This window comes from Camarhynchus parvulus, chromosome Z, assembly GCF_901933205.1.
Source record: "Camarhynchus parvulus chromosome Z, STF_HiC, whole genome shotgun sequence".
NCBI lineage: Eukaryota > Metazoa > Chordata > Aves > Passeriformes > Thraupidae > Camarhynchus > Camarhynchus parvulus.
Window position 1 is genome coordinate 28,907,824 of NC_044601.1, and position 144,179 is coordinate 29,052,002.

Here is a 144,179-nt window from a genome sequence, read left to right on the forward strand (position 1 = left end):
GGTAAAAAAAAAAATAAACTATGAGACACCTTAATTTTGTGCTCAGCTGTGAAAATTTAAGGACCATATTTGTTAAAGGCAAAGTCACTGTGCCCCTTAATATATAAATGGAATCAAGAGCAATAGAATCATTAAATATTTTAGGCCAAAAGAAACCCACAGGATCTTGTATATGAACCTTCTGCTCAAAGTGGGACCAATCAAGTTAGATCTCTTGTCCAGTGGAGCATTTGTCTCTACTTGTCCAGTAGAGTACTTGTCTCTACTTGTCCTGTAGAGTATAAAGCATCTCCAAGGATAGACATTTAAAAATGTCTGTGAACAAACGATTCCAGTATTTTCTCACCTATATGGTAAAAAAAAGGACAAAGCAAAAAAAACAAAACAACCCCAAACAACTTAGAAGACTCCTTAGAGTCTTGTCTAGGCAAATCAACAAACAAACCCTGTTCTCTCAGACATTGTTAATGTTCTCTAAGACATTGTTAATATGTCAGGTGTTAACAACCCTCTGTCTTGGTTTGGGAAGACAGGAGTCTGCTAAGGAAGGCAGGAGCCTCCCCTGAAATGGAGAATGTAAACCCTCCCCGCCCCTCCAAATTGCCATAATTTTAAATTAAGGGACTCTCAGGCAAAGATATGGGAGCAGGAAATAACAGTTCTTTAATAGGGAGGAAAGAAAAATAAAATAAACAATGCAGTCCACTAGAACAACACTGACAGAGTCAGAACCCAACCTGACACCCTGTTGGTCAGGGTGCTGGTGGCAGTCCGATTGAAAATGTGGCTGCAGTCCTCTGAAGTATCAGGTGTGGTTCTGTTGGAGCAAGGGGGTTCTGTAGAGAAGGATGTAGTCTTCCTCTGAAGATCCAGGAGGAAAAGGCAGCTGCTGTTCCTCTGGGGAATCTCGTGGAGAAAACCTGTGCCACCATTTCAGAATATCAGAGTATATGGGGTAGCAAGGCTTAGCTCCTCCCTCTGGGCGGAGCATCTCACAATGGGATGTTATAGTTCTTATCAGTCATGCACTGATATTCAATAGTCTGTTATCAGCGGAGGTCCCCTCCTGAGGAAGGTGTGAATGTGGTCACTCAAAGAGAGAGATAAGGCAAACTGCTCACTTGACAAGGTAATCAGCCATACAGATGGTAATGGAAAACATCTTGCATGCAATCTTCAACACCCTCTCACTACCTTAGTGACTTCCCAGTGGAACTAACTCTAGGATATCAAAATCTGCAGCAGAAAGTATTTCAAAACATTGATATTCAAACAAATAAATAATTAGAAAAATAATTATCTCAAATGTATTTCTTTGTCTTTTTCCAATTTGGATTCAAGAATCTCTTGTGTACTTGATGCTGTCTGAGCAGAGCAATTTAGATAAATTGGCACATAGCCTGTTTATCTTGTATTAGTTGTAGCTACAGACACCAGAAAGAAAAAGAAACCTTTAGTAACAACTATAGCACATTTCCAGCTACAGGCACAGTATATCCATGAGTATAGTTGGATACCTCCATTTTATGCTTAATTATGGAAAACTGTGAACAGTTCCATGATATAATTCAAAGTAACGGAAGATGTGAAACAGATACAAGTCCTTCATTTTTCCAGGTCACCTTGCAACAGGCTGCTACACTGCTCCTCTCCACTTCCAGGGACACACAGCAGCACATCGGACCTGCAATGTCTGCTGCTTTGGAACAATGGATTACCATGGTATCCCATGTTATGAACTGAATTTTGTTAAATTTGATATCAGTAGAAAAAAAAACTGAGTTACAGCATCTATAAACCAGAGCTGCTGAGGCAGAGCTGCTGGGCAGGGTTACTTGTTATGTTAACTATAAGTCGTTAGAGTTAATAGTTCTCTTTGTATCACTTAACGATCCTAGCCAGGGCAGGTAGATAGCCCTCCTTTTGTGTTGGTAAAACCCTGCCTAAGGCAAAACTGCATTTCTCCTTACCAGGCAGGGAGAATCTGGGGAGGAGGGAGGCATTACAATATGTAGATTTTGAGAACCAGTGTACCATGGGACGTATTGAACTTATAAAAACCCCAAAACCAACGAGCCAAATATAAAATTAAAGAATTAGAATGATTCGTGGACGTGAGGAATAGAGTGCTGGACCTGCAGAGATGTTGGGAGACCTTGGTGCCCCTCGCCCTGACTAAGAAGCTGCCTGGGACTGAGACCTGGAGCTGGGAAGCAGGGAAAAGCGAGAAACACCGGGGTCCCGCCCAGGCGTTCATGTGAGGATCGGACCCTTGGCTCTGCCCCTCGTGGACAAAGCTGCACATGCTCCTCCTCTGAGCCACGCTGGAAAGAAGACAGAGATGGGCGCCTCGTCGAACTTCCTAATCCTGAGCTGATCACTTTAATAAAGGCGTTAAAAGAAGAAAAGTCTCCTGCCCTGTGTTTTTATTTCATCCCAGAAACTCTTTTCTACCAAAATTAGGTATTGCAGAGGAAATCTGCAATCTGTGAGGTGAACTGCACTGGCAGTCAAGCTATGGAGCAGTGGATTGCATCAAGCACCACAAGGAGTTTTCTTAAACTGGCAAAAATTCAATCTCAGTGCAGAGAAAAGTCCTTAAGTAGGGACTGCTGGGAGTCTGATGAGAGGGGGCTCCAATCCCATGCAGGTACAACTGGGAGTGGCAGCAGCCAGATCCCTGCATGGACCCTTCTGCATGCACTAGAAGGATGAGGGGAACCTCAACAGAGCTCCCACAGACTCATGCATCCACCTGGATGTCAGGCTGTGGGGAGGGTCAGAGCCTGTCACCGGTATTAGATGGCACTAGGGACCGCACTTGTGTGAGGTGCCCCTAGCTCAGTCAGTAGACAAGCTGCTCAGCCTTGTGTCAGAGCTAGGAGAGGAGGCAGAATGGCTAAGAGGCATCAGGGACAAGGATGCTCTTCTGAAGAGGAGATTGACTGCTGGAGCCATGCACAGCCACTCCTGAGATAAGCTCCCCTGCTGGCTGCAGTGCAGGAAGGGAAGGGTCCTTCACCCTCTTAATCCCATGCAGAAGGAGAGGACCTAATAGGCGAAGGGAGAATTTAATCAGATTGCTTCTTGGGGTGGCAGGTGAATCCACTCCTGGCCTGCCTCCTGGCCAGCATGACCAGGGCAGCAATTCTCCCCCTGTACTCAGCACTGGTGAGGCCACCCCTCAAGTTCCGTGTGCAGTTCTGGGCCCCTCATGGCAAGAAAGACATTGAGGTGCTGAAGTGTGTCCAGAGAAGGACAGCAGAGCTGGGGAAGGGTCTGGAGCACAAGTTTTATGAGGAGCAGCTGAAGGAGCTGGGATTGTTTAGCTGGGAGAAAAGGAGGGTCAGGGGAGCACTTACTGCTCTCTACAACTACTCAAAAGGCCAGGGAAGGTTTGGCCTCTTTTTCCAGGCAGCAAGCAATAGGATAAGAGGAAATGGCCTCAAGCTGTGACAGGTGAGGTTTGGATTTCATGTAAGGAAAATTTCTTCACTGAAAGGTTTTCAGGTATATGAACAGAAGTGGTAAAATACCCTGGAGTATTTTAGACATGGTGCCTAAAGACATGGATGAGTAGTGAATAGGGCAATGCTGGGTTAACAGATGGATTTGATGATCTTAGAGGTCTTTTCAAATTGTATTGATTCTATGTTTCTATAAATGAAGCTGAGAAAGGTGTGTAGAATAACGTGGTTCAGGTATATTTTGTTCTTAAAATTAAATTGAGTTTGATTGCTATTTCTACTTTAACATTTTTTTACTTTTGATGTATCCTAAAATCATCTTTGGGTACATGATGCCCAGGCCTTTATCTCGAACAGTCAGACAAATGTAAGTAAGTAATACATGTAAAAACAGTCATAGTAAAGGAAAATTTGTGAACAGGGATAATCATTGGCCATGAGAGCACTGCTTTGCATATGCCAACACTGAATTTCCTATGCTATGAAGTATGAAGTTATATTTTTCTAAGAGTTGTTCACAGATGCAAACTCCTGATTGCAACATTGTCACAGTTTTCTTATCCTGTTCTCCCTATTTTTACTATCCAGAAATAGATAACTATCTTCTCTTCATCTTATAAGATTGCTAATTAATGTTTTAAGAATCAATATCTGATAGTTCTGAAAGACTCTACAGTATATGTAAATATGTACTCTTTGCTATACCTCTTTGTCCAGCTGCAGGTGTTCACCAAACACAGATATAGATATATTTATCACTTAACAGACTAACAACTCTGTAATCAACACTAGGAAGAAACCTTCTAACACTTTGCTGGACCACAGGGAGTGAAGAAGGCTCACCACTAGAGAATCACAGAATCATTTGGCTGAATCAAGTGATTGTGCAACAGGTGAATATTCCCAAAACCAAAAATCCCATGATGAGCACAGTGATACCCTGATATGCTACTGCTCTACATTTTAATTAATCACTCAATTTGTGAAACAGTAAGTTATAAAAGTTGACACACACTATGCCTTTATAAACTGACAGCTGTCTAAATGAAAGGGAATATACATCATACAGCAAATAAAACGTAAGTTTGTGAGGCTTAAAAAAACAACAGAAGACCTCCAAAGACTATAGGTATTTGAGACATAGTATTTCAGCAAAAAAGTAATACTCTTCTTTTTATTTCTGCATTTAAAATTATTACTTTGACCTCTCAGAATTTCACAGAGTTACTGGGTTTCTTCATGTTGTGAGACAACTTCATTCTTCATTTGTAAGACAGCTTCGAACAGTTGTCTTACAAAGAGAACAAAATCATATCAGTAGTAATCAGCTTCATTTCCACCCACTGACCATGAAAAAGAGAAAGTAAAGCAGGCAGATGATAGTATGTGTTTTTGAGTGAGAAATAAATACCAGTTAAAAAGTGGTTTGTACAGCATTTTTCTGCAGAGTACCATTTGAAAAGGTCTGGAAGTTAACTAAGTCTGCTGATGCTACTAAATGGGGAAGAGCTGTTGACTCCTTCAAAAGCAGAGAGAGCCCAAAGGGTGTTCGGACAAATTTACAGGGCTGTGCAACCACCAACAACATGAAGTCTAGCCAGAGAAAGAGCCAGATTCTGTACCTAAAATGGAGGAGTCCTGGATGTGCAGTCAGCCTGCAGAATGGGATACTGGAGAGCAGAATGCAGAAACAGATCTGAGGGAGAATTGAGGGCAAGTTGAACGTGAGTCAGCAGTGCCCTGGCAGCCAGGAAGGCCACCTGTGTCTGGGGTACATCAGGCACAGCATCACAGCCAGGCAAGGGAGGGGATTGTCCTGCACTGCTCTGCTCTGGGGCAGCCTCACCTCAAGTGCTGGGGGCAGGTTTGGGTGCCACAATGGAAGAAAGGCATTGAGTTGTTAGAGAGCATCCAAAGGGGGACAACAAACATGGTGAGGTCTTGAGGGGAAGCTGTATGAGGAGTGGCTGAGGTCTATTGATCTGCCCAGCCTGGAGGAAACTGAGGGGAGAGCTCATCGCAGTTACAACTTCTTTGTGAGGGGAAGAGGAAAGGCAGGCGCTGATCTCTTCTCTCTGCAGAGCAGTGACAGAATCCAAGGGAATGGCCTGAAATTGTATCAGGGGAGGTGTAGATTAAGAGATTGGAGATTAAGAAAAGGATCTTCACCCAGAGGGTGGTGTGGCACTGGAACAGGCTCCCCAAGGCAGTAGTCAGAGCATTCAGCCTGTCTAGTTCAAGAGGCATTTGAACAATGCTCTGGGATTCATCATGTGACTCTTGGGGTGTCCTGCATAGGGTTTGAGCTGAATTCAATAATCCTTGTGCTTCCCTTCCACCTCAGGATATTCTATGATAATATGATTCTAAATATGACATAAATTTATCGCGTACATAAGTACAAAAGAATCCATATTTGTAATTTAGCTTCCCTGAAAGTAATCACCTACTGCAAAACCAGAGAAATAATTTCAATATCAATATGAATAAATTCATCAAAGCAGCACTATGTCCCAGATTGAGCCAACCCATTGAACAAACATAGCTTCATATGAGAAGAGGCACATTAATAGCTTTCTAGGAACTTTAGTGTTAGGCATTTTAATTGTTTTACCGTAGGAGGTCATCCAGTTTCAGAAAAAGCAGAAGTAACCAGGATGGCCAAAACAAAAGATTGGTTTTTACAGACTTTCAAGAATCCAGCAGCCACTCACAGCCAGGATGCATATCCTGTGGTAAAAAGTAACATATTGCCATGCAATTAAAGGCTGATAATAAAAACCTGAGGTCTAAACATGGAGATTGCTCCTGAGAATAACTACCATACATGGAGTAGCAGGGAGGAAAGTTTTATAGATAGATACGTTATTGTCACAGGTAATATATCAGATGGATTATATGCAGAACAAAGTTATTGCACTGAGTGAATGTCATTATTTCCACTGTTACAAAATTCTTTTACAGAATAGACTAACTTTATGATAGAGGGGCAAACTTGTGAAATCTGTGGACAGGTATGTGTGTTTACAGTCTACACAGTACTGCCATTTTCTATGAAAATATGAAACAAACAAAAAAAATACATTACACTTAAGTAGGTCCCAATCTGTCGATTAGGTGATGCCCAAAAAGTTGAGTACAACCCCTATTTCTATTATTTTGTGTGGTTGAAGAGGTTAAGAATTGCATTGATCTGATCATCAATGAGAATTAATTCAGCAAAAAGGGAACTAAAATGTTGAGCATGGCAAGCCATGGGAACAGGTATTCACACAGTCACAGAGAACAGATAGATCTAAGATGAGTTCTATACCCAAAAACATCCTAAGCCTGAGTATAAATGCTCAAATGTACAAGTGTGATGTTTCTTACTAATATGTGAGACTAGTTTCTACAGTTACATTTTGGCAAGATCAGTCTGAATGAAGTCATAAGCTGCAGGTATTTCAAACTGTTCATCTAAGTGATGACAAAAATTGATGCAGGTATTGAAGTCTGGATAAAGACACACTTCTATGCAAGACCAGAATGTTTTAAATTATCTCTTTACAGGTATTTACAAAAGTTAGCAGTTGCAAGCTCACAATCATTTATTACCCTGCACCAGTCTCATTTTGTCCATGCAGCAAGTCAATGTCATACTCATGGGTATGAATTATCAACCCAAATGGATACAAGTAGTTAAAACTATAAATACAAGCTTTCTACAGCTGTATCCAATAAAAATCCAATAGTGCATTAATTGAATAACAAAAAATATAATTAAATCCATAAAATTTTTGAGTTATAACTAAACTTGGACATGCACCCAAGTAACCATAAACAAATGTACACTGGGATAGACTCATTCCCATGGCATGGTCATTCAGACCCATGTCCCACTAGTAATGTCCCTATCTTTGCCTTTCAAAATTATTGGCAGAGTTGGCGCCTACAGAAATGAAACACACTGTTGTCTTGGGCAGGTTTGTACATGAAGAAACTCTGTACCTCAACACCCCAGTAACAATCCCTCTGACATGCCTGTCAATATTTGTCAGTGCTGTTTAATTTAGGAATATCTCTGTGTAATTTAGGAAGATTACTAGGAATTAATGTATTTAATGTATCCAGTACACCTGCTGAAATGAAGAAATACATTATAAAGCCATTTTCTGATGGAGTGTATAATACAGCTTTCTTAGGATTATCCAAGTTTCAACAGATGCAGGCATTACAAAACATTTGTTTTGTTCATGACTGAAAAATAAAATGTACACATTTCAAATACTAGTGAAATTTCCAAAGAGTAGTAAAAAAAAGCTGCTTTTAATTTTCATTTATTTGATTGCTTCAAAGTACAGAAAAGTAAAACCTACACATTTAAATACAGTCCTAGGAAGTCTATAATCACTCTAAGAAATAGGAGAAAACCAAACAGGCTATTACTACTCAGAGCATAGTTCTGTAATACCTTCCTTATTAGGATTTAAATATTACACAGAGCTATACAAGGATAGACCTTGAACATCTGAGCACTTTTTAACTTTTTTTCACACACAATTTTACTAGCCTTGCCCCAGAACAGCTTGTATATAGTTACATCTCCATAGGTGTGGCCTACCTAAAATTTGCAATGGTGTTTTTGAGCAATGTTGGGCATTAGTGGCATTAACCAAAATCTCAGGTTTATTATTATCTAGCTCTTCTTGGAAGACCAAATAAGGGAGGAAAAATTTGTGAGTTTCAGTGGAGTACATGCAACTAGAGAAAAAGTCTATTTTTTAAGCATTTATGTCGTAGTCTTTAATGCAACACAGAACATTAGGTAGTTCTGATTTTCCTGAGAAAGAAGGTGAAATATTTGAAGAGTTGCTGTAGACCTATGTTTCTAAAACCTGTGCCAGCCTGTGGTGGGTTGATCCTGGTGGGATGCCAGATGTCCACCAAAGCTGCTCTATCACTTTCACTTCTCTATGGGACAGGGGAAAAAAAATATAACCAGAAGCTCATGGGTTGAGATAAGGACAGGGAGAGATCTCTCAGCAATTACCATCATGGAGGGAACAGACTTGACTTGGGAAAATAGACTGAATATATTAAATCGGAGTAGGGTAATGAGAAATAAACTTAAATCTTAAAACACATTCACTTCCCCTTTTTCCCAGGCTCAGCTTTACTCACAAATTCTACAGCTCCTCTGCACCTCCCCAGTGGATCAGGGGAAGAGGGAGTGGGAGTTGTGGTCTGTTCATCATATATTGCTTCTGCTTCTCCTTCCCTCAGGGGAAGAACTCCTCACACTCTTCACCTGCTTCAGTACGGAGTGTCTCCCATGGGAGACAGTCTTCCATGAACTTCTCCAATGAGGGTCCTTTCCAAAGGCTGTAGTTTTTACAAACTATTCCAACGTTGGTCTGTTCCCTGTGGTGTAGTCCAGGAAAAGGCTGCTCCAGGGCGAGTCCCTCATGGGGTCACAAATCCACCAACAAACTTGTTCCAGCATGGGTTCTCTCCATGGAGCAACAGGTCCTGCCAGAAGCCTGCTTCAGCATGGGCTTCCCAAGGGGCCACAGACTCCTCTGGGCATCCACTGCCCTGTGGAGGCTCTCCAGAAGGTGTAGGCAGATCTCTTCCAACAACTCTTTCCAAGGTTCCTGGATTCTAACAGACATATTGTGATGTGAAAGCAGCAGTACAACAAAGGAGCAATGACACCAAAACTCTAACATAACTAACAGAAAATGCCAGAGCTTTGAGCCAGTGACATCCAATTACCTCCTCCAGCTGCCTGAGCTGGGAACTTCCAGGTTCCTCCAGGCTGCCATGTAAGCTTTTCCAACATGACAAAAGACACATGTTCCTGAGTTTGCATTACATAGTTTGAATGTCAAGCAATGCTAGCTACAAGGGCTGCCGGCCAATAAATACAACTTACCAAGATAAAGCTACATTTTAAGAAATGTGTATTTTTTTAGAATAGGATGAAGGAGCTTGTGTTCAAATGTTTCCAAAGCTAATACAGTATATTCCCATCAGGGCATACCCCATATTATATCTTTGTCCAAGGTAATACTACTTGTGGACATTTTAATTTGAAAACAGTTCGGCTGTTTTCATGGGCATATAAAGTTACTGAGAGTCTGGTTAAAAATGAATAGAGATGTAGTTCTTTATATAGGAACAAGCACATCTGTAGAAACATTTGACAAAACGTACTGCAAACACTATTACAAGGGTCTAAAGGGAAATGGAAAAAGTTTATGGAAGTGAAATCTGTAAGATGTTACTAAGTACACAAAAACACATCTAGCTTAGAAAAGTGCCAAAGCCAAGAACTGTTGATAGCTGAGAACGTTTCCAAACCCTGGCCTGTCCTGTGCCTGTGTGTATTCATTATCCTCACCATAAAAGCAATTTTGGGACTAATTGCCTAAGTCTTCCATGTTCCTGCACCATGCAGAACTGCCAAGAGCAGAATGGCCTGTTCTCTGTTCTTTCCACTTCTTACACAGAACTTTGATGATGTTTTCACTACAGTACCCTATACACAGGCAGGTGCTACACATTTCTGAGTAGGCTTCTCTACCCACTCCTCAACCCCTGAATACAGACCAAAAAGCTTAACTTGTCAGTAGAAAGAAACAGACCCTGAAGGAGTCTATAATGTTTCAGACTTGAGATACATTCAATCAGTCATAATAATTTTTACACGAAAAATAACATGCTCAGTTATTGAACAGACCTGTACTCCAGAGAGTACTGTTTCAGGAACTGAGATTTCCAGTTCTGAACACTGTAACTATAAACAGAATCACGGAATGGTTCAGGTCAGAAAGGACCACCGTGGATCACCTGATCTGACCTCGTTGCTCAAGCACGGTCATCCCAGGGCACTTGGCAAACGATTCTGATCAGGTGGTTCTTGGATATCTGCAGTGAGGGACACTCTGCACCTTGTCTGGGCAATCTGTTCCATGCACAGTCACCTGCACAGTAACAAAGTTCTTCCTCAGTTCAGGTGGAACTTCTTGTGCATCAGTTTCTGCCTGTTGCCTCTTGTCCTGTTGCTGGGCACCAAGAAGATGGTCTCATACATGCTCCTGACACCCTCCCTTGAGATATTTATAGACATTGGTGAGGTCTCTTCTCAGTTATTCCTTCTCAAGGCTGAACAAGACCAGCTCTCTCAGCCTTTCCTCATTAGAGAGATGCTCCAGCCTCTTTAATCATCTCACCATGTTAGCAAGTAGAGATAAATTCCCAGTAGGTGGCACCAGGTCATCCTCACTCAGACCATGATGGATTCCTCAAGAGAGTCAGTATCACAGTTTTGAAAGAACCATTTAGACAACATTTGCCCTAAATTTTTAAGTCTACAAATGAAGCAGATTCAAATGCAGATCTTCAAAACATTATTATATCTTTCAACTTTCAAAGGATTCCACACTTACAGCTTGCTGTCCCTTCCTTGCTCTGTCTTGTACTTCTGTGTTATGCACAAATCTCAAGGCACTTGGGTTTGTGTGTTTGGGAAACCCACAAACCAGACTTTCTCCTGGGCTGCTGGTATTATTAACACCACTAAGTAGCCCTTCATTTGAATATCTGTCAAATATGCTGTTTGCTCTAAGAGAAGGATTGGGCATCATAGTGAGAGAGAAAACTTCTTAGAAATTATTAGTTACAAATGAAACGTATTCTCTGTTAAAGAAAAATAACAAAGTTTTGGCAACTTCAAATACAAGACTTCAAATGCATGTATAATTTCTTCCTCCATAGTTGTATTGGGTTTTGCTCAATAATGTTAATTTTCTATATAGTAGCTTATATGGTTCTATGTTTTGGATTGGTGCTGAAAATAGAGTGATAGCCTTGTGTTTTAGATACTGCTGAACAGTGCTTGAACAATGTAAGTCCTGTTCTGTTTCTCATGGTGCTTGGCCGGTAAGCAAGAGGGGAGTGCCCAAAAGGTTGGGAACAGCTCACCCCAACTGACCAAAACAATATTCCATATTGTTTGACATTGTGCTCATCACATAAAGCTGTGGGGGAAAAAGGGAGAAGGGGTATGGGCATTTGGAGTTGAGGTATTTGTCCTCCGAAGTAATCATTACATGTGATGAAACCCTGCTTTCCCAGAGACAACTGAACATCTGCCTGCTGAAGCTTTGTTTGCACACACAGTTTTTGCTTTACCTATCAAACTGTCTTTGTCTCAACCCACAAGTTTTGTCACTTTTACCCTTCCAACTCTCTCCCCACACCACTGTGGGGGACTGAGCAAGTGGCTGTCTGGTTCAGCTGCCTGCCAGGACAAACCCACCATAATAGTTCAAACACTCCTGCTGTCTAATTTTGCAGCAACTAAATGTGAAATCTCTATTTTCTCTCTTCAAACAGATGAAGTCTGTGCTGTAGATCTTTCTAATTCAGACTGACTACAGAGAAGCCACTCACAGACCAGTCCAGAGAAAGAAAATGACCTGATGAAATTTCTCTATAAAGTCAGAGATCCTTGGCAAATGGGTCATTGAGTTTATCTTGCTAAGGACCTCTTTCTGTGTGCAAGATGAATCAAAGTAGTGACCGGGAGGACATGCATTAGGGAGATATGTTAATAATATTTGCTTGTTAATTGCCAGACATTCAGGCCTCGACCATGTCTGACAGAGTACATGGATTTATCATCCAGACAGTATGTGTTTGAAATGCCGTATAACATTAAAAATTAAGATGCAGCACCTTGATTCCATTGGGAGAATAACCGATATAAAAACCAAGAGTGATATAAATCCCAAGAAGAGCAGTAAAACCAAAGAAACACGGATAATACTTTTTGTCACAGCACACCAGGAAGGAAGGGATTTTCTTCAAGAAAAGCAGTAGGACTGGAAGTGGAAGTGGATTTTTCTCACAGGTATAGAGGCAGAAATAGAACAGAGTCTCTCCCACAGCAAGGTGATAGATATGCAGCCAGCCTGATGTTTACTTATGGTCATTGGATGGAATTCGCGGCTCTTGTGGTTTTATTTTCTGTGAAAGAGTCATGATTAAAGCACTTTGAAGGATTTGCATATGGCAAAGACTTCAAGGTATGCCTCAAAAGAACAAGAGCTGCAGTTCAGAGGAACTGGCTGCCAGGACTGGCCACTGATTCCTCTAATTCCTCCAAATACATGGCACTCTAGAGAGCTGAATATTGTGGGATAGACTTCTCATCTTTAATATAGGTAATGGTTTTTATCTCTAAGTGTACTTTTCTCCCACATAATTTTATCAGTTGCATTCAAGCACTTAGATATATATTTAAGAATGTAATACTTCTATGTGGGGACGGAGCACCCCTGGGGCCCTTCTTAAGAAAAGAGACAACAAGGCCCAAATAGAGCAAAACTACTAATCTAAAACAGGTAAGTGATGCCTGGATGAACAGGAATCTGATCAAAGTACTCCAATTTCCCACTTCAGTGTTTTAGACACATAACTTTTTTTGTTCAAGAGAGAACAAGATGACAAACAGAACAAGACTCAGAGTACAAAGATAGAAAACAGTGAGGATGTACTGAAGGCTTAGTAACAACTTTGTCACATCCACTTAGAGTGTGCATATTTCCACCCTGGGTACCACTGCTTCACACAGAGCAGTGTGGGGAAAAAAAAAAAAAACACAAAGGAAAAAACAAAGGAAAAAAAACAAAGGAAATTTTAAGAAGGCAGGTAAGAGTTTCCTTTCAAATCACCATTCAGTCAGGACTGGCCAGATATGAACAATGGTGAGAAGAATAAGAAGACATAACCCCACTTAAAGTCAGGCAGAAATATATTTGTACTGCTGACTGAAATAATTCTGAAATAGGAAGCCCATAGCTATGTACCTAGGGTAGTTTTCCTAAAGCCTCAAGCCTGTTTCCTTTTGCATGATGAGTATCAGCTTCTGAAGTACATGAGCAACATCTAGTGTTAGCTGAGGCATACTGCACATCCGCGAATGGTTGAACACCTGGGCTACGGACAATCATGACTATGCGAGAGTTTCCTCAAAAACTCTTGGCCAGGTCAAAAGGATACATCCTAGAGATCAGACAGGTATTACCACAAAAGGCACACATCACGTATCTGCTTCCCTTGCCTCAATGCCTGACTGCTGAAAGTGGTCTGTTCTGTTGGTGTCCACTTTAAACTTACTAATAAACAGTTTGGACACTGAGAAAGCAGGTTAAAGGTACAGTACCAATTCAGAAGTGATGAGTTTTAGACAAACAAGTTTCTAATCCACAGGATATCCCTGTATCTGCTCTGGGAGTCATCCAGCAGCCATGCTTCTTGCAAGATATAGATCATTCACAAGCCACAGGTAAGCCAAAAAAAAAAAAAAAGATGCTGTCATTTGCTTCCACTGGGCTCAGTGCAAGGTGCTGGTGGCTGCTGCTGCACCATGAGGTCAGACAAGATATTAGATCCAGGTGTCATGCTAGCCCTTTTAACTACATCACCTACAGTTTTTCTTTCCATGCTGGATTTTCAAAGACAGGAATATAGTTATGTTTCTTGGGTTTAGCAACATAGAGCTGGTTTCAGCAAAGGAATCACAGAATCACAGAATTTCTAGGTTGGAAGAGCCCTTTAAGATCATCGAGTCCTACTCATCTTCTAACACCTCAACTAGATCATGGCACCAAGTGCCAGATCCAGTCTTTTTTTAAACACATCCTGGGATGGTGACCCCACCACCTCCCTGGGTAGATTATTCCAGTATTTGATCACTCTTTCTGTGAAAAACTTCCTCCTTAATTCTAGTCTGTATCTCCCTTGGCGCAGTTTGAGACTGTGTCCTCTTGTTCTGTTGTTGTTGCCCGGAGAAAGAGACCGACACCCAGCTCGCCAGAGCCACCCTTCAGGAAGCTGAAGAGAGTGATAAGGTCACCTCTGAGCCTCCTTTTCTCCAGGCTGAACAACCCCAGCTCCCTCAGTTGTTCTTCATACAGCTTGTATTCCAAACCCCTCACCAGCCTCGTTGCTCTTTGGACATGAAGATTTAATATGAATTTGTTATTCTTTTTGCCCTGGCCTGTACTATTCCTGACTCAAATCCAGGTTGCCAACAATAAAAATCTCTTGTCTTTTTGTCATCCTACTGGGAAAATATCTTGTGCTATAGGTATGTGAAGGTAAGAGCATCTGTCCTTGATTAAGCTTAATCAAGGACCTATTCAGTGCAAAAGGGAAAATAAATGAGAGGGGAAGTGATAAGGAAGAACACTAAAAGACAAACCCGATAGACAACAGATAAGAGAGATGATGCCAAGGATTAAAAGTTTCTAGTTACTAATTGATGGATGATTGAAAGAAACTCCCAGGCCCAGCTTTGGAGATTTCCTCCTTCATAAGAAAAGGGGGAAAAAGAGGATTTTGAGGATTTGAGATGTTCAAGGGGAGAGGTGTAGTGACTAAGAAAAATTTACACAAGAATGTTTAGTGAAAGGGGACTAGGGAGAAACAAGGAAAGGTAGTAGACAGGAAGTGGTACAAAACAGCCTGGTTTGCTGGTCACTACACTTGTCTGAACACACCCTGTGCCTGATCAATAAAGTTGCTCCTATCTTCTTTATTAAATCTTTCCTTGGATACAGTGGGTGGGGGTCTTGGCCACCAGCCACCATGACAAGAACAGTGGGCATCCTGAAAAACAGTAACTGTGAGGGAGGACAAACCAGTTGAGGAGCTCAACTCCAGCAGCTGGACTGAGACCTCAATAGTCACAGGTACAGGTGTGTGGCACCATCTGATGCAGGGCAGAAGAGGGTCTGTGTCTTCTGCCAAGCTACTGAGTGCAGATGTGGGGTGCACGTCACTGGCAAACCTCAAATTGCAGCCGTCAGCAAGCAGAAGGTGCTGGGTCTGAGCAGAGATACCAAGTAGGCAGAGGAGCAGGGCTGGTACCTGAGGGAGGGCACCTGTGTTTATATGGGACCCGTGAGATGAGCGTCTGAGTTCTGGATCTGTTAACTGTACAAAATGGTGCGTGGGAGACTTGTGAAGCATGCGAAAGGATTCAGGATCCAGGCGGGAGTTGTGGATGGACAGACGGGTGGGCCATGTCAGTACAAGCTGATTGTGTGCAGCAAGGCAGAGGTGCTACAGAGATCTCTAACGTGCTATGGTTTACCACATACAGAACAGACATAAACAGCTCCAGTTGTACAGCACACTTACTCTGCATTAAAAAAAAAAAAAATCAGAACTGATGCATTAAGAAATGCAGTTGGCATATTGCAAACATGAAGAACTTTTAAAAGAAATCTGAGTTTTAGTGAAATTAAGGTGCAAGAAATTCCATGTAAAGTTTGAACACATTAGTAGAGAAGGCAGACTAGACAAAGCAGATAAATTCAGTAAAGCACTGGGCATTTGAAGAATATGCAGCTTCTTTTTAGCAGCGGCCACTGAAATTTTGGAAAGGTTTTTTGTCAATTTTTAGGCTGTAAACCTATCTCTGTACTGTACTTCATCATTGACATCCTAATTCCTAGGCAATTTATTTTGTATTCATTCACAGTGGTACACCTAAATACTTCATGGATTATCAGTTTCCATTCCTGCTGACTAGGTGATGGACTGTTAAGACATTATTTGCCAGCTCTTCTGCAAAGTGCTCTACTTGCCTAATTTCCTTTATAGCTAATCAGTTCTTGGGCTCAAAAAAAAAAAGGCTTTTTCAGAATTCTGAAACCCACCTGATTTTCCTCAAATATGAGTCTTACCATGGAAAACAACTCCAACATTACAGCTTTGCCTCCCAAGCAGACAATGGACAAGTTTACCCACAATAATAAATAAATAAACAATGCAGTTAATTCTGCTGAGTGTAGTACTTTTAGTGTGTGTAAGCTTCCACACAACCAGACAATTTAGGCATCAGGCTTGAAAAAGCTTGAACAAATTTGAAGAGGCTCTTCTGCCAGCCCATGATCCTTTGGCAAAATACAGCTGCATCCTAGGCAATGTTTGGCGATTTCTATTGCAAAGACTCTGTATCTTCTTGTATCACTGTCAATATGAACAAACTTCACCAGAGTGACAGTGGTACCAAGTCACTTTCTAGAGAATAAGTTCCTTTGCCAAGTAGTACTTTGATTACTATATTCTAGTTCCATGGGTAGCAGGGCAGGCTAACAACACTGCAAAATCCCCAGTAGCACTGTGTGGCATTTAAGAAGCTGGCACTCGTGTTGAGGGAAAAGCAGTCTGTGTAAAAGCAGTCCTGTGTCACAGGAGCCCGGGTGTGGGATGTCTATGTAGTGATGAAGTTCCCCAGCATGGCTGGGGTGTTTGCGCAGCAGCAAGGTGCTTGGAAACATTAAGTCCCCAAGGCAGACAGAGGGCTGCTGTACTTGTGTTGCACATGTTTTTGCCTTCCATTCCAGGGCAGGAGACTGATATTCAAGATTGTTGTTGCTTATAGCATTACTTCTCCAGCACTTTTAATAGCCCTTGTCCATTTTATCCACTTAGGTGTGAGTTTATATCCTTGAAGCTGAACTGGCAAATAATTATCCAGTTTGCTGCAAAAGTCCAGCACAAAACTTCACGTGCTTTCCACTTGTAACTGAGGCCCAAACCCACTATTAGAAGGTGTCAGAGAACAGCCTTGCCTGCTACCAAGCTCAGGGATGGGCCAAGTGAGTTTATACCTACAACATTCCACTATGTTAAAATCAGACACCTGAAATCAGGCACCAAATAGCTAGGTGGAAAATCACAATAATATAATGTGTGACTACATGCAGCTGCATATCTGGTGCAATGTAACTTGGAAAGACCGTGTCTTATTTTATTCTACTTCTAATCTGAACATAATCCAAATCTGATTATTACCATTTCTTTAGAAAAGGCCACCTCCACATAGAGGATGCCTCCCTAACCAACTTTTCAGCAGCAGGTAAGAGGCCACCAGGAGGAACTCTGGCTCCAAACCCCCTCTAGCAGAGAGCTGAAAACATGTCTTAGCCAACATTTTAGTCTCAGAGCTACCTTAAAGCAAAAAGGCTCTGCTCCATTTTTTCTTGGGACTCCAGAAGCAGTTCCTCCACTAGGTGTCCATGTGTAGAAAGCTGGACCTCTGACCTCCTGCTGGTACTACCCAGCTGCTACTGGGGTGGGGGGAAGCAGAGGACAATCAGCAATGACTGGTCTGGAAGGAAAAGTAGGGACTGGAACCACTAGTTTGGTTCACAGATATCAAGTCAAGTCCATAACACCCTCAAAAACTGATTACTTTGCAGAAAGACTCCCAGGATGCAGCATCTGTAGGCACACTATCCATCACAGTTTAAGTACATTTCTATTTCTCTGACAGTCAGGCACTTGGAAACAGGCTACAAAATGAGTTACACCACCAGAACTGAGTTATCCACAGTGTTACTGCAGGTCTCTGTTGTTTCAAAGTATTTTAAAACCATCTTTTCTCATGCCAACCTAAGAAAAACGTTGATGGCTGTCTCACTCAACCCAGTTACCCCCACAGAAATGAAGCTCAGGAGCCACCCTGGAGGAGAAAACAAAGAGAAAAGGCAGCCTGAGGCTGTTTTACACAGCAGCCTTGTAGTGGAAAAAATAAATGAAAACTCTGATTCAACCACTTTCTCCCAGTGCTTGCAGTGCTCTTTCAACCTGTGCCACAAGAATGAGATGAACTCCTAAGGTCCCTTCCAAACCAAACCAAACCAAACCAAACCAAACCAAACCAAACCAAACCAAACCAAACCAAACCAAACCAAACCAAACCAAACCAAACCAAACCAAACCAAACCAAACCAAACCAATCCAAACAATTCTATGATCCCATGTGCCCAGTTTGTCAGGTCTGCAGTGCATTTTTGTAAGTAACCTACACTTCATACAATCTGCTCCTTTCAGGTCACATTCAGGTCAAGAAAAACAAGCTCCAGCCCTATCAGATGTATGACCAGTGAAAGACCAACCAGAGGGAGAGACAGGGGAGCCTGGCTGCTGTGAAAGCCAAGGAAGACAGAATGCATTCAGGCACTCAAAAGTCGTGCAGTATTATGTGTGAGAAGGAATTCACAATGAGATGGTGCTCTCTTCTACTCTAGCCCAGACACATTTAATTCCCCACAATGCTGCTGCTCACTGTGACACTTAGCCTCTCCTTTCTGTTTTCCTCAGCAAACAGAGGCTGTGTTCAGGCTCAGGCCTTCTGGAAATGGACTGAAATTTTGAGATCAAGAGATGAAAAGCCTGTTAGGAAAGCTGGAGCATTTGTTGTTCCTCCTCTGATGTTCTATAGAAAGCTATGAAAAAGATCTACTTTTTGCAGTCAATGGAAAAAGCAGTGAAGTATATGTAAAGGCACAGGGAAAGGAAACCTGAAGATTTTTTTCTTACTGGAGCAGATGATTACTATCTTTCCCAGTTACTAAGCTCCACACAGTGGCTCTAAGTTCACCCATGGGTGAAACTTCAGAGATCTTCCCAGGCAATGAAACCCTGCTAAGAGATGGGGGTGAAATATTGCTCACAAATTAAGTGTGATCATAAGAGAATGTCCTGTACAAATATAGAAAATTCATCACCACTTCCAAGCTTCTTTACATTCAACAGTCAACAACACATCTACTTCACACAGACAGCAAAGGACTTAAAATAATTTGGAAAGTAATGAACTTAGCAGAAAACTTGAAAGGATTTTCTAGAATTAAGTCTTGATTGTGCAAATCACCTCTTGAGAACCTGTTTTGGGAGACTCCAACATTATGATTTGTGAAGTTCCCACAGAATTGTTTTTTTCTTAAATGTACATTAGTTTGCACTTATGAGACTTGCCCAGCCACTAGAGGTTCAGGGGGACCCATGTTAAATAGCACTAAACAGACAGCAGACACATTCTGTTCACAAGTGTTCACTGTTTTATTCTACTGTAGGTGTTGCCATGAACCTTTATATGTAATCTGGAGCCCTAACAAGCAACAATTAAAAGCATTACCAGTAGAGACATAAAATACCAACTCTCTTTCCCAGCTGTGCTCATTTGACCAAAATATTCTGTTCTAATAGACAAGTCAGTGGTGTGTAAATCTTTTTACAAGGCACTGAAGGTGAAAATTATGTACTTTAGTTGGGCTCAAACAGCTAAACAACAGCTATGTTATAGCGGCATTATAATCTCCCCAAAGTACTATGGGATAACTTGAAATCATTCTTCTGCAAGAGAAGGATAAATAACACTTTCATTAAAATATCTTCTCCTCTATTGGGAAGGTCAAACCAGTTAACAGAGTTAATGATCTGGATTCAGGAAAAGGAGGCAGTTTAAGAACATCCCAAAGAATAGGTGTCCCACTCATAGCCTTCTATTTCTTTTTTGCATAAATTTCTTTTTTTGATTTTTAAGGCAAGAGTCTTGCAGCTTGGGTCCTCCTGTGTTTCAATGAAGCATTATCTTACACAAAGTCAAAGTCAGCAGTGGAAGGCAGAGGGAATGGGGAATCTGGTGAGCCCTGCTGGTGTCTGCGCGATCGTGGCTGGACCGCCCATGGCGCCAGGGCTGGGGCTCGACTGTGAGGTAGCCATTGATGATGCGGATCCGCGGAGGAGGATCAGTAGCACTGCAAGGCAAGAGAAGAACATCAGTCCTGATCCAGCCCACAGCTGCCCAACAGCCACAGAGCAGGAGGTGGTCAGCCTCTGTGACCCCCTGTCAGTTTTCTAGGTCCATCCAAATGGTCTCTTGTACAAGTTACACACTGACCAAAAGTCTGTGCCTCCTAAATGGCAGAGTGCTGTTTTGTCCCTTCCTCACACATGTGGACCGCTCCCACACCAGCCCACAAGGATGAGGCGCTACCCAGCCAAACTGTGAAGTAGACTTGAGGGGGAACAGGGAACAGACTGAGGAGGATGTTGACAGCACCAAAATACTGGCCCTGTCTCAAGTCTGTCCAGCCTGCTCCTTGCTCCCATACAGTCAGTCAGGTGGGTAAGATGACATATTCCTAACCTCTGTCAGCTAAGCAGAAAATAGGTAAGAACAAAACAAGTGTTGTTGCAGAGGAGTGTCACTGCTGGGGCACTTGTTGAGCACAGCTGGAGTGAGGCACCTGTTTTCTGAGCACATCTTCCTCAGCCACGCTCCATGCACCGCACTTCATAGGGGCCCACCTTGCTCCTATACTGTATGATCTCTTCCACAGGTCAGGAATTACAAAGATTTACATGACATACTTCAAGCAGAGAAGAATGGCTTCCAAAAACACATCCTAGATCACCACATTTCAGAGTATCTCCCAGTGGTAGTGAGTACTCTGATATTGTGATAAACAAGAACTGAATTAGAGCATACATAAGCTGAACTGCCATAGTGGTAATACATGATGGAGGAGAGAAATTTGTATGCTCCAGGTTGCTAAGGCCAACTGAACCTGATCTGGGGGAGATCACACACCACAGCAGGCCAGGGGTCAGACGGGTCAGACACTACACAGGTTATTGTTCTCTTTGGCAATGGACTGAAAACGATGCTTGACACCACAGCTGTGCGACTGACATACCCCCCAGGACTGCAGGGTGCTGTGTAGAACCTGAAGAAAAATCAGGACAAAACTAAAAGCAAGTCCGCCTGGCAAATACAAAACCAAGTAATTTCTTCTGCAGCCAATCCCCAGCTGCTGTGCACCATTCTTATTTCAGTCCACTAAGCAAAAATGCTTTGGGAAATTAAAGGCAATTACTATCCTTTTTAAAAACACTTTACTCTTCCTTACCCAAAGGGCTCCCCAGAAGATCTGAACAATGGCCAGAGAGAAGCCAGCTGGCAGAACATCAAGGAAATAAAGCCAGCAGCTGATGCATACAGAGGCACGAACCAAGGCCACTCTGACAAGCGCAGTACAACACTACTAAATCACTTGAGCTGCACCTTTCACATTTTCAGGCTCACGGGAGGAATCATAGAGTTATGTAGGCTGCAAAAGACCTTTAAGGTCATCAAGCCCATCTGTAAACCTGAAAGCTGTGAATGGCCCATTCGTAAGAAACCCGACAGCTTTACTGGTGCCTGCACACCCTGAGCAATGTTTAGAGCGAGGGCTGAGACTCCCAGTCAGACGTGCCCTGCACAGGGGCAAGCTGGAGCCCGGAGGCACTGGATTTCCCTGGGAAGGGATGCTCTGCGAGGTGGAGCTGTCAGCCCAGCCTGGCAGCAGCACGGGCACTGTGGCAGAGCCCAGCAGACAGCCGAGGCTTTACAGAAGCCCAGTGCACGGGTGGGCTCCTGCCTGAGGGACAGCTGCCTTCCCTCGGCACTATGGGCACAGCAATCTCCCAGGCATCCTTTGTCTTTCCCAGCATTGCCATGCAACATCTCCATCTCCAGATGTTTAAGCTCCTCTCTGCTGCTAAGGAGTTGCCTCTACAAAGCGTTTGTCACTTAGCACCAGGGTAAGCTTCTAGCACAAAGGACATCTTAAATAGTAGGGGAAGAAAGGAAACATAAAAAGAAGAAAAGAAAAGAAAAGCAGCATTTCCTGCTGTCATATTTATTCAGGAGTTTCCTAGGCTGCCATCATTTGCTTTGCTTTTGCCTCACTACTGCCTGGCAGTACTTCAAATCTAGTTTGAATCCCTAATGTGCCTTCAATTTGGTCACAGTTCCCATCTTCCCTCTTCTTCTGAAGGCTTGATACTGCAAGGGCACAGGTGTCTTAGAGTCATTGCCCTCTGACTTCCTGAGCTTTGTGGGAGCAACTGCATGTGAAACACTGAACATGGCACTGTGGAGGCACAGTGGGAGATTAAGACAGACATTTGTTAGAATTTTGACTAAACAGACTATCAACAGAAACTCCAAAAATCCATTCACAATCAGTTAGTATAAACTACATTAACAGAAAGTAAATGGTACACTAAGAGACAAAATCAAGTGTGATCAGTATAGTATTTGTTATATTGGTGAATCTTGGACTGTGTGTAGGTCTGTCAGAGGACATGTTACATGAGCATTTGTCTCCCAAATAGCTAATATTAGGGCTGAATGAAGGAGCAAAGAAGGGAATGTGGTCTAAGAGATCTGACAATGGCTGAATACCTCAAAGAGAACTGCTGCTGCAGCCACTTGTGGCCAGCCTGAGCTGTGTATCACTCATAGCAGTGGTACAATTAGAATCCAGGGACATGATAGGAAAGGCATAGAAGAACTCTGCTGTACTGAGTAACATGGGGAGCAGGAAGAAGTATTCTTCAGAGGGGAAAAAGCTCAAATAATGCACAGGCTTCATTTCAAGAACTGTCAGACCTTTTCCATAACCCCCACCTGTCTGGTTGTTCATGGTATCACAAAAATTTAATGCCTTCAAGCTGAGTATGGCAGAGATACAAACACACAAAGTATAAAAGAAAGCAGATTTGGGCATGTGTTATCTGACAGGAGGGAAATGTTAAGGTATACATTCAGTCGCAGGCCCTATTATAGGTAATGAGAGAAATTGGCTTTTTTTACTTTTTTCTGTGGGTTGCTGTAGTTCTGGTAAGTAAGTTTTCTGGATAAAAAGTAAGGGATATATGTGAACATCTGCCCCACAACACACTCATTTTTTATATAAACTCTGCCATCCATTAGGCTGTCATGCTTTTTCAGACTGAAATAATACAGAGACTGAAAATACTGCATGAATATTGCCCAAATACAAGTAGAACATATGTCAGGAATGATAGTTTCCTCATATGCATCAGCTTTTGTTTAATGGTCCAAGGCTTTGATCTGTACCATCTACCACTGGACCTAGCCTTCCATGAAAGAGAGGACTGCCATATGCTCACAATCCCTCAAACCCAAACGGAGAATGATCTAGACAAGACTTCCACTTGTTTTATGCCTAGTTTTCCACAAATCTAGCTATGCAAAGAAAAAAAAAAAGAAAGCTTTTTTTTGCCACTAAAAGCACAAGAAACCTCATGCAAATGCTTCAGAAAGAATCACAACAGTGGAGAAGGTCAGATCCTGTCCACAGGATATATTTACCCCTGCAGAAGTTTGAGGGTCTGTACTAAACCATCTAAGCTAAAGGCCAATTTGACAAGCCATCCTCCCCCTCCCCAGCCATTAGCTACCTTTCTTCAAAGCGAACCCAGAGGTCATTAAATTGTCGCAATTTTTGCTTCTTCTGCTGCTTTTTCTTCTTCTTTTTGTACTTCCTGTCTACTTTCATGAGCACATCAATGCTGTCAGGGAATAGCAGGTGAGGCAGGAACTCTTCCTCCTCCTCTTCCTCTTCCTTCTGGGGGTGCAGTGGGAGCTCATGGGACATGACGTAGGGACTGTGTGATGATGAAAAGGCTAACAAGGTTTTGGGAGATTTTCGGCTGGAAGAAAGAGAGAACATAGATAATATTTAAAAGCGCTTCGAGGCAAAATCCTGTATCAAGGCACATACATATAAAATAGATGTTTCTCCCTGGATGCTCATTTCTCTGCTGCATATTCCTACTCCCTCTTCCTTAAGCCAATATTGATTTTATCACCAAAATAGTGCTCTTTAGCAAAAAAAAAAAAAGGAAAAAAGGCAGTCTGTGTCAGAGGAAAGAATGCGGTCTGGATAAGGGTGGAATAACTCTTGGTAATAAGCTTGCATATCTAGAAAGAGACAAAAACGGAATCACTTCTAAGTCAGAGCCAAACCACACTCCTCTAATCTGATGTGCTGCAGAACACAGACCAGATTATTCCTTTCAAAATCCCTGCCCAGGGCAAGTTACCTTAGGAGACAAAGGGAAGGGGCAAACAAAACAACTAAAGCACACCAGCTGATGAAAGCAGGTCTGGATCAGCACCTCTCACTGGTGGAGAAGGTAAGAAACAAGCTAGCCCACAGACTGTGACCACAGAAACATATCTTGAAAATTACCATCTTTGAAGGGAAAGACTTAGCATACCATTAACAGAAACCTGGCTGCATGCTGGACCCAGAGAAGGCTGAGGTTCTCAATGACCTCTATACTCAGTGTTCAGTGGCAAGCGTTCCAGCCAAGCTGCCCAAGTCAGAAAAGGCAAATGGGAGTATGAAGGCCCTAAGCACAATGTAGGAGAGAATCAGGTTTGAGACCATCTAAAGAGCCTGAATGTGCACAAGTGAGTGGGGCTTGGTGAGATTCATCTGTGGGTTCTAAGGAAGCTGGCAGATAAGTTGCTTAGTTACTACTAAATCATTTCTGAATACTTGTGGCACTCAGGTAAAATTCCCATCACTTGGAAAAGGGGAAATAAAACCCTCATTTTTAAAAAGGAGAAAGTAAAAGTCTCACCACTTGTGTGAGGCAAGATCATGGATTCTCCTGAAGACTAAAAAAAAAAAAAAAAAAGGAAAACAAGGAGGTGATTGGTAACAGCCAACATGGCTTTACCAAGGGCAAACAATGCCTGTTAAATTCAATTATCTTCTCTGATGGGGCTGCAGCACTGATGGATGTGACAGAGCAACTGCCATTTTCTGCCTGGATATAGGCGAAGCATTTGACACTGTCCCACAAGATATCCTTCTCTCCAAACTAGATAGACACAGATTTGATGGATGGATTGCTTGGTGGATAAAGAACTGGCTGGAAGGCTGCATGCAAACAATTGTGGTCAACAGCTCCTTGTCTGCATGGAAACCGGTGATGAGGGGTCTCCCTCTGGGGTCAGTCCTGGCACCACCGCTGTTCAAGATCTTTGCCAGCGGCATGTACAGTGGGATCAAGGGCGCCCTCAGCAAGTCTGGCACCAACACCAAGCTCTATGGAGCAGTCAGCACACTGGCAGCCAGCAATGCCATCCAGAGGGGCCTGGACAGGCTGGAGAGGTGTTGACCTCCCATAGAGGTCAACAAGGCAAAGTGCAGGGTCCTGTCCCTGGGTTGTGGCAATCCCAGACACAGGTACAGGCTGAGTGGAGATTGACAGCAGCCCTGAGGAGAACAACTTGGGGGTGATGGTTGATGACAAAGTTAACATGACCCAGCCATGAGCACTCACAGCACAGGAAGGCAATGGGATTCTGGGCTGCATCCAGAGCAGTGTGGGCAGCAGGGCCAGGGAGGGGATTCTGCCCCTCTGCTCTGCTCTGGTGAGAGCCCACCTGGAACCCTGCATCCAGCTCTGGGGTCCTCAGCATAAGAAGGACATGGTGGAACTGCTGGATCAAGTCCAGAGGAGGCCACAATATTGATAAAAGGACTGGAGCACCTCCCCTGTGAAGATAGACTGAGCAAGCTGGTCTGTTCATCCTGGGAAAGAGAAGGGTGTGTAGAGACCTCATTGCAACGTCCCAGTATCTGAAGGGTCCTACTACGAAACTAGAGAGGGACTCTGTCAGGAGTTGTAGTGACAGGAGTAACAGACACAATCTGAAGAAAGGATGCATTTAGGCCAGGTATTGGGAAGAAATTCTTTACTGTGAGGGTGGTGAAACACTGGAGGAGGTTGCCCAGGGAGGTTGCAATGCCCCAACCCTGGCATTTTTCAAAGCCAGGTTGCATAAGACCTTGAGCAAGCTGGTCTAGTGGGAGGCGTCCCTGCCCATGGCAGGGGGATTAGGACTAGATGATCTTTGAAGTCCTTTCCAATCTCTTAACATTCTATGATTCTATGATTAAGGAATCCTTTGGGCCATCTAGTCTGCATCAAATGAAAGTAGATTAGTTTTGGCATCACCAAGTTCACTCTCTTCTCATTTTCTTCTTGATGAAGGCAGATAGTACAAAGCAGTGGATTCACAGCCTTTACAAAAGATCACATCCGAGGACATGTCTGACACATAAGAGACCAGAGCTCAGCACACAATTGGCTTCTAGGGTTGAACGCAAAAGGGTGTAATGCCGCTCTGCCACTCAGATAACGCACACCAAGGAGCATGAAATGGTGGTCTTAGTGGGTTTTAAGGACAAGTATGGAGGTCTACATGAAGGGGAGAAAACTAAGAAATTGCATCTCCCTCATAAACAGAGCTGAGCTTTGCACACATTTATAGCAAGTAATGAGGGAGTGGGAGTCAGACCTTAGCCTCCCAGCTGCCCAGATCCTGTATTAGGCTGGTAGCATTATTGGGAATTTCAAAGGAGCTCCAGTGAGATATATCACTGAGACTATGGGCATGTACAAACTGTCTTACAAGACAAATCTTGGAAACCCCAAGTTGAGATCCCAGAAAAAGCTCTCAGGACTTATGACTACTGAGCTTCCTGCAAAGATGATAAATTGAAAAAAACAACAATCAGCTTCCCAGTGATCACTGAAGCTGTTTATTTTTACAGCAAGCAACATCTCACCTATACTCTAAGGCAGGCAGTCTGCAGTGTCTTATTCACTCAATGCTGGCCCACATTTCTCATTGTTTGGAACAATTTTCCCTCATTACTTGTTTCTGAATATTTTGGACAAAACCACAAACTCAAACCACTCTGTGTATACACAGAACCTAGAAGGAATATCTGACTGATCTTTATGGCTACTTCATAAAGAGAAGAAATGCAACAGTCTTCTGTAACAAAAGTGCAGACTGGCTTGGGCTGAAATTCAGGAAAGTAACAGAAAACCACAGACCACCAAGCAGAAACCTGCCTTTAATCAATAAAACTTCCCCAGAACTCTGTTCCTTTTTCAGCTTCCAATGACATGAAAAGGAGGCGGTCTGGAAGGAGGCATATTTCAGCATGGGTGCTGTTGTAAAGCTAACCCATCACTGTATGCACACTTATTTGATAGCAAATACAGGGTAGTTCCTGGAGAAGGGGAAATGAAGTTGTGGATTAGAACATTGAGAGAGTAGATGGCAAATAAAGATAATTTGTGTTATTTGCTGCAAGGAAAATCAGAGTGATCACATGCTGAAGTTTATATGAGAGAGTCTGCTGCAGAACGGACCCTGGTTATCAGTCTTGTTCAAAATCATTGCAGAGTCACACATTGTCACACTTTATTGCCTCTGGACTGTCATCACCCTGCAGCTCTCCTCCTCAGCAGCTTCACATCATCCACTCTTTAACTCCACCTTGCAGAGTGATGATCTCTCACTAGCTCTCTCCGGCAACCTGATTTAATCAGTTTCAAGGTCTTCTGCCCATGATTCCCTTTTCCACCATTTCTCTTCACCGTTTTGTTCCTTAACTAAGTCACAGATTGGCCAGGACCCCGCCCCTGTGGATTAGAGTGCCATGCTGCCTGCAGCCCTCCCTTCTGAGCCCATGGCCACACCATGCTGGAGCTCAGCACTGCTATAGGTAGAAGCTGACCTGCATCGTGCATGGCCAGACATTTACTCTGATAGATGCAGCCTCAGACACATCCATATACCAAACCTCCTTCACAAAGCTTCCTGCAGGCAATTCTTCTAGAGACCACTGGAAAAGGCACACAGATTCTAAAGCCCATCCTTCTTCCCCCCAGGCCAACTTCCCATCACAGCAGCTAAGAGAGAGTCAGCAAGCACCTTAATTATGGCTGTGGTTGTGTTGAATATTTTACAATATATAACTGCATTCTAAAATCAGGAACAAGAGTTAAAGACCAAAGTGAGTCAGAAGGAGCTTGACTGAACTTGTGGTACTATTTATAAACTGTCCTTTGCAATACTGCCTGCTTGGGGCACCTCTTTTGCCTTCCCTGCCTGGGAGAGACCAGGGAGAAGGAACCTTTCTGTCTCCAGCTAGGGGCATCCACCCCATTTGCTCTGCACACGGAAGGTACACCTCAGGCAGCCCTGCCTGCTACAGCAAAATGAGCATGACTATCCTACATCCTTATTGGTTCCTACACACAGATATCTACAACATATCTCACAAGGAACTTTTTGTTTAGCCAGAGCACAGGAAGCAGCATACTGTGCTGCTACAGTGAAGCGTCATGTTGGAGGGGAAGGAGATGAGTGCAGTCTTCCTCCTCCTTGTATTTTAGGATCTCTCAACTAATATCCCTGCCGTGTCTGACACCAGAGCAGTCATTTAAACTCTCTGTCTCAGTTCAACCACTTGCCTTTTTACCCTGTTTCAGTCATGAACAGTGAAATAGTCCACAGGTACTGACTGGACTGCGTGCAGCACTACATAGGACAATAGCTGGATACAGCTCCACATTTACATCATCAGCACTGAGTTTACTGTCACAGGTTGCTCTGCTATTTGCTCCTAGAACAAGCCCAGGATAGCAATCAAGTGAAACCTTCCTTTCAAGCCCTAGGACTCTGACACACTCTTGCCACAGATCCTTTCCCTCGCCTTAAATATTCTTTTCCTTTGAAACCACATTTTTCTTAAAATGTATTTAATATTTTTAAATCTGTTTCCAAGTCATCCAGAGATGCTAAGAGTGAAGTGCAATCTTGTTACTTGGGTTTAATATCAAGTCTCCAAGGAAGATGTTCTGTCCAATAGTTCTAATAAGAGGTTTAAGATGCAACTGATGCCAAACTGAGGGCTTTCAAAGGCACAAGAGGCTGAAAAATGAACTCCCATGATGTGGTTATGGAACTGGGTGCCCAGCTACTCCAAGTAACTTTGATACTAGCCTTCCTGATAAGGGAAAATCTATCCCTCCTTTATTCAGTTGTCTGCCCTTACAGTTACATCTTTACAAAGCAGTATCAGATCTTGTTTATCCTCAAGTACCTATTAAGCTATCTTTCTTTAAGCTTTAAGAAGCTGCTGCAGCTGTTTTTAGGAATACCTAAGCTAAGAATGAAAAAACATGAAAATATCAGTGCAGGCTATTTCGAGTTTGGGGTTTTTTGTTTGTTTGTTTGTTAGTTTTTATCATTCTTATGAACACTGGTTTTCTAGCACAACTCCAGTGTCACAGAATCATTAAGTCATGTGTATAGGCACAGGTGCTTCTCTTTGTCAGACCACGTGCCCACTGGTAGAAACAGGGTTAGGGGCTGGTATTCTTATAATCATGGGCTAAGTCTTGGATCAGTTTTTTTCAGTGCATGTAGAGTTAATGATGTACGTCCATATCAAGAATCATTGCAGAAACATGACCTGCCAGAATTTCAGTATCATGTTTTTAGACAACAACAAAGGTAGTATAAAGAGAAAGATGAAGCAATCAAGAGTATGAGAAAAACAGCTGTTCCTAACTTGCGCCACACCTGTAGAGCCTTGGCACAGACCAAGACCCAACACTGTGCCCTCTGCACAAATCCTATCAAAAGGCAGTAGTCCTGCCTGAGAGTCCCACATCAGAATGTGAGGGAGAAGGGACAGAGATGTAAACAGGGACACTATGGTCAGCACAGAAGAAAAAAGGAAAACAGTACTGTAACTGGCACCAATTTCCAATTTTCTCCTTTGCGGTTTTTAGGAGTGAAGGGTGAGTATGTCTGACAGCTACATGTTTGGTAAGAGTCTGGAGAAGAGGAAAGCCAAGATTGCAGACCCTAAACTGGTGGCAAGAATTCCAGGAAGAGGTGAGTCAAAGCACAAGTAATTCTCAGTAGAGAGTGGAGGAGGAGATTATCTGGCATTCTCTAGTTACTGAAACCATGGAGGTGGATAAAAGCATCCAGTGAGAGATAAAGAGAAACAGGAAGGGTATATCCCAAAGGACAGCTGCAGGATGAACCAGAACAACAAGTACCTTAGCTTAAAAACGCAGAAGAAAACAGGGGACATGAGAGCAATCAGTCATAGAGACAGCTTGCAATGACTCTGGGCAATCAGATTCCAGACTGGGAGAGTGTAAACAGAAATAATAAAAAATAGCAGTATAAAAGAAGGGCATTATTAAAAGGCAGGGGAGTCAAACAGATAAAAGAGAGGAAAGAGAAACCTGGGAGCCTGTGTGATACAAGACAGCATCCAGATCTCATGAACCAAGCATGCATACTCTGTGACTGTTCATTTAAGAGCTAAAAACTTACGAGGGTAGAACTTTTATTAACAAGAACAACAAAAAACAAACAAACAAAAAAAAACCCCAAAAACTTCAACAAACAAAAAAAACCACCACAAAACACCCCCAAACCCACAAAATAAACACCGCAAAACCAACAACAAAAACCAACAAACAAAAGAGCCCCAACCCCAACAACAAAACCCAAAAAACAACAAAAAAAAAATCCCAACCAAACAAAAAAGCCCCACCAAAACAAAACAAAATAAAATCCCCTTTCCAAACTAGCTCATGGAAGAGAAAAGCAAACTGCTGGGAAGGAGAGAAAAAGCCTAGCTCCCTCTTAGTTATAATTCCAGCTACCATTCCTACTTCCTAATTGTTTACAAACTCCCCCCAATGGCTGCTCAGCTAGGTAAAAGCATGCATTACTTGTTGATGGCTTGTCCAGCTGGAGTGTGTTCTACTTCGTACCCTTCTTTCCTCAAAACATCAATCACTGTGTTGTTGCCCATGAAGTGACCTGCAGTTAAAAGAAAAATGACATCAGAACTCATCAACCACATGTAAAGAGTGAGAATAACAAAGTCCTTCCTCATCACAGGAGGTGTGCCACACTCAAGGCAGGCAGGGCTTTATCATGCCCCATCACATGCACCAGAAACACAGGATCGCTAATGAGTGATTGCTGAACTTTCCCAAGGTCACTCCAATTACTACATTCTGCCTTTCTAAAATGCAGATGTGATTGCAATTACTCTGGTCCCACAGGTTGCTGCATAATGGGCTGCCCAGGGAGGTGGTGGAGTCACCATCCCTGCAACTGTTTAAGGAAAGACTGAATGTGTCACTTAGAGCCATGGTCTAGTTGGCATGGTGGTGGTTGGTTAAAGGTTGGACTTTATCATCTCGGACATCTTTTTAAACATAAATGACTCTGTGATTATCAGGCCATTGTGGATTACTTGAGGGAATAAGAGATGAAGTTTGGACACCCCTGTTCAAGACCAGCAGTGAGTCTACCACTGGTGGTGATGCAAAGAAGGTCAGAATCCGGCCAACACTCTCCACTCTGAAAGCTAATGACTTAGACCATCAAACTGACCTACTTCTTCATTATATGCCACTGGGGCCAGAAATTTGACCTCAGCCATGCTGATGAAAGGACTCAGTTTTAGAAGGACTTAGATTGGTCTGCCCTAATTTTGTGATTTATATCTCTACTCCATTCTCAGACAGCTGTCATGACTGGTAAGGTTGTATTTTGACATCACAGTCAATAAATGACTACTCAAAGACTGCAGGAGCTTTCCTGACTGTATGCTCTGCTCACAGAATAGCTTCCACCATCACTCTAACCTGTCATCAGACCAGGCTGCTGAGAAGCAGAAGAAAGAGAGAACAAAGAGATAACAAAGGCCTTGCACAAGTCCTCATAGATCCAGCTTTCATAAAACATTTCTTCATTTAACAGCCTACGTAAATTAAAATTGGCCTTTGGCAAATTATTCATTGGAGTGATTCCTTGCTTCTGCAGATGTACACGGTACTAAAACTGATAAGTAACTCTAGAATAACTGTTTTCTGATAATACTGTCCATAAATACATGGCAATAGAACCAACAGAATTATTCTAATAGCCAGGGAAAGCATAAAATTATTAAGAGAATTCTAATAGAGCTGAGACTATCAGGAGACTAAACATAAGGGATTAATGATTTTCATTCCAAAAGGGGTTGAATGAACCAGAGTACTAAAATTCCAGTTTGTCATGCCACAACAGCAAACTGCTTATGATGTACCAGCCTAAGGCATGAGTTGGAATGTACCATTTGAGCACAAGATGAGCTTCCCCCAGAGCCTAAGAGCATAAACCAATCTAGCTCAAATGAAACCTTCTAACTGAACACTGCAATGCACACCCATTGGGTACCATATCTTCTCACACAGTAAATGGATTTTGCCCCACCTCTTCAGATTAAATTTTGTCTTCAGAAGGAGCAAAGCTTATGTACTATTATGTTGACCTAACCTAATACTGATGGTATCAGTTGCTTCAGGATGGCTCAGCTCCAGGTACAGCTAAGCAAGAATTCCATCATGTCAGGAAAAAAGACCAGGCGCAGCAGGGAACAGGAACGATTGCAATGAAATATTGTAATTAAGTAAAATTAGCTACTGTAAAACAAACACTAGGTATATAAGATGCCAGGCCCAGCTTCCATCTCTCACCTTCAACACAGAGGAGAGGTATGCGCAAAGGGAAGGGGAGAGGGATTCATTCCTCCTTCCCTACCTCCACACAGCAGATGAAGGGGTGCTTCCAAAGAGTGATGCATTGCTTTCAAATGACAGGCAGGTAGGACAACTTGGACTTGCAGAGAAGTGCCTCTCAACTGACAAGGATAGGGGCAGTGTATATTCCATGTTCAGATGAGGCATTCACCTCATGCAGGCAATGATGCATGAGGCAAATCTCATCTTCAAAAGTGAAAAGCAGTGCCAAGTCTCTGAACATATTTTCCTAATCCAAATCTTTCAGATGAAAGGGACAAGACATAAAGGTAAGCAATCTATGGGGCAATGTATGATCTTAAAATAATTTTCCTTGAGCCAGTTTAAGAGCTTACGGCTACATGGATTTCATGTGTGAGTGAGCTACTGAATAGCTGATCATGCCACACCATTAAACATACTACTCCTCCATTAATCTTCACTCATTCTTGCTCAGAGCAGTGATTTAGACTGGAATGTAGGAAATCACTGTAGCACATGGATGAATCCCATTTCAATCAGTCAACTCGCTTGAGTGATTTTCTGTAGCTGGGCTCTTTATTCTAAATTTAATTTAATGTGGTGATAAGAATATTATTTTTTATCACAGTTATCGGTACATACTTTCACAGAGTGCCTTTGCTCACTGTTGCCAAGGCAATGAGCTATGTCTGCATGTGAGAGAAAAATGATGGGCTAATATTGCGCAAAAGAGAACAGACCAATTGAATAAATAACGTGTGAAAGAGATGCATACAAATACAAGCAGGCACGAGATATTAGATTGTTCACAAGACATGATCAATCAGGAGCCACTCAGGCTAGGAACGTAAAGGGTTGGGTGATGCAGTATTCACTATCCAAGAGGTGGGCCATTCACTCTTCATAAGACAGAGCTTGTTTGTGGCCCAGAGGATTTACAGGTTCAACTGAGTGAGATGCAACTGAGTGAAATTTAAAAAGTGGCAGAAGGGTGAGGGTTTGAGGTACAGGACTCTATCAGGAGCCTCTCTAGAGTCAGAATTTTTGACTCATTACGGGGACCACCACAAAAAGCACTCAGTGGTGTATAAGAGATCAGACTGTCAAAAACAAGAGTGAGAAACACAAGAAGGAGTCACTCCTCAAGGTTTAAGATGAAGCAGCTATTGCTGCAAGGGAGACTTAGATAATAAGTCACGTGACAGGGTGCAGGCCTCTTTCACCTGTTTTCTATTTTAGCCTAACACACTTGAACGCTCCCCTAAAGAAAGGCCCTGGGCTCTGTCCTATCAGAAAGCTTGCTCTTTTCTTTCTGTACATAGCCCTGCATTATCCTCACACCACTAGGTGAAGAGATGCCTACAAGAGGTCAATTTACTCTGGCAGGGGGTGGGGAGTCATGAATCTTTATTCTTCTGTGTTCAAGCTCAAAGAGAAACTAAGAAGCTGTTGTGTGGACCAGCTCAGCCATGCACTCTACTGGAGAGTAAATAAGACCCAGGCCTTTAATCTCCACTGAAAGGAGATGGCATGCAGGGACCCCAACAGGCAATATGCTCAAAGAACAACGCAGTTGGGCCAATGTGCACTTGCAGACTTGACCAGGCATTGTGTGCTTCTGACCTTCCTCAACAGCCATACCCAATCCTGCAGAACATAGGCTCCTACTACTGCCCTGAAACCTGTGTCTCCTGCTTGCAGCTTTTACCGTCAGCGCTTGCAGAGCTGCTTCTGTAACCGTGCCAGTTTGGGTAAGTGTTATCTAGATGACTGGGTTTCAGCAGAGATTGTTGAACCCAAATTTGAGCCCTTGTGAGTCTGAAATATTTCTGTCTCCAGCAAAAGGAGTTAGGAGATATTGCAATACAAAGTTTCTGTTTCTGTTAATAAATTTTAATTTTTCACCGAAACCAAGTCTGTAAGACTAATGAAAATTATAGTCCTCTCTGAATTTCAATAAAATTGACTATTCCAAGCAGATAAATAAAGTTCTTTGACCTCTTAGAGTCATGTAAAAGGAACCCCTAAGTATACATAATTCTTTGTTTTCTTTAGTAGAAAGATGGCACTTCCCATCCACCCCAAAAGCATGTCAACACCTCACATTTACAAACATCCCAAGACAATGAATCACTGGACATACATGTAAAGACTGAACTGTTAGGAAACCGGATCTTGACTGCTGACTTCCAAGAGGTTGTGGGAACAACTAAAGCACAGAACTATAGCACTGCAATCACAAAACAGCACAAATTAGTCCAGCCACTGGGGACATCATGAAGCTGGATGTTTATTTGGACTATAAGCACTCAAATGGACTTTTGGGGCCAGAGACTCTATGCATCACTGAAACAAATATTTTCAAGAAAGTTTCAGAGTTATTGATCTTACAATTATTTAGAAACTTCCTGGAAAGGCTTATGGCAATCATCATCTGCATTCATTCTTCATAATTTTGCCTTTAACATAAACAGAGTTATACTTCATAAGTACACACTGGGATGCAGAACTTTGAGTAATTTTAACCCAGCTAGTACAATCATGGAAGAAAAAAGCTATACAAAGTATTTATTATGATCCAAAGCAAAAGAAAGAAAGCAGGTGATGTGATCAGTTAAATTACAAATCAGTTTCCTTCATACATATGCTTTCCACACACACTTTTCAAGAGGAAGAGACTGTTTTCAAGCATGAGTACAATACACCCAGGTGTACTGAGCTCACACTTCACTTCCCCCAGAATCAGGGGGAGGAAATTTTGCACAGTTACATTAGATAATCCAAGCAACATATGGAAAACAGAGATCAGTCATAAGTGGCTGGAATTCCAAATCTGCCATTTAAGTGTATCAAATGCAAAACATGTAATACTAAATCCAGTATTCTTGTTTCTCACAGTATTTCCAAGTGCAGAAAAGCCCAGGTACCAGAACAGAAACCAAAGGACAAAGAGCATGGTAGTCTTACAAATTTAATACTGCAGGGAGAAGAAAATGACAAAGATTGAAAGGGATGAGGTGGCACCAGTGGTGCTGTAAGTCAACTTGAAGAATCCCTAAATTCACATTAGGTGTAGGAGTATAAGGATGCTGCATTAAAACACTTCTGCAGGCTGCAGGCTTGCAGATCAAATCCCAAACAACCCTCTCATGCCCTCCTGTATTTTTCAGACTGCAGAAGTCCAAACAAAATCCTTCCTTTGATTACCTACAAGATGAAATATTAATGAAATACTACTCCATAAACTTCGAACAAAGGTTTTATCCTACTGAGACCATGATGAATGGTTGTCCACAAAAACATGATCTCGTGAAAATCTTTTATTAGTACAAAGCCTTAGTGGACCATACTTCACTACTCTTGAACAAAACAGGAAAATCTGGTAGGTACCATTGCAGAACAGTGGTGTTCTCTGTGCTCAAATAAGTACTTTCCCTAGACATGGAAAGGCTTAAAGCAAGTGCCTCAAACTTAAATACACTCAGGAGGAAAAAATATAATCTTCCATTTCTTCAAAAGTGACGTGGTTTGCTAATCAACTCACCTATGTAACTTCTCAAAGTAGTAGATGTTGTTCAAGTGGCCTTGCACAACATGGCAAAAATGATCTAATACCATGGAAAAGAAGTATGTGGAGCCACAATTTGCATGAGCCAAAATGAAGGCATTTTTCTTGTGAAAGATAAGAAGATATTAATCTACCTGTTTCTGTTGAAAATTAGGCCTCTTAAATGTAAGATGTGGGTATTTTTTATCTCAGGGATTCCCATTTTTACCCTTAGGCAAAGTCAAACACCCTGCCAATCTCCAAAAAATAGTTAGAAAAAGCTTTTTCACTGATTATGAGACTGAATTTATAGGTAAATTAACGGAGAAGAAAAGTTTACATGCCCATACTGCTTGTTTTGTAAAGAAAAATTAGTTAAGAGAAACAGTTTATATGCAGACAGTTTAGCTACCGGCCATCCATTTACTGAACATTTTCCTTAGGTTATGAGACAAGTAGACCCATAGGTCTATGAGGTTCTATGCTAGCAGCCAGCACTATGTTACCAGTAAGGGAAGGAATTACCAGTGTAATATCTGAGCTACACTTCTCACAGACACCTCTGCCGCTGGATCTGCTCCCATTACACACCACTCCTTCCTTTCCTGAAAAAAAGTTATCAAGGACTTGAAATTCCACTAGCTCAAAACACACATTGCATGATGAAAGTTTTCCCACTTTAGTTGCCCAGTAAAGGCAGTAATGGGCAAACCCAGCACTGATAAGACTGTCAGTACCTGAGCAAAACAGCACAGTATTTTGGTCAGGCTGATTTTGACAGCTGTACTAATATATTAGAACAGAGGTTACTGTCTCTAATGGAGAAATGCAAAGCTTTCTTCATTTCGGTGTCAGAGATGTCAGGAGTAGTGCCCTTCATGTGAACCCTGCGGCGCTGGATGTGGGTCCTGCCTCCACACAACATTATCTTTCCCCTTCAGGGGTTGTTGTTCTAATAAACCCTGTCATTATTATTCTGAGGACTCAAAGAGCCTCCTAAGGAAAACAGTCTCAAAGCTGCTGGGTTGTATCTGGCATTCTCAGATTACAGAGGTACAGGCACACCTTCAGGCACTCAGACTTTCCTCCCACCCAAGGAAGTTAAATGCTGCTGCATTCCAGAGACAGAAGCATGCAGGCAATCAGCAAGTCCTTTGAGCCCAGGGAGAAGAGAGGTGGCCCCACAGGACTCATTTAATCTGTTTTTTAAATCTATTTTATCACTACGTTGTCTTCCTGCCCCTCCCACCAGCTTTTTTTACCTCCTTCAGGTTCCACAAATATTCACCCTCTTACAGACTTTTCATGAACTTACTAATTAAACATTTCAAATCTTTTACATAAGACATAGGTAAATCTACATTCCCTGTGGAGCCCATATCTCCAATTCCAAATATACTGAAGGCAGCTTCAAATTTTCCATGGTGGATTCTGAATTCCCACCAAATTTCAAAGTGATATCTCATTTTCCTGAGCAATTTTTGTATTCCCACGGCAGGTTTTTGTTTGGTTTTGTTTTATGGGTATAAACACCCATACAAGCTGGACAGACACATCCTGGGCTTTACACCATTGACTGCTTTTTACACCCACTGCTGACAGATCCATTCTCCCATTTTTTTTACCCAGAGAGAAAAAATCTTGGTCTTCTTGCATAATTTCAAATCTAAAGATTCCAGATGTAACAAAAAATGTCAAGAAGCGAGACTCAACAGCTCAATATAGAAACAGCACCCCTAACACATCACTCAGATTCAGCACACTTGCTCAGGGAATTTTTGTTTTGGTTTGTTTTTTGTTGTTGTTGTTGTGGGTTTTTTGTGTGTGGTTTGTTGTTGTTGGTGGTGGTGGTGGTGGTTTTTTGTTTTGTTTGGGTTTTTTGGTTTTTGTTTTTGGTTTTTTGGTTGTTTTTGTTTTCTTTTTATGACATAAGGATTGACAGAAAAGGGTTTACACATGCCTATGTGGCACCTAAGGCTGACACAAAACTGACCTCTCACATCATAAGGATTGCCTCAAAACCTGGTGAAGCTGAAGAAAGCCATTTGGTGGACTACGGCAGACTGGGATAACCATTGGTGGTAACATAGTCTGTCTGGGAAAAAAACCAGTCAGTCCCTGGAGATTTGACTCCATACAGTCTGACTAATGCCAAATAAACACATTTGTTATTTCCTTTAGTAATTAGAAGAAATGGTAGCTGAAGAAGTTCTCACCAATATCCATTTTTTCTTTGTGTTAATGGTGGCTTACCAACATCCAATATACTTTAAAGCCTCAGAATGATGTTTTTTTCAGGAGCAAGGAAAAATAGCTCTAAGAGAAAAAGGAATTTTCCAGTGTTCTCAAGATTAAGAGGACCAGCTTCTGAGGTTGTCAAATCAGCCAGCCTCTCTCACTGAAGCCAGTAATTTCTTCCACAGGGATATAAGGAATCTTAGATCCCTCTGTACTTCTTATTCATGAACTGACACTTTGGAGTTTCTCAACTGTTCAAAGAGGCAGGAGAGACTAGAGGGAATTTAAACTTGGCTCCTAGAAACCTGGCTTCAGCAGAGGTCTTGTCTGTCAAAATAAAGTCAAGATCTCAAGCCATTAAGTATGCTTCCTCCTGCATAATAAAAACCCCAACACGTTTTTTTTTTTTCTGTCTTATTCTTCAGCTCCTCCAAGATAAACCATAAGTAAGGTAAAGGAATAAAATGGAATAAAATGACCATGCTGAAGAAAAACCCATCTAGAATTGAATCTGGTTAGAAGCATCAAGGGGAACATGGAATGTCTCTACTGGCACGTCAGCAGCAAACTGTAGACTAGATAAATATAATCTAAGCACTGAAGGGGGCAGAAGACCTGATGACAAAGAATGTGGAAAAGGCCAAGTACTAAATGTCTCTGTTACTTTATTTAGTGGTCAAACCTACCTTCAGGAATCTCAGGTGGAGAAGGATCAGGTTATGGGACATTCAAATAGAAGAGCCATGTTCAAGTCCCTATAGGATTCATCCAGAGAAACTGTGTTAGCTTGCTTAATGTCACTAGAAGCCACTCTCAATTACCTTCAAAAGGTCATGGCAAGTGGGGAAGGTCCCTGAGGACTCAAAGAAAGCAAGTGTAACTCTTGTCTTCAAGAAGCACAGGAAGAAGGATCTGGGGAATTAAAAGCTGCTCAGCAACACCTCTGTTCCTGGGGGAGGTGGTGGGGCAAATCAGCCTGCAAACTATTTCCAAATGTGTCAGCGATAAGCAAATGGTTGGGAGTGGTCAGTATGGATTTATGATGAGGGGAAACTCAGTTCATAAAGTTCAGCAAATCAAGTTCTGCACCTGTGCAGGAATAGCTTCAGGCACCACGACAGGCTGAACACCAGCTGGCTGAAGACTAGTTTGGCAGAAAAAGATGTGGTGTCTTGGCGGTCATCAAGCAGGCCTTAAGCCAGCAAGGTTTTCTTGTGGCAAAGGCAGCCAATGGCCCCCTGGGCTGTGTGAGGGAAAGTGCTGCCAGCAGATTGACGGGGATGATCCTTTCCTGCTCCTCAGTCCTGGTAACACATACCTGGGTCCATCCAGTGTCTAGCTGGATGCTTCCCAGTTCAAAAGAGATGAGGACATACTTGACAGAGTGCTGCTAAGGGCCACAAAGATGATGAAACAATTAGAACATGTGAAATTCCAGGAGAGGCTGAGACTATTCTGTCTGGACAAGAGAAGGCTTGGGGGCCATAACTTATGCATAAATACCTCATAGGAAGTTGCAAAATAGAGCAGAACTTTTCCCAGTAGTAACGTGCCATGAAAGTGCAAGAGGCAATGGACAAAAAACTGATATTCAGGAAGTCCAACTTAAACATAAGAAAAAGCATCTTCAGTGCTTAAACACTAGAAGAGATTACCCAGAGAGATTCTGGAGTCTTCATCCTTGCCCATACTCCAGTCCTAGGAAAACTGCCTGCTCTATATGATCCTGCTCTGAGCATAGGGATGAATCAGACAATTTCCAGAGCTCTCTGCCAGTATCAATTATGCCTTGATTTTGGGAAGGTTTAGCCAGCATGCAGCACCCTTGTAAAACTTGGACAAATGGTAAAACTCTCCACAGTACAGCAGAACAATGCAGTTCTCACTTTGTCATTGTTCCCTTCCTAGACAAACCAGACACCTATGGCATTACCTGGCTGGCTGGCTATGGAATCACATGTGCCATCACTCACATTGGCTTAGCATCCAGAGCCTGAACATGCCACTCCAGAATGCAGTGAAATTAGAAATGCATAGGGAAGGAAGACTGGTGGTGAAAGATTATAGTGGGCTTTGCTTCACAAGTTCCACCACTGGCAAAAGGGAGTAGGCCTGGCTCGTAACCTGGGTGCTGCCATACATAAAGGCCTGTCCACAATTAAGATAAATCTTTACTGAACATAATGGAATGCTGCTGGCATTGCCAGCTCTCTCTTCCCATGCTTTCCTCTAATTCCCTCAAAGAGACTTACTTTGGCTTGAAACTTTCCTTGTTTGCACTCTGGCCAGAAGCAAAGTGTTTTGGATCTTTTCAGCAAAATCTGCTGGTTTTTAGTTCTCTGTTTTTGTGCAAATTACTTCCAAACAAAAATAGTTCCAGAAATGGGCTCTGACTGTGAGGCATTTTTGACCAAATGTAGGGAGAGTCTGCCTGATTGATTTTTAAAAAGGCATAAAATGTAATGAATCTAATGATCAAATTGATTATGGCCCAAATTAACACACATAATTCAATGTAAGAAGTTAACATCTATAGCCATGCAGCTATATCGACCTGAAAAGGGAGGAGACTTTTACACGATGTGTTACACCTCTCTAAATCACGTCAATCCAGTTAGCATATAAAATAAATCAGTATTTTCTGATTTATTTAATTTTCCTCCATATAAAATAAAAATACCAAGAGTAGTTTAAATAACAAGAGAAGGTATATGTAATACGACAGTCACCCACAAACCATGATCTTGCTTGCATATAATTGATGACAAAAGTTGTTTTTTCAATGGTGTTTTGTTAATTAAAAGACTGAACTTTCCTTACAAAAAGCCTAGTTGTTTTAAAAATAAATACAGGGTGAAAAAAGTCTGCAAAGAAAACAACTGAAACTTTTCTCTACTAACTGGGAGACCCTTAAAAGTCCTACTACCATTTTAATACAACCCTGTCCTGCAGGTTATAAGCTACTGCTAGGAGATACTTTCTTCATTGGTGGTCAGAAGAGGGCAAGCCACCATGCCATCATGATTTATTTCCATTCCTATAGCCTTTTTCTTTTTTGCTTTTCTTTTACTGCTTCTCATTCTAACCTGCCTTGTATGAGGACTTTCCTGGAACCTTTTCACAGTAATTAGCAGCAGTACAATTCCAAGCAATGCTTAAAACTGATCACAAGATATTTGTTCATCTTCACTGCTTGCTGGCATAAAAATAACTCTTCCACATAATTATCTATCACACACAGCAATCTGCATAAGCAAATGGCTGAATTAGCTTGCTGGAAAACAATGAAAGACTGAATTCATAATTGCAATATGCACTCAGAAAACCTCAGAAATCTGTAAAAATTGATCTGTTTTCTGCAATATATCCTGTGATGCTACTTCTCATTTAGATGCTTAATAAGAAACAAATGAAACAAACAAAACAAATAAACAAATGAACAAAAACCCACCAAAAAACCTCATGCAGTCAAACAAGGGTGTAATCAAGAATTGTGCTGCTAAATGTGGGAGGCTGGCACTATCCTTTGAACAGAACTATTTGGAAGAGCAGATGAGAACAGAGTACAGACTGGTATCAAAGCCAGAGACAATTTCAAAATCAGTCCAAAGTCCCAGAGAAGACAGGGAAGCTGTCTGGGTTCAAAAGTATGGTGGAAAAACATGAGAAGAGCACACCAGGTGCTTGGAGATCAAGCCATGTACGCATAGCCAAAGATCAAGGGTGTTCATTTAGGCACAAGGCTCCCGGGAGCACTGCAGTGTAGAAATGTTGGCAATCAGGACACAGAAAAGGGGGAACAAAGAAAATAAATTTAAAAGAAAAGCAAGATTCCAGTAAGCCTGGGAAAGGATTTTAGTACTGTCATGAAAGCTGAGAACAAGAAAGCTGAGAAATTGAGAAGGACAGGGATCTGTCCTGGAACAGCAGTGCTTCTGGGCTCTGAGGCAGTGCTGTGCACACCCGTGACAATGAAGACAGTCTGGGCAGAGGGGCAGGACAGAAAGAAATTGATGGGAGGGGAAACAAATGACACAAAACCATCAAAAGACATGTGATTTGCAGATGCTGGGATTCAGAGTGTGTGAAAGGAGGGGAAGAAGCTCTCTCCTCTCAAAGGATCTTGCTCTTGGGACATGTCAGAGCAACACATATGCCTGCTTACGTGGGCTGCTCATCACTCAAGCTGTGATGGAAGAACCAAAGCCCAAATATCTGCAACTGGTCTCCTGAGAGAAGAGTAGCTACCTGCAACAGATGCAACTTGGACCTGTGGCTGGTGCATGCTTTTGTCAGAAACATCAGTGCAGCAGGTTCAAATGTGGTCAAATGTGGTCAGAACTTCAGCAGTGGAGTGCAGCAATGCCCTGGTCTTAGCCTACAGAAAGACATGACCAGAATCTACACAACCAGGGCCTGCTTCACTGTTCTTTGTCACAGCAAGTTGCACAGAGCAGTGATACTGCAGGAAGACTGCAAGTTACAATCTTCACACACATCTGAACAAACACGGTCAGCCACCTTTCCTGACATCTCAGCTCTCACACATTTGGCCCTTGTTATGGTAAATTTGTAACCACAACTCCCTGCTGCAAACACAGAAATTCTCACAGGCTCTGAATACAAATACCTTTAGTGTTTAAGTAAGTATTTTCCTTGCCTTGTCTAGATCTTTCATCCTCACTAAAGCAATATGCACTGAGACTAGGAAAACCACGCATGGATGCTGACACCAGTCTCAGTTTTCCCCCTTTCCCAAAGGCCATATGGCTTATGGTGGTGGGGATGTGATACTTCTCTGGCAATTAGCACCTATCTTTTTTAATGCTGATCCTAACTTCTTCCTTTCCCTGGAGCTAGAGTAAAAAATGGGAGTCATGGCAAAACAATCGTGTTCACACCGTCCACCCAGCCCTAGTCTGAAGCATGGATGCTAACCTTGTTGAGTTGGATGTGCTGCTGGATGTGCCTATAGAGTCCTGCTGACTGCTAAGAGGCATAAAATGGAGTAGGTTTTCCCCAACTGGTCCTACTGTGCTGCTCCAAAATAGTAGCAGACACAACTTCCTTGTGGAAGCGCAGTGAAAGAGGTAAGGAGGTGCAGGAACAAAAGAAAGGTAAAATTGTGCCTTGCTTATTCCCTTGCTTATTTATTGAGTCCCTTAGATTCACACAATTTGGCATATTCTTCTTTTGAACATGTCCTTGAAAGGTAAATTCAAGCGCTGGTGCAGCCTCAGATGTACTGCCTTTCGTCTCAGCTCCCTTTTGCTCCTATCCTCTTGCATTGGTTGCCCAGACAATAAACACGCGTGTATTTTGATGAACTCGTGTGCATGCACTGTAGTTCTCAGTATCTTTGTCTCCTCATATAACAAATATGTCTGTAATTAACAGATGTTGCAGTAAGCACATGCACTGTGAGCTCTTTGCACACTGAAGAAAAACAGTGTCCTACATGAAAAGGTTTTCCTACTAGGGTACAACTATTGAGGGAAAGCTGAGTTCTGTGTCCACCACAGTAAAAATACTGACCCCTCTCTAAACTGAGACAAGCATTTGCAAAATACTTCTGAATGACGCGGGAAGGATGAGTTCAGATTGAATGGCACCACAGTCACATACCAGCTCCAAATGCAAAGAAGAAACTCTTGTCAGGGTGCTCTTCCAGCAGGTCTTTCACCCTCCTGCCCATTCGCTCATTTCGTTTGTAGATGAGCTCCTGCCGGAAGTAGCTGTCTATTTCTTGGGCAGTAATGCGTTCATGGGCTGGAAGTGTAGCATTAATGAAATTTGGGACCTAAGGTAGAAAAAAAAAAGTCTTCATGAAAGGGGAATTTATTTCAGAGGCAGCCATTAGGCACAGGCGTTTTTGTTCCACACAGAGTGTAGCAACTGCCTCATCCTTCAAGGCACAGCCAGTAGGACAAAACCCAAAGCAAGCTAAAAAAATACTTAATAAACTTCTAATGATGCATGATGCTTCATATCAATGCATCATTTCATGAACTAGCCAGATGGATTTTTTTTATTCAAAGTCAACAAATACTATCATTTTGCCACATTGAAGACCCTAAACCCTGATTGCTCAGTTGAAGAAAGTAAATATTTGCCACTAACTGCCTTTAGCTACATACCTCTTTCTTAAATTGCCACAGGTATGACATAACTATAATGATAATTATGCTCTCCTAAGAGAATTTGACTGGTATCAGAGCCCTCAGGCTGCCACAGAACAACTATGCAATTTGAAGTAGTTAAAAAAAAATCTCTAAACTTTAAGAGGGCCAGATTTTGTCAAGAAAGAACGTGTTACCACCTCCAGTTGCCCTGTCCTGCTGGTGTCTTTCAAAATTCTGGCTTCCTCCCCTGGGGCCCCCAAGGACAGCTGTGGTTGCATGCTACCCTGACCTCTTGGCAGTGGAGAGAAACCTATGTCTGCTATTGTTGCAGCAATCCTGGCTTCTTGACAAGTAGCTTTAGGCATTCAGTTGTGGGGACAGTTAACTAAAGGGCCTGTAAGCGGTGATTTCTGGAGAGCAGACCCACTAGTAAGCCAGGTGCTTTCCCTTCCAAGGCTCAGCAGCTGCAGAGACTTTGGATTCCCCCAGAGACTATTACAGAATCTTTCCAAAGGGTAGTTAGCCCAGATGTAGTCATCTACTGGGCAAGCATGGAGTCAAATCCAATACTTACTGAGAAGTTCTACTTAAAACATAAACTGACAGTGTGGCACACTGTCTGTATTCAGCTCTGCTGCCAAGGAGAGTGCCCTGAGGTGGAGTCCCTCACATTAAGTAAAGGACAGTTTTTCCCTTGGCAACATGCTGGTCTCAGAGCTGCTCTCTCCAAGGACCTAGGGGCAATGTCTGCAGTCTGTAACATCTCTACAGGATAGTGATGCAGCATCTGCATCCTCTTAAAATGCTGGTCTCCTCTGAGAAATGCTTTGAAACCTGTGCATGGAGTGCACAGTGTAAAACCTAGGCAGCATTGATGACCAGGATGCCTGCACCTGCAGGAGGGTGGGTGTGCAGGATGGGGAGGCAGCAACACACACACAAAGCTCAGCACCAGAGAAGCAGGAGTTAGTATGGCTCTGCAGCTCTGCAGTTCTGCACATAGTTTTGCTATGACATAAGTCATAGCAAAATGGTTATTCAGCACAGAAAGCTCAGGTACCAACACCTATTCAGCACTCTAAGGATAGAGCCTGTGTTTTCACTGATGTGCACAAATTGCCAGGCAATACCTCACAAAAAAGAACAGAGACGCCTGATGTCTCAGCCTGAGATTAGTTAATCTAACAGCCCAAATAGGCCAAATTGGTCCCTGCTGGGCATTTTCTCATGGTTTAAAGATCAGTGTTACATTCCATTGTGTTGCTTAGGAAACCATCTCCATAAACCCAAGTCTGTGAGGTCTCAGAAGGTCTCTTTTCCTTCACATTCAGTCTGAATCTATCTTTTCTTTGTTTCACTCTATTACTCTCCTTTGGGCCTTGTCCACAACACACAATCATACTGATAGGGGACATTAAAAAGCTTGTAACTCGCCCAGCCTTACAAAAGTGTCCAAGTCATGAGTGCATTTCTCTGTTCCTATTCAGACAAGAGAGCCTGCTGCTGCTTTCTGTTGGTGTTAGGTTTGCTCATACCTAAACTAGCTTATTTCACAGGATCCTTAAGAAAGTAAATGATTAACTCATAGAGCTTTGATGCTAAAGCGAACACGGTACTCATCCAAAAGGGAAAGCCAGGTGCACCTTCACTGCTTGGGTGCAAGAAAGGGGTTGAGGTGGTGCAAACTACTGCAACAGAAGGCTCAGGAAAGCAGATGTGCCAGGGAGCCAGCAACATGCCCCTGGCCCTCACCCAGAAAGGAGTGAGAGACGAGCACATGTGTTACAGAGGTTAGTGCTACAGGGAGATGTGTGTAGCACAAGGGCTGCAGCGGCAAGACTCACTTGAGAAGTGTCATGGTTGAAGATGATGGAGCTGAGGTCCCCACAGTTGTAATGCTTGATAAGGTCTTCTGTCGTATAGGGGATCTGGAAACTGCCTGCTCGGAGGCTCTCCTGCTGCAAGAGAGTCTGATTCAAAGCAAAGACCACCTGAGGGAGGGGGAGAAGGGAGGAAAAGACAGAGTTCCTGGTAAGTTCTCTTTCAATCCCATGAGAAAGTCACAGACACACAGCCACTGGCTGAAGGCTCTCTGAAGCTGCTCCTGCTCTGAGCCTGCCAGTCTAGACATCACCAATCCATGCCTCCTACAGCTCCACAGGTACTCGCACCTTGGATCCTGGCTGCTCAGAGGGAAGGAATGGACTCACCACATTTAACTCAGTGGGGTTTTGCCTGTGACTTGATGAATACAAATGCTACAAAGGGGCAGGCTGAAGCAGGGGCAACCTTGCTCTCTTAGATGACAGTTTGCCTGACCACCAGAGAGCCCCAGGGCCTGACAGGCTCCTATCCTCATATCTCCTCAGCCACCGTCCTAAACTAAGCATGGCTTCTCCTTGTTTGCCCTTCCTTCCTCATCCGCAAGAACAGTCACAGGCTGTTGTTTCCTGCTTTCTGTCTCCACTCAGACATCACATCTATTTCAGGTAGGAATGGCTCTCTGGAGCAGGCCAGGGAAGAGTGGTGACTGTTGGGGGACACGGGAAGCTGCTCTCCCTGCAGCTGCTCAGCACTCAGTCTCTCCTAGCTGACTGCCTCCACAGGGAGGGTACTGGCAGCATTCCTTCCTCCTCAGCTTCCCCTGGGAATGCAAACATTCCCATCCCCTTTGCCTCAAGGAATACTATCTGGCTGCCCAGGGACCTCTCTGTTGCCCATAAAGAGAGAAGATCACCCTCCAGATGTGGCTGCCTCCCCACCTCCAGCACAGCAGGGCTCTCCCAAGGTGGTGGCCTCAGGGCCTCACCCAGACACTGGCTGCTGATCCAAGTGTCCCCTGCCTTGGGCACTGTACAGCCCATGAGGGTAGCAGCCACTTAAAGGGGACAAGAGAGCACTTTGGACCAACAGGTGTCTCTGAAGCCAAACAGATGCAGGATCTCTCTACCCTTAGCCACTGCAGACAGCGGCCACCAAGCTCCAGAGAGGCAGGAAGCCAAGGAAAGACGTGGGGTGGAAACTGCCCAGGCTGAACATGGGATGCCTGTGGGCACCTTTGGTGAGGCATGGAGCTGCATACTCCCCTGCGCAGGGACCAGGCCTCTGTCAGCACCTGGCAAGTAAAACACTACCATCTCTTCTGAGCACATCTCTTCATGCTTACACTCAGGCTACTGCTGGTTTTTACACCAAAACTGGACAAGTGTAACAAGCTTTCTGACTACCTACTGCTCTATTATTTTTATTTTTAAAGGAAGTAAGCTCAGATATACTGCTTTGAATTTTTTCAAAAATTACACGTGAGAGTGTTATTTTGTAAGCTCTGGTTACTCTCCATGTAATTAACTCCTCCTGGACATTTGCCTCAAACACCACCAAAGGCACTCTGGAACTGAAAGTATTTGCCAACACTATGAAACTCACACATGAGTAAGCATATTCAATGTACTGAGATTATATGAACCAAATTTTGGGATTACAGAGCAGATGTAGAAACAAACACATGCAACTTCCTTCCCCCACCACAACCATCTGTCTTCTACAGAAAGGTGCAAATTTCACCAGACCTGAAATCATGCTGTCCCCACTACAGCTAGACTTACCTCTTTGGATCCAAACCACTGTGTATGTAACCCAATATGAAAGCACATAATGGAGCATTAATTCTGGGAGGGTGAATAGCAGTATTCACTCACATCTCATTTGTGTAAAAAGGGAAAGAATTCACTTTGTTGGTACAAACTGCACTCAACTAAAATAATAGCTCCACGTGGATGTTTGGCCAAGTTACATAGAACTAAGCAGTGCCTATCTTGCAAAGGACCTCTGTTACATTTTAAAGTAAATTGAACAAAACTAAATTGAAACCACCTTACATTTGAACAAAGGTTTGCATGCAGGCTAGAGTTTATCATACTCCAAAGTCATCATTTTCCATTTGTTTGGCTTCAGAGAACTCTTGGTCGATACTAATGACCAGACAACATTCACTGAGATACAAGCCAAATCTATTCTGAAAATATGGGACTTCTACAGCCATGACTGCTAGGTCGTGCCAGAAAAATGTCACATGCACAATCAGTCCAGCCAAAAGCACTTCCATGAGAATGGCCTATTTTTAAGCTATTGGATACCACCTGCTTGATTATTTACCATTAAAGCAGTACGCTCTTTTCCAGACTTCAAAACAATGACCAGACAGTCTCTGTCCAGACAGCAGTCAGGAAATGTAGCAGCCTCCTGAGCTGGACAGGTAGCACTGCCTCAATGTAGACTAAGCATATCAAAGAGGCTTTGCAATCTCTACTGTTTGATTTTTATCCAAACACAAATCAGTAGAGGGTAACTGGCTTCTAGGGAGAAAACACCAGCCTGCTGGGTGAGACGTAAGAAAAAAGACAATCATCTTCCTCTCCCTGCTGTACCCCTGAAGCCTGTACTCCTGCTGTCATTTGCTCTGCATGCTACCCTCAGGTCCAAACAGATCTCTTCCCTCCTCCCCTGCAATGTGCTTCATGTGAAATAGATTGTCTTGCCTCCAAACAGACTGGGCCTGCACTGCAGCAGCCAGGCCAAGCCATACAGGCATCTTCCTTCCTGTGAGCACACAGTAAGCTGCAAAGAGCTACATAAATCTGCCCCAAAAACATAGCACAAATTTCAGTGATGACCTACAGTTATGGAGGATGACTACACAAATTTTCACAGGAATAGAGGCAACTCATCCCCTCGTCCTCCATATCTCTAATGTTACTGCTGGCATGACAAAAAACTGCCCCAGTGAGGCATCTTTGGCAGCTCTATGGCCTTTGCTAAGAGTTGACCTTTCTGGCTGAAGGTATGAGAGTTGATACTGGACATACGAAGAAATTTCAGGATGGCAGCAGCTGAAGGGCTTGCCTGCCCAAATGGGAAAGCATGAAAGACCTTTTACAATAAGGTTGTTCATGTTTCATCTCAAAGAACAAAGTGTCCCAGTGCACTGCTCAAGACTCCTGCCTGGGGACAGAGCATCCAGCAGCCTGCCTTGGACTCCATGGCCATGTTGGTGGTTTGTGTGCAACAGCTGCTTTTCTTCTTTTGTCATGGAGGACTACAGCTGTTCCCTGACAGCTCAGACTTCCCCACAAGCAACATATTTCCCCACACCTGCATCCTATCACTGTACATAGTACATGAGGGGGGGTCACGCAAGAACCACCTGAAGTGCCCCGCATAGAGAGTGGGCCTCCACCTTGGTGCTGTGAGGGACAGGGGTGGTGTCCACTCCCTTGAGGACAGCAGCAGCAGCTCAAGTCCTTCTGCACCAGAAGCAAGAAAATCAAGATACAACAAAGAGGCAGAGATCAAGAGAGCATCAATGTCCTTGACAATCAGCCCTCTCTAATGAGTTACAGTAATTTATGCATCAAGCTTTGCACAGCTGGAGTACAGGAAATTCTGTTGTCAAAAATATTCTCCACATCAGCTGGTCTGAACAGAACGGTGGCATCTGCTGGAGGGGGGATGATGGCACACCTACTGAACAGCTACACAGGATTACAATTTGCCATCAGTGTAAGTGTACGGCCTCTCAAAGCAATGTGATAGTTCCTCTCAATTCCTCTATCACTCCTACCTTCTTGGGGGAATGGAAAGTCCTCAGCAGAAAGAGAGGGGTAAAGGAGCAGGATCTGTTTGTGATATCAGAGGTTGCTTAAAGCTCTGCCCTGGTGAGAAGGTTATCTTCAGTAAATAGTAATGGATAAACATTGTCAGTGTCTCAAAAAAAAGGTTAAGATTCCTGAACCTACTGTTCTTGAAGGATTTAATTTACCGAGATGGGTCTTGCTCAGAAGTTGATAACTCATTATCTGTCATTACTTCTCAAAGAAAACATCAGATTGGGTGCAAAGTGATGCTTAAAGAAGACCACAGACATCCAACTCTGCAAATTGGATCTCAGTCTTGTTTACCAGATGTGAAAAACTGAAGAAAGTCAACAGAGCAGAAGCAGGTACCACATCAGCAGCTGGTCTGAAATTGCTATATTTGCTAGGACAAATATTGCTTGCCTTCTGAAATCCCCATTCGATCCTGCAGTCCTTTCATTGCTAGTAATTCCAAGCAGTTAAGAAAACAGCAAATATGGAAAGGTTAAAAAGAAATTCTTGGTTTTTCTTAGAAATGAAAGAAGAATTTGGGTAGATCTGAGCTCCTCCAGCAGGTGGTACAAAAAGTATTCTTCTGTCTCGCGGATATCTCTTGCATTACACTATTTTACTATTTCCAAGATCTTTCCTGTGTTGGAATGCACAGAAATCACTCTACATTCATCATTCTTGCAAGTCTATTCTTCCTCACTTCACACACCCCCTCCAGCAACTCCATCCTACTCTGCTCCATTAAGTGTATTCATACTAGCATCAAAGCATCTTCTGAAAAGATGCATTTGGAGAGCAAAAGTAACAAGTTTATTAGAAAGGGATTTTTTTATCTCCCACCTCCCATTTTCACTGTGATCTCTGTTTTCCCCCAACCCTCTCCCTTTTTGTACTGTGGAAAAAATCGATTAAGCTCTCCAGTATACATATTGCTGCAAACCTCATTCTCCTCCTGGAGATTTCTTCAGCTGTCAGGAGACACTTGTCCCTTTGCTAGCATTGTTGGAGTGGCCTGCTAGGCTAAGGGGGTGGGGAAACGGGAGTTAGAGCCTGGCAGATGCCTTTTTTGTCAAAGACAAAAGACCCCCTGCCATCCTCTCCACTTTTCACTACTTTCATCCACATTGGATCAAAGTGCTATTCTGCATATGAAAGGAACCTGGCATTATTCGCCTCAAATTAGCCTATCGCCATCCCGCTAGCCTCCAAGTCTTCCCAACAAAAGCACTCACATCTGTTCCATCATTTGCCTCATCTTCGGGGTTTTTTTCTTTCTGCTCTGTTTTTGAGGGCCATTCAACCCCTTGAATTATAGTCTGGGGAGCATCTTCCTTGCTCTGGGATCGCTCAGCCGGACAATTTGCTTTTAATTGTCTTAAGGAATCATGGGCTGCTTTTGGGTCCTTCCCAGAGACAAACTGCATCCATTACAGCTTCCATTCAGCCTCTTCAGCCAATGCTTTCCCTTTTTCTCCTCCTTCTCAAAAGCACATTTGTCTCCTTGCTCTTCACCTGGAGGAGACCATTGCTTCTCTGGGCAATGAACACTGTTGCCCCAAATCAAACCAGGCCTTAAATCAAAAGCATCATGACTAAAAAATGTCAATAATCCTCCTTTGTCATGGTAATGATCCGGGAGGCCAAGTGTTGAGAAGAAAGCAGGATTTCTTGCTCCAGTGTGATGCAGCTCTTTAGAAGCCTGGTGAGCCTTCAACAGAAAGCTGGGACTGGCAATGCCAGAGCCTGGAAGCCTGAACCTACCTACCGTGAGGAGCTCCTGCACACACAGGCGGGAGAAGCCTGATTTTGGCATGGGCTGAAAATGGCAAAAGGAGGTTTAACCCACCATCTGCAGCCTTCAGAGCAGTCTAAGACACTTTCAGAACTGTTGCTTTAGTAATGAAGAGAGAAAAATGAGGCAAATTCTCAAACTTGAACGACTTCCGTGAGAAAGACTGGATTGAAGTCATTATCAGAGACAGGTTGTATGAGGGACCTGTCCACCAGACAAGAGACAAACAATAGAAGTCAATGAAATAAAAGGAAATGAAAACTACTTTAGGATACTTATGAGTTACACATTTCCCATGGGCTTCATATTATTTATACTTGGGTTTTTTCTCAAAGCCAGCAATGCAAATAGAGGGAGCACCTTTTCTGTAGCAGGATCATCCAAGCCACTTAGATGACATGCAGTTTGCCTCAAGTCAGACAAAAAAATGCAGACACAGGTAAAGGCAGTGAAGAATTTGATCTGTCTCTGCTGACAATAAACTCACACTAACGCATCTTTTGCCAGATTTTTGCAGTGTGTCTCACCTGGACCCAACAGAAGACACTGAAAGTTCTAAATTGTTGTCTGCAATTTAAATAGGAATACACAAACCAACCCTTTTTCAATGAGGAGCTATAAAAAACAAGGCTTTAGAAGCAATTAATGAATTTTTCCTTCTCTTCTTATTGCAGAAGGATGGTTGATAATGTCGACTCAAAGGAACACTACTTACAGCATTGCTGGAAGAAGTGCAACCCATTTACTTTAATAGACTGCACTAAAACAAAGCCTTTTATCTGAGTAAGTTACAATGATTTACAGTGTAAACTGTAATTTTTATGTTTCCACTGACTGCAGTAGAAATGAATGCCCCACTATGTGCTGAATGTGAAGTAAGACCAGCAGTAGAGCCAATTGTTCCCTTTCTCAGGATGGCTTGTAATTTACATTTGGACATCTCCAAGACCTCATGGGAACTTGCTCCCATTTTCCACAGGGTTAATTATGTGACTATGAACCTGCAGCTGCACTCGTCCTGAGAAATCTCCACCTAAGCTTATTGGGATTCCTCCTCATCCTGCAGGAATCTCCCAAGCTTTCACAAAGTGCATTCTTCATATAGTGTAGAAAATCCTTGAACTGGTGATCCATATTTACACATTATTGGAGAAAGATTAAACTTTTTTTTTAACTCCATCTTTCTTAAAGATTTTGTAAATATTACCAAAGTTTGTTTCTAAAACCTTCACATATCAAATCTCCATCAGATATATTTTTAATTCAAGAAACAGATTAGCCCTTTGTCTAATTTCAGATTTCTACAGTCCTGAAGCAAAGTTGAAGGCAAAAAAAATACCCTCTATTTTCAACCAACTACACTTAGAATTCCTACCTATCTCCTACTCAGCATTTCTTCAGTTAGCAATATCCAGCTTCAAAATAATTTCGAACAATGACCAAAATGAAAAGGATATACTAGCAATCCTTATTTCTCTTAAAATATACGCTCTTTCCAATTTACAGACCTGTCTAACCAGTACACTAGTAGCAATAATTTCTTTCTTTAGCCCAATACTTACTTCACAAGACACTTAACAGAACCATCTCAGGATTGTATTAAAAAATAAGAAAGTTGCAAGGCAAAAAACCTGAAACTAGGGTTTCCTGGGCTGAGACTAGCTATACTTTTAAAATTCAACATCCGCAACTCATGTTTTAGCTGGCATTTTGTTTGTTTGTTTGTTTTGAATAATCTTCTGCTAAAATAGTTGCTTTGATCCACTTCATCCTCCTTCCTTTTCACTGGATAGTCTAAAATGCAATTGAAACAAAACTAAAATCCTGAGGTTAACAGACCTCTTTTTTTACACTTTTTAACATCTGTACAGGAAAATTATCTTAGAAAGGAAAAAATGGCTTTCCAACTGTAGAAAGCATTAAAAATGTAGAAATTATGACACTTCACTGTGTTTGTGACTGTAAGGAGTAAGCTAGTAAAATTGCTGAAGACTACCTATCGTTCACAGCTTCAAGGACAACATTTAGAAGCACCTTCTATCTTCCTGACCCACAAATACAGACACTAAACAAACCTGGTATTAATGACCTGGGGTTAAGCAGCCATGTTTTTTTCACTCAGTGCTCACAGATACTCTTTGGAATGCTGTTAGATGAAAGAAAAATTCTTACTTGCCTGCTTACCTTCAGTATCTGTTTTTAATTTATCTTCTCTTCCACAGGCCACGTGTAGCTTAGGACTAAACTCAACAACAGTTTCAAAGATTGCTTCCTTAGAAATTCAAAATACTGAACATATTCTCACCAATATTTGTAAACCTTTTTTTTTTTTTTTTTTTTTTTTGTGGAATGAAATAATTCAGAACACATATTTTTAATTGGCTGGAATGCTTCCCCCTCTTTCTGCAAAACTGGTATACATTACTTGCACAATTCCTGTATGTGTGAACAAATCAAGACTATAAGATTGCTAGAGTAAACAACCTAACCTTGCAATGCCACAAACAGGTCTGGTAACCATGCAACAAGATCTTTGGATTTTCTTGAAGTTCTGCCAGCTAGGAAAGCATGTTCTGTATAAAACATTCAGCACTGATAAAACATTTTTCCACTCAATAGAACAATTAGGCCAGGACTTTGGCTGCTGTTCCAAACAGAACAACAGTTTTGAACTACTGTTTATGTTGTGGGCAACTAGAAACATCTTTAAGAGAAGGTTCTGACTTCCCAAAGGAGCACAGCAGAGCTGAGATGACCTTTCCATGGGTACAGGGGTGAAAGGAAGAATTTACATTGTATATCTATGTTATTATATAATGTTACACAACAAAAAACTTCAAACAAGAACTGCTGGAATGATCCCTAGCTGGTTTTCAAGAGGATCAAAGGCTGGAAGTTCTCAATGCAAAAGCTTTCCAAGAGGAATGACTGACAAGATTTTCAAACAGTGAGACACAGGCCTAAATCTGTGTTCTTCATAGTACCTGTGAGCTCAGCCACACAGAAAAAATAGCACGTCCCAAGGTAGGATGGGAATTTACAAGCCACCAGCTGTGCAGTAAGAACCCCCTATGATACTATTGGAATGAGTCACATGGATCCACTGCCAGATGGCACCTCTACTCACCTACCTGGCGGTCCACATTAGGACATGACCAGTTGTCCCAATTCAGCCAATACTCCAATCTAAAATATTTAGATTTTCAGACCCAGGAAAATCCATCTGTTGCCAATGCCATGAGGAAGCTGCTGTTTGGCACTTTGGAGCAAAAGGCTAGGAAGTATCTGGGTGGTTTTGTTACGTTTTTGTTTCACCCTTGGAAAGGATTGTTGCACGCCAACAAGGATCCCTCAGGAATTTTAAGTGGCTGTCTAAATTCAACTGATTTGCAAGACATCTCCTATAAGGTAAACTGTTACTGGCAAAATATGGAAGATTCTAACCTGTGGACTTCTGACCCAGTTTCAATGAATCCAAAGCCAGAAGAGTCTTATTTTCCTCTGCTAGACCTGAGCAGTACTTGTTCACTGTACTACATGCCTTTAGTATTCAAATTCCTCTGCTGCCTACATTTGAAAATAAAAGTGTTATATGATCAAAATGTAACTGCAGTCCATCAAGATAAGAAGGCAGAAGGATGCTAGCTCAAATTGGATAGCAGAAGCTTCATTAAAGGTTTCCTCCATCAATACCACTTGGAATGGACAAAAAAAAAAAAAAAAGGTACTCCAAGATTTTGTGGGGCAAAAAAGCCATGAGAATATCTCCGAACTTAAACCTTTTAGACCAACTGAACAGAAATGTCTTAAACATCTCAGTGAACAAGGGAGACAACTTTTCCAACTGCTAACCCTGTCTTCTTTAGCACTTTTGAGCCCTAGATAGTCAAATCATTTTTTTAAAGGCCAGGGCAGGTCACCTTCCCCACAGCAGTTCCAGCACATGGTCACACACACTTACTGTCAGGGTAAGTGTTCTGGATAAACATTTGCTCAAAGATCTCTGAGAAAAGCAGAGCTCTCTGCCAAGAGCTCAGAAGTTTTGCTAAGTCACCGTGATTATGTAAGTCTGACTGGCAAGATTAAAACGGTCCAAGATAAGCAGGCAGGCTCTGGGGTATGATGAAATGAACAGAAACAAGAACAAAGGATGTCAGGATTTATCTTATGGGCATGTTACACTTAGGCCTCAAAGTGAATTACTGGGTAGTTTTCCTGGGCTAGGCAGGGCAATGCTTTTCAGAAATTACGTGAAAAAGACACAGTGTAACTGGTATCAATTCAACCAGCAACTCTCTGTATGAAAAACTGCAAGAATATATTGACCTAGGGCCTGTAACATTCAGCACCAAAGCAAAAAGCTCTGGTGCAAAAGATTGTAAAGGATGTGAAAACATCAAGTGACTCAACTCCCTTTTTTGGACAAACCCTCAAGAAGGTCTGTACCACATACGCACGAGACTTGTACTACAAAAAGTCTACCCTTAAAATTTACATTTGAATGAGAACACAATGTGTACAAAGTCCTGGGTTAAATTTCACTACTGTTATCCACTCCAAAGATCTGCTGAAGTATGCCTCCCTCCTGCATCATCACATTGTTAGTAGCACACACGTTCTCAGTGTCAGGAAACACCTACTGGAGCTCCTTATGCTTCTGTCTCTTCAGTTAAAATCTGAGATGCAGGTCCACAAGCCTTGTGTCTATGCAGTGTTGTGACACTGGATTAAGGATAAAAGAGTTCAGAGATTACTCTGATATCAATCACTAATGCTATGAATTGTGACACAGATTAAGTAACATAAAGCACATATTCAGCCCTTGCAATGGTCTACATATCCCACATCATATAGCTTCTATCGGGTTTTTTTAAAATATTCATATACATGAAAGGATTAAAACACTCCTCCCTAACTCATATGCAAGGAAAATAAAGCTGGAATTGAAAAACTTGTGTCAAAATCTATCACATGGAAGAATGAAACTCTCATAAACATGAGAATTCTACAAATGCTTCATTTGAGCATAGGAAAAATGCTGCCCTGCTGGTATTTTTGACTCATCTGTAAACTTTCTAACTAACAATTTCTGACACAAAGTTGCCTCCTAAGAACTGGACATGTGGTGTCTGAGAGCTAGCGATGCATCATTCCCAGAATTTTTTACCAGAGTCATTAACCGTGAGGGCCGCTGTGGACTGGGTTGTGCCACGGCTCACAGGGAGCCCTTCCCAGCACTACACACACCAGCATGCCACAACACACAGTGCACCCTAACGCTGCAATTCTTACACTGCATTCTGTCAGGAGTCTGTTTCCAAAGCCATGCTCGTTTGCCCCCCAAAGCAACCCTAGCTCCAAACCTCCCCTTCCTTTCTAGCAGCTGTTTTTTTTCTGAGATGCACTAGCTTGCTTTCTACTCGAGTCCACACTTGGGAGTGTTTTTGCCTCCTTACACATGAGCAGGACAGGGACTCACTGACGACAGAGAAATGTCAGTATTACTTCTTGCCTAATTTTTTCAGACACAGCAGTATTTCATCAGGGAAGAAAAGCCCACAAGAGCCCTGCTAGTGTAGGAATCTTCCTAGACATTGCCCTAAGAACACTCATCCAAAACCACCCCTCCATCAAAACCAGATTTGTGTTTCTCCCAGCCATGCCAGTTTTTTAGGCTCTGCACCATTCAAGATTTAATAAAACTAAACAGAAATTTAACAGGACAATAGAGGTTCCTGTTCAGAACATGCCATATTTATTGTGTTGTTCAGTGCTCTTGGTTCTGAAAATTAAATTCACATCAAACATCTTGTATAGATACAGCAAACCTTATATAGAATAACATCTGTTTGTGACAGCTCAAACATGGAAAGAAATCACCATCCCTCAAAACTGCATTTCAAACTCTTATAAAAATCCCAAAAAGCTCAGAAACATGATCACACTTCCAGAATCTGCTGAGAGGTTTGGAATTAATGTAAAAAGGAAATGTATGTTTTTGAAGAGATCTCAGAAGCCACTGGATACTTTGCACATCACTGTGATCTCTGTGAGTTCAAAATGCAGTGAAAGCACATGTGAATTTCAAGCATAGAGGACATTAGAGCCTTTTGTTATGTACGTGCACATCACTTTCCAAAAATTCAGCCCTAACCAGCTACATGCTTCCAGCTGAACAGTGCTGAAAATTAAGCGTAACACTTGCTAGTGTCTCACTTCATTGCTTCTACTCACCTTCTTGCACTCAAAAATAGGATTTCACACTATATGAGCTGATTGAGCTGCTTGTGATATATGGGCTGAAGCCCTTCTTGCTGCACAAACCAGAGCTCTATATAAATTCTCTTCCTTTTCCATTCCAAGCCCCCTCTTCCAGGCTTACTTGTGACCTGCTGGCATCCACTTTGACTGTGTGACTACGCAAATAAGCCATTGAGTCAATGAAAGTGCCGTTGGTGGGGTGGGGACCTGACAAGTCCAGTCAGAGCTCACTCAATTCAGTGCTCCCAGTTTGCTGCTGCTCCAAAGGAGGGAAGAAGGGTAGGGTCCATTCCTGATGGTTACATGTTAAGTGCTCTCACATTTGCTTCCTATGATGTGGCTCTCCATACCTCCCGGATGCAACAGCAAAGGGTGTCAATATTTCAGTATGAAATTCGAGCTGCAGGGTGATGTATCAGATTCTCCTGACATGACAGTATTGATTCTCTACCTGATGACAAGAAGCACTATGGAAGGAAGTGGTTTCACATCCACCCATAAATGGTGAGAATGAGATCACAGGGAAATAACTCACTCCCTTGGTACGTCCTCTGCTCATCATCAAAGCTTAGTGCCAAACCCAGAACCCCAGTCCTCTGCAGCGTCTACTGCAATCTGCCCTGTACAATTCCTTCCAGGAGACCTTTCAGATGAAGTGGATGGAACTGCTACCTGAGAACAGTCCTGCTTGTTTTGTTCACGCCAGAACAGTGAAAGCTCACAAACACAAAACAGCAGCACTACTGCTCAAAAGGTGCAAACCTGAGTCATACAGCAGGCTCTCAGCATGTCCAACTGCATACACATTCCTGAACAGTTCAAATCAAGTAAAACAAAACTTGAAGGCTGTACACCCTGGCAAGTAACTACTTCATTCTCTATCCCTGGCTAGGGAAAAAATCTATTCCAGCAACAGAATGTGGCATTTCTCTGAAGTCCTCTTTTTGCAAGAAGGATGGTCAGATAAATGTCAATCCAAATCATGAATGTGTTCCCAGCCTGTCTGCTAGATATACACAGCCTCTGCTGGGAATATATCACTTCTCTGCAGAGGCCCTTAGGAAATATTTTAGCACATTTATTTTTTATCCAGGATGGAACATAGAGACAATTTTGCTCACATTTCAATTAATCCAGGCCCATGTTTTCAGTTTACTCAGCAATCACACAGCTCTGCTCCAGCAGCCCTCAAAATTTTGTCAGCACAAACTTTTATCTGAATGACTCCATGAAACTCAAAAGCAACTGGGCCAACCCTCAGTACATTGTGTCAAAGATGTGTTTGGTGCAGCACAGTGATGATTTAAGTTTTGGTCAGACAGAGGAGTCATCCAGGGACACCAGGATGAAATGACTGCACATTTTGAAAACCTTAATCAAAAATCAAACCTAAGCAATTATGAAATAAAAATAATTCACACTTTAGGCGTATCATAATTTTTTCTGTACTGATGGAATTGTTGCAACAGCACTACACAGAATGGTCTGCAATCCTCTACCAGCAGAAAGGCTTAATTCAATTTCAAATCAAAATAGCTGGAAAACTGTTTTTGATATAAGTGCTGACATGTTTGACCTTCGTAACAATTGAAAATTGTTTTAATTCAACTTTCTGCTTAACAATTTCCAGGGAGATGGCTTTTATCTTGTTAAAGACTGTTACTACGTTTGCCTAGCTTAGTTTCCTTGGATCTCATTTGTTTTCCATGAAAGTTCAAACAGGCTGCCTAGCAGTTTGTAGTATCCTGTGCTAGTTCCTTTAGAAGCCTTGGCTGCATGTGCCTGCTTCTGCAGGTTTTTAAATAGTTACTTTTGCCAGGTATCTTCTCACCCTCCCCTCATCAGTAAGCTTCTGATGAAACCAGTATCAGTTTTACTCTTTTCCTGATGGTCCATAACAGCACTTTTTTTAAACAAAAATATTTGCTTACTTCAGCCTTTCTGCCATGCTCAGGTAGTCCAAGGCTGTTCTTTCAAGTCCTTCTCTCCTCTCCTCTCATCTTCCTCTCCTACCTCCACAACTTCTGCTCCCCTGCTGCAAAATGGTGCAATGACTATTTGGGCATAACAAGGGCAGACCTGCTGGTGGACAGTGCTCAAAAAAACTGGTCACCAGAAAAAATATTTTGTACATTACTTGCTTATGTCCATTCAATTTTCTTATCACACTCATTAGACTTCACGGTTTTAACTACCCTATAAGAAAATTCCTAATTTAACAAGTCAAAGAAAAGTATTAAATGACCACCAACCTGTAAGTCAATTTCCCTCATTTGGAAGAGATCATAAGTAACAAAGCATCAGCTGCATAAGTAACTGTTTTGGCTAAACCCAGACAGTCCTCTGAAACTTTTATCCTAGTTTTGAAGGGCAGCTAGGCATTGACAGGTTACTAGAGGGGGCAGGAGTGGCTGTAGAAAGGGAGTCCCGGGGTCTCCTTCTGTAAAAAGGTTTTTTACAGACTTTTAAATTCTTAACTGCTGACATAAGAAAATATGTCTGCTTTTGTCATAAGGTTCTTAATCCTCAGCCCTGTTCTCTTCAAAAACAAAGCATGGGGTGTCTTTCAAAGGTGTTGGCAAGAACTACAGCTAACATACAAAAGAAGCCTTGCAGAAAGCACACACTCCAGAAGGGAAAAAAGCCCCACAGTTAACAAACAGCCCAAGTGCTACCACCAGGTTCCCTTTTCACAGAGTGACCAGATGGTTGCACCACGCCTGTTGAAACAGCTCACCAGGGGCTACCAGAAACTTGGGGCACGGGCTCACTCCTGGCACTAAAGCTTCTAACTGCAGAAGTCCTCCTCTGCAGATGTGAAATATCATCACAACCTCAGACACACTGCTAGAGCTCCCAAAACATTTGCTGCTTCTCTTTGCAAGCAATGCACACCAAACATGGAGTTTAGCTAGAGCACACACAGTGCCCTGTGCTACTGGGCGCAGCTGTACCACAGCTTAGGAGTCTGCAGTCACACATGGCTTGGGACTTGTGTGCACTGCAAAACACACTGCACTCAGATCACTGCACAAACTGGCACAGCTGAATGAACTAAATCACCATAATCCTTCCACATTTCATTTTATTCTTCATATGTTCTGACATTATTTAATAAGTATTTGATATCAAATAAATGCTTATGGGACTTACTACATTAATGAAATAAATGCACAATTACAATTAATTTGTAACATTTCTGACAAATTTGGGTTTCAAGCTTGTCATATCTCGAGCTTTCAAACCAAATGGGCACAGAAATCAAAGGACTTTTTAGACTTAGAAACAGGCAAGCTAATTTATGAGGTCTTCCCAGGACAGGGACTCTCACTGCAAACTAAATGTGCCTTTCTGTAATAGGCTAAGGAGCTAAAAATAACAAAATTGATTGTGAACTCCTGGGTCTCTATCTCAGTACATGAAGATTTATTACAACAAATTTTGGTGGGGTTTTGGTTTGGTTTGGTTTTTTCATTTTTGGTCAGGTTGTTTTAATTCTAAGGTCAAAAAGGTCACCAGAACTTCCTCTTTGGAGATAGCATAGTACTTCACAACAGTTATGGTAAAATGAAAGGATAATCTCAGGTGGATCAAATCAAAATGTGGGAAGCAAAAATCAGGATCAATACAAAAATAAACATGACGAATTATTGAGAAGGTAGTCATACCACCACAGGATCTGTGGGTGGCAAGGCATTAGAAAATTTGTGAATCAGCAACATGATGTTTCTGCCAAAGCAGTTTCCAGTAGTGTAATACATAACAACTGGGAGGTAATTAAGCTGTCCTATCCAGTCCTGTCAAGGCCTCTGCCAGTCTCTTGCATTCTGTTTTGTACACTACTGAGACAGAAACAATTTCAGAGTCCAGAGGAGAGGAGGAAGACTGTTCAGAGGTTTGCAAACATAAGTTACCGGAAAGGATGAACATACTAACTTAATCAGTTCAAGACAAAAGAAGCCTGAGGAAAGAAATAGGCATCACCACAGTTCATCCTGCCTACAGAAGACAGTTAACAAACAAAAAAATCAGCAAATTATGGTCCACAAGAAGAAGACATCAGCTTGCAACAGCAAATGTGTTGGATATGAGGTGAAGCTAATATGGGAAGGAAAGAAGAGGAATGGATTTCCCAGGTCACTGTACAGTTTCCAGCACTGCACTTAAGACACCATTAGCTTAATTTTCATGCATCATTTTGGTTTAGTTTTACCTTGGGACAAGAAAATCAATTTAATTCAGGAAGTCTTTTTAAGGGTCATAACCAAATGCTCTCATGCTGTAAAGTATATGCTTCTTCAGGCATGAAGACAGCAACTCTAGACCGATAAACTGTTAGGAAAGGCTGAGTTGCAACATCCTTGTGATAGTTCTTCAGCCTTTGATGCCTAACTCATCATGTGCTTACTGCTCTTGTCAAGCTGTAGTCTTAAGGAAAGGATGCTCCAAAAAAAGGCTAATTTCAGAAAGTAAAGTAAGTAGAATACTGTATATTACCTGTATTTAGAAAAAAAAGGCAAAAAGGAAACAAGTTCTGGTTTTACAAGTCATACTAGAATTCATGGACAAAACCAAGCAAGGTGTCTCAAACTGTCATTTCCGAGAACAGTAGTATTAACTGAATTGCCCAGGTCCATCTCCATTTTGAAGTGACTTAGGGATTTTTGCTTTCTGAAAGTTTGTTCCCTTATTTTCCCAGTTATCTCTGAAACATTCCTCATTTTCCAGGTCAGGCTACTTTGCCCAGAACTTTCCCATTTCACATGATACCAGAATACCATATCTTACCAGCCCTGAAAAAGTGATTGCTGAAATTAAACCAAGAGCTCTATTGACTGATAGGTTGCTCCAGCCTCTAGTCTTTTTTGCAAATTTGTTCCTCCCTATTAAAAAGGTTTCAGCTGCTGCTGTAACACTGTGTTGGTTTTGGATGGGCTAGAATTAACTTTCTTCACAGTGTCTAGTACGGGGCTGTGTTTTGGGTTAGTGCTGCACATGTGGTTAATAACATAGAGATGTTTTTGTTATTGCTGAGCAGGGCTTAGACAGAGTCAAGGCCTTTCCTGCTTTTTGTACTGCCACGCTGGTGAGGAAGTTGGGGGATGGCTGGGAGGATGGGAAGGGACACAGCTAGTAAAGGTGACCCAAACCGACCAAAGAGATATTCCAGACCATGAGACTTCTTGCTCAGTGTTTTAGGATGAGGAGAAGAAGGAGGAACAGGGAACATTTGGAGTGATGGAATTTGTACTCCCAAGTCCCTGTAAGACGTGAGGGGGCCCTGCAAGTGTTTGGAGGTGCCAAACACTTGCCCGCCCATGGGAAGCAGGGAATGGGTATGGCTTTTGCTTTTCCTTTTAAACTGTCTTTATCTGGGTTGACCATGAGTTTTCTACCTCTTACCCTTCCACTTCTCTCCCTGATCCCATTCATGTGGGAATAACCAAGCTGCTGCCTGCGGCTTGGTTGCTGGATTGCTGACTGGGATTAAACCACAACAACTACAAACCTGAAATTGGGTAAAAGCCAAATATTGTATGCACAATAATTAAGAGCCACTGACGTGGTTTGAGAGGATGTAGGTTTTCCGGGATATGCTGTGGTCATACTAGTGGGGTTCAGATTTGAATATCGGCACCTGGTGTGGCCAGTGGGTACTTTGGATACGCCTCTGAGAACACAGGACTTAAAAAGCAGAGCACTCCCCTGAAAAGCTCTCTTAAGTTTCCAGCAAGAAAAGAGTTCAGATCTCTCCCCCTGTCCCAGCTGCCGGCTCGGCGGGGGGAGGAGAAAGCCATGCAGTCGTGGAGTAAGTCAGGCCTTAGACAGAGATGAGAAGTAAGCCTGGCCCAAGAGTAGAAGAGTAAAAGAGCACCGAGAAGTATCAGGCAACTCCCCCCACCCCGCCCCCGGGAGACAGAGAAAGAGAGAATGACGGTGCTTGAGACTGTTACCTTGAAATTTGATATCATGTGCTCGCAGCACAGTCCAGCCTACAAAAAAAGGTTTTGCAGCGAGAAAGTGTCCAGCCACTTTTAAGAGCTTTTAACCCCTTTTTAGACAATGAAAACCTTACAGAACATTAACCTTCCCTAGAAGAAAGATAGAGTAGAAGATGAAAGAAGAAATGAGCAAGTGTGATAAAAGTCTAAGCAAGTAAGAGATGTTAGAAGAATAGAGAAGAATCTCAGGTAGGAAGAGATGATAGAGTAGCTTGCTATCTCTTCTTGTATAGTCATAGACAGAACCATGTTCCTTGTGACATAGAAACTACATCCAGAGAGAGGTGATAGCTCAGAACCAAGATAGTTCAGTGTTAATACCCCTCAGCCCCAAAGAGTGAAATTTGAAGAAGACAAGTGTCCCAAAGGTGAGACTGTGCCTTTTTTAAATCAAGACAAAGCATCCTTAAAAAAACAACCCTAGAAGCAGCTCTAGTCCATTTTCAATAGTAAGAGCACTAGACATGAAAGAAAGTCATGATAGCAGATGTTCTCTGAGGAGTGCCAAGAGTGACATAAAAACGCACAAAGTTTCAACAGTGTTTCCTAGAGAAGCCTGTGGCACAAGAAAAACTCCTCTCTTCTTGAAGAATTAAGAATTGATTATCTACAAAGTAGTGACAGACCAAGAGTCAGTGATTTGAGAGATAGATGTATTAGAAATTTAGTGAGAAGAAGAAGAAATGTATTTGTAAAGTTTTCATTTTCCCTATGTGTTTCTTTTTACTTGTAGTTTAGTTAATAAACTTTTACTTCTAAGTAAAAAACTGCTTTGCTTATTCCTAGTCACATCTCACAGCAAACACCAGAAAGAGTGTATTTTCATAAGAGCTCTAGCATTGTGCCAGTGTCAAACCATGACAACCATCTAGAGCAGTGAAAAGAAATGTATGCAGAGAGAAAGTCAGCAATCAAAATAATATGATAATCTTCCCAAAAATTAATATCTGAGAAGACAGACTATAGAAAAGCATATGCTCCCTGGCAGTTTTGTTAAACTCCACAAACCCACAAGATATGAAATATTTCTGTTTGTTACATGACAAAATAAGTCATCTTGGAGATTATTTACATAGTGGTGGTTATAATTTTCTCGGAATCATGAGATCTGGTGATAAAAAATTCATCTACATCATATGAGCTCAGTATCTGTCTGCAAAACAGCTCAGTCAGGAACTTTAATAACTGCCAACTGCAGGTCCTTCAATTTCAATTTTATTAAATTAAACCAGTCAGTTTATCTTATAAACCTACTTAATATACCAAGTGTCGTTGTTATTAGCTGTTAATTTAGTTATTGAGCAGAAATTATTCATGGATACCCACAGAGCTCAGAGGCCACTCAACTCATTCCTACAGCACAGACCTACTCTCAAGACATTTCTAGTAACCAGAAAAGGTTGCTGAAAGTGAGACTGCAGCCGAGGGACTGCAGTAATCTCTACCACAGATGAGTCCCTTCTACAAGTCTTTATGCCAGAAGGTAAAAAAAAAACCCAAAAATCCCACTGAAATAATAAGTCTCACAAAGAGAATTCTGATTTTCCCATACTCCAATCCTTATTGAGAAATCATGTCTCTACCAAACCGTATCTCCCAACTCCATGTCTTTCTCAGATCCCCTTCACATGTGTCACCTCCCATCACACTGCTGCTTCAGCTTAACGCACTCATATGCACACACACACACACACACACACACACACACACACACACACACACGCACACTCGAACAGGAATGTGTGTCACAGAATCACAGAAATCACAGAGTCATCTAGGTTGGAAAACTGCTTTGAGGTCATAAATCCAACCTATGACCAAACATCACTTTGTCAAACAGACCACAGCACGAAGTGCCACATCTAGTCTTTTTTACACAGCTCCAGGGTTAGTGACTCCGCCAGGCTGCTCCCTGGGCAGCCTGTTCCAATGTCTGTTCAGCCTTCCTGAGAAGAAAACTTCTCCTGATTCCAACCTAACAGAATTCACAGGTAGAGAGTTCTACTCTTTCCCTACTACCTTACACTGTCAGAAACTTGAAAGCCCATAAGAAATCTGCATAGAACAGCTGGATCTTTTAATGGCTGCCAAGATAGCAAGCAAACAGGCACTCTTGGAAATGCTGGGCAGAAGGAAATCAAAGCTATCAGAATTTCAGAACAAGCCCAGGAAGTCAGCACAATGCATATCCATCCAACTTTCTGAAAATCAGTGGTTTTTCAAAACGGGCTGTCCAAAGAGAATCAACCTATGATTGAGTTCCTGTGTATAAGATATTGCATTTCAATAGTCCTGTGACTCTTTCAGCCCAATTCAAAATCACTGGAAGTCAGTAGGACTAAATAAAATTTAACTTTTACATGCAAATATAAGGAGAACTAAAATTTAAAAATTCAGAGATACAAAAATATCAGAGTCCTTCCAGGTTTCATGTTGTCACAAAATTAAAGTTACACTGCAATTCAAAACAGGGAGATCTTACTGAAACTCAGAAAATTCTAGTGGAAAAATAAACCCTTTCCCACACACTTTTAGTTGTACCTTCAAAAGCCAGACCTAGAAAATATGATTCCTTGCCTTCTGGCTATGAACAATCCAGTGGGGAGGGAGAATAAGCATCAGCTACCAGGGCTGTGCTGAAAGACCCTTTAAGCTACAGAACTCAAGGATGTGGCTTGTATTCCCCAAGTCAGTCTTCCTCCTGATTTACTCCCTGTGATAACAATGCTGTATCAATGCTAATAAAAAGTGTGAGTTGTATGTGCAAAAGGTTCAAATCTCCTTTGACCTGAGTTATATCACATTTCCAAAAACATCACCGCCTGAGATCACTGAAAGATGATTGTTTGCACCTGTCTTTGTCTATCCTGCCATCTTTGCTGTAAGCATAATCCATGGAAAAGATACTCAGCAAAGGAAAGTTAGCCACAACCTCTACTCTGGTCTAGGCCAGAAAGTGTGCTGATGCTTTCCCTCAGCATCTCTGTTACATAGCAACACAGCTGACAGCACGGCCAAACCAGCAAGAAACCATCTTCTCACCTCCAGCAATCTGAGCTGTTACATTGCACTAACAGCTGGAAAATCACTTTTTCACACTCCTTCTGCACCGACATTGATGATGGCACTGTCACAACACAGGCAGAGTAATTGTGAGGAGATTCAGACCTAACATCTTTTAACAAACAGTCTCACTGAAAAGAAATGGGACCCTTTAAATACCTCTTTCAAAAATCCAGAATTATGCAGACTTTGGGTTATCCCGGCAAAGATTTTTAGATGCAGACTGGAATATAAGAGTCCAAATAATATTGAGACTACAAACACTTGTTTTTGTAACCCACCTGACTCTTTTCAAAATCCGCTTCAGCCAATAGATATTTATTTATATCTTACAATTTACTGGCAAGCATCACATCTAGGAGCAAAGGGATGCTCCTCAGACTGCAAGAAGCCTACAGGAAACTGTACATTACCCCCTGCACTAAATACAAGCCCATCAACACGACACATAGGCTTGAACTAAAACTTGCCATGACCCAGCTTAACTCATTTAACCATGAGAAAAAGCACTCATGAGACAAAACTCTCAAGAACATTATCTTCAGGCTGCAAAACACATCTGCCAACACACCCTCTTCCCCAGCTGAAAGGCACTTACCCTCCCTGCTGTTTTCTTAACAGGCCCATCAGTGACAGAAATGTGAAGTACTGTTCCAGTCTCCAAAATAATTCATTTACACTCACTAGAGCCCTGAAAATAAAGAAATCAGGAGACAACAGCTATCCTCCCCTCCACAAAAGTATGTAAAGTCACTGGTGCAACACTATCCTCTGAAGCACTTGTGTTTTAGAATATAATCTTTCCAAACATGAAAATCTAATTCCCGCTAGAGAAACTGAGGTCTGTTAAGAGGAAAAACACAAAACACCCAGCTACTGCTGGGTCTCTGCCATACTGGGTCACTGTCAATCGTAATAAAATTTATGGTAAAATTAAACCAACATAAAAAAACAAATCCACATTTACTAAATCCTTTAATAGGAAACATCATAAAGAAAAGCAGCATCACCTGAGATTAAAAGACATATTAACAGATCAGTGGAGAAAGTAAGCAAAATAACACCATTCTGGTATTTGCTTTTGTCCTATGTAATTATTTGTCTGTTGCTTACAGGACAGATTTTGTACCCATCCAAGGAAATGTATGTATTGTAATCTTGATGCATTCTTTCTACTTGTTTACCAAAAATACATTCTTAGCTCTTGAAAGAAAATATGTGAAATCTATTTATTAACATAGCTTCACTGCATGTGAAAAACCTAGACTTCCTGGGGAACTAAATCCACCTTCATTCAAAGCAGACAGGCTACCTCCCATGTCACCTCAGCTTGCCTTGCAGTAACAACTCTGTTCTCCCTCCCTAAAAGGCTACTGAAATGGCTTGTTACTAATAAGGGAACTAGATTCTCAGGCTAGGAAAGGAACAGGAAAAAAAAAATGAACCTAGAGTGTGAAAGCATGTGGCCAGGCTGTATTTGTTTAGGAAAGTCAACAGCAGAAGCAGCATGCTACCATCCTCTGTTCCCGTGGACTCTTTTGCTACTGCTATTTCCAAGTACTGGCACAGCAGTATTCATTGCAACATCTCCCTGACAGCTCCACACAGCGCTGTTAATCCTGATATTATACAAGGAACAGAAGGCACAGTACAGGCAGAAATGCAAGAGCAGGTCTCAGAATTAAAGCCAGGTCTTCCTATTATAATTTCTCAGCCTGGAAACACGAGGCTCTTTTTCCATCCCATATTATCCCAATAATAATCACAGTATAGCCTTTTTCAAACTATCATCAAGATTACATTAACATGTTCACGGTTTTGTTTCAAGCTTAGGCCTCTCTGGTCTTTGCACAAAACTTTTGGTAGAAAAGTGTTTCCCCCAGATCCTCAGAGCATCTCTAGTCAAAGCCCACTGCAGAACTGGCAATCAGGAATTGCAGTGCTGCCACAGACCTGGCCGAGGACACAGAGCATAGGTGAGACATGGAAGGCACTACATAACCTGATCACCCTGCTCAAGGTACACGGGAGTTTGCAGGAACAAAACAGCAACAACACCCACTTCCCCTGCAGCACACAGGACCTGTTTGCAGAAACTTGCCTCCAGCCACCATTTGCAAGTAAGACTCTCCATCTCCTTCTCCTGAACAACAAAGCCTGCTCCTACTCTACACCTTGTCTTGCAGGCTTTGCCTGGCATTCTTGAACACATCCTTTGGGCTCAGACTTCTTTCCTTTTCACTGAATGCCAGGTCTCTGTATGTGTCAAAACTAATCACTGCAGAGCACGATGGAGCAGAGGTAAAGGAGAAGAGACTATGCAGCCAGGTGTTCTGACACCAAGAGCACGTGTTTGGAGCTTCTGATCCCTGATCTCCCACTTCACATACCCCAGTCCTACAACATCATCAGTGCTCTACGCTCATCTCTTCAAGGGGAGATTCATTGTGCATAAGTAGGAGACTTGCAAAACATGCTACACTGCAATGCAGGGTCCAGGCCAGCCTAGCTTATGTCATGTGAACAATTAACATGGATATTTCAGCACACTGTTCCTCTGAATCTACTACAGTGAGATACTTACGCAATAGCATTTGTTGCATTCTAATTCACTCCTTTATGGAACCACATCTTGTTCAGCTCTCCCTCCTGGCTACAGCTGGATAAGAAGTTAGCCAGGCCTTGGAGGGATGCACCAGCTGTAGTACCAGCTCATCTGCTACTGCACTGCATCCCAGCTACCTCTAGCAGACAAAGTAAAAGCTAGGAAACCATGACCTCAGAGGACAAAAAACCTGGAAAACATTTAAGGCCAGCACTTACTAATTCAGCTGTCCTGATTAACATTCTTTGACCTGTTGGAACTGTGGGAAGTAGTAAAGGTAAAAAGATTTCAAGAAAGCTGTAAAAGCAGGCCTTAGAAATAGAAAGAACAGAAAACTTAGAACTAGCTGCAGCTGCAAAATCTGAAAGTAGAAAAAGTTACAATACAGCAAGCAAGGACATGAAACAATAGCTTGAGTTTTAGGCTTGGCTAAGACCTTAAGATTGCAGAAAAATATGCTTAGCGAGATAGTAGAAGGTTTTAAGCTTAATAATGAAGTATTGTGTATTGTTAATAGGGAGCAGACAAGCAAGCACTGTGTGAAGCAAGTGTATGTGTGCTTTTAGTGACTGGCTAGAACAGTTGTCTGTAAGCTTTAGCAATATGCTATTGGCTAGAAAGTTTTTGAAATGCTCTTTAACAAAGAAATCTTTAGCTGCTGCTGGCAAGACGTGAGCTATTACCATCTTTCTATTGTTTCAACTATGTAATGAGGATGATGCTTCAATAAAAGCTCAAGGAACATATCCAAGCAGTCCCATCCTGTTCATGAAAAAAACACCAACACAGGAACAAGTAACACTGTTTATCAGAAGGTCCAGATCAGCAGACGCACAAATCACATTACAAGGTAGATGGTTGAATGGAAACTTCTCTTGTAGATCCAGTCCCAAACTAGCTCCTTTTCCTGTGCTTCCTTCTCATTTCTAGGGAGGTTATCTACTTCCACTTTGAAAGATCAGTGGAGACAACAGGTAAATAAGTCTGTTAATGTGTCTCATTCTCCTGTAGAAGATACAATAATTTTTTTGCTACAGTATACCACTGCTAAGAGAATATCTGGATCCTCTTCTCATCCTTTCTAATTTCCTTGCTTCTAAATGCAATATTCTGCATGAATTTTCCACCATGTTGTGCTGTGTCCAGTCATCACTGGACCCTTCTCTGGTCTGCAAGCCATTAAATATATGTCTTCTACATTTTCTGAGTAATCCAATCTCTAGATTTTGGAATGACAAGCTAGAATAATAATTCTTAGTTTTTACAGATAAGCAGTGAATGCAAAATTGACATTAATGAGTCAGGCTGCACTGTGATGGTGGGAACTGCTATGTTCAATCTCTGTCCAGGATTTTCATGTTTTACTGCTCACTGGAAAGAATGTAGGTGAATAAAAGATGTCTTCTTGTGCAATTTTCAGTTGTAAACTGCTAGCTCAGGAGAGGTTAACTGATCTACAAAGCATAACTGGAGTGCTTGTAATGTCTGATTAGATGGAGCACAGAAATGCAAATTAAATTCAGTAGAGTCTACGATGTAGCAGGCTGCACATCAGGGGCAGGCTTACTAGTCATGTCAGCACAAATCAAAAGACGAAAAGGTTAGAAATACTTTTGTCAGCCACGCAGAAAGAGGGCTCTCTGCTATGACAGGTGATACCACTAATAATTACTGATGTAGTACTAGGCAATCTTTGGTACATTTCTGCAGACAACTTGCAGTACAGCATTGCAAGATTGCAGTCAAATAGAAACCATAATGGGCTACGATCCAATGGGCTCCATACCTGTTTTTCCACACTCCAGCCTGTCTGCTTCTTCCCAACACAAGCCTTTCTTGTGAGTCTACAAACCCCTTGCCTAGCCCTTGCCTAGCCACAAATCAGCACAGGGATTCATGGCTGGCAAAGCCATGTGGAGTCCTCACTGTTTCACCAGGACAAGTTGTGAGACTCTCCACAGGCGTCCTCAAATGATCTGGACATCTAAAACCTGAAGTGATATATGAAAAGTGATAGAGAACATCAAGCATCTCTCTCATGAGCTCTGCCCCGTGTTTTTAATTCTGCAGTTAAGCATTGCTTTATGTAGCTGCCACTCCATTTGCCCCCTGAAGTGATGCATAACAAGTGACTCACCCCTACATCTCAGGGGCAGAGCCTGGTGTAAGAATAACCACCTTGAAAAACCTTAGAGCCAAATTCTGCAAGGCTACACATTGCTTGAACATTAGAAAAAAAAGAGTAGGAGCAGATATGCATGAAATGTAAACACTCAAGAGCAACCAGATGTCTACAGGGCATGCTGAGTGCCTGCCACTGACATATCTTGAAGAAGCAGAGGCGAAAGGAGTGATGCCAACACTAGGATCTGTTCCATTGTGCCACTTACCAGGCGCTGTCACTTACTCAATGACTGCAGTATCTCTCAGACTTATAGTCTCTGTCCTTGAGAAATTTGACTTCAGCCTTCTTCACTCCTGCACCAACCATTCCACAACCCATTTTCCCACAGCTGCTCATGCTGGGCAGTTTTGAAGGCTAAACCAGCAATCCCTTTGCTGTTTGACTCATGCTGGGACAGAGCTGCTTCCTACCATGGTTCTGCCACTCTAAAATAAGATGGCATGTGACTGACAATAAGATCATCTTCCTGGTAGGAGCTGAAGATGAGAAATGAATTGGCTTCATTCACCACTCTCTGAGACCTAGACACTTCACCAGATTTTCATTCCTGTGAGTCTTAGCAACAAGATAGTACCTTAATTTTCTCCTGCCACTCATATTAGAGGTCATAGCAGAGATAAGGGATGACTGCTCCTACTCAAATCACTCTGAGGCAAGTACAGTTTCTGCCTTCATTAAAACTAAATGCAGTAGAGCTTTCAGAAAAGTGCTTTCCCAGCTGTATTAACTCTTAGCTATGAAAGCCCATCAATAAAATCCTCTGCTGAAACTGTCTGTGGCCAGGATAAAATTCCTGCTATCAGCTAACTAATCTGCAATCACTCGCCTCTAGGGACTGAAGGGGATGGAAGAAAGCATCTTGGCCAGGGCAAATGTTATTAGAAGCTGAGTAAGCTATTTACAGGATGCTTGAAAACCTCATGCAATATTTACAATACCTAATGTGAATACTCATACACTGGTGAATCTCCAGGTTTCCATTCTATGACATACAGCTAGACCTTGGGTGATAAATTGACTAGTTTCTAGGATTGCCAGGCTGGATTAAAACATAGTGAGAGCAGAGAGCAAACAGAAGTTCAAGCAAACCAGCAGTGCCAATGCAAACACTTGTGCTCTGACACTGTAGAGGCTGGCATTTGCAAGCAGAGATCCTGGGACTGAAGATGATCACGGTCAATTTGGTATGAGATCCCAACTTCAAAGCAGATGTTCCTCCTAATTCAGCAGTAGTGCTGCTCTGCATGGCATGGGTGACTGGGAAAAAAAGGAAGGGACAAAGAGGGGGAAAAAAAAGGCTCTGGACAGAAGCACTGCATTGTGCTCTGGGACAGTGTAGCAACAGGGAGAACCTCTGGCTCACTGAAAGTCCTTGAGAAAGGCAGGTGAGCATATAAAACCAGGAACCTCAGCTAGGGAGAAAATAACTGAGAAAATGCAGCCGCTCTAGAGCAAATGACTTGTTGCCAGCCTTGAAACAAGTCACGTTTTTGTTCCCTCTGCCAGGCAGAAGATGACAAATGTCCGCACAGCTCTCACCACCAGACCCCGGGAAGCTCTTTAGTCTACAGTGGAATGGCACTATCTATGTACAGCACGTGCTCTGGTGAACCCACATCATCAGCCCGTGCTCTGGCCTCCCCTTCCCAGCTGGAGGGAAGGGCATTCCTTTCTACTTCACAAGGGGCTGTCAGTGAGTGGAAACCTAAGCCTTATCCCACCCCTCCCTGCACCTCTGGCTGTGCAACCTGCAGAGCCTGCAGATGTACAAATCCAGCCAGGAATGCAGTCCTGCCTGGAGGGTATTTTCAAGCAATGTGTAGCAAAGTCTTGGCAGTCAAACTGGCAGGAATCTGGGCTTCTTTCTTGGCCATCTCCTGGCACCACCCAGAGCATGCACACTGAGGCCAGGAGCACAGTGGGGAGACCTGCTGCCCTGAGCCCTGCACACATCTGCCAGGACATCACACATACTCTGTGCAATGCTGAAGGAACAAACATTCAGCAGACACCAGCTTCCAGGAGGCTTGCTGCCACTACATCGGGAGTTCAAACAGCAATACTTTTGCAGGGCTGATGCCTGTCACCCAAGAGTCAGGAAAGTTTGCTTAATGGTTGCCTTTGTCTTTAAACACGAAGTTAAAGTGCCTGCTTGATTACAGTCAGAGCTCAGGCATTCACTACACTGGTTTGCATCAGACCTATCCAACTGTGAATAACAGTGTGTATTCCAGGAAAAATACATGAAAGGAAAAAACCAAACCAAACCAACAAACTTCTGGCCAAGGGTTGATTTTAAATTGCAAAAAGGAGCCAGGCAAGAATGCAGTTAAAACTCACTTCTAGATCTGTCCCTTTGTGCTTATTCCAGAAAAGAGTAGGAGCCCAGACTTTGGCAAGGGGAAAGAAAAAAGAATTCTGCTCATCCTGAAGAGGAACAGGACTGAATTTCTGATGCCTGTGGCGTTCAGAGGCAGTGGAGAAAATGACAGCAGCAGGATTATATGGAGCATCATAGTACCAGGCAAACCAAATTTGACTTGAGAGTTTCTATAAAACTAGGCCCTGGATGTGGGACAAAAGGAAGAATGACCATCTGAAGCAGCAAATGGGAGTAACTTAAATCTCTATGCTTTTACCTCTCCCCTTCTTCAGCTAGACACACACACCTCGGTGTTTGTCATTGCTGTGAATGCAACTATGTGAGCACCAAGTAACATTTCATTTAACAATCAACAGTGACATCTGCCCTAAAACACACAGCTGTTAAGATAGGGAGAGAAGAAGAAAACCCAGCTGAAGGGAAAGTAGAACTGAACATGAATGTTTCTATTAACACTGTGTCCAAAGCTCTTGACCACTCTGTTTCTGCCTTGCATGGCAAATGCCCTGACTTGGCGAGGTCTAGCACCATGCAGCAATTCTACTGACCTGCTTGAACCAACAGGCTCTCAAGAACTCCCCAGCATCTATATTAAGAGCAAGAACAGAAAAGCATGCAGCACATGGGACCCCAGCTGTGTAACTAGGCAGATACTATTGAGTCCCTCCATCACTCCACTGCACAGCCTGAGAACTTGCTTGATGCCAGCATCCAGTCCTGCACTCCTTGACAAACCACAGCCACCAGCTTGGAGTTCAGCAAAGCAGCCTGCAGGGTGGCTCCTTCCAGAGAGGTATTCCTCTGGTAGGAGGATACATAAAAACAATTATGGGTGAACATACATCTCCTAAACACAATGGTATGTGGAAACACCAATTTCTCCTCTCTCAGTCACACAGAATCACAGAATTAACTAGGTTGGAAAAGACCTTTGAGATCACCAAGTCCTAACCTAACATCACCTTATCAACTAAACCAGACTCTAACTCATTTAGGTTCCTGAGCTAAGGACGTAATTCCTCTAAATTTTAGATGTCTGCTTAGCTGCATGTGCAATCATACATGGTAAATGGAACATGAAAGCAGTGCCACGGACTTCCCCCTGCAAGCCCATGACCTCTGGAGGTTACAAAAGCATTATGCTCCAGCACAGAGGCAACCCATCTTCCCTAATCCACCACAACAGGGAGCAGATACACTCAAGACAGGTCTTCAAAACACCATAATAGCCTTGAAATACTACCTGTTAGAAAATTACCTGAGCAAGGCAATGTCTTTGGCCAGGTTTCCAACCCTCACTAAGCATGAGGAGGACAGAAGAGATACTCCCACCTAACTACAATGCTATCTCTAACAGTGACAACATTTGGAAGCAGATTTGCAATTGTGACAATGAGCTCCAACTATTTCTTTGGTAAGCTGGAAATTTTAACTTTTGTTGTCAAACTGGACAAGTCTAAAATAAGAATCAAATTTTGGCCAAAAGTAGATTACTCCCAGGGAATTCATTACAGTGCCACTGCGTATACATGCTGCAGCTTCCTCCGACAGTATGAACCTCAGCTGGGGAGGAAATACTGAGAGTATGAATAAGAAGAGTGAATGAATTCAGGTACCTACCATCACCACTGCTGCCACAATTTCCCACCTCAATGCACCACAGGGTCCCTGACACTGCTGCTGTCCCAGTAACCTTCAGAAAGCACTGCTCTGGGGACCAACCCAGGCATCTTAACAACAGCACACAGGAAAGTGTCTAGTATTCCAGGACAGCCTTGAATTAAGGGGACCTGGAAACACAGACGCTTTTTAAATCATTCCTCATCTGTCTGGTGCTTGCTGTGTTCAGTGCCAAACATCAATGGCAAGCTGGGGCTGTTATCACTTACCAAAATCCCAGCCCCCCACCTATCAGCACCAGGTATGGGATATGAGGGTGGATATGAGGGGACTAGTGTCATACCACACACTCACAGGGCATGCTGCCCACCTGCCGTGGATCCCTGCACCTGTCACACTCTGGGGGCCATCCCCTACCCTGTGCCTGACAGAAACAGGCCCTTTACAGTGTCCTGGAACAGAGGGAAACCATTAAGGTTAAGGCAGGGCCTTAGTGAGACAAAGGCACTGTTGAACTCCAGTGGCTCATTCCTGTCTAACATGAGCAGGAATGTGCTTCCAGGCAGCATTATGGATTTAAGGTCCCACTTCATTCCTTGCTAAGCAGCTAAACAGAGTCCAGAAGAGATGGTACCTGCTCCTTAGGGACCTTTCTCTGCAGGCACTGCAGCACTGCATGCAGACCTACAAGTCTTTTAGTTCGGGTCACACACACACACACACAGACTCACACAGAGCTGGTGCCTGAGGGCATTTCAAACAAGGTAGCAAGGGCCTCCAGTACCTCAGGACCCCCTCTTATCAACTTTCATTTAAATGTTTCTAAAAGCTCACCTCATTTGCAGAGGATGTGCAGCAAAGAGCACGCAGCTTTGACCTGCAGCTGCCACCCCATTCTTGCCTGCTGAAGTCACAGTACTTCTGCTTTAGAAAACCTTACTGTCCTATGACTCCTTGTAAGAAAAAAGTCTGGTTTCACATTAGCATAAAGATAGTCCCTGGCCAGACAGATCAAAAAAGTACATTGATACCCTGCACAAATCAACAGCTACCTAGAAACAGTTTCTGTTTCAGAGAGCTATCTAGTGGCAACTTGAAGTGTAAATAATTGCAACTCCACTAGGTCCTAAGGAAATTTGTTTAACTGACTAATTGCCTTCACTAGAGATCAATTATACTGAGTCTGATAGCGCGTTTCCTCAACAACATCTAGGCCACTAGACACACAGCATTTGTTATATTATCCTACTGCCTCAAATACCCAAGCAAATTTAAGGAATAATTTGTCTCTTTCTCTGGACACAGCCTGTCAGATCAAGTTCAGTTTTTTGGTTTTTTTTTAACTTTCCTGTTATAAAAGCATGGTCTTCAGGTCCCAGAATAATCGTGTAGCTCTTTCCTGGCAACTACCCAGCTCTTCAATGCCCTCTGAAGCACTGACACCAGGTCTAGGCAGCATTCCTGCACTAGGATCCTCAGAACATCTCTCCCCTACTTCTATCACTCACACGAGGGCTGCAAGTTCCCTCGCAGCTGAACTACTGAGCTTGGGGGTAGTCAACTGATATCTTCCAAGACTGCTGCACCACCAGGATATTACAGACAAGGCCTCCAGTCTTGCTAGCTTGACATCTGTGCCATGCTGTAGAGGTACAGCCTCACACAGAGCAGCTGACCTGTTGTGTACATCCCCTCCAATCGCAGCATTCCCGCACTTGCGGCAACGCTTACGCAGCATTTGTATCACTGGCAGAGCCACTGGTAACACAGGACCAGGAACAGACACCTTCAGTACTTCTTTACATTATTTTTTTAGCTTCCCTACTCCCTGACGGAGGATGACTCCCCATCTACAGCTGTTTCATAAGAATGCATGAATATTCTGGGCTATTTACAATAAGCCACTTCAATTTTGTCTGGTGTGTACTCTTATATCAGAGTATCACCAGGAACAAGGTCAAAAGCTTCCAAAGATACGTGTAATTACTTCACCAATTATTACAAAAAATCATACTCATATGAAGAAGCTGTCTGACAAAGCTAGTTTCCCATTCAGGGAAAATTGGCTAGTACCATACTGTCTTCTCTCAATTCTCCACCACCTGCAGAGCTTATCAGACTTTCTGTGCTCTGACCAAACTGAACTTTGGGTAGTCTGGCAGGCTAGTCCCTCATTGTCCCAGAATAATGCTCTTACAGTAGGTTTTTTTTTCCACTCCCCTGAATTTTTTCAAGTGCAATTAATGATTCAAAGAGCTCCTTGGCTTAGTCTCTAAAAATTATGGACTGTAAGTTAACCATTGTTTTGAACATTTAAAAACAATGACATTTAACATTTTTGCCAATTACTGGAAGCAATTTGTCAGCAGAGCAGAAAACATTCTCTTATGACCAAGCTACGAATACAGTCTTCTCTTTTCCAAACATCACAAAATAAATAGTGATTATTTCTGCCACTGCTTTTTTGTATGTTTTTTCACTCCTGGTTAGTATGGAGCCTAGAGCACTGCTAGCATTTCAGGAATCCCTGATACATTTAAAGAATTTATTGTTCAAATCTGGTGCCCAAAATCTCTTCCCTGGTACCCTTCAGTTTCCCCATCAATTGTCTGTCTTTGCTTGCAGATTACTTGTTTGTGTGGCTTGCTCTATTTTCTCTATTCATTGTATTTTGAGCTTTTTTAATGCTTTAATCTCCTTTGTTAACCAAACCAGCTTTCTTTAAAACCAAAACTTTTGTCTTTGCAAATGCAGAACTGTGGTTTATTGGGGACCTAATTAGGATTCTTGAACAACTCCCAATTATCATGCCTATTTTTATGCTTAAATTCTTCCTTCTACTTTATTTGGCCTATAATTCTTTACTGTTTCAAAAATCTGACCCCCCTTAGAGCACCAATCATACATATTATTGGTTGGGACTATATATTCTCTTTCCACATAAAAATAAAGTTCAGTCATTATTATTTGTACCTAAGGAAGGATCCTTTTCAGTTCAGTGATTAATTCATTTTTCATTAACCTGTACAAGGTCTGAAATTGCATTACTCCAAGACAGCACCAATACTTCCTAGACATGTTATTCACATATGTGTTTTAGGTAAATAGCTTTCTCGGAGTGCTGAAGTACCTAAATGGGAGTATAATTTTTCTCTTGTTCTTCTCTGATGGACTTTCAAGGACATGCTCACCCAGGAACTGTGAAATACTGGAAACAAGTACTTCCACCCCCTGCATTACTGCTGATCAACTGAAACCTTGAGCTTTCCATGTCTTCTTCTTCTGACTTACCAACAGCTTCAAAGCAAATAAAAATATATTCAGTGTTACCTTCTCTTCCTTCTCCATTTCATCCCTCCTAGAAAACATGTCTGTAGCTACTTTGTTTTTGAGCATTACAAAAATGTAGTTTATCTCATGGGACTCCAGCTGTGACAATAGCTCATTTATCTTTACAAACAGGCCTTATAAATTCACACAGAGGTGAAACTTGTGATCAAATTACCCTAGCATAACAAGTTACTGTACACTGGCCGAGCAGCAGAGACTGTACAGGAGCTCAGACTTAGGCTGCACACTGTGATTTATTTCATCAGAAGCTTCCAACCGCTCCTGACATGCCTGCATTTTACAGAGTCAAGCCATATATACAGGCTGCAGTGAAACTGGAAATGTAGTGGCCAGCACAAGAGTTAAAGGCACATTACCTATCTATATTAGTCATTCTGGTCTCAAGGAGAGTAAGGATATACCTCATCTCGGGATATCTGCAAGTTCTTGAGTACAGATATTTCAGCCTTAAAATCTTCCGGAGACCATTTTGCCAAATATATCAACAGTGACAGAAGTTTAGTTCCTCTCTCAAAGAGCTACTGAGGAGTTTGGTGTGTTTGCACTTTGCAGGATACCCTGAAACTCCAGGGGCAGGAATTCTCTCAGGCATACATGGAAGTTAGAAGAGTTCTTACAAGATTATAGGCATTGGCTATCATAGGTGGCCCTACAGTTAGCTCATTTGGTTAGAGCATGGTGCTAATTGTGGTTCAACCCTGCATGGACCGTTCACTTAAAAGCTGGGCTTGATAATGCTTCCAACTCTGAATATTCTGTAATCTGGAAATTGTGGTTCTTTGATCAGGTGATCAAACTGCTGCACATTCCCAGCAGAATGGGCTGTTTTGACCAGGATAAGGTAGGAGCTTGAAAATTGAGCTCAGACCAGCAGCAAATCTGTCTGCCTAGCAGAAGCCAAGGGCATGTCTTCACTGCTGAGACAGCTCTAGTCTTGGCTAGCAATCACAGAGTTGCCATAGCCTTGAGTGAGATGTCTAGGGGAAGACCTGGGAGAGTTAGCTTTGTGTTGATCCTGTGCAACCATGGAAAGCTAAGCTGCTTTAGTTTTCCTTACCAGTGGATTCTGACATAACTTACCCACCTTTCAGAAGACAGAGAGGTAAAAATCTGGGAAGAAACCAGTGGATTTTGAACATTTCAGTGATTTAGCCAGCTCCCCTCTGCAAAGCAAGTCCAAACAATACCTGCTTTTTACGTTCTCTAGGTGTATGCAGGAGCCAGAACTCAAAGATTTGCAGTCGGAGAGGCAGGAAGATGTTTAGGACAATGTCTAGATGAAAGTTTCTCAGTGGTCAGAATCTTTAAGAAGTTAATCCAGCATTCCAAAACAAAGGTAAAACTTCTACCTGAGAGAACAGAAAATTTGACCTACACTCCTGAATCAGGCAAACTGCAGTGTCATTACTAGAGTCCTCAACAACACTTTGTGCTGGGATACCTCCAACAGCACACCAGAGCAGGGTGTAGAGCATCTGGCATTATTTATACAGTATGTTCCCATGAGAAACACAAACACTTCCCCTGAGCTTGGAAGAAGCTCTTCAAAATGCCAAAAGATGATGGAAGAGCAAAGCCAAGGAACTGCATGATCCCATCCTGTGCTGACTTCTCTCAAGCAGAAGTGAAAAAAAGGCTTGTGCAGGCTCCCCACTTAGTCAAGTGAAGCACACCATGAAACTCATGTCCTCGGTGGCAGCAGGATGGCTCATCCTGTGTGACGTCCCAATGAGCCGGCTGAAAGGCAGAGGGGCTAACACTACATGGGGCACTCTGAAGACAGCAACAAGGCATGATATTCTCCCCACAAACCATGTCTCAGTGGGGTGTCTCCCTACAGCTATTAGAAGAGGCCACTGTGACCATACCTGTCCACCAGACATACCCAGCAAAGGCAGCCAGAATCTCAGCTTTTATCTTGGAGAGAATAGGACAATGCTTGCTCTCTGCATCAAGTAGCACCAGGAAGAACTGATTTCTTTGGATTGAATTCCGCCAGATTTGATGCACAGTTGCAAACCCAGTTAATTTGAGGTTTGACAGCCTGATGGTCCTAAAATACGCATAAATATTTTTCACATGTGGTGCTATCTGGGGAATATGGAGGGAGTGGGATACACGGATCATCCATATGGAAATGAAGGGTTTGAGTGTGTAAGATGCAAATCAGTCTCTACCACTATGTGTTGCTAATGAACACACTCAAAAAGCAAAACAGGTCACACAAAAACACATAAAATCTGCCGTTAAAAACTTAAAATTTTATTTGCTATAACAGTCTTGTAATGCATTTACCAGACCTGACTTTGTGGAAGTCAAGTGAGTGTATCTATTTTTGTCAAAGATTAATCTGAGTTCCAGCTGAAGCTAGCAATCCTGCTAATCTTGTTAGGAATGAAGGGATTGAGAAATGCACAAGGCCACTTACCCAAATCTTCCCTCAAACAGTAATAGAACAGGATTGACATCACAGTTAATTGCAGACTAAACACTGTTACACATTTGGTCTTAATTGACAGGACTGTTCTCAAGATCCATGGATAAACCTTCCTAAACCTCTCCCTGGCTTCAGAATTCAGAGTCAACTGCTCCCCACATACTCAACTGTTCACATGTGACCTCTGAATGCTCAAGAGAGATAAGTTTTGTGAAAATGGAGAACATGTGAGTATCTGAATGCTCCAGCAGGGACACTGCCAAACTTACCGCAGCTGACCTATTCCACATCAGCTTCCAAGCCCATCTCAGTTACATATTGGGAACAAACTGTCCAAATCTGTGCAGGGGAGCAGAAGCCCACAACTTCCAGAACAACTCCTCCACTCACACACCTGCCCTCAATTCAAGCTTTCAGGAGCTGAGAGATGTCTTGAGCCAGATATGGCACTTCAGACATGTATGAGTTTCCCTGGTGTGACTATCCTTCATCCATCTGTCTAATCCCTTTGAAACTGCTCACACACCTCAGTATCTGAGCAGCTTTGATCCAGGCATGCTGTAAATGGATGATGTCTGATGTGCATATAGCTGCTAAGTTTGCTGGATTATAAGAATTTTATTGAGGAATCCAATATTTTCTGTATCATCAACAAAAAATGAAGAATTGTTCCTACTCTTTCCTTTTTGGCTCAGAAAAAGAAACAGTTATCTTAAATCTTATCTTATTTTCAGCCTCATCCTACTTGCGATCAATCTTTCAAATTATCTAATAAAAGCCTTCATGAAGATTATTGCAAATAATTATAGGATATAAACACTTTAAGTCAATAAGTATAATGGAAACCATACCCTTTCCAAAAACCTTGATAGTGTTTTGCAAGTTTTCTGCAGTAACACAACAGAATCAATGAATAGTTTTCTCAAGAGAGAGTATGGCAGTAGGAATTTAGAGAAATACAAAACACTTCAAATACTGAAGACATGGGGAACAGAAGCAGTACTTAGAAGACCTAAAAATACAAATGAGAAATAATATGTAAATTAGCTTGCATGTTCATCTTGACCAGGAAGCAGACAGGGACTGGACCAACAACAACAGTAACACTTTTTCTTCCCTGGGAAGCAGTGTGAGTAAAAAGGACTTTGACAGCCCCAAGCATGAGTGCTCAGAAAACTGCTGTGCCTGAAAGAACCACAGCCAAACACAGATGGATAAACAAGGAAAGATGGGGACAGTAACAATACCACTGCACCAAGCACACGAATGACTGTCATAAGACAGATGCTGCTAGCCTAGGAAGAGCTGAGTCAACAGTTAACAAATAGAAATTATGCCCTTCTGGGGCAGGCTCAACAAATAGAACATTAAAGGACAAACTGGTTACAGCCGAAATGCTCACACAAGTACAGCAGAGGCTCTTCAGTGGAATACAAACCCTCACAAAATCAAACAGATGAAAACTAAAGCTGGGCTTTATTTTTCATCTGAATTTGTTGATGAAAATTAAAAATCAGTCTTCAGAACCACTGCCATGAGTCATGTCAGCTGGGATGCAGAAGTTGACACGGATCCCCATGGATCTAGCAATCCTGGGCCTCCGCATGACTAAACAAACCCAGCTACCTCAGCAACTCCTCATAAGGCAAGTTTCCTAGACCCTTCACAAGCCTTGTTGCCCTGCACTGGTCACACTCCAGCACCTCAATATCCTTAATACAAAATACCAACCTTTGTATTTGGTATTAAGGACATTGAGGTGCTGGAGTGTGTCCAGTGGTACCAAAAGTACCATCTCACCAGTACTGGACAGGAGGGCTAGCACTGGATAAGAGTGCAGTCCAGCTCTTAGGTGTGAAAAGAAGCTGTCTTCACAACTTCCACAGGCATGCACCTTTAAGGTGTCCAGATCAGTTGCAACCCTTTTGTCCAAGGGAAAAGCTGGCAGCCAGTCCCATGCTTTGGGTTCTCTAATGGCAATTAGCGAGCTCTTGGGATCAGGCATCTGACAGAGCCACACCATCAGACCACCATGATCCACCATTGTAATTCTATCAGAACTTGAGAACATGCAGAACAAAGCTTCACATGGGCACTCAACTCCTGAACAGCTGACTAAGCCAAGGCCATATCTCTGCCCTGCTCCACACTCCTCAGTTTTGCCTGAGCTGTTCCAAAAAGCATTCTGCTCTGTGTGCTAGCTTGAGGGGCCATGATGCCTGGCAGCCCTCAGCCTGCTGACAAGGCTATGCTCCTCTGCAGCAACAGTGCCCTCACCCAAAGCTGGAGGATCTCCAGTGACACACAGCGCACCTGCCAACCAGCCCACCAGTTTAGCACTACTTGTCAGAAGTTAGCAGGATAACCCAGTCACAAGAGGCCTCAGAGCAGCCCACACATTTCATTGCCCCACCCTTGCTCACTGAGTGAAAAGGAAAGTGCACTGGCATGCTCACACTGTAAAACTGCCAGCCAGACACTCACAAGGAACCTCCTTGGGAGCAGCAAGGACAGAAGAAGGCATGTCTGCTTCCTGACATCTTCTGCTTCTGCTGTGTAATATGCTGAGCTAGGGCATTTTTAATGGGAAAATCCAGCTAGCTGATAGGCATATGGAGTGCAAGTGCAAGGAGCAAAGTTCACAGTTTGGGATTTCTAAGCCCTACCACAGAGTCCAGGCTGTTTGAAACAAACTCCCCATCCTTTTGAATGCAGAGGCCACATATCACCACTGTATACCACTTTCGCTGGGGGAAGAGACCTAAAATCCCCAGACAGTTAAAAATATCTTAATTCAACTCTAATTATTTCAATAGATGGGCAAAGCCTTAGTTATTTTGGTTCCCACCAGCCAGCCCATTCCCCATTCCTGATGTCTAGACATGGAGTCTGCAGATTTGTTTACACACAAACTGAAAACAGAAACAAATCTAGGTCACAGACTCCAGCAGCTAAAGATGCACACAGGATCAATTTGGCTGTTCCAGCTCCAGTTCATGTGCACAAAACCCCAATGTTCCCATCACATGAGGAAAGAAGGTCGATCCTCACAAATAAGTCTTGAAGTTACACCTGTGGGGCAGCAGATGCAACCAGGTTACTGCAAGCAGTGTCCCATCCAACATGTTTAGCAATAAAATGCTCTGCTCCTCTGTCTGCTCCTTCATCAAGCAACTGCTCTTTGCCTTGCTCTGTTCCAAATCCGGACCTAAACCACAGAAACTAATCTACTCTTTGCAGGTTTGTACTGTGTGCCCTTCCCTGCTTTTTTCTTTTTTGAGATTCTCCATTAGTGTTCTTGTCAAAGATGAGCCTGAACCAGGGTTTTGTGAATGGAAACACTGCCAAATATGGCCTCATCATTCCAGAAATTAAAGACAACTATTATAACTGGCCAGTGAAGTACAGCAAGAATCCCCTTTACTTGAAATGAGAAGACTAGCACAAATCTCACCAATTTAATATTGTACATTTTGTGCCTGATTTCAAGGCATCACTTCTAACTCCCCGAGAACGAGAAAAAATCCAAACCAACCAACAAATCATGTAACACTTGTTAACGAAGCAATGATGTCTTTGCTTCCTACTTTCCCCATAAATACAGGTTTTTCCTACATAACAACTTTATACAAGGGCTTATTAAGGGTGGCCCTTTTACCCAAGTGGGTACACAGATTAAACAGCAAAAATGATGTTGCTGTTATGTCAGAAGAGCTGTACTTGATTAGCAGAAGTCTACAGTTCTCACAGTCATGTTAGTAATCCAGAACCTGGAAGTGCTGGCAAAAGCAAGAAGCAGCACTTTGTTGCTCGCAAAGGCTGTTTTTTGAGTAGAAACACAAACAAATAATGCAAAGGTAGAAAATTTTGCTTCCTTTTCTATCTGCAATGAGTTGTATGAGAGACTGGCTGGAAGACGGAAATGACAGGACCTTCAAGCCCTCAGTGTGAGAGTTGGAGCCTGCGGAGCTCCCATGGCCTGGCCGGGCCAGCGAGCCAGCCGTAGCCAGGATCAAACCTAGGCCATGGGAAGCAACATCCTAAGTTCAGGGACATTGTTTCAAGTCAGGGAGAGTTTGTTAAAATTTGTTCAAAGAGGATCATGGGAATTACTTTGTTAATATGAGTTACGTGACAGTTATGATTGGTTACAATGTTGCTAGAATGTTCTATGTTGACGTATATAAGTTGGGCTCACCCCTTGCTCCTGGTCTTAGCCTTTGGCTGTGTTCCAGAGTGCTCCTGTTACTGCGGCAGAAGAATAAAGGACTCAGATTTTTCCACCTAAGACCTGTCACACGCTTTTCTTCCGCACCGACCTGTCACAACCATTGTCTGTGCTTGCGGGCGCGGATGGAGCAACGCGACAAGTGGTGCCGGAACAGGGACCTCTCCAGTTTTACAGAAGATCCGGCTGTTTGGGAAATCAGCAATGAGGCAGCAGTGGTTAGCTGATTCGGTCGGCAAGGGCCCCGGGAATTTTGGAGTGCTGCAAGAAGCAGGCACTTGGAGCAGCTGGAAGAAAAAGCATCCAGATCCAGCTAGTCATCTGCAGCGAGAGTGCAAGTGAGCCTGTGGGGAATTACCATGGGACAAGGAATGTTCATGGAAGAGGGAGGCATATATGGATGTTTTAAGGCACTTTTAATTAAGCATGGCAAACAATTGCTGAAGAGGGAACTTAAGAGGATAATGAAGTGGATCTTCTGTAGTTTTCCTGGTGCTATGACTTCAATGATCATTACTGTTGATTTTTGGGATTCTGTGAGCGTTAAACTTTATAATCTAGCTACTAGGAGAGACTCTGAAGCATCCCATATGCTGCCGGCTTTTCACATTATTTTGGAAACCTTAAAATTAGAAGTTAAGTTTAATGGGTCTGGTACTTCTGTTATCCCAATCCAACCCAAGGCAGCACAGTCCTCTCTGCTCCCCAGCCTTCAGCCCCTGTGGGTAAGATACAAGATAGAACCTGCCAAGAGGTGCGGATGAGATGCCGTCCTTGTCTCCTCCTCCTCCAGCCCAAGACGGTGGCGGCCAAAACATCTTGGACCCTCCCCTTCCTGCTGCTCCACCCCTTCCTCCCTCCTCCTCTTCTTCCACCTGCCATTTTCCTTCATCGTCCCAAGCTGCCCCAGGGCCCCTCCCATTACTCTGCCCTTTCCATGGGCCACACCCTCTCTGTGGAATCAGAAACCAGAACTGGAACCTTGGCTCCAGAAGCCGCCATCTTGTCTCGTGGCCTACCATCCTCCTCCATGACGGCTAAACATCACTGCCATAGCCTTTCTAAGAATAAAGCTACTTTTATTTCAAGTTATTCTTCCTCGAAAGAAGACCTTGAGCCTCCTGGATCTGAGGAACTTCCACCACATCCCTCAGGTTCTTTTCCCACCATTGGGAAAAGTTCCAAAAAGCTGTGATTAAAGAAAGGGATCTAGAAGTGGCAGCAAAGTTTATTGTGGTGCTGGGACAGTATGGAACAGGGGGAGCAAACCTGCATGGGAGCCACTGATTTATGGGGAAGTAAAGTTCCTTTCCTTATAAAGGAACTACATAAAGCAGCTAAGGACTATGGGAGGGAATCACCATTTTTTAATAATTTATTTCATGCAACCCTCACAGCTTATGTTTAACCCCTTATGATTTGAAGTATTTAATGACAATGCTGGTATCACCAACACAGTATACTTTATGGGAGTGAGGACTGAAAAGGCTATTAAATCAATTGTTGGTGGACTACCTGGGTACTCAAGCTTTGGCAGCATGGACTATAGATCATCTTGCCAGTGAAGGAGCGCACAAACAACCTGAGGATCAGGCAGCACACCTCCTGAGGCAAGCCTTAGATGACATTAAAAACACAGCAAGAAAGGCACTTATGCAAGTGCCCAATGGTAATATGCCTACACTAGACTTTATAGAAATAAAGCAAGGGCCTAATGAGCCCTGCATTGATCACCAAAGGCAAGCCCTAGAGAGACAAGTTACACACAAAAGGGCAAGAGATGAATTAGTAAAGAAATTGGCTGCATCTAATGCAAATTCAGAATGTAAAAAGGTATCACGTGCCCTTCCCCCAGAGCCTGAACAATGCAAATGGTCAAGGGTTGTAATAGCCTTGGGGCATCAGAGCACTCTGCAGCCCTACATGTGCAAGCTGTAGGCCAAGGGCTTGCTGAAGCTTTAATGGCAATGCAAGCCATTCCAAAAGGGCTGCAATAGCAAGGTCCTGGCCCATGTAATGGGTATGGCAAGCAAGGGCACATTAAAAGAGACGGTTATAAATCTAAAGCTCTTAATATATGCTCCAGATGTAAGAGAAGTGGCCATCACCCTAGCCAATGCTGCTCAAAATGTGTTGTCAACAGCAAGCCACTGCCAGGAAACCTAAAGCAGAGCACGGGGCAGCCCTGTGTGATGACAAAAATGCCCCAGCCACCTATGCCCACAACCACTGGAGGGCCAGCACCCCAGAGCTTCAATAGCTTATATCAGAGCTACCAGCAACCTTGGAACCTCAGGAGCTAGAGCTCCTTGGTTCAGTTAGAATGGACTATTGTGTAAAGTTTAATTATTCAAGCTGGAGTTTAACAAAAGATCAGTCAGCTCTGTGAGATGTTTCCCCTTACCACTCTGTCTATAACAATGAAAACATTTGGTGCAATAATGCATCACCCATACCTTCATGGTCCAGTAACAGATCCCTGCAGTTGCCACCAGGAATGTTTTTCATTTGTGGGGATAGGGCCAGGCCTGCCCTTCCATTGCACATTAAAGGTGGACCATGTAGCCTGGGTGGATTTACTCTACATCACACTAATTCACAATAGAGAAACGCAAGAAAAAAGATTCATCCATCACTCGAATCAGAATGTAAAGATGAGGTTATTTATTGGAACAAAAAAAAAGAGTTGCAGCATCCATATTGGCATCTTGGGTTAATGCAGAAAAAGCACTAAAACAATTGGATAGTTTGGGATATTGGCTGAGTAAGCAAACAAATGCTATGTCCCTTGCACTAAGTGGTCTGTTAACAGATGTCAGTAGTGTTAGGCATGCCACTCTACATAACAGGGCTGCTTTCTACTATAAAAGGTGACTTTCTGCTGCTGGCATAAGGGCATGGATGCCAAGACTTTGAAGGACTATGCTGCATGAATCTGTCTGACCATAGCAAGCTGATACATTAGAACATCCAACTATGAAAGGAAGGAGTCAAGAAACTACAAGTGGAAAATGTTACAAACTGGTTAAACAGACTGTTTAAAGGTTGTGGCTTATCAAGTTGGTTGTTATCTCTGGTTAAGACATGATTGTTAGTTCTTGTAATAGTTGTTGTGTTGATGTTATTACCACGTTTAGTGAGTTGTTTACAGAAGATTTTGCAAAAATCTTTGTAAGGAATTTTTATTAAATTCCCAACAGAAATGGGGAGATGTGGGAGTTGGACTGGCAGGGACTGACAGTGAATTTGCTTAGACTGACTATGCAGAAGGTATCAACCTAAAACCATGAGATGCAAAGTGCTGAAGAGAGAGAATGTCTAGACACAGTATGGAGAGTTGTGCGGGTGCCATCAAGATGGATGCTGTTGTTGAGCTAAAGAGCTGCCAGTTTAGGCATGACATAATATTATAGGTTGATTAAATATACAGTTGAATAAGCTAAGCTAAAGTGCATTATTTAAGTAGCTTTTTAAGGGGTTTTGTGGGGTTGTTGTGTTAAAAAAGACTACGTCATAGTTTCACCTAAGGTAACATTGTTAGTGATTGGTAAGCTGTGTTTCTATATAAGGTAGTAAAATTGTTGATTAGTTGGATAGGACACAGAAGAACTATAGTCAAGGGTATATATTAGCATGCCTTCTGCATTATCTTGTCTTCTGAGGTTGACCTTCCTAAATGCAATTATGTCTGATGCTCTAATAAATGAGCTTCTAATCAACCCTCAGTTCCCACCTCTTTCATTGCTGACGATAGTTGGCGTTCCCACAGACAGGCAACGTAAAGGGTTAATTGTCGTACCACAGCCAGAACAGGGGAAACAGGAGCCAGGATTTCATGAGCAGTCAGCCCTTAGTGGCTGCCAGCTTCCTACTGCATCCCAAGCAGCTCTGAAGACTGCATCTGAATATGCAGCAATGTAATCATGGTGCTCAGGTGCTCAGGTAGGAAGAATGGTGTGACAAGGTAAAATCATAGGAAAGTCATGTGGGGGAACAATTCTCAAATCAAGAACAGGTACAAGAAGCTTCTACCAAGTGTTCCAGTATTGAAAAAGCCAAACTGGCCAGGGTCGTGGCTAGGAAGTAGTGACGGCTGGACAGTGTTTACACTCTCAACCATGGGTCCACACACAGAGTAGACCTAAGTCTAACCTTCTTGTATTCAAGCAGAGACCAGTTTGTGAGGAATACAACCTGGACACCACCTTAGTGTACCAAAGCAAGTGCCTGGCACAGTACAAGGGCCAACACTTGCTCATCCTCTGAGCCAGTACTAAGCTGATGCTCATGACACTACTGAAGTGAACAGCAAAGCTGTTTTGGGCTGGAGCACTAATCCCTGCAATATAGCAAACATGTAAGCACGCATAACTGTAAGGGAAGAGTTGGGAGGGACCGACTCCATGCTGGAAGTCAACAGTGGCAGATCATACATAGCTACAAAGCCCAGGCACAGCTAGGAATGAGACCTATGCAGGGTATTGCAACAAGAGAGGCACTACCCAGCAAAGAGGGTGGAGTGGGAGAACAAATCTGTAAGACAAACTAGGATGGGAACAGCATGAAAGAGGAAAAATAAACACCATGGCCCTGGCACGGAGACAAACTAATCTTTCCCTGCTCCTGAAGTTGCACAGAATTTGGAACAAGAGAGAGATATTGAGAAGGCAGTAAAGTATTTCAGAGATTGTGTACACATCATTGGGTACTGAACAAAAATGATACTTTTATGATTTGGCAATATGGGCAGGCAGCCTGAGCTGAGCATGAACAGAGAGATTTGGCAGGTAAAATAAGAGAGTCATAAACCAAGAGTCTTTGGAACAAAAGCCCAAAGAAAAAGAGCCCCTTGACAGGCACTCTTGGCTGTTGTATGTGGGTTTTGGGTTTGGTTTTTTTCATTTTTACTGTTTTCTCTTCACAAGAAGAAGAGAGTTGCTAATTTGGGTTTGTCTGTACTTTGCAGTTACTGAGCATTGTGCCTATGGAGACAACAATAAACTGTTCCAGACCTTCACCTGCAATAACATACACCATCAAGGCCTTGCTCAATAGAATGGATCAAGACAGGGACCTAGCCAGTAACAATGTATGGTTTGCAAGTGGCTTGGGAGTCTGCCTTACCACCAGAAGAATAATTTTGGATGTGAAAGAAAGAGCAAACACTATGCAGAAACAAACTGAAAACACTGAACTTGCTTCTCTGCTAAGTAAATAATTTCTCTGTGATTCCGCTGTAAGAAAAAAAAGCATCTCCCTAGATGACATCCAGAGGGACCTGGACAAACTTGACAAGTGGGTCCATGAGAATATCATGCAGTTTAATAGGATTAAGTGCCAGGTGCTGCACCTGGGCCAGGACAACCCCCAGAATCAGCACAGGATGGGGATGAGCAGATGGAGAGCAGCCCTGTGAGAAGGACTGGGGGTGCTGGTGGGTGAGAGGCTGGACATGACCCAGCCATGGGCACTCCCAGCCCAGAGAGCCAGACGTGTCCTGGGCTGCATCCAAAGCAGCGTGGGCAGCAGGGGAGGGAGGGGATTCTGCCCCTCTGCTCTGCTCTGGTGAGAGCCCACCTGGAACCCTGCATCCAGCTCTGGGGTCCCAGCACCATGGATGTGTCGGAGTAGGTCCAGAGCAGGCCACCAAGATGGATTAGAAGAAAGGAGCACCTCTCCTATAGGAAAAGGCTGAGACAATTGGGATTGTTCAGCCTGGAAAAGAGAATGCTTTGTGGTGACCTATAATGCACCTTCCAGTATGGGAAGGAAGCCTACAAGAAAGACTTTTTACAAGGGACAAGGGGGAATGCCTCCAGAGTGAAAGAGAGTGGGTTTAGATTAGATATTAGGAAGAAATTCTTTACTGTGGGAGTGGTAAGGCACTGGCCCAGATTGCCCAGAGAAGCCGTGGATGCCCCAACCCTGGAAGTGTTTAAGACCAAGTTGGATGGGGCTCTGAGCAGCCTGGTCTTAGTGAAGGGTGTCCCTGCCCATGGTGGAGGAAACAGAATCTTTGAGGTCCCTTCCAAGTCAGACCATTCTGTGATTCTATATTTCTTGTACAGTGTTAGACTATTCCTTATGGGTTTTGTTCCACTTTCCCCAACAGAAGTTTCTAAGTCACATCTGTGTGTTTGCACAGAAGTAGCCCAATACTGGGGGTTTCAAAACAGCAGCACACTAAAGAAAACATTTTCCAAAGAGCCTACTTCAAACTCTTTGTTTGGTTTCTATTAAACACATAATTAGCTCTACTGCCTGAATAAACTGACAAGAAAGCTCTGAAACCAAAGACTTACACAATTGCCAACCATGGAAGTTCACAAGTCAGTTTCTGAAACAGCCATGAAATTGGCTTAGAAGCACAAAAATAATCTGCCTCTGGTTTTCCTTTTCCTTGAGCTGCCTGTATTGGAAATCTCATAGTGGGCAGCAGTGGAGGTGTGAATTTGCAGCGTAGTAGCTGCTCCAAACCTGTCCCTCAAGGGACAGTGTGCTCCTTCCCTGGGAAGTGAGCAGGGAGTGAAGGAGCTGCAGCATTCATGAAGAAAATGCACACCTCCACTCACCATGGGGCAACCAAGCGGTCTGATTTTCCCAACTAGAGGCTAGATTCTCCTGCAAATTTTGTCTCTCTGGCCTTCTCAGAAGGCTGGGCAATTCTGGATGTTGCAGCTCTGTGTCCCTTGCCCATGCAGCTTCTTGGATCACTTGGTATTTATCCCATCTGCTAAACAACACAAAACCACCTGCTCTTTGAAGAAAGCTGTGAAGGCCTTAGAGTCAACATTTACACGAGCTTAGCAGGGATATGATTTGCAGACAATATATCTCAGTCTCCCTACAACTTTCTTACCAGGCAGTGGATAAAAACACCCTCGTCTCCACTTCTATCATGATAAACTATAGGGGCAATGCCAGCAAAAGAAAAACATGGGCAATAATGCTTGTAAATCCTCAGCCACGTAAGAGCTAGAAAAGGAGGGACTTCCCAGCCTATTCCCAGGTTAGCTGCAAGGAAACAGCAACAGCATAAGGATTCAAAGCACCGTGTTAAGCAAAAGACTGGAGATGCAAATGAGGTTGCCCAGCTCCAGGCAATGAAAAAGAGAAGAGCAAAAGAGGCCTTCCTGCAGTTAAGGACTGCTCAAGTGATGGAGCCTGGGCTGTTGTGCTATTCTCTGCACTATGGTTTCCACACCAACGCTGTCTGGGGTAGCAGCACTTCAGACATTTGTCCTGGGCAGCTGTCCCTGCCCTTGCTGTGCTGCACTCACCTTCTGCTCTTTCCCTTCCAAATCGTGCATCAGTGACTGCACAGGCTTCAGGATGCAGGGGAGAAAGGTCAGGCATCAAACTCCCCAGCCCTATAACTAAAGGTCCTCCCATCTTGTGCTATTAGGGCATATTGCAAAATGCAAGTCTTGATTATTCCTAAGCAAACGCCACTCAACTCCCCAACCTAACACCACCCAGCAGCAAAGAGAGCAACGTTATGCCTGTGGCCCCACTGGGCAGAGACAACAGCAGACACCACTGCTTGGTGTATTTGGTTCAGAGAAGAACACCTCATCCAACATATGGACAACGCAGAAGTCATGAACAGCAGTGCTGAACTCCAACAGGTTTGCAAACACAAAAGCATTTGTGCCAGGGCCTATACTAGTCTGTGCTGTGCTGACCCTCACCTGGTAATAAAGGAAGGCAAAAAAAAAACCCCAACAATCGAAAAATACTTTTCTCATTGCGAATGATGGGCCCCTATTTCTGAGGGCATCAAAATATTCACTGTGATGCTTTCCAACCAGCAATTACTTCTCAGGACTACCCACAGCACCCTTGCTTTCCCCAAGTAATCACTTCTTTCTTTTTAACTTGCTATTACAAAAACAAGTTTGGAGAGTGAGCCCCAGCCTGTCCTGAGCTCCTGCAGGGCAGCCCAGCCAGAGTTAGAGAGCACACATCCAAAGGTCCAGTGTCTCTGAGGGTAGAACATGCCCAAGGAAGAGAGCAGGTTGTCCAAGGAAGAGAGTAGGACAGGCCTAGATGAATTCAGCTCTGGCCTGATCCTGTGCTAGCAAATTCTCCCGAGGATGCAGGCAAAGGCATGGGCTGCAGGGAGCAGACACAAGTCTCTGGGTAGAAAGCACTTACCCCGCACCCCAGCCCATGCTGTTTCTGCTGTGATGTCCAGCTCAGGAGCTAGCCTGGCACCCTGCACACCACTCCACCTCACCTGCGAGAAGTTCAGCCCATTGAGCGGGTGGCACTGCTCTTCCACTTTCTCCACAGCGCCCGTTTGCTTCCTCAGCCGCTCCGCTTCCTGGGCCAGGAACAGATCCAGGACAGGCACGCCTCGTGACTTGATGTCTACCTCTGTCAGGGCGTTCACCATCAGCATCACCCACACCGGCCTCTTCTGCTCCCAGTTGCCAGCAATGGCATTGAAGAGGTAGTCTGCATACAGCCCTTTGCCCCGTTGGTCTGGGGTCATCCAGGACGGCATCATGAGCTTGACATACTCCAGGTGCCGCTTCAGCCGGCGGTAGATGTCTCGGGGCAGCACATCTTGGAGGTTCTTCCCCTGGGGCAGGAGTTGGCAGCTGGTGAGAGCTGAGATGGTGTAGGGGTCAGTGAGATCCAGCTCAAAGTACACGATGTGGCTCTGGTGGAAGGCTTTCTTGGAGTTCTCTGGGATAAAATCCCAGACACGTGTGTATGGGACATGGATGGTGCCAAAGAAATAAGATGGGGGATCTCTCTTGATTGTCCACAGGAAGGAGTTCAGCTCATTTTGCTGGGAGAGAGGGAGATACAGCTGAGTAAGTACACAGGTTTATGCCAGGCCACTGCAGCATAGGGCTTAAGGAAAACATGGTGCCAAGCCAGCAGGTCGCCTGGCTCAGCAGCTGGCCAGCATGGACTTTTCCTAAAGTGACTTTGCTCACATAAAGTCCTCTTTTCAGGTCCTGAGGTAAAAATTCCATTTTCATGAAATACAAACATAAGAATATTGTCCTGGGCTTTCTCCTCCTGAAAGGTAACACTGCATCTTCTCAACAGTAGTATCACCTGATACATCATCTGGGTATCTACCAAAAGCAGCAGCAGAGCACAGCCCTAGCACACCATGATTCAGGCACAACACTTACCCAACTTTTGCTTTTCATCAAGTCAAAAACTGGCACCACTTGCTGAAGCAAAGCAGGACAGCAGGATTTCTATCACTTTCACCTCTCACTTCAGCACAGCAAGGCACCTTTCATCAAAGAAACTGCCGTGACACTTAGTCAGAAGGTGGTGCAGCATCATGGGTGAACTTCCCATTTGACTATGCTGGTTTTGGTTGGGGTGGAGTTCATTTTCTTCACAGTGGCTGGTATGGGGCTGAGTTTTGGATTTGTGCTGAAAACAGTGCTGATATTATAGAGATGTTTTTGCTAGCGCTGAGCAGTGCTTGCACAGAGTCAAGGCCTTTTCCCCCTGTCGTATAACTGCAAGCATGCATGCTGAGAGTGCACAAGATACTGGGAGGGGATATAGCCAGGACAGCTGACCCTAACTGACCAAAGCAATATTCCATACCATGTGGCATCACGCTCAGCACAAAAAGCCAGGGAGGTAGGGGAAGAGGAGAGAGGACATTCAGAATGATGGGGTTTGTCTTCTCAAGTCACTGCTATGTGTGATGGAGCTTGCTTTCCTGGGGATAGCTGAACATCTGCCTGCCCTGGGAAGTGGTGCATGAATGTCTTGTTTTGCTTTGCTTGTGTGGATGACTTTTGCTTAAGCTATTAAGTTGTCATTATCTGAACCCAACAATTCACCCTTCCAGTGCTCTCTTGCAACCTCTCTTGGATGGAATGGGAATTTAATGAGTGTGGTGCTTGGTTGACAGCTGGGATTATAACACAACAGCAATACACCAAGAAAATGAGTAACACAAAACACAGCTGGTAGGCAGACCTGCTAGAACAGGCAGAAATAAAGTTTTGCTCATGGCAGACAGACACCCAGTAAAGACCCCTCATGTCCCAGCACTCTTTCTTGAGTAGAAGAGAAGAGCATGAAATACCTTGGAAAATAAATGAAAAAATTTTCTGCAGGCTAAACTTGGCCTGTGGTTTCAGGGTATCCACTTGTAAACACAGAGGGATTAAAAAAAGCATCTTTTTTAAAATTAGTTTTAAAACCTTTTAAAACCCACAGCCATCAGGAAGTCAGAATCAGATTTAAATTTGTTCTGCTGGAAAATACACCTCACAGCATCACCTGAGACACCTCAATACAGGGTTGTGGTGTTCCCACAGGACAGAAGAGCAGATGGGACAACATGGATCCTGCTTGAATTTGCGACATTTCAATTCGCTTTACACCAGCAGCAGGCACAGCCTTCATCACCCACAGCACCTCACTGGTGCCACAGTACTCACTGGAACAATGGATACAAGTGGTGTCTGTCTGCACAGACAGGAAGACATAGCCTTTGCATGTCTAAGTAAGAGAACAGGCTTCCAGATGCACTCAAACATCTGGTCAGTCTTGAGCCAGCAGATAACTCTAACCTCAGCATTGGGGCTAACTGTGCATGTGTGCTGATCTAAGAAGCCTGCCTGACTGCGAAAAGCAGAACAGGCTGCTTGCAGGAATTTACTGGAAGCACATTTCATATAAACTTCTGACACTAAAGACTCAGGGTCAGAAAGGTTAATCGTAAAGACTGCTCTGCAATGGCTCATCCCAGACAACCTTCTCCATGCAGCTCTGTACATCAAAACCAGGCCACAGATCAGGCAGCACTTCAGCAAATCGCTACCACCAGTCCTCTTCACTTGTGTGGACTATGGAATATAGAATACCCTGAGCTGAAAGGGATACACAGGGATCATTGAAGTCCAACTCCTGGAGCTGCATGGGAAAGCCTGAAGAACTACACCATGTGCCCAAGAACATTGTACAAACCAAACATATTCCAAAGGGCTTTTCAGACTGTTCTGCAGCATATCAAGAGTCTGAAGAACACTTCAGATCCTGGCAACCCCATCCTACAACTCCAAATCCTACAGAACAGTCCTGGAATGCACACCTGAATTACAGAGTACAAAAACTCTCCACAAGACCATAGCAAGAAGGGTTAAGAAACAGGAAGAGTCCCAGGGGGTACCAAAGATACAGCACAACTGCTGAATAAAAATCTAACACAGACCAGGGAAGCATACAGAAGAATGAATATGCAAAGTTAAACAAAAGGGGAAATGAGAGAAGATTCTCCCCCAACACTGTCAGAAAGGGAAAATGAAAGGGCATGCCACTGGTGAGGAATGAACTGGAAGTAGTGGTCAGGCAGCAAGGAGGAAGGACCATAAGTGCTGCTTTCCATCTACTGCAAGTATAAAGACAGAGGAGGCACCTGGGACAAGTATGAGTTTAGGAGGTCAATACTTCTTCTCTTCACACAGGTCTGATCATGTAGATGGGAGTGCACAAAACCAGATACAACTGCAAGGAATTGTACGGAACAAGCAGTCACCAGCCAGCTTTTCAGCTCCTCAATAAATCCAGCAATAAGGCTCAAGCTCAGATGACTGGGACCAGACTTTAACACAATCATTAGCACTGCTCTGGACTACTGCACACAGCCCAGCTAGAAAGGCTTTTGGCATTATACCATTTTTTTTCTTTGCTTATCCCCACAACTTTCATAATCAGATACTGAAAGCAGGGTAATACCGCCTGGTACCAGTGGTACCTCTGAAGAAATAAAACAGGCCATCAGGCACAGAGTACATGAAGTCTTCCTTTAAAGAGCCTGTAGCACAGGCAGAAGGAAAGCAGGCTGAGACATAGCAAAAAATTTCACACAGTTCTTGAGAGCCTGACATTACGAGGCAAAGCAGCTGAGTACTCCTCCTGGCACTTGCATGTCAAAACGAGTAGTCATGAACTTGAGAAATCACCCTAAGCACCATTCAGATCTCCACAGAAAGCCTGGAGCCAGCATGAGAGGACAGAAAACCTCTCCCACCACTGATGGGAAGCTCCCCAGACCCTGCAGAATCAGTTTCTGGGCACCAGCAGTTGTTGTCATCACCAAGTGATGGTACAGAGGGAGTTCCCAAAGTTCACTCTCCCTCTAAAAAGTGGCACTGCAGCTGCTCTGGACATGCTAGTGCCTCACACTCCTTTGGCATCTCCTTTTCCTTCCAAAGTGGAGACTGGAATCCCATCAGTGCTCTGCCTCTATGCCAGACGCCTGCAAACAGCCTCCTGTTACTGCTCTGTGTGAGTGGGCACGGGGCAAAGCCCTTGATGTGCCTGAGCAGGCCTGTCTTCCCCTGCTGTACCTTCAGGCACTCCCATCTCCTTGTAGACCTCCTGGAGCTCTTGCATGTCTCAATGCAGCTTCAGAGAGGGAAAAGCAAGGATATAATCTCCCCCAACACCATAAAAGGGCAGCTGTTGAACAGCACTCTAGGTAGCCATGAAATAGCACAGGAGCGGTGCTGAGGCTTGCTCAGCATCACACCATACACCATCACGGCAGCATCTCACCTCCCTGAGAGCATGCAGGAGACAAAAGTGCTATAGCCCAACTTTCATTTGCAGTAAAATCCTTTAACACAGCTGTTGCAACAAAAAAAGTTGCTTTAAAACAAACAAATTACAGTCAAAGTATTGTCCTGGAGGCTTATGGCAGCTGGGCTGTGCAGCTTGAGGAATTTCAGTTCTAGCAGCGTAACACAAACAAGTTCATGAATAGCTCATGATGCATAGATATATATTTCTGTCTCCACTCTACAATTTACAGGTGGAAGTCAATGCATTACTTGTCACAGAAAAAACCCTGAGCAAGGGGAAAGAGTGGCAGTCTCAAAAGAGAACACAGGTCTCCCAACTTGCTGCCACACAAAGGTCCAAGGATTCATCAGATCAAGGTATTTCTGAATGCTCAGCACTATGGCATGGTGCCTTCTCCTCTGCCTTACCTCCCCAAGTGAAAAAGCTGACACTGTCACAGAGAATGCACTGGGACTTTTGGGATCCACTCCCCACCACAAGACTTGGAAAGCTTCCTTCCCAACCAAGGCTGCACAGGGGACAAACTCCACTGCCCACTGAGGTGCAATGGGGACACACAGGGACAGACAACACTTCCCCAACGTGACAGGACAACAGTGTCAGTCACTGCAAAAATTCTGCAAAGGCATGGTGCACATCAAGGGTACTTCCTTAGGAGCTGAGGTTCCTTATTTTTGATTAAAAAACCCAAGCCTCAGATTTTGTTCATTTTAACTAGCACCAACAGCTTGCTTTTCCAGCACTCTTTAGAGATTCATTATAGGATGCAACCTGTAGTCTTCAAATACACAAATACTATTGCATTGTCAAATATCACACATCACTTCAAGAGAGGTAGCAATGATTCTTCTGGAAGAGAAATGCCAAAGAAAAGCAGAGAAGGTGTGGGGTTTTTTCCCTCCCACAGAAACTATCTCAAATTGGGCTGAATTACATACTAACAAGAGTAAAATTGGCAAATATCCAGAAAATAATTCAGAAAAACACCATGAGGAACAAAGAATTTATCTAGTGACAGCACTTCAAACATCTAGAGAAGCATGAGAGTATAAAAAACTAAACAGAAAAGTATAGACAGAAGACTGTGGTGATGCAGGCAATGAAGGCTCAGAGGGAAAAGAAAACAGTCTAGAAACTGAAGAATTGGATGAGAACTCCAGACATGGACAACCTATACTTGGTCTGCCTCCTTCTACATGAGCTCTGCTTCCTTCCATCTTCTATCTCATCTATGTAGAGTATGCATTTCAAAGCACAAAGTGTATACCTCACTGTGCAGGTAGGAGCCCTCTGTGGCTTCACTGTCTTTCAGGACCCCTAGGTTTCACCACGTGACCTCACAACCACAGCTTCCAAACCTCAGCCCAGAACTGCACTGTTTCGCAATGCACAATATTCTTGTGCCTTATTTTTCTTTCTAGCTACAGAAGCCAAAGCACATGGCATGAAGTATTTCACCCAGGCAGGCAGCCCTATAACCCTACCTATTATGGCTTTCTCAGTCTCTCTTATCTATCCTGGCATCCTATCTTGTCATCCTGTATACCTAATTGGGGCAAAGATTTTACTCACCACATTACATGCCTATGCAACTATGGTAATGCACACAAAAATGTTAGCTACATTTTTAGTAGTACTCAAATTGAGCTTTTGCCCACCTGCATTACTGACACTCCCAAACTCAGTTTAAGACTGAAAGTAGAACTCACTTGGGGAGTAAACACTGCACTGGCTACAGCTACTAAAAGAACACATCCAAAGTGCCAGGAATGAAAAATAAAGTTTTTAACTAAAAAGCCACAGGTTAAGAACAGACATATGACTTGCTCTGCTGAAGGGCATATATGGGGAAAAGCAGCCATATAAATTAATTGGCCCTCTATCAGGAACAACACATCATAAAATGCTAACCAATTACAACTACAAGCATTCCACAATTAATCCCTGATTTTTCCAATACACTCCAGTATTAAGCAAAAAGAAAGCCGTACCAGACCACATTACTTAGTGTCTGGATACAACCCAAAAAGATTCCAGTATACCTTATTTTAAATTAATTGTTTTCAATGTTTTTCTTTCTTTTTTTTGGGGGGGGGAAGGGGGTGGTTAGGCACATTATTGGTTGTAGTTTTAACTATAATTTTGAGCCATGATGAGAAAGCCTTCTGAAATTCTGTAGGTTCATTCCTTAAAATAGAAGCTTTTCAGGCAACAATGCACATACTTCTCTTATGGCAGAGACTGAGGCAACCTAACAAAAAGAACAAAGTTAGACCTGGCTAAGAGAGGTGAGAAAATGAATCCTATAAAGAACTAAAGTAAATTAAAAACCTATCCGTGGTGATGCAGGAACAATACAGTATATTTTCCCTAAGGAGTTCGTGTAAATATTCATAAGGATAAACTCAACAGTTTTGTAAATAAGGCAGACACTGCCATTCCTAGACAGTGTGGTTATTACCACTGTCCTAATGACCCTCGGAAACGGCCTGCCTATTCCAGAACTACAGGTGGTCTCACATTTTAATGACAGCGTAATCAGCAGATAATTACCTACCATTAACACATTTCACCTCCAGTCTTGCTAGCAACTGGCAGAGGTCCAGTCAATTGTTTCTGAAAAAAACTTCCTGCATGTCCCACCCAATCTGTGAAGTTATCCATTTCCACAAGTATGACTTCTGCTCAGGAGCTGTCCTCTTTGTATTTGCTCTCACTAGCTCCTTGCAGTAGTTTCATACCGGCCTTAGTTTCTTTACTTTTTCTTTTCTTACATCTTTTGCACCTCATGCCCTCAAGGAGAAGGGGGTACCCACTCCAAAGGGTTGACCTGTCTTTATGGCAGTGTCACAGCTGGCCACCTACAAATCCAGCTGACAAACTTGTTCCAAGCAAATTGTAAAGACACCATCCCACAAGGTAGGGCCAGGCTCTGTTTAACTCAAGCTCAGGCAGACACTTCCAGCGAAGCACATGTAGCTTGGTATATGGCTGATTCCACAACACCCTAAATCCTAGGAGAAGATATTCTGGGGAACCAGCATGCTCACAGAGGCAGGAAGGCCCCCAAGAACAAGGGCTACACGTAGGTGCATGAGCAAGCGAGACAGCAGAGTAAAGTCACAGAGCAGACCTTCTTCAGTTGCAAAACTTTCTCACACCTACCCTGCAGTGAGCCTGGTGTGGCCTTGGCACCTCCCCAGTGCAGCAGGTCTGCACCTATTTCTAAGGGCTTCCAGTTTCCTTAAGAGCTGTGCTGGTGGAGTTAACCCTGCCTGGGAGGGAAGGTGAAGTGGCTGTACACATATCCCAGAAAAACGTCAGGTCCAAGGAGATGCCAACAGACAGCACAGATGGCCTGTTAACACAAAGTAAGTTCAAGATGGCTCTTCCTACAAGATTTTTGGTACTTTTGTATCAGAAGCTTCAATAAGAACAACTTTTTCTGATCTTTCATGGAAATGACATCGTCTGCACCAGCTTCACAGCGGCTGTAACATCAGCCCTAACTTGCAGCAGGGATCCTCTGCTGTGCTAACCACCCACCGGAGCTAAGTCAGTGCATGCTGCTCCTAGCTACTGCAGTCAAGCTGCTAAGTTTAGGAGACGAGCAAAACCTAACGTGTAACCTCGTTTTCAGGCCAAATGGCCATTTGCTGGTCCGAACCTGTTCCAGCACGCTCGGCGTTCTGAAGTGGGTCTAGGCGGTAACCCTGCGCGGGATGGTGTTAGCAAGTCACTCCCGGCCAGTCTGTCTTCTGGCGAGCAGCGCAGCTCATCCTACTCACCGCAGGCAAAAGATCCTGCTGGGGCTCACCCCAGGCTCCTCCTCCCCCATGCACGGTCCCAGCACCCTGCCTCGCAGTCCCGGCAAGCCGCGGAGCCGCTGCCGAGCGCTTGTCGCCTGAGCTGAGCGCACCGCGCCCGCGCTGAGCGCACCGCGCCCGCCTGACAGAGGGGACTCAGCCGGGGCCGAGGGCCCCGCACGCCACCCCGACCCGTCACCTCACCCCGAGGGGAGCAGACCCGCGTCCCCCGCGCTGCCGATGCGGGCCGGGGAGGAGCGGACGGCAGCGCCCCCGAGCAGGAGGGCACCCCGAGGCAGGAGGGCACCGCGGGCGGCGCTTACCTTTCTGCGGAGCGGACAGGCGGCGGCGCGGCCGTGTGGGGCTGTGGCCAGCAGGAGGAGGGAGCCCTGCAGCAGCAGGAGCAGCAGCAGCAGCAGCGGGCGGCACATCCCGCCGGGGCACACCATCCCGCGCTGCGCGCAGCGTGCGGACCGCGTCCCCCTGCGGTTCCTGTTTTGTCCCCCCACCTTTCCGTGCTTCCGCACCTCCCGTTTTACTTATTTCTTTTCTTTCTTTCTTTTCTGTTTTTCTTTTTTTTTGGGGGGGGGGGGTGGGGGGGGGGAAAGTCTTTTGCCCCCTTTTTTTTCTTCCTCCTCCCTGTTAGTTTTCGGTTTTGGCCGTCCAATTCAATCCTAAAGCTCTCGCAGGAGCAGCCCCGTCCCCCGGCCAAGCCCTCCAGCCTCTGCCCCCTCCTCTTAAAAGGTCCCCTGCGGGGCGGGGGGAGGAAGGGGAGGGCGCGGAGCCCGTCGCAGCGGAGGCGGGCGGTGGGGCGGCAGCGGGCGAGTCCCGCAGCCTCTGGCCGGGCAGTGCCACGCTGGGACCTCTCCGCGCCCCGTCCCGCAGCCCGCGGCGAGCGCAGCACCGCGGCTCTGTCCGCCCTGGGCCAGCCCGCCTGTGTCCCTGCCCTTCCTACTGCTCTCCTCAGGAGAATGTAAAATGGAATATTGTGATTCTTCACAAGCTTCTATATTGCCCGTTGGCTTGAATTATTTTGACTTATTCTTGTTTCATGGGCGGCCATTCCAAAGTTGTGCATCCAGTGTGCTCTGCATAAGCAGTGTTCACAGCATCACCAGAATATTCTGATATATATATATATATATATATATATATATATATGTATGTATAAAATATTCAGAACATTCCAACTTTTCAGTAATGGCCTATACAGATACAGGGATCGAACCTGTGACCTTGGCGTTATTAGTGCCATGCTCCAAGTGCGATCCTTACATGATCAAAAATATGCTGAAGAATTTATCAGTCTCTAATAGTGACATTCAGCTGTCCCGGCTGAGAAGGCTAGTGTTTAAATCTTCACAAAAGTACACCTTGCTGCTAATACAGTCTTAAAAATATTGAGAAAAGCCAGAAATGCACCAGGTTTTAATCCAGTGCAAATTAAAAGAATGAGCTTTCATAACTCTCAAAATATTCAGTAGTCTTCTGATAATTTTATTACAGCATGCATAAATAATTTATATATAGCAAAACTGTTACCACCTTTAAGGCTTAAACTGGGTAAAACTTTAAAGCTAAAATCCCAACAATCTGTGGCTCACTAAGGTGTGCGGCATTATTGTATGGAACAATCCTTCTTGCTCATTCTTACTTGTTTTAATTAAATACTTCCTAACAACAAAGCCAAAATCTAGTGAAGCCTTAAATAACAAGGCAATAGAGGTCAAATAAAAGGTAAAAGGCATGTCACTCTACGAAGCAGTATCTTTTTGTTTAAGTAGAAGAATAAGGTGTTGCTTTTATGCATCTCGTTCTCTATGATGAATTTTTTCCATATTTTGTCAGCATAATTATATATAATTATATTAATTATATATAATTGTAATATATATTATAGTATAATTCTATTAGCAATATAATACTAATTATACTAGTAATATATGCAATTATATTAGCAATATATATTATATTAATATACTAGTCATATGTACTATCCAGAATTTCTACCTTAGTAGTGACCATTATGCTCACTGTCCTGAGGGGCTTTATTTTGATTTGAGTTTTTTTGTTTTGTTTTGTTTTGTTTTTTTTTTTTTTTTTTTTTTTTTTTTTTTTTTTTTTTTGGTTTTGGTTTTGGTTTTTTTTTTGGTTTTTTAATTGCTGGTTGTCCTGACCTACCCTTGGGCTTAGTACACAGAGTAAACAAAGATGGTCTTAAAAGACCACTATAATTTCTTTATTAATGTGGGCCCTTCCTTCCAAAGCTGTGTATGTGAAAATACAATGCGCAAAGCAACACAAGAAAGCATTTCTGGCTGTTTGCAGACTCAGATAGTCACTGTCTCTTTAGCTTTTCTGTGTTCTTACTTCTAAACACATCTTTTTCTACCCCCAAGATCCAGATATCTGTCACAAGGTTAAATTCTGGTTTAGAGTCAATGACAAATTTTCCATCAGCTCAAAGAAAGAAAAGGTGCTATTCTTTACTTTTGTCTGGGTTTTTTTTGGTGCAAATTAACTGCCTCCAGAAGAAAGTAGGCAGAGCCAAAACTCTTAATTGTTTTTCCTTCTTTTATGCGCATTGCTATATATCTGAATCTTGTGGATTTTGATGAGGCAAATTTTTCTGGAGTAATACATGAACTGCATCTTCTTTTGTTAGGTCATGCCAACAATTTAGAGCAAAGAGCATTATATGACCAAGGATATTTTAATTATTACTTTTGTTTTTCTTTCATCAGGGAAAAATACTACTAGCATTTTGCCAGCCACTCAGGTACTCCTGTAACAATCAGAGCAAGAAGTGCAGGTGGTACCTCTTTCTTTATTTGCCCCACAAAAAAGGACCCTGATTCAACACTGGAGCATCAAACGGTGAGTTTTCCCACCAGTCACAGATAGTAAAGCATTCATACAATACCCTGCTCAATCTAGAGAGAATAAATTTTTAATGGCAGAGAGATGTGCTGGCAGACCAATTAGGTATCTTCTGTGTGACCATTTGGTTTGCTTTTTATTTTAAAGTAGCAAAATATGTAACAGTGCTTTCTGAAATACAGCACATGGCAATTGCAGGCAATGCAGATTAACATGCTGCTTGGCCTTATTTTTGAATTGGTGGGAAAAGCATTCTTTGTGGTGAGTTGCTAACAAAAAATAGGGAATGAGAAAAGACAAAGGCAGTGTCTTAAAGAGACTTCCAAAGTAATTTTTACTTGCACTGTGACATTTCAGTAGAAAGACACACCCTAGCTCTATTAGCAGAAATCTAAGAGATAAACACAACATTTTTATTCAACACATTTCTCTCTGGAGAAATTGGATTTGTTTATCCCAGTCCCTTGCAAAATTATTTCAATAGGCCTTCAAAATGTCCTTACATCTAAGCATGTGCTTATGAACATTGTACAGAAAGGGTAAACAAGCACGCACTTAAATGCTTTTCTGGATCAGGGCCTTAGACCATGGAGAGTCTGTGCCCTGAGTTGTCACTAGCTGGTTCTTAATTCAAGGTAATTGGAGGAGCTGTGTCTGCTACAGCAGCACAGTTTGAGCAGCTAGTTGAAGCAGCTGTCATGCACAAGCAGTTGCTCACACTCACATCCCAGTCTCAAGCTTTAGGTATGCCTGCTGGTGAGGCCAGGAGGTCACCTGGGCTGTGTGCAACAACATACTGCATCGTTCTTTTTTTTTTTTTTTTTTTTGTACTTCAGCTGATGCCTATCTCAGTTTCCCAGGCCATAAGAGCATTTATGTGGAAATGGCTGAGAGGCTGTCAGAAGCACAAGTCTCCTCAAGCGGGTGTTACTGGTGACAGATCTGCAGAGCATCACAGTCCAAAACTCCTGCACGTGCCAATTGGGATGGTGTGCATCCATGTGTACATGTGACACACATGCCTGAGAGACCTCCCAATTATGCACGTGCCTTTGTTACCTAACATTAACCTGCAGTGGGGAAGAAAGCCCCATACAGCCAAACACAGTAAACATTGAGTGAAAGAAGCTGCCACAAAAGAGGTTTGCACAGAGTTCAGGACAGAATTATATTCACAGTCCTTTAACAGGCAGGTCAGCTCTGATTCACCCACTGTTGAACATGAATTCAAAACTGATTTTAAAGACCATGAAATTCAAGCATGAGTATTTCTCACCATTTAAAATTATTAAACATATCATAAAGCACATATAAAAGGAAAAGAGGAGCTTTTTTCATTGAGTTGAGAAAAAGTACTCTATCTGCATTTGAAAAGAAGTTTGCTTAGAAGGATTGATGTGGACTTCAGTGATTCATGAACAAGAATCACAGTTATGCCTCCAGACAAAAACGAGTTAGTGAACTTTGTAGTATGTTACTGTATGAAAGTGTTAGGTCAGCTGGAAGGGAAATATGGGGAATATATTACAAAGTGAAGTGGTTACATGTAATTATTAAGCAGAGTTAGCTAAAGCCAAAAATAAACAGGAAAGAGTAGAATTCTGCTCTCCAAATGCATCTTAATAATAGCAATCTCAATTTGAATGGAGATAGAAAACTAAACAAAAATTAATTTCTTCAACATTGAAAGGAGGTGAAGAGAAAGTACATGACCATAACAGGGAGCTCTGAATTGTGCTAGGCCCCAGTGCTCTTGAAATAAAGGAGAGGATCATTTGAAGCCAGGCTGGAAGATGTTAAATGACAGTTTACAAACTGTTTTCCCCAATCTGAAAGTATTTTTATAAGAGTGCAATAAATACCCAAACCATTTAAAATGTGAGAATACAGCGCTAACAAAATAAAGTAAAAAGTAGTGTGAGTTAGTCAGTTAGTATTTCATAATGTTGGAAGGAAAAATGCAAACGATTGGAAAAAATTAATGTGATTAATCCATGATTTTATTAAATTCCATAAATAGGGCTTTAGTCCCTCTCTCTTTGTGGGAACTGTAGCCCCACTGCTAGACCGTATATGGCCCTCAGCCCTGCTGGCAGAAAAACAGCTGCTCAGGCCTTGGAAAGGAGGGATGCAGCAGTCCCTCTTCTCTTTGCACTCCCTTCTCAAGCCCTTGACTGGCCTGGGAAAGATGCAGGAGAAATCAGTCCTGAAAACTCCAGCAAACCCTAGTGCTGTGCACATAGGCATCAATCTGGGAAGCAGCTGGAAAGACTGGAACCCTCAGGAAGGCTCCAAAATTTGTAAAATCTTCAGTTTACAGAGGTACATTTCTGATGTCTTCTAGGAAATACCAGGACAGCTTTGCTTTGGAACAACTGAAGGGAATTTAAACCACTTAGATATGCATTGAATTCAGTTTATCCATTAAATTAGGGTTTTTTTTTCCAGGATGTCTTTTGGGGAGAAAATATATCCTCATTTTTTAGCAACTGTAATTAAGGATTTTCCACAAAGCAGAGAGGGATTTTGCAAGAGATAAGACTTATTTTCTCTCTGGTTTTTTAACTTGCTCTAAAAAATATGAGCAAGCATGTCAGAGTTGAAGACAATATGTAAGCAACAGTACCTTGTTACAAAATGTAGTCTTAACAGTATGTAAGGTGCCTTTTTTTTCTTTAACCGTATAAATACACTGTGAAAGCTTCTTGCCTTTACTGAGGCAGTGAGAGAGCGACAGAGTGCATCATGGGAGTGAAGCTCCAGCACAAGGGAAAATATTTTTGGTGTTTTTCAGGATACTGACTTCAGTGGGGTGGAATTTTTCTTTGAGGTGGTGAAGGTCAGATCAGTCATTTGTGGCACCAAAGAATTGCCATCTATTTTCCAACCCTTTCAGACCTGCCTTCTGAGAAGCACTTGAATGTGTCCTTGTTTATCCTGCTGAGTTATTTGCTATGCAGACTTGCACAGCTAATGGCCATCCCTGCCTCAAAGCATTTAAAGCTCAGGTCTTGTGAAGAGCTACATAGACAGTTTGCTTCACTGACTGCAAAATGTCCCAGGAAATATAAAGAAACAGCATACTGAGAAAGTTTCATGGAATTCTGGATTAGCCTTGAGCTCTTTCACAAGACCACATAGCTGGATATGAGCCTGTCAGTGATTATCCTTTACTTGACTGTAAAGATTCTTGTTTCTTGTCAGCCCATCAAGTGTAGCAGAGCTGAAATTAAGTTTTTATTCTAGGTCTACTTTCATGGGTAATTTTCCTTTAGTCAGCACTTGCTTTGCTTTCTGACAATTGGGAATTTTCTTTCCCCTCACTAAATACTGAAGAAAATACCTGCACTTCTTCCTCAGGATTAAAGAAGATAAAATTTAAAAAGCCAATAAATGTACTTCCTGCTTATTCCAAGCAATGGCACAACTCCAGCTTGACAATTCTAAATGCTGAATTTATTTGCTGAAACAGCATTTTTGGATGGGTAGGGGACTAATGTCTGCCTTTAGCTACAGCTGTTGCACCTCACTTTGCCAAGCAGGTGATCTTGAAGAGCTGAAACACTGTCCAAACTTTTATCAGGCAGGATGAACATTTCTGCTGGAAATGTTGTGTAACTTTCTTAGTCTGAATCTGATCTTCATTCTCTCCACTGACAGCTCTGTCCAGGATTTCAGTGACCACAGGATTACTCCCTAAATCCTGTGTTAAAGATGTGCTACACGAACAGGCCAAATTACCTCCTCTGCACCCACTATGATGACATAAAACAAATTATTTTCATCATTGTGGTGTCTTTCAAGTGAGTGAGTTGCCAGGGACATGAAAGCAGCAGGACCATGTTCATCCAGACCAGGAGGGTTCTTGGAAGCATGCTTAACTTGAAGCATGGACAATACCATAGCTGAACCAGATCTCCATTTGAGGCTGAAATCTGGTCAAATGCTCTGTTGTGCAGAAAACAAACCCAAACCAGAACAATCAAAGGAAATGGAACCCTCCACTTGTCTGTGTATTTAATAATTAATACATGTAAAAACATATAGGGGGGAGGTTCTTTCCTAAGGATATCTCCTCACCATGTGAAGATTAAAGAGCTGGTACTGAGCCATATGTGCCAAACCATTAGCAAGACAACCCATTTTTCTCTGATTCAGGCACATGCACAGAAGCTACTTCACCCTGCTTATTTGCCTTCTGGTGGTGGACAGCACTCCTACTTCTTGTCACTATCTGCAACTATTTTAAACCAAAGCCTCTTTTTTAAGCTTTAGAGGCGTTTGGTAGAATTAGCTTTGACATTTCGTGAGGCCTGTAGCCTTTCATCAGACAGACAGAGACACCTAAGCTGGAATTTTCACTAGAAGTCCTGCTTTGGATCTTGAATATTCTAGTGAAAATGCAAGATCCTGCAAAGCAGGAATCTCTCAGGTCACTTCATCTCCACACCTGAGAAGCAGTCAAGCCAGCTGCTACACCTTTGTTCTCCCCAGGCCATGGGGTTAGCTTTTATCAGTAACAGAAGCTCATAGGCTCGTCTCAGCTGCTTTCTTGAATCTGCACACAAAGGACCAGGGCTGCTTTCCCAGCCCAGACTGCACAGGATTGCAGCCCAAGTGCACACCCATTCACAGATGGGATCTGCACAACATACTGTGCAGACAGGGTTTTGAGCAGCACTCAGCATTGACTCCAATCTATTTGCTCTGCAGATAAAGGAATTTGGGATGTATTGTTGTTTTCTTCCCCTCTTCTTCTGATCCATGAAGACATTCTGACCAGAAGATGGCATTATGATTTCTATGGATTCATCCTAAAGCATAGCACAGTACATTTCCTAGGATGCTCTCTTTCTCCTTATCCATCTCCTAGAGATTCTCCCCACTATGGAATAAACCAAGAAAAATCAGTATCTTGATGTGTCAGTCAGTCTCTGCACAGATGCAGCAGTGAGATGGAGTGGCAGTCAAACAACCGAAGTGTACAGAAAATGTTTTAACATTAACCATCCAGAGACTGTGTCCTAAAGACATGAAAATCTGGGGGAGAAGTGGTGTCAAAGACAATAGCATTTCCTGTCTAAAAACTTATTAAATCTTCGTCAGATAATACCAAGTCTTATAGGATATATCCTGGTCACTGTCAGGTCAGAAGAATGGATAGATGTGGAAGTTAAGGCAGGAAGAGGTAGTGTTGTTTCTCAAAATGTTTGACAGTGAATTAATTGCTAAAATGGAACAAAATTTTCATTACTAGCATTACTAGAACAAAATTTTCATTAGTACTACTGCTACTACTACTTCTAAAAGCTATATACAGGCTGGAGTAGGAAACCAGCTCAGATGGTTCCCTACTCCAGCCTGTATATGCCTTTTGCCTGGATGAGAATTCAGACAAATGCATTTTGGCAGAATCTTTGTTTCCTCTGGTGAGGAGAGAGGAAAGAGCCCAACAAAGTCATTCTGCATTTTGGGACTAGGGCACAAGAATTTTTCTTCTTGTCACAAAACCTGTGGTGACAGAGCATGGCTTTGTTCACCACCTGTTTTACCCCTAGAATATTCTGCACACCGGCTCAGCAGCCTTGCTGCATCTGCTGCTCATCCAGTCTTTGCATTGCCTTTTTATCTTTTGCATCACCCACAATATTGCTTTCCTGGCCTTGCCTAGGAAAGGAGAAGTTTTCTGCCTGTTTGCATTTAGCACATCCTCAAGGTGCTCTGCTCGTAGGGATTTCTTTTCCCCAACCTCTTGCTCCTCCATTCTGCTTGGCACTGCTGCCAGAATGACACTTCAGACTTGGCTTGTGATTTTGGGCTCAGTGTCTTGCACACAGGCAAAATCACTAGTCCCAGGCATGGGGCCTCCTGAAGTGACTAGCTGCTGATAAATGAATAAATGGCTGAATGAATGGAAGTGGATACCAGAGCATCAGTTATGGTATGGTGAAATATGAAAGGGATTTTCCTTTGATGTAAGCTTACATCAAACCAACCTTTCCACCTAAGATAATCACTTAAAAAAATTATCATCACTTAAAGAATAGATCCCTGTGGTAATAATTCTGTGGCTATGCAAAATGTCATCTTGGAAGAGCACTCCCTCCAGTTGCTCATCAGGACCAGCTAATATGCCCCTAGTGGAGACCATGATGACATGAAGTGTGCCAGGACACTTTCTTCCTGTGCTGGCACAGGACATGTCCCTATCAGTTCTAAAAATGGCCTTCAGGCTGTAACCCTAAACGAAAGGAGGAGATTGCACTTCCTCAAAAAGTATGCCTCCAGACATCCATAAATTACAGAGAGACACCCAATAACGACTGCAGGATGGACTATTTTTTTCCCTGGAGAGCCTGGGCCAGTGTTGACTCATGACACTTGCTCAGAAGTGCTCTTTCAGCACATTTGCATGAGACAGCAGCGGTGTGGGGGCCCTTACAGACACTAAAAGCACTGCAGGACCTCTCCTAAGCAAACAAAGGTATTAAATTTTTGGCTAGACCCCAGTGGAGGAAACCAGATCATTTACACCTGGCTTCCTGGGATTCTCCCCATCACTCCTGGACAGACAATGAAAACTTGTCACTCCTTGCATGGGATTCAAATCCTTCTGGCTTTAATGCACCCCTTTTGCTCACCAGCACTTACCAAGAGGTCAGTTTATTGACAGACTCCAGCAGATTTCTATGGGATTCCCATCAAGAAAATTTGCAATGGAGGGATGGAGACCTAGTGTGGGTTTGCCCCCTGTCATCTAATTTTAAGGCAGTGTTTGTCATCCCAGAACAGGGTCTGGCCTCCAGAAACATTTTCACAAAATGTTTCTGCCTGGCTGTTCTGACACACCTCCATAGGCAGATCTTGTTGTATATATGGAAATGCTAGGAGAATCCATATTTGCAAACTGCCTGCTGTGTCAGAAGAGTCTAACCAGAAGAGTCTCTCTGCTGTGACAAAAGAGTTTAACTTTTGGGATTGGTTGCCTCACTCTAACCAATAGAAGACACTCTGTGAAAGAAAAGCTCATATTTTTACAGTTTGTATTTCAGAAAATTTGAGCAATACAGTTTGACAGCCAGGTGTTCAAGTTTGCTTGGAAGTATACAGGGGTCAAAGGTCCTTGCTAGACAGTGGGATAAATGTCAAATAAACATTTACACTTGTGCTGAGATAACAAAACTAGTTCAATGGCTGTAGGATTGCACAATTCTATAGGGCAGCAATATGCAGGGGCCAGGGACCTCTTGTGGTAGACAGGGTCCTGAAGCCATCCTGACTGAGGATAAGTGTCCCAAAGGGAAGCATTGTAGTCAAACATCTTGATACATCTGTGGCAGCCAGCACTGTGACTGTCATGATCTACTGCTGGTGTAAGCAAAACCAAGAGTTTAGAAAACACATTTTTAATAGAAAAAAATGGCTGATTAGATAACCATAACTCTATAACTCTAATACATAGTTATATGTGATATCTATAATAAGAAAAAGTTTTCAATCTCACAAAAAACTGTGGCTGCACCTTTGCTAGTGTGAACAGCACAGATGAGTTCAGCAGACATCAATTGCCACAGAAGCCACTGGAAAATGGGACATCCATGCTGCAGTAGTCTGTTGAGCAGTAAGAGGGCTTTTCTTCAAAGTCACCACACCAATCCATGGGCACATTTGCATGTCTTCTATCCATAAAACCTCTGCTAACTCTGAACACAGCTATATTAAAGCTACTCTGTAAGTAAGAGCCAGTAAGAACCAGGGTCTTACAATGCCACTGATTATACACAGGCTAGGTTGATCCTGACACCAGAATTCCAAACTAACTCTGACGTAATATCAGAAGGGCAAAACCCCCTGCAAAATGACATTGATATCTCACATAGCTGGTGCTCTGAGCCAAAATTCCCTTTTGTATCAGCTTCAGGAGCTTCATGTTTTAAATGCTTAGCAATGTTTTTCTCTGTGCCTGTGTTGTTTCTCAAGAGAAGATTATTGCTGTGGCAAAGATCCCAAAAGCTCTCATAGTCAAGGCTAATTTCCACAGACAGCAAACTATCTCAGCACTAATGCTGCTCTTCTGCATTTCCAGTGCTGCACACTCAGAACCATGGTTTAGGTCTTAGATCAGGCAGTCACTGGAAAATTTTCCCTATATCTACCAGTATCTTGAGAGAATAGATCACTCAACATTAGGGCTGGTTTTGGGTGCCCCAAGTGTTTGTTTGGGTTTTTATGCCCCCAATGAAGCACAGTAAGAGGCATCTCTGAGGTCTATGTTACAGCATTCCATTTATTTCCACCTAGCCAGTTGATGAACATTTTATTATTATTTTTCTTAAGATCAGTAAGAGGCATAATTTCAAAATCCATCGAGTCCATCACACTGCTGTTTGTTACCAATGGACTGCAAGCATCTGGAGCATATTTCCCTCACACATTGGAAGAAAAATGTTCTTGCTGGCTTTTATTTAATTTATACCACAAAATTACTTAGTTCTGAAACAAAACTGACCAAATCTTTGCCCGTGTTTCAAGTTTAGTAGATTGTAAAACGTTTTATGTCTGCTGATTATTCAGAGACATTTCCAGTTCTGTTCCTCTTCTACTTTTATGTGATTTATTAGATCTGAATGAGGCACACTTGCAGCAAACTCACTTTTGTCAGTTACCAGTTAAACTGCCCCCAGGCATAAAGGACAGAAGCAAAAGGGAATGTCACAGAGTTTTTGTAGGAGAAAAAGCTGAAATGCATTGCTTCTTTTATTCCCTAGGACAACATTGTGTAATCACCTCACACACTAAATGGTATTGCCTAGTGCATTGGCCTCTGGATCTGTCTTACACCTAAACGACCCCATATCAACTTTCCAGAGCCTCATTTTCCCATGGTTATGAAATGTGGGTCCTTGTTAATGTGCTTCTGTGTCTGCAACAGAGAGAAGCTGCGCAAGAGGAAGCACTGCTACTAACAGTTGATCATGGCTAAGGCATTTCACCGCCCTGTGCTACTGAGCTGGTGGACTCCCATTAGCTGGGTGAAGACCATGCTCACATTAGACTGGTCTGAAGAGGTGCCCTGACTCATTGTCACAGAATCACTCCCAAATTCCAGCAAAGCCACTTAGTTGCTCAGGACTGAGTCCAGCTGACTTTTGAATATCTCAAGGATAGAGATCTACCACCTCTCTGGCCAATCTGCACCATTGCTTGGTCACCCTCACAGTCAAAAAATGTTTCCTGGTGTTCAGAGAAAACCTCTTGTGTTTCAATTTGTGCCCATTGCCTCTGGTCCCATTACCCAGCATCACTGAAAATAGAGTAGCTGAAACATATTTGCAAACTTTTTCAGGTATTTATACACAGTTATGAGATCCATGTTTTTTTCCCCATTTGTGATTTTCTGCTGGTTTCTTTTGATGCAGAAAGACCTTTCCTCCAGATGGCATGGTACAAATAAAACAGCTCATGAAGAACACCCAAGCCACAGCCTTCAAGAAGAAGATCTCCTTTCTCATGTAGACATCTATAATATCACACAGGGGATGACTGCAGAAGAGGGGATTCATCTTCTAGGCCAGCCAGTTTGCTCAATGACTGCTCTGCTCCTACCAGGAATAAAATACAGTCTGCAAAGCATTTACACAGGCATCACATCATACTGGGAAGTTTGAACTACTGTGCTAACAAGCTACCCTTGAATGGCAGAGGGAAGATCATTTAACAGGCTGGCTGATGACTGTGATTTTAAACTGTGTGGCAGGTCCCCTCTGTCAGCTATAATAGTCACAGGTCCCATAAGGCTGCTAAAGTGAGCCTTCATCTCTGCCTGTCTCAGAAATAGGGTTTTACCAGTACTGCCTGCACAGAGACATTCTACACTCATTGCTCTCAGAGCAGCATAATAAACTAGAGCATGACATGATCTCAGCAGAGAATTTGGTTGCTGGCTATCCAGATGTGGCACATCAACAGCAGTTAGAATGAGAAAGATGTCTGTAAAAAGGTCTCACTTCCTAACTTTGTACCTGCTGCCTGTATCATGTCTGGGTGGTTACATCTCCCTGCAAACCTCAACGCTATGCGCTGCTGTCATTTCCCATGATGGTGCAATGTAGGGCTAAGTGAGACAGATTTTCATTTTCTCCTCTCAGGCACTGTTTGGAGACCTGCTACTCAAGTGCTAATTGCTGAATCCTTCACTAATTGCTGGAAGGGGAATACAAGCCCCAGGTCTAGGCTGATTTTGCAGCACTGAGGGATATTGTATTTGCTGCCAGATGCAGTCATAAACCAGGCCACATCCCCCTGCACACCACATTAAAAAAAACCTAAAAATAAGAGTCTTCTTAATCATCATCATGCATGTCTGCACTTCCAGAAGTCAATAAAGAAGGAGACAGAAGAGCAATGACTGCATGTCCATATGCTATAGGAAGTGGGCAGTATGAAGCAATGAGGAATGGTAGTGACCAGTGTAAATGCAATCAGGGATTAGGAAGACAGGAAATAAGACTTCAGCTTTAAATAACAATCTCCAGTGTCACAACTGCATTTGAATAAACCTGATTTAGAATCTAAAAGAGAAGACACCCAAAAATAAAATCTCTGTAACAGAATCTGAATGCTACCTTTCGTATTCCCACTGAGATCCCAAAGCAGTTTCTGGAAGATTTCATGATATTAATTTATGGTTTTGGTGATGGCTGTCACAGATAAAGTTATTTTTGTCAAGGACAGATGTGTTCCCACATTTTTGAGATGTGGGCTTTCATTCCCTTCTACATATTGAACCCAATAACTGCACCACGTAAGAAAAACAACTGCAAAAACATAAACAGTGGAACTATATAGAGTTGAAAAGAAGGAGGGGCAGGGGGAACAACTCTCACTGTGCAATGTAGTTTCTCTTTTTCTACAGCTTGGTTATCTAGCCCTATCAAGCTCAAATCAATCAAATGATGTCTGATGTGATTTGCAGATGGATCAGCAATGATGCATATCTCATGCACAGATGTTTCAACTTGGATTTGCTAACTATCCAGCAATCAGACAGAATCCTGATCATTCACAGATGTTGCAAAAAAAGGACAGAAACTCCTCCCTCTGCTGTAAATAAATGTTAAAATTGATGCATTTTACTTTTGATCAGCCAGTGTAGCAGTCTCTTGTGGAAACCAAAGGGGGACTCTCAGCCAGGATGGTGAGATTTTGCAGTTGGCTGCATTGTAGGTGTTGCTCCTATGAAAGGAAGATTCCTAAAGCCATTCCTTAAGCACATGAAACTGTTATAGCTGTTCAAAAGGCACTTTCAACTATCAGCCAAGAGTGAGAGCTGTGTTTGAAATCAAAGTCACAGCTGCTTGACTGGCTCATTCTTTCAGTGGGGACGTTCAACCAGCCTGTTGAGGAGCATGTCTGTGGGGCTATGTAGGACAGCTACTACAGTCAGGGATGTAGCTGGGGTGTGACAAACATCAGCCTAGCAGTGCTGAAGTCTTTAGCTTAGCACCAAAAATATCTGTGCCATCATTCTGGTTCCTGAGAAATCATGAAGTAGACCTGAAAATATGAAATAGAAAATAAATACAGGTGGAATTTGTTTTCTATGTTTTTTGAGCACTTGATGAATCAAGTTTTCACATTTTCCTTCATGGTAACTCTTATCAGAGCATGCTCTATGAAAACTGCTTGTCACCAAGGGTTCTGGACTTTTTACCTGTTACCTATTTACCTCCATGGGAGCTAACAAATCCTGCACCAAAAAAAAACTTCTAAAGACAGAAAAAAATCTCATCAAAACTATTTGTCTGTGGCAGGCAACTGTGATACTAGCTACAGCTGACTGCCTCAGGAGCCCCAAAGAGCAAGTGTCCTACACTACATGCAGTATCCAAGTGCTAGGCTGATGGCCTTCCCCACACCCACAACACTCCCACAGCACAACCAGACAATGTAAATTCAACTCTTGCCCTGCCTGACGCGTAAGGGTTGCAAGCAGACAGCCCTGGTCCTCCCTGTGATGGCCATTGTGTTACCCAGAGAAGTCATCTGTCTTGCACTTTCTCCTTGAAACATGCAATATATAAATTTTAGACAGATATCCAAGACAAACCTGCCCTTCCTGACACAACCAGGCATAGCCAAAGGTCACCACTGACAGAAGTTATACTAGTCTCTGCCCTGTACTACCATTCATGCCACCATGAAATTAAGCATTGCAGAGAACTTTCATCAAGGACCAAGTCATTTGATGTCTTTTTCCTGAACTTCTTCATAGTATTTAAACACTTTCTGATCATCAGAAATCACCTGTTCATCATAGAGGTGTTCCAGATAATCAGCTAAAGTACTCAAATTCCTTCCTTATAAGACACAATCAACGCATGGTGATGTGCAGCCAGGCCTTCAACAGTTGGTCCCTTCCATGCAATTCCTGCTTAGTGATTTCTGTTTAGAGCTGCCCCAGCAGCCAGGCTGATGGTATGTCTCAGCCCTGAGTGTACTGCACCTTCACTACAAAGCCCCTTGGACATGCTCCCCAAGTCCTGGCTATGTCAATGTACCCACAGAGATAAAGATCACAGAAAGTATATGAGGAAGTGAATGCACCTGGGACCAGAGCGGACAGGGACTTGAAGAAGAGATCTCTTAGTTCCAGTGGTTTCTGTACACGCCTAGGATGCCAGAGCAGGAGGTGAAAACACCACAGCCATGTGTGCATTGTGTGGTGCTCTCAGCTTGACAAACCTCATGAGAGTGCATGCCTGCAGTGTTATCCCCTCCAGGTCCTTCCATCTTATGCCACTTCTGCAGACCTCTACAGAAGTCATGTGGTAAGTTTTACTGTCTGATGAATGTTACCTCCACAGTAAGTGTTAAAATAGACCAGTTTCCAAGTTGTTGTGCCTGGTAGCAAAAAGTTGATGGCATGAATGCATCTGCAAGCATGGCACTATTATCCCAGAAAAGGAAATGGACACTCTTTATCCATCATACTGAAAAGTACAGATAACCCTTTTGGCTTCACCTGGCCTTGGCCCTCATTCCCAGCAGTCCTTAAATATACAGAGTAGCCAACAACAGTTTTCACATACTGAAAATCTAGAAATCTAGACATCTAGAAAATCTAGACATCTAGAAAATCTAGACATGGATGCCATTGCTTTGTTGGGGCAGAGCTGGGAGCCTGGCCCTCTGATACCGCAGTCTCACATTATTGGGCTGCTGACTCCTACAACCAACCTAGGCTTCTAAACCCTAGGGAAAGCAAGGGAACAAGGGCAAGCGCCTCTTTTGTCATGTTTAAGACACAGTGCACACAGGGAAACTCTTTCCCAGGAAATAGAGGTGCTGGTAGGTAGTAATAGCTGCAGGAAGGAGGCATGGAACATGTCAGGGCCTGGGCCCTTCACAGTGCAATCAACACATTGGCTACACACAGCTGGGTGTGCAGACACAGGCAGGCTACTCTCACTTCCAAAGAAAGAGGATGGGAAAGACCCTTGGAAGCCATTTTGCAGTTACAAAAGGAAGTTACTTCATCCTTACAGCTGTGTCTAGTTCCCCCTAGCCCCCACTGACACTGGTGGACCACCAGCTGGCCTGAAGATGGGAGAAGTGGCAGAGACATTGGTACATAGGGAGAACTACCAGGACCAAGCACCCAGTGGAAGAGGAGAGGCTTCACATGAAGGGCGAGGTTCATAACTGGGCGTCTTCACAGCTGAAGGAGAATACAAGCCACTGCATTTGAAACATGGCTTGTTTGTCACTTAAGTACAATATTCACAAATGTGTCCTACAATGCTGCTAACCTGAATTCCAGTTTCCAAGGTGGGTAACTCACTGAGTTCTACCAGAAATCACATTCCATGGTCTCTAGAGTACTCTGAGCATAGCCATCTGGGGAATGGACAGGACTATGTGTGGCTACACCAGAAAGTATCATGTGCAGAAGAAGGGGTAGGGAAGGTTTTAGGCTGGGATGTCCCCGCTTTCCTTTAAATTATGCAAATATTTACTGTGCAAAGGTACTAGAAGTCAAAGCATAATTTTCAGGGACAGCATGGAAACGTTGCTAGTCTGACACAGCTTCACATAGGCTTGCTGAATGGTGTTTGGTGGTTACAGGAAAGCCTACAGGGGAAGGAAAGCTGATATATGTCAGCAGCCTCCCTACCCTCTGCTGCACCATATCCAGTAGGGTTACTCACCCACTGAAAGCGGATCACTTCCGAGGTGTGTATTATGTTACTGCTCCTGTGATCCCTCAAGTCCTGCATGTCCTTATCTGTGTGACTCAAATATAGCAGTCATGTTGTTGTTGTTGTTTTTATACTGTCTCTGCATCACACGCTCCCCAAAGTTTTGCCAGCAGTAAGCCTGTTCCAGAGAAGCCTTGTCTGTCAAAGGGGGTACAGGTGCATAAGCAGGAGGGGTTGTGTGCAACCTGTGACATCATTTGCCATGACAAAGCACATTGTTGAAATAAAGGCTCATGCACTCACAGCTCTCCACTTGATAAGACCTGTTCACCACATGTGAAGGCTTCAGTGCCTCTTGGTGACTCCCATGCACGTTGGAGCAAACCTCACTCTTCAACAATGCCTCCTTTAGCAAAGGTCTTGAAAGGACATGAGTCACATCTCAGGCACAGTCAGGAGAGGTAAGGGAAATGAATACTTTGCTCCCAGAGCAGGCAGCACTAGCCTGTGAAGGCATACGGTCGACATGGCCGCCAGAGACATAGAGTTAATAATTCACTGGAGTCAGGGCACAAGGTCTTTGTTAGCACATACTGATTACCAGGCTGTTGCTGAAAAGTGGTGTTGCCGGCTGTGCTTGGCAGGGCTTCAGCACACATGTACAATTCAGCCTGAACTGGGCTCCATAATATGCTTGTCCCAAAAGCACTTGAAAGCAGTAGGAGTCTCTTCTTTGCTCCTAATATCCCCTACCATGTTTTTCAGAACAGATCCACCCCCACCAAGCCATTTTTAGTAAAAGTTGTTCCTCACAGGGGCCAAGGAGACAACATTCCCCCTTGCCCCAAGCAAATACTCCAGGGATGCATTGGAACAAATCAATATCAATATTACCACTGCCTCTGTGAGGCAGCTCAGACAAGACCAGCTCTACTCTCCTTGGATCACAAGAAGAGGAGAAAAAAAAAATCTAAGCTGCTTATTCCATCTGCTGCAAGAGGAAAGTTTGACTTCCCCCCTCCCAAAGCACTATTTGAAAGACTATTCATAAAGAAAGCTCCAAGGTTATAAATCTCCCTTGAGCTTCTCGCACGCATAGCCTTCATGTTAATGTACCATGACAATCTTTTCCCTTTCCTTTTAGCAAATGAAGGGTGAAGGTGTATAAACTGAAGTTTCTGAGGTCACTGGCTTACAGGGCAAGAGATGTGACATATGTTTTAAACTGCTTTAAGCTCCAACTTTGAAGCTTGTGGGGACATTTTTGTTCACCACTGGATTAACTCCTGCTCCTCCCCTCTCAATCTTTTTACTGTTCTTTGGCTGGAATGCTGGACATGGGTGCAAATCAGGAGCAAAGCTGTTAGAGTCAGTGAAACCATTTTCATGATGTGAAAGCTGCATAAACAAGAATGGCATCAGGCCTCAAAGTTTGAAAATAAACCACTTCTACCAGACAAAAAAAAAACCCAAAAACTTTTTTTTTCCTGAGACTGCTTCTCCTCTTGAAAGAAAGCACACATATTATTCAGACATGTTTTCACTTAAAATTCTATCTGAAGAGGATTTGTGACACAGATTAGCATCATGGTTAAGCAGGAAATAATTTAAAGTGTCCTGTCCCCACTTGCCCTTCCCAGCTTTCTCAGCCTGTTAACTTTCACTCACCCCTGTTCCCTCTCTCTCTTACACATTATTTTCAAAAGAGCACTATATTTCCACTTACTAAGGCTGTTAGCATTATATTTCTCTCCCAAATAAAGATTTTTCCCAGCTCTTCTTTTTGAAGGATACACTGAAACCCTCTCAAAGTCAAGGATTAAGAAATGGAGAACATTAAGGGTGTTTGTCCACATGGAACTGTGCATTTGGGTGCTTCCCAGAGGCAGGCTACAAGTCTCCCTTTAAGGATTTGAGGAAAACCAGTCTCAGGTATAAACACCCTTGGGGCTCTCAGAACAGCCTTGCAGCACAGTAATTGGGAGAATATTCCCATTCACATCAAACAGTAGCACATGAGATCCAAAGGCAATTTCCCTACAGATTCTTTTGGCTTCTCCCAGGAATACTAGTACTTCAGGTTGGGATTTTGAGGTCAGAGCTTTTGAAAGGACTTTTCTCTCCCCTACACATTAAAAAGTTACAACACTGAAAGATTTACAGACCAGGGGGCTGCTCAGTTTTAATTGCGGTATGTCTCAGACAGAATTAAAATCTCTTGGAGTCAGTCTTGGGTTTGGATTTTTTTTTCCTATCCAAATACAAGACAGCCCATATTCTGGGCACATATTAGACCATCAAGGATACAGCAGCTGGATTAAAAAAAAAAAGCCTAGCAAATACTGCAAAACAGAGAGGAGAAGGGTGGATGATCCATCTCTAAACAGGAACCCATCAGTGAGGAAAGCCAGCTTCAAATCCTGTTCTGGTGCAGCCTGCCCATCCTAGCTCACAGCAGAGCACATAGGAAAGGGCTGTTCTCAAGTACCTCTACAAAGTGTGTTTCACTTAAAGAGAAATTTGCTAGATTAGGATTTGGAGTGAACCTTCATGCAGCCATGCTGTATCTGCCTTGCAGTCCAAGTCAGGATCCAAACCATGTGTTAGCCTGTTTCTCTGAAAATGTCTCAGGTCTGTTTCTCAGGACATTAAAGCATTGATGAATTTCTGTTACTAGGCCAACATAATGAATTTGTGACGATTTTAGAAAGCAAAACAGGGGACTGCAGCTCTGGTACAGCAAATAGCTGATCTAAAATAACTGCTGGATGCAGCATTTAGAGTATTAGTACTTAATTGGCTTTTGCCTGTTAAACAATGTATGTTAGCAATAAATTGAGACAAGGAGGGAGGCTTCAAACATTACAAGGAGAGAAATTTGCACTTCAGAAGAGATTTTTCTGAGACATTCATGATAATTTCCCCATAGAAATCAGAGATGAAACACCCACTGAATCAAATGTGGACAGTCTTAGGCCAGCAGCAAATGGTTTATTGATGGTTTGGCTCTACTTTGGGACGTGACAAAATGACAGCAGATCACAGCAAAACCTGACTCAGTGTTTGGCTATGACTACTAGGAACAAGAAGGAGTTTTATTGAACAGCAAAGAGAAGCTGCTGCTCCAAATGACACAGGAATTGCTGAGCAGTCTGAACCCCATTCTATTTCATAATCAAAATTCTGGCCAAATCCAGTAATACAGGTGTCTAGAAAAGGAGGCTGCAAAACATCTCTTCCCAGGCCCCAGAGTTCTCTGGTTCTTGCATACTTTAGGTACAGGGGCAAAGGTTAGTGACAAACTTATAGCCCATTTTATAAGGGTCTTCTATATAAACTTTTGGGAATCAGCTTTGGCAAAAGCAGAAGAGAGAATCTCTCCAAGGCTCTTTCGAAAGCTCAACACCTTCCTCTCCTTTGATACCCCCAAGACAACCCATATCTGTCTGTGACAGCTGCAGGGCATTTAATCTCCACTTTACCACAACAGCATGAACATATTCTCCTCCTAGGCGCAAAAGCCAGGAGCAGTTTTCTTGGCCCTTCCTTGTGCTCTTACATTAGTATTTTGTGGGAGGGAAGTGCCCCATAGGAATTTCTAAACAGACTGATTTGGATTCTGAGTTTCAGCGGCGCCAGTGGGCTGTCCATAAACATCTTGCTGCAAAAGTATCAGATAAGCCTGGAGAGAGTGATTGCATCAGATCAGCCCGTGGTCTTGTCTGTAAAAATCTCAATTCCCAGTAGATGGCACCATCCGTTTCACTGTTTTTCTCCTGGTTCGTGCAACAGACTGAGCCTGCAGAGGGAGAGTTTAGTGATCCCAGAAACCACCGTAGAAGCACAAACCACCCGTAGTCAGCACAGGGACACCACACCGTCGAAAGAATGAGGATGCAGCAGCTTTGAAGTCAGCACAGCCATGAAGGAGATAACAGCGAGGCTGCTGTGCTCCGTGCGCCACAGGGATTTCTGTGTGGGCAGGGCTCTGTCCTGCAGCCTCCAAACCCACTGCCCTGCAGATCTGTTCCTTGCCTTGTGGCACCGTGGGCTGGATCGCCCTGCCTATGAGGGGGTGACATTACAGCCCCAGGCAGCACAAGACATCATCTGTCCTATAAGGTGGTGGAGAAATGCATGATGTCAGCAAGGCACTTGCAACCCTGTTTCTCACTTCTGGAACTCCAGTGCCCATTCAGAGCTGCCGTGTCTCATCTTCCCTGAGGATGTGTTGAGTTAATAGTACGTAAAACACATAAAAACCGTAATGGTTATTTTTCATAAGGATTTGGAAGTTCAGCATAGTTATTGTATCAATTTATTCAAGAGATTTATAGTTGTCTAAACACACAGCAGGCTGAGAAATATGTTTTTTCTCTCAGAGAATAAATTATTCCTTGGTAATTAGCTATAGGCAAATGGGAACATGCATTACAATTTAAGCAGAGAAAAGTCGGGTTAAGAATGGCAGGAAGCTGGTACTGTAGGAATGTGGCGTCCCAGGGGACTAGGGCACCATTTTCTGCTCAGACACATGTGTGACCTCAGGCAATGCACACAGCCTCTCTGAGGCTTCTGTCAGTGCTATTTTACTGCACAGGGGTCAGAGGTGGGGGTACATGGCATGTTGCAGCCTGTCTCTGCATGAGCTGATTCCTGTATGCTGCGTCTAGTGCCTCCCAAGCAGTTCCAACAGCCTGGCCTCAGCTTCCCTCTTCTTTAAGCAGGCCTAAAATTGCAAATGGCTGGAGACCATCTCCTTAACAGTACTGGGTGAAGTAAGTATACATTGGCTCTTCTCTTGACACAAAATCCAGGTCAGAATCTCTGTCCTCCTACTTAAAATGCTCCTCAAAATTTATTTTTAGGAGACTAAAAACTCCCTCCATCAGCCAGTTTGATCTGTGAAGGGGAAAACCTAATTGTAACTGCTTAGTAGTGGAAATTTGTGACCAAAGTATGGTGTAGCATGGAGGGAAAGAAGGCCTGTCTGGAAGGATGTGTTAATCTGACTGGAAGCAGGAATGACAGAAACAGAAGGATTTTGTGAAGGCTGTGAAGTTTCCCTTCACGAAGTTATGAGATAATCAACAGCCTCAGCACTTTCTTGTAGCCATTCTAGAATGGGATCCAAGAGGAGCCCAAACTCAGGGAATACCCTTGGACAGCAGAACTACACTGGGAAATAGACTCATAGCTGGGCTGAGATGTCCCATGCTCTTGGGATCAGTGCTGCTGTGAGCATATATAAAAAGTCTAGTTGAGATGAAACTTTTCAAAGTCTATGCAGAACTTTTTGTTGCTGGGGACTTTGATCAGAGTACTGTCCATTAAGCTTTTCTTTCATATTTAGACAAAAATGTCTGTTTAATTTACCTCAAAATATACCTTAAAAATTCCCTATCATCTACCATGCTAATTCCTTTTCCAATGAGTTATGCAATCTGGCTTAGCAGAAATAAAAGGCAGCAAGCCTGATGGCAAGTTCTGGGCAAACATGCAAAACACACATTTTATGACCAAAAAGTCAGCTTGATTGACTGGAAAGAATTAGTGTCTCATTTGGCTGTGGCAGAACAACGGATAACTTCTGTGAGTACAGAAGAGTATCTTGTCAAGTCCAGCTCTTGTCTGACTTTCTCTCTTGAACTTGGAAACTTCAAAGCCTGTCTTAGGAAGCTCTAACGGGAGAACATGACTGTCACATGACATGAAGTAATTCCCTTTCTCACCTGTGGTGATCACAAGACCTCCAAGCACATGGTCAAGACTGGTGAATGCCACACTGGGCAGCAGAGACAGCATGTTCACTCTATTTTATTGCTGTACAAAACCCAGAGGAGTTTCATCCAGCAATAGCATTTTTCTTAGAGGCTAGAATATAGCTGATTTATTTCAAGAACCATGTAATCTCATTTTAATGCCCATGAGAGTTGATGAGTCCCAAACCTGCTCTGCTGTACTATTCCATTACCCTCACAGCCAGATGCCGCTGAGACCAGTGCTTGCTTCCTGTCTGCTGAGGAAAGGATTACAACTGGAGGAAGACTTCTGGCAGAAATGTAATTTTCAGGAAACAAGTCAAAAACATACTTTTTGAAAAATAACCTGGTTTTATTTGCATCATTTTTGCTGAAGTCATTGGAACAGTGATTGGGCTCCCCCCACTTTGTTTCTAATGGTGGAAGCTATATTGGTATCAACAGTCCACATTTGGGTTTATTGAATATTTGCAGATGTCTCTGTTGTACTCAGAATCTTTCTGATGTACCCAGCAGTTAATTCTCTATTTTCACAGCTTGTTTGGAGACAGATGATCATTTGCTGGAGCTAAGACTGCAATTTATGCAGTGCTGGCTTCACAGAAAGTAAGACTGATGTGCTTTTCCACCTGCTTTTCCCTGGTCCAGAAACAGTGAACTCAGTCCTTTTAGTTTTGTATTTATGTCTGCTCAGGGACTGGTGTCTTCTTCATTTACAGCAGCTGGTGCTAATCCCCATGGTTACTCATACGCTTTTTTAAATGTCCTTCCTTCAACTGGCAAGGCAGATTCCTTTGTGTGGGAGACACCATTGCTCTCTAGTGGAAATCCACCAATCTCATCTAGCTTTTTGATGCTCTAACTTGAGCATCAAAATTTTGACTTGGATGAGCAATGATAGGCCCGGACCCAGATGTCTGCTAGAGGAACATAGTCCCCAGATCCTATTTGATCTTAGGGTACATTCTGTAAACAGGACAGCTCTTACTGACTCAGCTCTGATGAGGAAAAAATGAGAGGCAAGAGGATGGTAAGAACATTTTGGTAAAGGCTGGAAATGAAATGACATTGTTCCCAGCATCTTATGTCTTCTAAGCTTGTATATCCTCTCTGCAGCAGCTAGCAGAACCAGAGTTTTCCCAGACCTGTGTGTTTCAAGAGGCAGATATGACCCCGTCCCCATTATGGGAGGGGCCTATAATTTCCATCCTAATGCATCTCTGTCCCTTTGTATCACAGCTGTTCCAGACCAACCTTCGCTAGCCGTGCTCCATTTCAGGGTGATCTGTCCTTTTGTGTCCAGAAGACCTGTATTGCAACACCTAACCAAGGGCTGTCTGAAGAGTGAACAGCAGACAGCCCTGTGGTAGCTGCTGAAGTTCACTTGTTGCATGCTAGTTTCAACAGGCATTGCCATTTTTTGCTCCTCAGCTTATCCCTTGCTTTGATTATGTCACTACTCATGGGCTTCATACTAAGGACTGGTCCTTTCCCTCCTCGTTTACATCTTCCTACAAGACCTTTCTCCTTCTGCATCCGTGGTCATCTTCTGCTTGATGACAGAGAGGACCTTTTCATGTCTGTTTAGTCTATACACTTATTGTACCTTTTCTTCTGACTGCACAGTACCCACACGGTATCACTTCTACCCTTCCTAATTTTTAAACCCTCGTGGAGCTCTGGGCTTGAGCTTGATATAGCCCCGTCACCACCAGGCAGAGCCTTACCTCCTCTGCAACTCCAACAGGTCTAAGTGGCCAAGCCTACTCTCACTAGAAAAGGAGAAAGGAAAATTCAGGGTAGCAAAGGGCCTTGTAAGCCCTGAAGTACAACCACAGTGGTACAGAGGGACTGGGCTTCCGGGAGCAAGGAAAACAAGTCTGGTGCTTCTTTTTAGTTATACAAACTTTGTAAGAATGTAATTCCACTGGGCTGAGCTGTGAATTGTCTCAAGTGAGAGAAATAAGAGTGTTATTCATGCCCATGACTTCATCTCTCCAAAGATCAATTATGCTGTGCCACAAGCCTCCTGTCTCCTAATTTTACTTAAAGGGTATGCGCCAGATGACAAGACAGAGTCATCCCTTTGATTCCTTTTGATTAAGTCTGATTACCTTCTCAGAAGATGAGGAAGTTACACATACTCTGGAGGACAAGTCAGAGCTGAGATTGTATGGAACTTGGCTTCAGAAAGAAGAGGTCACTCTTTATGTTTTAATTATTGGTTCCAGCATTTAATGGGCCTTCTGTCACATGATGAGGATGCAGAAGGGAGGACAAACTTAATTGTTTCCAAAAATTGCTGCAGTAAAATATATAAGGGAAGGAGAACATGAAATAATAAAAACTATCAAAAGAGTTCAGTTTTGGGGTGGGACAGGCAGCAGTAAAATTGCAACAAAGAAAAGCAAATCTTTAGCATAAATTAAAAAAAAATGAACAAAATCAGTTAAAATTGAGGCTCCCTTACTCATCAGTTGATAGCAAAGGAATACAGCCCTCTTAGCATTGTTTCTTGCAGGGGATAAGGTTCCAGCAGAGGAGAGTCCAGCACCAACAAAAAAAAAAGTAGGAACATATGGAAACATGGAAAAACACTCTGTCAAGGAATCTGTTGTCTAAAAGCCCAGGATCAATGTGGGATTTTTATCTGTGTTTTGCAGACAAGAAACTGAAGCATTGAGGAACTATGTGGTTGGATCAAGATGATGCAGGGAAAATATCTATAGTCATAAAATAAATAATTTAAATGTTTAAATGTTCAAAATGCCATTTTGAGATAAAGAGAAGGTTTGAGGATTGTGGAGCTATGCAAATGGAAACCATGAAAATAACTGCAAAAAATCCAGCCTACAACTTGTGTCCTCACACTATTTTCAGCTAATGCAGATGTTAAGATCCCATTATTTCTTAATGTTAAGATAGTGCAGGCTTATAGTGACAGTTCCTTTCTCTGGAGAGGCTTTGAAATTACTAAGCCATCTGCCTGCTGCCATCTGTTGTTACTTTGGAAATGAATTTGTCAGGTCAGTTGGAAACAGGTTTCAAATAAACCACTGCTCTGAAAGATAATGTACAATTTCTGTCGGTGGTGTCACCCTTCCATCACAGCGCATCTGCCTCCCAGGAACTCCCAGCTGGTGCCTGTTTAATCAGTGGGGAAGGCACTCTTCTTCTCCAGCAGAATCTCTGCTGTTTATGCACATCTTCCCCTTGTGGTGGGGTTGCTTGGCACACGCGGGTGTGCTTTGCATGCCACCCACCCACACTTCCACATGGCCTTCTCCCCACCGTGGCACAGAGGTGACACTTGAGCACATCCACGCTCCAACCCTGCATGCAAAGGCCAGGTCACTCCCTCCAGCTGCCTGTCAGGGGACAGGCAGATACACTTCCACTGTCAGAGTGGAGTCTCCCTAGTGGAGGGAGATCAGAAAGGGAAACGAGAAAGACAGAGTTGGCAGGGGACCTGCCTTTTTTCCTCAGTATATACAGCTGTGTACTTAGAGCTGAGTTACAGTGTCAGCTCTGCTCATGAGGGTGCCCTCAGGACAGGGATTCAGCCTGTGTGAGATAGTTTTGGGTGCACTACACCTCTGTTTATCAATGTAAATAAGGAACAGTATCTTTAGATAACCTGGTGCTCACAGAGGACATGAAAATCTGCTTGGGAAAATGTATAGGCTGGAATGGGTTCCCTCAAAGCTTCATACTCTGTCTCAGACCTCTGACAGCAGGAGTCACACTACCTCAGGTATTACATGAATATAAGCCTGAAGCCAAGCTCTGCACACCCTTGCTGTGTAAAACTGCCTGTACTGTTCAAATTCCCTTGCTGTTGAGGGGCAGGACCGATCTGTTATCACAACAAGATAAGAAAGATGGAATCATGTGTCAGCTAAGCCTTGATATACATGCCCTTCATTGTATTTGTAGGACCATACCAAATGTTACTTCTGTATATACAGACTTTTCAAGGGTGATCTGTCCCATGGCTATTGCAGCTTCGTTCATATGGTGGTTAGATTCACAAAAATGACCGGCAGAAAAGGGAACTTTCTATATTTCTTCTGGGCACAGAACAGACTATACACAGAAAGTCTGAATTTTAAGGTAGCTTTAGGGAAATTTTTAAACATACAGCAGCTGGTAAGCAGGCACTTCTTGGAAAATGGGTAATTGCTGGTCATTTCTTGTCTGCTGTATTGCTTCACCGTTCTGCAGCAAAAATCCAATGCACTTGGCCTCTGCTACTCTGACAATTCAGGAAGAAAAAGAGGAGCCAAGCCACTCTCTGTGCCACTGTCTGTGCCATCTTTTCCTCTCCACATGCAGCAAGGAGACAGGAATCTTCCCTATATAGCCTTTGCCTGGATGTGGAATCTGAGCATAAAAGATGGTGGGGCTGATGAGGGTGAGGACATATTACTGTTTTGCACAGAAGCCAAGTCCTGTGCACAATCCCACCATGCCACAAATACCGAGGGGCTCTCAAAGGTGATAATTTTAAAATTATTAACTGAGTATTTCCTGCAGAGGGTAAAAGAATTAAGCAGATGATTCCTAAAGAATAATGTGAGCAAAGTATTTTCTGGAAGGACACGCTACCACAGCTGCAGCCTGCTTCCCCAATACTGGCAGGCAAGATTCTCAGGGGAGAGTCACTTTTCTACAGGAGAGTCTGGAAAGAAGACACTGTCTTCAATGAAGAACTAGAACAACTCAAAACAGCAATTCTATGCCTTTATTTACCCTTATAGATCAAAATTCTTCACTTCTCTCCCCCAAGTGCACACCAAATACATGAGCTCCTTATGGGAAGAGCAGGAATAGGACTGAGCAGTAACTAAGGGACAAAGGCATTGTTTGGCCAGAATCCCATTCACAGTGGAAATCCAGAGCAGCAAAAAGTGCCCAGGTATCTTTCAGGTCAGATTGTAATTCTCCCAGTGCTCTTTGCTTGCTGGTTCACACCCTCTGCTCTGCAGGACAGCCTCCAAAGCTTCCATACCTGCATACTGTACCCTTTTCAAGAATTACATAGATGTTTGACTCAGTGCTGAAGAGACAGAGATCATTATGCCCCCTCATTGTGTGATCTTGAAGCTTTTGGTAAAGAAAACTTAATTTATTTCTGAAAGAGGAAGTAGGCTAATTTTAAAAAGTTCCACTAGGTAGAAGTCATGCTTTTGCTGCTGTTACTCAGAGGACAGTGAGTACTTATAAGGCAAAAATGGGAACAGTACCCAGTTGAAGTACCCATTTCTTGATATGGACAAAGAGCTCACTGATGAAGCTTTGTGAGAGTGAGTGCAACAGCACCAGTTTCACACCCACTGCCAACACAGTTAAGCGCTTCTTTACCTCAAACTGTATTACTTGTTTCATCCTTCAAAAAAATATTCTTCTACCTCTGCAGAACACCCCTGCTCTGTTACTGAGTTGCCTTGTATCCTCTCTGGCTTGCCATGGCTCCTTCTCTGAACACACAACTCAGTTGCTTCCCTTTCTTACTGGCTTCATTTGCTGTCGACACAAGACGCCAATATTCCTTGATGCTTTGCCGCTTCCAAACCACTGCCCTGCCGTGCTAAGTATCACTGAATGCCTTTCTTTTTCCTGGGTCTTTTGTTTGCATTCTTCCCTTGAGATGCCTCTTTAAAGCATCTTCTTTACAAACCATTCCGAGTGCGGCAAATCCGTCTTCCAGAGAAAGGCTTAAGAAGTTCTTGCGGTTTAGCTCACACAAGAGAAGACAGAGTGACTCAGTTGCAGTCACAGGCAACATACTTAGGGACCAGACTCCTAGATCTGAGGTCTTGTTAATCCAACCTGCCCGCTACAAAGCCCCTCCCATCCCCAAACGCCAAACCACAAGTTCTCACAGCCTCTCTTCTCCCAGCTCCCCTCGGTAATTTTGAATATGGATTCAGGGAAAATTCATAACTGCTGTGCCAAGCCATTAAAATGATGCCTCTCTCATATAGAAGAGACTGTTTCAATGATTTTAAGAAAAAGTGGAGTTCAGAATTTCAATTTGCACCCAATCAGGCAGGAGATGAGGCCTTCCTATGGGATTCCCAAGATGCACTTTTGTGACCTGAGCTGCACAAGTCCAAGAGACAAAAATATCAGTCAATTACAGGGGCTTCATATCTACACTTTTGCCTTCAATGACATTTGTTACCCTGGTTATGGAGACCCAACATCACGAAGTCCACTGTCCTTGCACTTAGAACTTTCTACTTTGAACCTTCTCCCTTGGTGCAGGCAGCTCCTGGTATCAGCACAGGCTGGGGATGAGCAGATGGAGGGCAGCCCAGTGAGAAGGACTGGGGATTGCTGGTGGATGAGAGGCTGGACATGACCCAGCCATGGGCACTCCCAGCCCAGAAAGCCAAACGTGTCCTGGGCTGCATCCAAAGCAGTGTGGGCAGCAGGGGAGGGAGGGGATCCTGCCCCTCTGCTCTGCTCTGGTGAGAGCCCACCTGGAACCCTGCATCCAGCTCTGGGGTCCCAGCACAGGGAGGGACATTGGGAGGCCACCAGGTTGACTAGGGGGATGGAGCACCTCTTTACTGAGGAAAGTCTGAGAGAAAGGGTTTTTTCAGCCTGGAAAAGAGAAGACTTTAGGGTAACCTAATTGCAGCCTTCCAGTATGTGGAGGGAGCCTACAAAAAAGATGGAGGGGACAAAGAGGAATGTCTTCAAACTGAGAGGTATTAGGTTTAGATTAGATATTTGGAAGAAATTCTTTCCTGTGAGACTAGTGAGGCACAGGAACAGGTTGCCCAGAGAAGTTGTGGATGTCCCATCCCTGGAAGTGTGTAAGACCAGGTTGGATGAGGCTCTGAGCAATGTGGTATATTGAAAGGTGCCGCTGTCCATGGCAGGGGGGGTTGGAAGTAGGCAATCTTTAAGGTTCCTTCGAACTTAGACCAGTCTGTGATTCAGATAGTAAAGCACAAAGGTTTTTTTGTTGACTAGGTGGTAACTAAAGAGTCCCTCACCCAAATGTGATTGATTGAAGGTGGCTGACAGCATCAGTAAGGCCAGCACAAGTATCCCAGCTCTCAAACAGTTACCCATCTGCAGTGACACACTTCAGGAGGATTTTCAACTGAGATATGTTTTATTGTAGTTTTTTAATTCCTCAATTTGCAATGTCAATTGAAAGCCAGAGATGACAGAAATGTTGGTCTGAACAGCTCAGAGGTATAATTGGATATGAAATGAGAAATTGTTTTGATGTAAAAGAATATCTCAGCCACATGCCCTCATATACTTATGGTGCTTTCACCTTCTCTCCAGATCACTTCATCACTGCCTTTTATGGAAGAGCTGAATCAGAGCTCCATCTTCTTTATTGTGTTTGGGCACTGATTGCTTTGATCATGTTGAAGTGCAGTATTGCACTAATGATCACTAAACCCACCTTTGATGTTGCTGTGAATGTGCTGCTTTGCCAGTGAAGAGAATGTAAATGCTTTTGTTTTCTGATTATTGTCATGTTTAGAGACAACAACAGCAAGACGGGGGAAGAAAGTGTGAATTCTTAATGGAATGAAAAATTTGACTGCTGCTTTGCTCCCTGCATCTCTGCATTCTGCAGAGACAGAGCTGAATGCTTGGCTCCATGCTGAATTGTGTGGGAAAAGCTGAACCCAGCTACATGCAACATTGCCCCTGGGGGCCAGTACACTGGTGTGGAAGACCACTGCAAAGGCAAAGCACAGTAAGTCCACTGGAGAGGGGTGCACCCTGGCTGCAGCCTGCCCTGGGGCACTGATGCATGTGAAAAGAGTCAGGAGCTATGGGTTTCCCCCACTGCTTCCTATCACATCTATGCAGTGCCTGGTCAAGGTCCAGCCCATTCTAAATTTGCTATAATCTCTCTTGGCATTTACACTATGCTTAACCCCATTGTATCCAACTGCTTTACAGTACAAGAAAGTCCATTCTGTGACAAGATCTGTCAACAGTGAAAAATGCCATTGTTACAGGAATACACTTTGCTTCCATATACTTAATCCTGATAGATAAATGTCCAGAAGGGATAGCACTGTCATCAGGTCATCCAAAACTAGTAAAGTCCATGCACTGTGAATGGCTGCCCACTGTGGCTTTCATTTGGTTACTAGCCCAACAGTTTACTGATTGCATTTACAACAGCTGCTGTCTGGCCTGAATCTCTGTTTCTCCCATGCCCTATGGTCCTGGAGTCTTTGTAGGTTAGTCCCAAATTGCTACAAGGAGAAATGGTGATTTGGATGGTATTTGATGACTGGCAACTCATGTTCTGTTCATCATGGTCAAGCCATTCCAACAGCCCTAGACAGCTAAAAAAGCTCAATATCTCACCTGAAGACACAGGTTTATGAAATAGGAGCCCAACCTCCTATTTGCACCAGGAGATTGCTCCATCATCTTGCTGTAGTAGATGAGACTACTTACATTGACAGGATCATTTAAACAGTTGCATCCACTTCTGACAGGTCTCTCAAGTTAACCAAGACACAGACTATTCTTGCCACCACACAGCTGTTTCTTGCACTGGGGGAAGCATGTGTGTTACAGAATCCAACACAGTCAAATTCAGCAGTCAGTCTTCTTAGAGAAAGCAGAGCCTTGTAATATGAAAGTGCAGTGAAGCAACAATAACAACAAGTGAGGGATCTAGTCTGCCTGACAGCTCCGTTACACACCGCAGTAAATTCTTTCTACACTTTTAAATGTGCTTCATCTCATTTAGTTATTTCATTTTCCTGGGTCCTGTCATATAGATTTGCCATCTCACATAACCTATTTCAAAGCCATCTTGAAGATGAGCAGTACCGGTATTCCCATATGCCTATAAATATTTAACATTAGAAAATTGTAACTTTTTGTTAAAGATAACTTTTGAGAGACATTGGCAATGTCTGGGTTCTTCTCTATCTATTTTCAGGACAGTAGCATTGCTTCATTAATATATTTAGAGCATGAAATATGAAGAGTGGGTTCTTTGCTGTCACCTACTTGGTATGACTTCCATCATGTACTTCAAAGCAATATATATATATATATATATATATATATATATATACACACACACACACACACATATATATATATATATATGTATATATATGTTACATGTGTTGTGTACTCATAATACAGCGGTCTGAACCTCTCAGGAGAACTTTTCCTTAACATAATTATCAAAAGGTAAATATTTCCAGAAGAGAAACGCTGATTTCAGTGACACTAAGTTATCCAGAATCACAGTCTGGCTGAAACTGGAAGAGACTCCTGGAGAGCATCTGGTCCAATGCCACTACTCTAGCATGACCATCAAGAGCCACTTGCCCAGGACAATGTCTAGACACCTTTTGAATACCTGCAAGGAGGGAAACTCCACCATCTATCTGAGCAACCTGCGCAGCACTTGGTCACCTTCACAGTGGAAAAGGATTTGCTGATGTTCAGAAGGAACCTCCCACATTTCAGTGCTGTCTCTTGTCCTGTCACTGGGCACCACAGTGAAGTGGCTGAATACAACAGCTGTGTGTATGCTTCTCTTGGTGTCAGCAATGCAGTGAGAGGGCCTGACAAGAAGAGGAAAAGTACAAGATATGCAGGGGCTCTGAAGTTGCAGAACAACCATTCTGTGCATTCTGTGCATTAAACTAGTGATGGCAAAAAGGTTTGTCTGTGAAGGCAGCTGGTCACAAGGGTCAGGTCTGGGAAGCATGGCCTTGAGGCAGGAAAGAATTGTGCTCCAAATAACTGGAACGAGTCCCCACCTTTGTGGTGCAGAGAGTGAATTTTTACAGAATCATAGAATGGCTTGGCTTGGTAGGGACCTTAAAGATCACCTTGTTTCAATCTCACCCACCATGGGCAGGGACACTCTCCACTAGGCCAGGTTGCTCAAAGTGCCATCCAATCTGGCCTCTGACAGGGAATTCTGACAGGTATGGGACATCCACAACTTCTCTGTGACTCTCTATAATATCACACATGTCAACAAAATTGAAAGTTCATGGATGCTCTAGAAAAGTTACCTGCTGCTTGGAAAAGACTGGCATGAGAAAACCATATTACTCTCAAAGCTGAGTAGTGTGCTTGGAAGTTTGAGGCATGTAGACTCAGCCAATGTTATTCTACGAGCAGGCATTGTGGACTTCTGGAATTTTATTCCAACTTCTGTCCCAAAAGAAAGCACTGCCATTGACGTTACAGCTACAGGCATGATTTTTCCTCAGGAGACAAATCAGATGTTTTCAACCATCCTCAAAGACTGATGCATTGTAGTGAAGTTGCAGCATAGGGAATATTACTTTGTCTGCATTTGTAGGGGGCATTAAGTGCAAAATAAATACTTGTATAAGGAGTATAACCTCTACTGTGAGGGGAAGATTATTTCCTACCTGGCAAAGGAAGAGATAAAATATGACTTACCAAAGGTATCCCTGCCCACACTCCACCCCCTTACCCCCCCACCAAAAAAATATTAACAGTATAGCAAAAAAAAAAAAAAAAAAAAAAAAAAAAAAAAAAAAAAGAAAAAAGAGATTTTGATTTCCAGAGCCTGTCTTCCCTAAGGAAACAATTACAATATTCATGTTGCTTTTCCAGACTTGTGCAAAAATAACCCGTAATCTCTCTAAAGTGCAAAAGGGTACAAGTGAAAAGAGTACAGGAACAAATTCAGGAAGCACTGTTTCCAGAAGAATGGCATTTAGCTGCAGAGACTTCTCAGAACAATTAGAAATTTAGAAGCATTAGCATAAGAGACTCCTGCGGCATAAAGGGAGGGAGAGATTGATCTACACACTCAAAATACATCCATGGGAAATTTGATCATAGTAGGGTCTCTGAGCTGGCAGCAGCAGAGACATAGAGGTCCCTCGGGCAGTGCAAGCTCAATTGAGATAAATTTGAACCAGAAATGTGGCACAGTTTCAATAGAGAACAGATATCACAGTCATTAGGAAGGCCCAGAAAAGCATGTGCTATTGTTTAAGCAAAGGTACTGCAGGCAGGAATGAAATCAGGTATATACTAAGGCCTGGTATGACAAACAAAATCAAGTGACCTTTTTGCATTGCTCAACCCAGACAAAATATATTTGCAGCTCGCAGCTCTTTTTCTTCCATGAGACTAGAGATGTAAAACTGGTATTCTTTCAGTTCAAATGTTCCCTGATAACACTGGAGTTCCTACTAAGGCTAACTTTTCCCTGTGTTACTTTGAGTTGGCTTTAAACTGCTTGTTTACTTGCAGGTGAAAGTAACAGTGTAACAGTGGTTATGTATTTCAGTTAAACTCTGGGAAATTAGTTTCTTTAATTCTGCTTTCTGGAAGAGCTAATCTTACACTGAGACACCTAATGAACCTTGATGCATGAAAAGTCACTTCAGAGGATATGGATTTCCATTGAAACATTTCCCTAGGTCATATTTTCAACACTTTAAAAAAATTGTTTATCTCTTTTGCCTTCTCTTTCTCCCCAATGAACTTTGTTAGAATTGCTTAGATCTGATGAAGTGGAATTTTCAGTTAGAGCAGACAGGTCTGTTGAAGACCATTCACATAAAATGTGAGGTAAAATCTAAGATGAAAGGGCAAGTGGGTATCCCCAGTCAGTGTTACCAGGAGGAATTCAGAATGTGTGGAAGCAGATGTCCAAGGAGATCTTCAGAAGTCCAAGGACTCTCTGCAGTTTTTAGAACTTGCAGGCCAGCCCTGGGACAAATTGCCTAAAACAGATGGATACTCAGAAAAATACTTTTATGAACTGATTGCAGCAGAGCTGTGGTGACCTACCAAAAGATCTTATCCTGTGGTGTATTAGAGATGCTTTTGTAATGCACCTGCTACCAAGAATAGGGAAAAAGAAGAAAAACAGATGGCTCTGGGCTTCTTTGTCTTTCTGATTTCCAGAGTATTGTCACTATGGGCAGAGTGCCATACAGCCATCACCATGCAGAAAGACATGAAATCGCACCAACTAACATGAAGAATGTTGACATTTTCATGGAAGTAGTCCATAAACTTCCTCAGGCATGTCTTTCATCTCAGTAGGCCATGCTAAATTGATTTAATAAATTAAGACAAAATGGACCAAAACATCCTCAGACAGAGTGGAAACTCCAGAATTGCACAGGACAGGACTTCAGTCACTAGGGGTTGGTTGGACATACATCCTTAACCATGAGTGTGAAACTGATGTGTTTGGCCTAAAAGAGCTGAATTATGATGTGTCTGAATCTTGTGATGTATCCAATATATACATGGACTTCCAGAGGTGTGACTTATGGTATTTGATAGACTGCATGAGGCCTACCCCTCATCTAATCAGCTGGTCTAAGTCACATGAGCAGAGGTGGAGGGAAGGACTGGTGTGCATGAATGCAGGACACAGCTGGAGCAGCAATATGATGAGCAACCTGGTATGATCTGAGCGACACCACCGATTCGATAGTTCATTAGTGCGCCGGGATTGCTATCCAATTTTCTCTGTAACAAAATGATTTTCACAAAAAACACCCCACATTTCACAATGTGCTGCTAAGCCACTTGAGCACTGCCTGATTTTTTTTTTTAGGTGCGAAATAACACTTGCATCAGGAAACTTGCACAACTGTATGGACCGCAGAAGTGTCTTCAAGCTACTCATACTGGACAAGCCTTAGGTTTGCATCGCTTTCAGTGCTCCAGGCACTGCTCTTGTGCACAGCAAGGACATTCCATGGGCTAAACCACTTGGTCAGCACAGGAAATGAGATTAGCAGGACATCTAGGATAGAACTCCAGTACCTTGTTTGTCAGACTAACATGTGGCATGCTTGCTTTTTGAGGGATCAGTTCCCATCTTAGCAGTGCAGAAATGTCCCATCCTCCCACCTGCCACTGTTCTTTCATCTGAGACCAGAAGCCTTTGCACTGTCACCCTTTTTCTATCCTAGGATAGCATACACCTTTTTTTACTGGTGGTATGCTGTTTGCGTTGAACAGCACTTTTTCCTCTGCATATTTCCCATGCTTTCTCTGAAACTTGATCTTGTTGTGTAGGACAAGCCAAGAATTCCTTCATAGATACTTCCAAAAAAATGCAGCAGGAAAAGTCAGCTTTTCCAAATGTTGAGTTTTATGTACTTTATGGATGATACTTCACCTGTCACTTGTATGATAGTATATGTGTTCCTCCAAGATGCCTGGAGGTTACTTTATTGGTGGACAATATGCTGAGCAGAATTATTGAGGGTAGTGACAAGCATGACATAAAAGTATGAGAGTTGATAAGCTTTCCTATTTCTATGGCATTATCTACTGAGTCACATCTCCTAGGAGGCCTTAACCTCCAGATTTTACATCCTCAGGGCTGATATTGGGCAAGTTTTTCTCTGCTGCAGCATGACCAGAGCCCTGAAGGCCACTCAGGCTGCTCTTTCCCCCACCCCTACCACTGGGCCCCTACCCCTTACACACAGGTGCATCGGACTTCAGTGGGATTGAATCCGTCACATCTTCCCAAACCCCTGGAAGACACAGAGTGCATGACAAGGCTCCCAAAAGATGAGGAAGACTCTCAGTAGGGACACAGTCAGAGCGCTGTAAGATTCAGAACTGGTGGAGATTGCTACTCATTTCAGGCCGTGGAGTAGCTTAGTGCTGGTAAAAATAAATTCCAATGTCTGAAAATCAATGGCATCAGTAAAAGTCGGATGAACTTGTGCAAAAAGTCTTTGTGCTTCAAAGGAGGAATGATACCATTGCACAGAGTGGGTTGCATGAAGTGATGAACATTCAGGGGAAGGTTTATTCATTGAGCTAGGCACCAGGCAAAGGAGCTTCAGCTCCCTGTTCCTTCAAAAGTGTCAACAAGTCCAAATGGTGTGCAATTCCAGCAGCTGTGGTTAAATCAAAAAGCGTTTGCAACAAAATCATTCTGTCCCTACCTTTTGGAGTCATGAGGAGTGAGTCTATTGGCTGTAATATACAAAAAGTCTGAACCAAAATCTTCTGAGAAATTCAAAACAGTAGAGCCCCGAATTCTTTCGAAGAACAAAATACTTATGTTTCCTTCTGAATAGTTGTGAAAAAACACTAGATTTTGGATTCATGATGGTGCTACGTGGGTAACACACTTCCATACCTCATGAACAATAGGTGGTATTGTCCATATCTGTTTTTAGAAATTATCAAGAGTGAGGATTTGATTTATTAAAAAAAAAAAAAAACCAAAAAAAAACCCAAAAAAAAACCCAACAAAAAGCAACAAGTCTAGTCTTTGCCTGAAAAATATGAGAGCTTCTACTTGCACTTAAAGTAAGTAATGTCTGTTTCCCACTGCTGAAAAGTCCTAAGCTTTTAGGAAGTTTGGAAATTCAGCCTTCAAGATTTATAACACAGCAGATCCATTTAAGCTTATAATTTTTATTTTGACCTCCAGTTCCATTTTAATTGTATGAGTTGTTATTATTTTTTAAAACAGCTTTAGGAGGGAGTGCAGTGTGAAGTGCTTTCAATAGTGCTAACTTTTTGGCATGTTGCTGTTCATATGAACATCTGACTGATCTGTGATCTGTTAGATCATTCAGCCTAGTTTAGCTGTAGCAGAGATGCATATGTGTGGTCCTGTGGGTCCTGCTGGTAAGTCATCAATAAATACACCAGTTACCCCTTTTTTGATGGCCTCCTGGACTGTTAGAAATATTTTGTTCCATCTCCAAGAATAAAACTAGGTAATTTGGTGTAATGTCATAAAGCCACATGGATGGTTTCAAACACAAACCAGGGCTCATGAAAAGTAAAAAAGGCTGAAATAATTGTGTGGTCCCCGATGCCCAGCAAATGTTACAGAGAATGGTTTTTGCCACTTAGTGCTAAGATCACCACCTGCATCCATGCATGAATAGAAGCAAATGTCCTAGCACAGAGAAAGTGACTAGGGTATGGATATAAGGGGAAAGTCAGATTGCACAAATCTGCCTGGATTCTGTTCCTATTTCAGCCAAAAAACTGGGTTATTCAGCATCTCAATTATCCTTCTGACAGGTGAAAGCAGATTTGGTAACACAGCTTTTCTTTAGGTCCCACTAAATGATGCAGTGACTAACTGGAGAATGCTGACCAGTTGTGCCTATGTATGTCTCATGCCAGACTGAGGGGTTGTAGAGTGGCTGGTCCAGAAGAAATGAGGGCAGCGGGTACTTCCTAGTGCTGGGAGTCTGTACCAATTTACACCTTGTTAAGGTGCTGAGGTAAGCTTAAGGCAAAACACAATGTGCTGCTGAAGATATCCGGGGTGCCCATAGGTCCTGAGTGTCCTTTCAAGGGCCTGTAAGATTTCAAGGCTGTCAATTTCTCATGCATATAGTCTACCTTATTACATGGTAGCCAGGGAAATGTAGTAAAATTGTTTAAATTGGTTTAAGTTGTCCAGACATGTAATAATTGCTCCTGTGTTTGTTCTTTTCAACACAAAGTTCTGTATTTTGAAAATCTCCTGTTGTTCCTGCAGCAGTGATCTCCATAGTAAAGCCTTTGTTGTATGCAAATCTAGCTGCTTCAAGCCTGCCAACATTTGAAGTCCTCAAAGACGTGGAGAAGTTTTTGTTCCTCCTTGTGCAATCACCACATTTACTACCACAAGTGTCAAGAGGCAGACTCGAGTAGCCCAGCAATGGGATTTCTTTACCTGGAAAAGGCCAAAAACTGCACGTCCGAGGGGAGGCCGAGCTCTTGCCGGTGGGATTCGGAGAGACGGGCTCAGAACCGTGTGGGACCGCCGCGGCTGCTGCAAAAGTGAAACAACACCGCCCTCGAGTGCCGGGAGGGAAAAACCACAGCGCGGCTGAGAGGGCGGCTGGTGCGGCTCGCTGCTCCTGCTGCGGGCGGCAGGGGAGGGGAGGGGAGGGGAGGGGAGGGAAGGGAAGGGAAGGGAAGGGAAGGGAAGGGAAGGGAAGGGAAGGGAAGGGAAGGGAAGGGAAGGGAAGGGAAGGGAAGGGCTCTCCTTAGCTTCACAAGCTACCTTGTGTTGGTCAAAACTTGGCACCACAGTGACCTCTTCCCAGATGTCAAAGTTTTTGCAGCACTAAGTGTGTGTAGAAACAAATGGTCACAGACTTTACTTCCTGCCTGTATTTATTTTGCTCAGCCCAGGAAGAAGCCTTTGGGCTTCCCAGCGGCTGGTATATCAGAGTTCACACATTAAGTGGATTGTCTGTCACCTTGAGGTCAGCAGAGACCACCCTGACAGAACCTTGTTAAAATGTTTCTTTGTTTTGATGTTGGCTTGCAGTGACAGTATGGCACGGCAGAGTTAAAGAGAGCTAAGTTGTACAAACCAAGAACAGTGCAGGAAATTCATTGGCAAAATGCTATTGCAAAAAAAAAAAAAAAATCAGCAGAGCTCTTGTAATGGACTGTGTAGCCTTTTCTTGTGTGACCCTCTCACAGTCAGCCCCTGTTGCTAACTGCATGTCCCAGTGAGCTAGGGCATAGGATGTCACTTAGGGGATATCCTAAGTGAGTAACAAATTAGTAAAAAAGGAAGAAATTGTTATCGTTTATCCAAGTTTCTCTGGGGCTTTTTGGGTTGGTTTTTTTTTGGTTTGGTTTTATTTTTGGGGTTTTTTGGAAGGGGGGAGTTTGTTTGTTTGTTGGTTGGGTTTTTTTCCCCTGACTGAATCTTAACCACACTGTACAGCTCTCATTAATTTGTATAATTGTGCAGTGGGGATTTAGTTGGTTGTCTTCAAGCAAACAGAGAGGCACATGTGACAGGTCAGGCCAAGAGTAAGATGGAACATGCAGAAAAAAATTAATGAGCTAGCCTTGACCCATAATGCATTCAAAGCACATCTGGATGGCAAAGATTATTCACAAGCTGTCTTCTACCAAAAAGAGTCAAGGATCAGGCAGAGATGGGCGAAGGTGAGTACTTAACACCTGGAGTCTTGTTTAAACGTTATCAGCATTAATGAACCTTTCTCCAGGCCAGCTGCTCACCTGTCTGAAAAAGAATCAGAAGTCAGGCACAGGATTTTCTTAACTTTTTCCTCTAGCCACTGAGAGTGAATGCAAAAGTGTAGATATCAGGAAGTTCTTGGTTACCTTCACTGAGATGGAACTTCCTTCTCATTGCTTTTTAGCTGGAAATGAAAAAAGGTGATCAAACAACCACTGAAGCGGTTGCACATATGCCAGATGCAGCTTTGCTGTGTAAGTTGTATGTTACAGAGCCCTGACACTCAGATCAGCCTGCATAAGAAGGTGTGCGGTACTGAGAACAAAGATGAGGGAAGAAGGGAGAGGCAGTCTGAACAAAAATGCAAGTGGCCACATTACTGAGCAAAAGTCCACTGAGGAAGGGGAAAAAGAGCAGAATTCCAACTCATCATGAAGGAAGGATCCCAAAACATTTATGAACTGTTGTAAACTTAAGACTTTGTATCTTTCACTCTGCAGGTACTGTCAGCAAAACTTCAGGGTTTGGGGGTTGTATTGTCCTTGACTGTCTAGAATACTGGGTTCTCAAAGGGTGAATGCCGTTCATTTTGCTCCATTTCATAACAGAAGAATAGGACATCAATTTTTCAACTTGTGCAATTGCTTAGCCGACATTTCTGTGGAAATTAAGCCAAACAGTTTCACCTACAGGTACTTTCAGCCAGATGTTTTTTCAATTTATTTATAACATGTGCTTTGTTAGAGAATATTTTAAGAGAAAATATATGCTCTTTCAACATTGTTTTCTGTTGTTATGGGAGCTACAACTGCTCACTTGACCACTGTATTCACAAAGAAAAAAAAGGGCAATTAGTCTGTCTCAGTGCTAATCACAAAATAGGCCTATTTTTTCTCTGTTACCATGCTGCAACACAAAGTAAACTTCAGAATAGCCAAATTCTGTTACTATACCAGTTTTTCCATAGAATCTGCTCTGTCACATTAATGTTCACTAGATGAGGCATAGTATCTCACAAGCAATTAAAGTATCATTCACAAAGGAAAAATTATCATCTGGGGATGAAATAGCAGGTCACACAGGCAATTGCAGAACCCGTCCATGCTTTTAAAATTCCATCTTCATGAAGAGGTTTTAGAACACAACCATCAACATCCCATTTTTCTTTTTATTAAAGAATGAGATTTTCAGAAGAGCTCAGTATGGGCCTAATTCTCCTACTGATCCCAAGGGTAAAACACTCAGTGATTTCAGTGGCAGAAGGGTAAAGCAATTTCCTGTGCTTTTGAAATCCCACTTGCTGATGCTGTCTCAAGGGAAAAAATGCAGACTCAAGGGATAAAAGCCTTTATTTGTTAGCAGTGAAACAGCACAGGCTCTAGAAATGCAAGGATCCTCAGGCTGCTTCTCTGAGGATACAGCCCAAACCAGACCTGGAGCAGACCTCTGCTCAGACCTGTGTCAGAGCAGAGTTTGTCCTGTCCCAGCTGTCTATGGCTGATTATAGTCCTTTCTGCTGAGAGTTTCCCATAGAGTGAAGATCAGATTTTGCCATGAACAGATACAGGAACAAAAATACCCCATGAATCTGTAGTGAGATTTAAAATGCATTTATAGCATATTTGCAGTTCTAAGGTAACTAACTCCTCAGGGTGACAGTGCTATTACATAATGAAGAAAAATCTAGAAGCAAAGAGGTAGAAATCTTCATAATGGACTGTGTGGATATCTGGAAACATAAACCACTCTGCTTTTAGCAGAAACACAAGTTTCATCCCCAGATTTGCTAATGCAGAGGCACTTGTATCTCAGCTGGCTGGGTAATATGATGTACATGGTAGTGCTGCACTTTTCTCTGCTGGACAGGCAAAGGCCTGTGGATAAATACAGATTTGTGAAGGAAGTCCAAGGTAGGAGGGAGGAGAATCTG

The 144,179-nt window shown here is 43.0% G+C and overlaps 1 protein-coding gene across 1 annotated transcript; it reads right to left on the bottom strand.

Moving 5' to 3' along the window:
• Positions 1 to 19,398: 19,398 nt before the first annotated feature.
• TRABD2A (TraB domain containing 2A) lies at positions 19,399 to 102,965 on the bottom strand. Its single transcript, XM_030968959.1, has 7 exons — positions 102,770 to 102,965; positions 94,298 to 94,858; positions 46,331 to 46,477; positions 43,990 to 44,164; positions 30,756 to 30,846; positions 23,574 to 23,825; positions 19,399 to 20,074 (listed from the first exon to the last, which is right to left on the bottom strand). The coding sequence occupies exons 1-7, from the start codon at positions 102,893 to 102,895 to the stop codon at positions 19,894 to 19,896; spliced, it is 1,533 nt and encodes a 510-aa protein (XP_030824819.1). The 5' UTR covers positions 102,896 to 102,965; the 3' UTR covers positions 19,399 to 19,893.
• Between the last annotated feature and the right edge of the window lie 41,214 nt (positions 102,966 to 144,179).

Coding starts and splice junctions, on each gene's coding strand:
- TRABD2A (XM_030968959.1), bottom strand. CDS start 102,895: ATGGTGTGCCCCGGCGGGATGTGCCGCCCGCTGCTGCTGCTGCTGCTC. Junction 46,478..94,297: donor ATGGGCTGAACTTCTCGCAG/GTGAGGTGGAGT, acceptor CCCCTCCCTCAG/GTGGTCTTTGCTTTGAATCA. Junction 23,826..30,755: donor GCTGGACAAGCCATCAACAA/GTAATGCATGCT, acceptor TCTTTCTTCCAG/CCGAAAATCTCCCAAAACCT.